We start from the raw sequence: 125,868 nt of genomic DNA on the forward strand, positions 1-125,868 counted from the left end.
ATTTTCTCTCACAGTAATTTCCCCTAATAAATTTCTCGTACATTCAATCCTACCTTGGATCAAAGTGACATATCTAGTGAAAGAAATGCAATTAGAGGACTCCGATTAGCTATAGGGTAAAGCATGTTTACATAGTATAAATGCCATTTATTGTTTTTTTATCAGTAATTATGATTAAAGAACAACATAAATCTTGCCATTTGATTTAGAACACAGAAGGGAGAAAAGAGTTAAGGGAAGGCGTCTTTGTTTTGTGCTGCTATAACAATACCTGAGACTGAATAATTTATACTGAACAGAAATTTATTTCTCACAGTTCTAAAAATTGGTGGAAAGTCCAAGATCAGGGTGCTGGCAGGTTTAGTGTCTATTAAGAACTTGGTATCCATTTCCAAGATGACACCTTAAACACCGCATCCGCCAGAGGGGAAGAACTCTGTTCCTCCCGTGACCAAAGAGCAGGAGAGAAAACCCACTCTCTATTTTCATAAGGGCATTAGTCCCTTATAAATACCTCCCATTAGGCTTCACCTCTCAATCTGTTGCATTGGGGATTAAGTCTCTTATGCATGAGTTTGGAGGGGAAATTCAAACCAGGCAGAGCATGGTGGCTCACTCCTGTAATCCCAGTTTTTGGAGAGGCCAACGTGGAGGGTTTCAGACCAGCCTAGGCAACAGAAAGACTCTGTTTCTACAAAATAGAAAAATTAGCTGGGCATAGTGCATGTGCCTGTAATCCCAGCTATCAGGGCACGGAGGCAGAAGGATCACTTGACCCCAGGAGTTTAAGGTCACTATGAGCTGTGATGACACCACTGCACTCTAGCCTGAGCAACAGAACCAGACTCTGACTCAAAAACAAACCCTTGAAAAAAAACACATTCAAACCATAGTGGAAGGGTAGAGACATAAAATATCTTACCGAGAGAGGTCAAGAGATACATTTAAAACTTGATGATGTAAGAAGGTAAGTATGTCATTATAAATTATAAAACTAATTGGTAAACTAGGTAAAAATTGAGTCATAACTTTTGAAACATGGAAGGAATTGTGATGGAAGAGTTCTTTAAATTCAATAATTAAATCCTAACTCAACATAGCAGGAAATCATTAAAATTTATATTAAATAGATTAAGAAATAGCATTATAAGCACACTAAGTACTCATCACCAGTTGGAATAGCCTTCTCTCAGAAAACTGACTTTCTTCCTCTTTCTCTCCCCACAGAACAATATAGCAAGTGTATATTTACCTTAAAGCAAGTGTTATCACTTGGCTTTCTGCTGGTCGACTCCCTCACCCCAGCAGCTCCCTCTTCCTTCTCAAGACTACAGCCTCCCCATTCCTCTCCACTTCTCTTCAGACATAAAGAGATGTCCTGCATTATTGAGATGTGGTTTCTCACCCTTTGCTTCCCCTTTTCCTGCAATCAAGCCACACACAACGGTTTCCATTCCAACCACAACTACCTCCTCTGGCAGTTTCATATTTACTAGATAAATTTTTTCATTAAACATTTTGTTGCATTTCACTTTAAGTGAAGGAAAAAACAGCATCTGGTTACTAGAAACATGCACAGAAATGCCATATATTCCCATAGCCGCTCTGAATTGAGGGGTTCCTCTGTAAGTAATGAAGTAGAACTCTTAACAACTCCTCTCATAATGGTACCTAAGTAGAGTAACTAAATAAATGAAGATGAGATGTGTACGCTTTGGGAAAGCCGTACCTTGTGGGAGCAAACAGGTGTCCCACAGATAACAAATTCTGAAGGGCAAGCATTGATTGATGCCTCCTAGATTGAACACATGGACAGAACACCATCCAAGAACACTAGCGTTCTGTCTTGACTCTGTTGACACATTAAAATCATAGCTAACTTTTACTAAGTATATAGTATATGCCAAGTGCTGTCCTAGGTGCAATGCATGTATTAAGCTTATAAAATCCTATAAAACCACTTTATTTATTTATTTATTTATTATTAGTTTATTTTTGAGACAGAGTTTCACTTTGTCACCCAGGCTAGAGTGCCATGGCATCATAATTAGCCACTGTCCCCCCATCTGTCCCCCCATCAGCCTAGCTCACAGCAATCTCAAACTCTTGGGCTCAAGCAATCTTCCTGCCTTAGCCTCCTGAGTAGCTGCCACCACTCCCAGCTAATTTTTCTTTCTTTTTTTTTTTTTTTTTTGTGGATATGGGGTTTCACTCTTGCTTAGTCTGGCCTTGAACTCCTGATCTCAAAGGATCCTCCCACCTCTGCCTCCCAGAGTGCTAGGATTATGGGCATGAGCCACTGTGCCCCACCTAAAACTGCTTTAAATAGATATTTTTATTATTTCGTTTTCCACATGAGTAATTGGAATTTAGAGACATTAAAAAGGATTCAAACCCTGAGTGTCTGGGTTAAATGTTACCAATGGCTGTCTGTAGTTGAGCCAATCAAAATCATCATTTTTATTAACTTTGATATCTACATAGAGAGCTGACACAGGCAACCAAAAGCTGAAAAATGCAACACATCGTCTTTATTCCTGCATTTGTACTTGGAAGTTGAAGAAGATGAATATAGAATGGGTAGTGAGCAAGGCTTGAGGAAGAGGAGGGAACAATAGCAAATTTGAAAGTCTGTGCTCTTGGAGTTAAACAGTTGGAGACCCTGGCACCTTTTAGGCAATGTTTTCACTAATTCCAGCAGATGGCAGTGCTATTTAATATGTCAATTTTAAAATACTATCCTGTGATTTTTTTTTTAAGCTCTTTGAGAAGATAAATCTTAAAAATGACTTTTTGTACAGTTGGTTGAAGGATGAATATTGAAGTATAACTCCATTCCCTGAAAATTCCTACTGTCAATTTAGAGAAGACAACCCCCAAGTCCCATCAATCCCCTGAAGTTCCAGACACCCTTGAAGTGCATGATGGAGCCTCAAGTCACCACACAGAGCAACTCAACTGCGCTTCATCTCCTTTCTCGTACCAAACCTAGCCCTGAATAGAGGAGGGGGCTGATTCCACCCTATTCATTAACACCTTCAGATTCCCCAGAACCAGTTCAAATTCCTTCAGCCCATAATGAATTCTTCCTCTCTTAACCTCTAGAGTACCCATGCTCTTAGCCTCAGGTCAATATTTAATAATAACCTCTTGGTATTTTTCTTACCAGAGTTAGTTTCAACTTATCAGTTAGGCAGTAGACTTGAGATCACAGAGAGGGTGCTAGGTGTATTTTTAATTCCCCACTTTATGTAACATGGTGCCAGATTCCAAAGAGATGCTTAATGTTATAAATAATTGTTGTTGACTAACTCTTCTCACCAGCATGCTATCTAATTTTCAGTAATTCCCTGTGAGTTAGGAGCCAGCCATAGGACTGGCCAGGAAAATGACTCCAGTCAGGAACTTCTGTACCTGACCAAACTCTAGTGTAAAGATTTCATGTAAAAGCAGCCTATGTGATTCCTGTAACTGAAACCCCATCTTTTCATGTTTGGGGCAGGTGCCATCCACCTTTCCCCAACATTCTAAGGCTCTCTTGTGTGAGCAGCACCCCTTCCTTAGGGTTTCCATTAATTTTGGCACAACAGCTATTAAATTAAGCCTGTCTGGGTTGAATATAGTAGTATCAATATTACATTCAGGCCTCAATCAGAAGTTTTAGTTACTTAATCTCTTTCTACTAACTCTTTTCTTTGAAACTGCCCTTACAAATTAACAATGGAGTACAAGGCAAGAACTGGGGTAAGAGCTTAGCTAAAAATAGGCACAGGCCCAGCTAAAAATAATGATAGTAATTAGCCACTGTCCCCCTATCTGTTACTCTGCAGTCATATAACTGGTGGTCATAAATATTCTTAACTTTCTCTATAGATAACATCACCTTTTTGAAACCTAGAGAGAGTTTCTAAAATGTCTTCCAGGCTTCGCATTCCAGTGAATTGCCTGACTCACCTAGACCAAGAAACTGACTTAACTGAAATTGTGACCCCAGGAACTGAAGCAACACAAGAAGATGATTTCCACACCTCTATAATTCTGCCCAGAACCTTGCCAATTAGCAAACCTGATTGCTTACTCTTTTGTCCATCAACCTATCTTTTAAAACTCTTTCTCCCAAATTCTTGGGGAGGTAGATTTGAGAAATTCCTCCCATCTCCCCACTCAGTGCTATGCTGAATAAACTCTTTCTCTACTATAAACCCTATTGTCTCTGGGTATTGTCTCTTGAGCAGCTGGTAATGAACCTAGTTGGGTGGCAACATCTTTACCACTTTTCTTTCCTAAACTTGCCCCATAATAGCTGTGCTCTGGAGCTGCTGCTGTTTTTGTGACACCTCTAAGTGTCTTATTTATACATATTAAATTCCGAACACCTAATGTATCCTTTCTGTTCTGGATATAAGAGCAACTTGCACCTAAGCAAACCTGCACTCCAGCCCGTCAGTCAGCTCCACCCTTATTTGTGCCACGTTATAATTATCCTTAGCAGTTTTTCATTCATTTGTTCATTTTTTCTTCTCCTGCCTCTATTCATTCACAAGTATTTATTGCATGCCTACTACGTGTCAAGCACTGGACCAAGTGGCAAATAAGTATGATCCCTATCCACAGAAAGCTTGTGGTTTTGTGGAGCAGGTGAAATTTAAAAATAAACACACAAGCGAATATATAATTATAATAAAGAGATGTTCTTTGAAGGGAAAGACCAAGACACTATGAAGATGAAGAATGTGAGTGGAAGTGTGGAGGTGAAATATGTAGTTTTAATTGGGGCAGCAGTTAAAGATGGATTCTCTTTGGAGTATATGGCATGCTTCTTGGGGGCTTCCGGGAAGGACACAATTATAAGAGGGACTCTACCTGATAAATGCAAACATTACAACCTCATTCTTTATACCCTCAAATTAACCCGAACAATAATAAAAAGCGAAGGAAATAATAATTAATAAGAATAATAAGAGAAAAAACAATCAGCCTTGTAAGTGATCATGTGGCTTATTAATAGGTGGTACTAACCCTGTGCCCTCTACAAACCTGACCAAATTATTCTTCCCAAGTTCAGTTATTTCCTGGCAGCGAAAGGAAAAAACTAAATAAATAAATAATAAAAGGAAAAAAAGATGGATTCTCTAAGGCAGTGACATTTAAACTGTGGCCCCAAAATGAGAAAGAATGTACACAGGGATCAACATATGCAAATGCCCCGAGGTTAGGGGTAGAAAGCAGAGGCTTGTTGCTGGGAGGAACTATTATAACAGAATAATTGCTTGCTGGTGTAGGATGGGAGTGGGGAATATAGCCCAATGGTAGGAGCTGCACCCTGGCAACCTCATAGGTCCAATGTGGATACTGAATGCTTGTGCCAGACCTGTATGTTCTATGATTCTGAAAAAGGCTTTCCCCTTCCCTGTTTAAAGTTTAGAAACTACAGTCATATCTGAATTCAACCTTTGCTTGGATAGGAATGGCAAATTTAGAGATTGGGATGCCTTATGTGTCTGCCAGACTCTCAGGTAACCACAAGTGAGGCTGCCTCATTCCTAGCCTCCTCCCTACCATGACCCACACCCAGACCGTGCTTTGGTCCCAGCCAGAAAACAAGCTCCCCAGGAAGCAGCATAGAGGAAGCAGGAAGACGTATACGTCTTCATCTTCCCTAGGCTCTGGACCTCTAACTCTTCCATCCATTATATCTGTCAATGGGCAAAGGCCTAACTTCCCATCACTAAAGAAACACTTTTATGAAAAAACTTTAAAAGAACTGCTTTTAAAAATGCTAATTCTAATGTCTTTTAATATCAACTCAAATCTCAAAAATAAAATGCTTTTTATTTAATGTTAAGCCAGTTTTAGGTCCCAGATACTTCAAAGAGTCTTCTGACTCTTAAACAATTAAAAACGATGAGCAAAATAATGATCACTCTCATTGGCTTGAGTTTCCTGTGTCAAGAGGGAAAAAGCCTTTTTCACTTTTTTAACTTGTTTGACACTGCTCCAGGCTTCAGTTAGATAGATCTGTAGAGTATGGAGAGGAGAAAGAAGTTTTAATCTGCAATTCAGGCAGTTAAAACCCACATAGTAAGAAAGGGAAGACAATCAGCCTTGTAAGTGATCATGTGGCTTATTAATAGGTGGTACTAACCCTGTGCCCCCTACAAACCTGACCAAGTTATTCTTCCCAAGTTCAGTTATTTCCTGGCAGCTAAAGGAGAGCATGTGCTGTCAAAATGTTAATAAATTTCAAATTGCTTCATCAAGGGGAAGGATAAATGGGTAGATAATTATAGACCCTGAGGCATAGGTACATCAAGTTCATTACACTATACTTTCTACTTTTGTGTATGTTTGAAAAGTTCCATGATTTTTGTCTGAAATGTCAGTCCTTTTATCATTATTTAATTTTTTTGCCTCCTCTACCAAACACTTTCCTGTGCTATGTGACAAAATTTCAGTCACCTGTCATCAGTAGCTGCTCTGAAAACAGATATTAAAATCTGTTGTTCAGTAGATTAAAAAAATTAAAGACTCAAACTTTGTGAAGTATGAGAAAAGAAATTCAGATATCTACCCTGAATTCACAATATTTCTTTCTTTTTTCTTTTCTTTTTTTTTTTTTTAAGAGTCTCACTATGTCGCCCTTGGTAGAATGTTATGATATTACAGCTCACAGCAACCTCAAATTCTCGGACTTAAGTGTTTCTCTTTCCTCAGCCTCCCAAGCAGTTTCCTCAGCCTCCTGAGTAGCTGGGACTACAGGTGCCTGCCACAACACCTGGCTATTTGTTTTTGTTGTTATTGTCATTGTTGTTTGGCAGGCCTGGGCCAGGTTCGAACCCATCAGCCTGGGTGTATGTGGTCGGTGCCCTAGCTGCTGAGCTACAGGCTCTGAGCCACACACTATTTCATTTCAATAAACAATTTTGAAATTAGACCTATTAGGACCAAGAAGGTGAGTGCCAAATAGATGTTATTTTCATCATCACTGGCAAAGGTGCATGCTAGATGTTGTAGGTTTGATAGTACCTCTAGAGAAAAGTCTTAGAAATCTCCAATCTAAATCTTTCCTTCTGTACTGATTAGAAGATTGAAGCATAATCCAAAGGATTTTTATCTGCCCAAGGGAGGGCCTGTTTCCAAATGGTTTCATGAACCCACATAAGATGATCTGAGTGGGCACAAAGGGAAAGACACAGGCTTCAGCATCAGACAGCATCCCAGCTTTACAGAATTTCAAAGACGCACTAGAGTGCAGTGGCCACTGAGCCATAGCACTGGTGCCTTAGTTTCCACATCTACAAAAACGTGAAAACATAGGTTATTAAGGTGATTAAATGAGGTGGCACGTAGGAAGTGCCTAGCGTAGTAACTAGCACAATGAAAGTACTCAATGGGCTTGGCGTCCAATAGCACAGTGGTTACGACGCCGGCCACATGCACCAAGACTAGCGGGTTTGAGCCATGCCTGGGCCAGCTAAACAACAATGACAACTGAAACAAAAAAATAGCCAGGCTTTGTGGCAGATGCCTGTAGTCCCAGCTACTTGGGAGGCTGAGGCAAGAGAATTACTTAAATCCAAGAGTTTGAGGTTGCTACGAGCTGTTACGACATGGCACTCTACCGAGGGCAACATAATGAGACTCTGTCTCAAAAAAAAAAAAGAAAGTAGTCAATGAAGAGTTTTATTTTTTATTTTTTTGTAGAGACAGAGTCTCACTTTATGGCCCTTGGTAGAGTGCCGTAGCCTCACACAGCTCACAGCAACCTCCAACTCCTGGGCTTAAGCGATTCTCTTGTCTCAGCTTCCCGAGTAGCTGGGACTACAGGCGCCCGCCACAACGCCCAGCTATTTTTTTTTTTGGTTGCAGTTCAGCCGGGGCAGGGTTTGAACCCGCCACCCTCAGTATATGGGGCCAGCGCCTTACCGACTGAGCCACAGTTTTAGTTTTTATAAACCATTTGGTTACTTACCACATCTTACTTACTACTGACTACTTCTTAGCACAATCCAGACAGGCCCTCTCACTAGCCAATCCCAACCCCTCATTCAAGGGAAAAATGTTTTCCCAAATATATTTTATTTTGCTTTTGGGGAAATAAGAAAATATTAGCATAAATACCTGATCTAGTAGTGAAATTACAATCTGAACAAAGAGCCCAATGGTACAGCGTATTTACAAAAGTTAGATAATTTCTTCTGCTCTTCTATTCAGTCATTTCCAAAGTAGACCTTACAGTAATAGAAAGAAATTCTTAAAATGTAGAATCATCCCACTACAATTTTGTTCTCAGTTCCACAAAATACATCATTCCCATGAATTCTTCAGTTTTGAAATAAACAGTATAGGCACATGGAAAATTCACAGTAAAATTTTGTGTGGATGACAAAATAGTAGAGTCTAACTTCTACATTTTTCTTACTGATTTTGTAGAAATGTTGCTCCAAAAAGAGCAAATTTATGCATGTATAAAGTCAAATATCTCAAATGTTTTCATACAAATCTTTAAAAGCTGCAAACACTGTGCTCATTTTTCATAAATGCTTGCAATACTTTAGAGAAATTATATTGCAGAACCACATAGAATTTTACTGTGATCATAACAATGAAAAAATATGTATAAGAATATTTATAGACACTTATATTTTTAAAAATCTCTAGGCTTGAAGATTCAAGCAATAGTATTTAGGGTAAAGTGCTATTCCAGACATGTGTAACTTCATTTTACCTTTGACTTTTTACAGACATTTTCCAAATTTTTTACAATTGCAAATGACAAGGTAAATGGGTTGAAAACTAACTTCTCAAACTAAATGAAGAGATAACAGATTAACATTCAAATTTCTCTTTGGAAAATAACTATGAAAAATGATCATTTTCTCCCATGAAATCAAGTCAGTATCTCATTCAAAAAGCAAGGTAGGTGATTGTGTGAAACTCTCCAGTTATAGGCCAGCACCCTTGCTGAGCACACTCAGTGACCCGGGATTTTCCTCATTGCTGTGTTTTTTCTCTGAGCACTTGTGAGGCCTTTGGGGGAACAGCAGAACAAATAGTCTTCAGGGTCAAAATGTTTTCTCAACATTTGGACTTTAAACTTTTGAATAATTAAAATTAATTGAATAAATGGCCCCTATTTGTGATATAATTTTGGATTTTGGATTATAATTCTGGGAATTTAAAATGGTTAGAGGCAAACCACAGGATCTAAACTTTTCTCTCTCCATGCCCTTCCTCTTCAATCTGAAGATTCAGAAATTATCCCACACTGTAGAAAAGTGTGCTTTTTGGGAATGAATAAATTATTCTCATCCAAGGAGTTAAGTTTCTAATTATTACTCATAAAGAGATGAAGAGCAGTGGACATTGGAATAAGAACACAGAGAGAAAAGAATCTCACCTTTAGAAAATCTCTAGGATAATATTTTTCAGGTAACAGCCTCTCCCAATCCTGTTTCGAGTAATGATGAACTTAAATGTCTGATCTGCAAAGCAAACACTCACCAGAGACCTGCTGACTCAAGAATTCAATTCCTGCCCAACTGGAATACTGCCAACACTTTTCTGTTCCTGATATGAATGTGTCTGCAGTTTAAACAGAGATTTCTTTCTGAAGTAAAACCAAAGGAAACTGTATTTTTGTTAACATTTCAGGTAAGATTGAGAGGTTGCCCTTGAGGCCAGATATGTTTGCTAAATTGAAAGTGAGCATGGTATGTAATAGTATTGTAACAGGGGTGAGCACCTGGGACACAGTTTTATGTAAGGAGCTTTCAGTTTCCAGTGGACAATTTCTTTTTTCGTTTCTTTTTTTTTTGAGACAGAGTCTCACTATGTCGCCCTCAGTAGAGTGCTGTAGTGTCACAGCTCACAACAACCTCAAACTCTTGGGCTTAAGTGATTCTCTTGCCTCAGCCTCCCAATAGCTGGGACTATAGGCACCCACCACAGCGCCCAACTATTTTTTGGTGTCATTGTCATTGTTTGGCAGGCCCAGGATGGATTCGAACCCGCCAGCTCTAGGGTATGTGGCTGGCTCCCTCGCCACTTGAGCTACAGGTGCCCAGCCTCCCATGGACAATTTCAAAGAGAAGTTCTTACCAGTCACCCTTTAAGATCTATTCCAACTATGGCACTCCATGATTCTTTGGATTCCTATAGTGGTACCTATCCACTGGGAGAGGTATGGACTGGCTGGAATACTAATGGTGGGGGTGAGGGGAGATAATCTCTTTCTTTCTATATTAATTATCAGCTTTTGAGGAATCTCAAATATTCCTTAACAACCCCACCCAAAACACTAATGAGGAAGTCCACTATGAAAAAGACTTCACATCTTCACTCTCCACTGTCATACCCAAGCTGACCACTGCCCCTCCCCCCCAAAAAGCAAAAGATACACAGTTCACTACCAAAGTTTTGAGATAGACTTTGTTATGGGCCATTTTTTCCCTTCCAAGAAACACACAGTCAACATTGTCCTTTCTCATTCACCCATGCAAATTTTGCTTGGCTTATTAGTGTTGCTGGGAGGGCTTCATTCGTTTCCATCTGTGTGGATAGTACACTTCTGAATTTTTGTGTATCTCAAAACTTTCATAATGACCCATGTAAGCAAACCTACATGTCAGTGTTTTCGTTCACCTTCTAACTGGGGGGTGTGTAGGGACAGAGACTTTGGGACAAAGCTGCTGCCCAGTGTCATTTGGTTTAGTTATGCCTGGAAATTACACCTCATTACAGCTGATTACATCAGTAGTGTTCTTACATTCCCCATGGAGCAATGCTCATTGCCCAAAAGATGTAAGCTCAATTCTGAGTACAAACCCCAAATGAGCAAACTCTGGGCTAGACCACCTTTCTTTATTATTCTCTATTTTCCCTTATAAATATGTTAATAAAACAACAGTAATAATGTCCTTGGAAGGCAATGCTCTGCCAAAATAAAATGCTTCAGAAACATGAGTAATCATGTGGCCCCACTTTGATCAACACTGAAGATTCCCAGGCTCAAGGCCATTGGTCAGGTGGGGTGGTAACCAGGCACTGCTGTAGCCATAGATTCCCCATCTTTCTGGTCTAATTCTCTTGTTACAGAATAAGCCATTGATCCATTGGTCCACAACTGCAGCTTAGGGTCAGATTCTTTGGCAAGAAACTGCAGCTGGGTTGTTTTCATCCTCTTTACAAGTCTAGCAAAGCCAAGCAGCACAGAACTAAATACCATTGAAAATCCACAGAGAAGGAACGCTGCCGTGTAGCTGCCAGTGGTATCTACCAGCCACCCTGTAACAAACAACAGCAAAATCATATCGTTGAGTTGAAAATTCAGTCACTCACCCACTCTCAAACCCAGTAATTTGCAAGGCTAATAACAATAGATTGCTAGCACCACCATTATAATTTTAAGACAAATAGCAGATTGCCCAAAAATATCTATCACACAGCAACTGAACAATACATTCTATTTTCCAGAGAAACTTCTAAAATGAATTGATGATTATTATTATGTAAAGGGCTTTGAAGAGTATCATATGCTTGGTAATCACACAATAAATACTTGTTATTATTAACCCCATGAAATCTGGTAAAAAAAACAAAAATTATTGAAGTTGGGATAATTTACCAAGGGTGTTAAGAGAACGTGATTGGGCAAAATGCTAGTAATATTCCCAGCATTCATATACTATCTTGAGTAACAAGACATGCTTCAGAATACTGTCCAAATTTTCAGTTGAATCCAGTCATCATACCTCATCCAGTTGGAAAATCAGAACTTTGTCCCAGTTTAGAAGTTGCAAATGCAATATGCCTTCTAAAGGCATATTTCTAAAACCATTTTTTTCTTTATCTCTTCTTGCAACAAATTAATGTAAATATTTATCCCTGCCCTAAATTTCAAGGAAAATGAATATTTTGCCATATAATAAGCAAAATAGGCACCAGATGATCAGAACATTAGGGTAAAATTAGAATACCTGGTCAGGCAATTACTTTATCATTAACAAAAGATTTTTTTTAAAAAATCCTTCAAACTTTATTTCTATGCCAAGAAAACCTAACTAAGAAGTATATGATTTCTCCTTTTACCCACTTCAAATTATTATAAGCCCCACAAAGTTTTCTGGAATTAAAATTACTCTCAAAAATTTTAGTTGCTGTGTTATTTACTTGTGCATTCATATAGCACCAAAAAGAAAAGACTGAGTAGAGAGCTGTCATTTGAAAGGTAAATAAATAGGAGAAGTATCATAGTAAGAACTCACATCCTTTAATTCTTAGTAATGAGTATAATTTTTGATTTGACAAAAGAAGGCCATACACTAACAAAGGATCCAGGAGCCCCAATTTCATTTGTGTCCTGTGACCTTTAACAGAATTACACTGCTCCTAAAAGTTGGTGAAAAGTAAAATTGACTATGGAGGGAGGATGCGGGAACATTTTGGGGGCAGTTCTCAAAAATGAAGCACTAATCTTAAAGTCCTATACCATGGGACTTGAACTGACCAGGACTTTTCATCTGCCACAGTTAGGCAGCCACCATTTCCCTTAGTTTGCTGCTTCTCCCCCAACCCCAAACTTCTGGGTTTGAGAAACTATCTCTTCATAGTAATAGCTAGGCAGAAACCCTGCTTTCTTCAAAAATTCCCTTCTTATTTTCTAGGCAAATGGCCAGCCCATTTCTCTTTTCACTGTCTTCAAAGACCTTGTTCATGCTCCAGTCTTTAAATTTAGGCAGGTAATAATCTAGACCAGTTATTCTCAATATTTACTATGCATGTGTATCAAAGAAAACAAGTTAAAAATGTAGATTTTTGGAAAACCGCCCTCCCAAAAATTCATATCACCCGTGGGAGTGTAAATGAATCTGTATTTTAACTAGGGCCCTAGGGGATTTTGATGTAGGTGGTCCCAGGATCTCATTCTGGAAAGACACTTGTCTAGACCACATGCCCCAGGAAGGAGAAACAGGTTCTGACCTGTTCGCTGCTGTCTCTCCAGGCCTCCAAGCAAAACGCTAGTTACAATAATTTTGTTGAATTACTTGGTTAATGCATGGAATAAATATTTGTCAAATTATTTGTTTAATCATGCTTTAAATTTCTATAGCATTTTACAGTTTTCAAAGCATTCTAGATGCTTTATCTGATGATTCCCAAATCTATATATCCAAATATGGCCTTCCTCTAAAGCTCAGACATCGTTCTTTTTTTTTTTAGAGACAGAATCTCACTTTATTGCCCTTAGTAGAGTGCTGTGGCGTCACAGCTCACAGCAACCTCCAACTCCTGGGTTTAGGCGATTCTCTTGCCTCAGCCTCCCGAGTAGCTGGGACTACAGGCGCCCGCCACAATGCCCACTTATTTTTTTGTTGCAGTTTGGACGGGGCCAGGTTCGAACCCACCACCCTTGGTATATGGGGCCGGCGCCCTACTCACTGAGCCACAGACACCACCCTCAGACATCATTCTTAAACAGCTCTACTGAGCATTTTCACCTGAGTATTTCAGATATCTAAATATATCTAAACATTAAATTCATTATTTTTCAGGCAAAGCCAGTTTCTCCATTTCCTTATCTTTTCAACCATGACATTGTTTACACAGTCATCTTTGACTTCTTTCTCTCTTTTGCCCTCCTATACTAAAGTCAGTTGATTTTTCCCCCCAAAATCTCTTCCTTGTCCCCAGAGCTCATTTCCATTTTTTGCTGCAGCAGCCCTACTTCAGGCCTTCATCAGTTTGCTCCTAAAACTATTAATATTAGCATGGACTCCTAACTCTCTCTCCCTTAGATTACTACATCAATTGCTAGATCATATTTTCTAAAATGCACACTTTACTGTTTTTCCTCTTTGCACACAAACTTTAATACTCTCCAGTTTCTAAATAGAGCCCAGCTCCTTGGCTTGGCACTCAAAACATTCCACTATGACCCTGGTGCTTACCATTTGAGCCTCACCACCCTGCTCCCTGCTGGAATCCTGTACTCTGGCCAGACTTCCCTCCGAATGCGCCCTACTAACTGGGAAGTCTGAGCCAGCTCCTCCATCACACTGCTCCCATCACTAGCGTGGAAAGGAGTCCAGACCCTAAGGTGGGACTTTTTCTTTCCAGGGAGGCCAAGGCTCTCACTCGGTTGGAACAAGACTATAACACAAGGCTGTTTTGTGTGGCTGTTGCAGCCATGTTCTCTTTCGCTCTTTCTCAGCTCTCTTGCCAGCCTAGTGTGGGTGCAGGGTTTTCAAGACAATCTGACAAAGAGGTGATTGGAGGTTCTGTCTGGAAACCTACCTGCGATGGGTGGGCTCACCAAGTACGGCACTGCGTGAAGGAAGTACACCACACCGAGTGCAGACGACAAAGAGGCAGTCCCCACCATCTCTGCAGTCACTACTGGGATCAGGGTCACATAGGCACCATCAAAGTAGCCAAAGGTACAAGAGAAAGGCACAAGCAGCGGGAGACTTTGAAGCATTGGAAGGCAGAGATAGCAGAGCCCATCCATTCCCACGGCAAAGAGGTAGCACACATACCGGTAATTCTTCAGACACCTGTGGATGTGAGGAACACAAATGAGCGCAGGATGCACCAAAGTTCTGTAAAAGAGCTGTAGAATCATGGCCCTGCAGCACTAAGCATCGCAGATACTCACAGCGATGGCCTCCCACCATGTTTTATCGACGTTGTCTTCCTATCTTTTATGTGAATGCAAGAATTCATCTTCCTAGGAAGCATCATATAGTAGAAAGAATATGAGGAATATGTGCCCTAAAACTAGAAATATAGAGAAATAAGACCAGTTCTTTCACCCACAAACTGCCTCACTCTTCAGTTTCTTTGGCTATAAAATGGGAAGGTTATCTATCTCATCACAGGGCTATTCTAAAGATAGTTGGAAATAACATGCGGAGTATCCAGGGACTAATACTTCCTAGCACCCAACCATATTAGATGCTTCCAGTTTTGTTATCCACTGGTGTCTGGCACTTCATAAATGCTCAATACCCTGAGTGATTATTACAAAGGGGGAGCTGGAATATGAATGATTAACTGGATATGATGAAGGTCTTGAACTAAGTCCGATTTCAAGACTTGTCCAGTGATACTTTCATTACATTTTCCTTCTGTGACCCCAAACCCCTCTATGATGCCAGTTATTTCAAAGACTCTGCATAATGTCAGGTCCAGCAATTTATCCTTTACAAACATTTTTCTATCTACAGGCTCATTTGAGCTTTGCAAAATGGTATGAGGTCAACAGGCAAATATTGCACTTGCCCATTTTATAGATTACAACCCTTGAGGATCTGAGGGTTACAGGGTCATAGGTAATAGGGTTAATAAGGGACACAGCTGGCACAGGAACTCAGGTCTTGTATGCCTGGCCAGTGATGCCTCCAGTGTATCTAGACACTGCCGCTTCTTGCCAGATTATATTCTTGCTCTCCTTCTTCTTCCTTAATCATTAAAAATGTGGAATTGAGAGTCGGCACTCATAGCTCAGCAGTTAGGGCACCGACCACATACACCAGGGCTGAGGGGTTCAAACCTGGCCCTGGCCTGCTAAACAACAATGACCACAATATCAAAAAAAATAGCTGGGCATTGTGGTGGGTGCCTGTAGTCCCAGCTACCCGGGAGGCTGAAGCAAAAGAATCGCTTAAGCCCAAGAGTTTGAGGTTGCTGTGAGCTGTGATGCCATAGCACTCTACCAAGGGCAACATAGTGAGACTCTGTCTCAAAAAAAAAAAAGTGGAATTGATCTTAAACATAACATCTATCACACTGGAGAGGGGCAGTCGTATCCTGACTAATTACCCGTGACATAATTTGAGAGATGCTACTTGATAACAGATCTCCCAGGCCACAGCTTGTGCCCACCATTTAGGAGATTATGAGTAGCTTGCACTCTTTAGTCGAAACAGATGAGTACTTTTTTTTTAAGAGACAGAGTCTCACTTTTTCACCCTCAGTAGAGTACCATGGTGTCACAGCTCACAGCAACCTCCAACTCCTGGGTTTAGGCGATTCTCTTGCCTCAGGCTCCTGAGTAGCTGGGACTACAGGCCCCTGCCACAACGCCCGGCTATTTTTTTGTTGCAGTTTGGCCAGGGCTGGATTTGAACCCACCACCTTTGGTATATGGGGCTGGCCCCCTACTCACTGAGCCACAGGCACTGCCCAACAGATGAGCATTTAATGAAGAAACTACTAGGTAGATTTCTTATAAGTTTGGTTTCTAAGCCTACAATTAATATGAAAGTATTTGCTATTTGCACCGTCAAACATAAGTGTCTGATGCAGATAATGTGTGGCTACTGTGTTACTGCTGCACCTGATCCTCCTGCCTGGACTGGGTTCTGTTCCTCCTCCCATTGCCAGGCAGTCTCTAGGGTGGTTCAACCAAAACTAAAATCACAATACTCAGCCAGAGATTGTCTTGCCTGAAGACTGACTTGACTCCAGATGGAATTAACTCTATCCCCAGAACTTGTGGTTATCCTAGACTTCGGTAACTTAGACAAACCCACCATCCTAAATGGACTAGAACAAGAGTTGGCAAATTGTGGCCAAATTTAGCCCATCACCTGTTTTTGTACTACCTATGACCTAAGAATTGTTTTTCTACTTTAAAATGGTTGAGATAAATAATCAAAAGAACAATATTTTGTGATCTGTAAAAACTATAAGAGAAACTCAAATTTCAGTGTGGATAAATAAAGACTTCTTAGAACATGACCATTCTGGTTTGTTTACATATTGTCTGTGTCTGCTTTGGGGGCTGCCACAGCAGAGTTGGGTAGTTGCACGATCACATGGCCTATAATGGCAAAGAACGACTGTCTGTCCTCTTACAGAAAAGTTTGCCAACCCTTGATCTAGGAGAACCAGCAATGTTGCAGACTTGTCAACATTATTCAGATGTAGGTAGTCCACAGGGAAAGAGGATGAGGAGAAACTCAAGGCCTAAAGTCCCTGGGGGGAGAGCCGATTGTAGGTTTGTGGGTTTTACCTTCTGTCGGTCAGCCATCCAAATGTGATATTGCCAATAATGTCAATTACCCCCAGAATGGACATAAGGAAAGCAGCTTGCTGGTGACTCACTCCAACACTCAAAGCATAAGGCACCAAGTACACAAAGAGAGGGCTGCAGCCGTAAGCCATGAACAGAACAGAGATGGCTAACACAACGAAGTCTGACACGAGTAGAAAACTGTACTCCTGCTGCAAAGAGCAGCAGAGGCAAGTCTGTGTCCAGTTTTTGGTCAGAGGTGAATAGGGAGAAGGCCGCTCAAAGTCTTCGCTCTGAGTTGTACAGACGTGGTTCAGCTCTGGTGTCGTCCGGTCCTCTTTAAGAGTAATTGGCCGCATCAAGGCACCACAAACACAGAGATTCAAAACGAAGCCCCCAAGAATGAGTAATGCTCCCCTCCAGGAGAACTGCTCAATGAGGAGCTGAACCACAGGAGCCAGGATGAAGGTGCCAATACCGCTTCCCGACATGGCGATCCCATAAGCAAGGGCTTTCCGTTTGCTGAAATACTTGCCAACCATGGCAATAGCTGGAGAGTAACAAAGTGCAAATCCGAGACCTGGGGAGAAAGAGAGCCCTGTGAGTGCTGGTACACCATGCACAGCCAGTGAAAGAAAGTATCTCAGAATAAAACAATCTGGATTAAAGAGAGTCTGTCTTTGTCAGGCCCTTCTAAAGCTTTTTCCAGCATCAAGCTGAAAATGAGTTTTTCCCTCACCAGTCATTCACAATTTGGAAAATGTATAATAGATATGACTTTCTTCTCAGGAAGAACACCCTGAAGGAAATCTTATTTCTTTAACAAAGTTAAATAAAGAATGTAAACATTATTATTATACAAACTAAGTTGGAACTAAATAGAATATCTGTATAATGCTAACTAAAAAAACTTATCCCTCCTCCTTTTTCTTTCCTTTACCTAAATTATCCAGAGAATTGCGCTCTTTTTTTTTTTTGGTAGAGACAGAGTCTCACTTTGTCGCCCTGGGTAGAGTGCCATGGTGTCACAGCTCACAGCAACCTCCAGCTCTTGGGCTTAGGCGATTCTCCTGCCTCAGCCTCCCAAGTAGCTAGGACTATAGGCGCCCGCCACAATGCCTGGCAATTTTTTTGTTGCAGTTTGGCCAGGGCCGGGTTTAAACTAGCCACCCTCAGTATATGGGGCCGGTGCCCTACCCACTGAGCCACAGGCGCCGCCCTCCCTAACTCTTTTTTTCCCCTAACTCTTCACTGCCTATAAAGACTCAACCCTGATAATCTATGCCACTCTGGAATTTGGATTGAAATTGCATGTATAACTTCATAAAAGTTTCAGAATAATTTCACACAGCTGGGAAACATCATGCCATCCTTATACATGAATATAGCAACATGGAAACCTCCCTTAAGGTCAGCAGAAAAGTGTTGATAGTCCAGAAATCTTTTTAAAGGTCTTTAGCTTCTATTACTTTTTAAGTCAAGAAAATCTGAAGGACTGTAAGCCTGGATTTCCTAGCAACTACAATGTCAGAAAAAGACAAGGGAGAACTTTCAGCTCCTGTTTCCATCTGCAGGGTGGCCAGCGATCCAGAGCTGACTGGTGGGTTTCTGTATGTGGAAACCAGAATGTTCCCTGGTAAATTGGGATCACCAGTCACCAAAGCAGTCAGGCCTTCTTTAGCTGAAAGAGCCATATTTATGGCCTCACTATGAGCTTACATTCTTTACAGGCCCAACTCACACTACCCCAGTGGCACAATGCCCAGATAGGAGTTGGTGCTAATCCCCACACCCCTCTAAGTGATGGGCAAACTGTTGTTCTAGACCCACCAACCAACTCCATCTTGTTCTCATGCAGTCCCTTTAAGCGTGATTGATGAAATTCACATCTGTTGCTTCACTTTCCATAGGATTCATTATGTTCACTAAAGCAATACTTGTACAGCATTAAGAGAAAGTATGTAATACAAGAATATTCACAGGGGCTTTTTTTAAATTGAAAACTCAAATTCATTGCACAATGATATTCATTATAAAGCAAGGGCAGCTCTGTTTAACCATAGATAGTATTCTAATGTTTTGGCAAAGATTTTGGGAGAATGACCAGTGCTGAAAGTTTATGTCACCCTGAGTAATATCTTGTTTCTTCTGAGTACAGAATCTTACCAAAGAAAAAGTGAGAAATTACTTTTATCCTATAGCAGAATTAAATTAGTGATCTATTGTCTTTAGGTTAGTGCAATCCCATTTCTAGCTCTGTTTAACTGTACGGTAGGTAAGACATATGCTAGGTCAGCTAAATGATGCATCCAAAAAAATAAATATTCTTTAAATCACTGCTCTGTTGATGCACTTGGCAGCCCCAGGATGGGGTAAGCAAGACAAGTGGACAAAGGTACAAAGTGTCCTTACCTGTAAGAACGCCCAGAGTGAGGTAGAGATGCTTCAGACTGGTGGCAAATGAGCCCAGGATGAGACCAGTAGACGCAAGCAAGCCACCCAGCATGATTCCCACTTGGCAGGATAAGTGGTTACTCACAACACTCCCGAGTGGAGCTTCAAAAAGAATGATAAATAAGTTCAACAGAAAGGCCTTGAAGGCACCATGAAAGCTATGATGTTACACTGGCAGAGCAGAAAATAATTGACCTTTAAAACATCCAGCCCACTCCACTGATTCTACGGGTTTGGAAACAGAGGCCCAGAGAGAGGAAGTGACTAGTTTATTATCACACAGAGTATAAGTAGCAGTGCTGGACTAGAATTCAAGTCTCCTGGCTTGCCTTTCCGTGCTCATAACACCAGGACTACTGGGTGTTTTTAAAACAGGGTCAACTCTTTATTGAAACCACATGTCACTTGCGCTGGGATGTTTGCTATGGTATTGACCATACGCCACAAGCAGTAATGGTGACAGTTAATTGGTGGGGATAGAAAGTGGGGAGCACTGCATGGCCAGCAGTGTTATGCAGTAAAAGACCTGGGAGAGAGATCACAGATAATTCCACAATTTGGCACTGCTTTCAGACATTAGCATACCCTGTGAATGAGAAATCAAAACTCATAAAAATCTATGAAAAGTCTGCATGCCCATAGTGACATTTTGGTTTACCCATGTGACAGAACTGTGTCAACCTCAAGGCTTATAGAATATTCATTAAACTGTCAGAGGCCCATGAGGAACTGAAGTTCAGAGGGACATGGCATGCCCAAGGTCACCAAGAAGTGAAGCTCATGGCCCTTGGCTCTGAGCCTGAGGTTATTTTGCTCTTTTATTCTTTGAGTCTCCCGCACTAATGACAGGAGTGATAAAAGGCATGTGGATTTCTTTCTAGGGAACAATTCAATACCAGTACTCCTAGTAAAAAGATCAGCAGAGCTGATTCTCTGGGTATTAGTAGAAGATGATTGTATATTGATCAGGTTAAAACTGGGGGCTGACTTGAATGTTCACTTTTCTGTTCATCACAGAGCAGATCCGTTCCCAGTTAGTGTCACAGATGTGATTCTGCAGCCTCTTGTCCATGCTCTAAACTCTAATGTTCTGATTTCATGTTACCAGGTGATCATGTTGAGTATATGGTATCTGGGTACAACAGACCTCTTGTTCTTGCATAGAATTTAAATATGCTGCTGAATTCAGACATGATCCTGCTCAAAGCCTCACATGGTAATTGCAAACATGAGGTCACCTAAGACCATTTACTTCTCTTTAGGAGATTATGAATAGTCTCCAAAAGATGCCAGTGAGGAAGATCAGTCACTTTTAATCTCCATAAAAGACAAACACATTTCTTGGTGTGCTGATACAAAGGCTGTGACTAACAATGTGACCCTGATAATCAAGTAATTGTTTTACTGGTTTAAAAAAGAAAGACAAGCAATAAAACCAAAATATGTGATTTTTTTTTTAGCCTTTAAGACCTTCTTATTGGTTCAGAGAGTTTACTTAGCCATCTTATAAAACCTGCTTTTAGTCCTGGAATTCTTTAAATTCCACCCAACCAAGGAAATATATTTCAGCACAATTCAACTGATTCCTAATTTCTAAAAATAAATGTGTTAGTACCTAGAATGAAATCAGATGAAGTTATTATGGGTTACTGAATAACATGGATAGCATTTGTCTCTTTTGCCCTGAGGCAAGACCCGAAAAGATAAAAGTTTTCTAAAATACTCAGGTCTCGCTGAAAAGAAAGGACTAAGTGGGTCTGGGCTGCAGACAATTTGATCCAATCTTAGACATTCTCACAGATGCCAATTTAATAACTTTATTGTCTTCTAGTGTACAGATGGAATGTTAGTTTCAATGAATTTCTGGAACAGCCTACATAACACTTTCTCGAATGAAATGATAGCTAGAGTGAATGTGTTTAACTCATGACGACACAATCTATCCTTCCCCAATACTTCCTTATGCACAAAGACTTATGCATGCTGAAGATGAAATCCATGAGCCAAATTTTGAACCCTGTGTGAAGGAAACAGACTACAAACCAAGATTTGAGCTGTGTTGCCCCACTGTGGCATCCTCCAAGGAGATCACACAGCAATGGCTCGGGGAGCTATCCACTGACTGCTCACGTGACTGGAGAGTGAGATGGTCACAGCATTGGGAAGAGAGAAGCCAAGCATATACTGTAAAGTAAACTGCCTCCAAAATCAGGATGAGTTCTGCAACGTTCAGCGTTGACATCAGCTAAAACCATTCATTCCAAGAGAAAGTCTGGTTGGCTTTGGCCAAAGCTAAGATTGATCTTTTCCTTTTCACATATTGCTAGCCATTTTTAACATAGCCCTTCTGCTTAGAAACACTAGTAATCAAAGTCAGTGAAAGGTCACTGTCATGTATAGTTGAAGAGTAGCCAGCGGTGGTCTATGCTGGGAAGTGATACTCACCACACAGCATGGTCACACAGTCTATGATGGAATGGATCCAGGCTGTTTGTGCATAATCCTGAGCAAAGTATGTCTGGAACTCCACAAAAAAAATTGAGATACATCTGAAAAATACAATGCAGGCATTTTAAACAAAAAAAAAAATCAAATAAACATGGATTTGAACCCGAACTTAGAAGTTTTGGTTCAATTGGCTGTTCCATTCTCCAAGAGTTTTAATTGCTGGACCATATTATAAATGGGAAATTGGAAGTTGAATAGTTGTGCTATTCTGGAGAACAAGAACAAGATGCTACTAAAGACAAGTAGATGTGAAGGTCATTACTCCAGGGAAGGTTTTATGGAAAAAAAAAAAAAGGTCAAGGATTCTTATTCATCTTAGTATTCTGCTAACATCTGTAACTTCCAAAAGGTTGTTATACAAATTAAAATTTGACAATAAAGAGTTATACATCACCTAGCAATTTTACTTCTAGGATTTATACAAAGGTAATACTCAGATAATAATAATAATAGATATATAAAAGGATATATTCTAATAAACTATAATAGACAAATATTATAACCAATCTAATATTTGTGTTGAAAAACAGTTAATTACTTAGGGAAAAAGACATATGAGAACCAGAAGCAATAGTTTTGTATCACCAGACAACTTGGAAGAGCTTCATACAGACTAGCTTTGTGTCCTAACTCAGGGCGGGAAGCTTTTAGAGCCTGGTGATAACAGATAAAATATCCGGCCTCTGGCCTGGGTATGAGCTGAGAGGTTATCAATCTTTTTTTTGTTTGCTTGTTTTTTTTTCAGTTTTTGGCCAGGGCTAGGTTTGAACCCACCACCCCTGGCATATGGGGCCGGCACCCTACTCCACTGAGCCACAGGTGCCGCCCAGGTTATTGATCTTTTTGGACAGGGCTAAATTCCAACTCATGGTGCTTCAGCAGCCCATAGCAATCTGTTATTTTCACTCTCCCTCTTCTTTCCAGTTGCTGCTAGGTGTGAAGGTGGGTGGTGGAAGCCTCGGAGAAGAAGGAAAAGAACCAGACGTAATCAGGACAGCCGTGTTAGGCGGGGCCAGCTTCATGGCAGTGCAACCTGCCTAGAGGCATAGGGCCTGGCACTCAGAAGCATGAAACTTGATTTAGTGCTCAGCCACCACTGGCTTCAAGTTTGTATTAAATTTATCTCTGAATTTGTGGGATAAATTTATTTCTTGGGCACCATAGCAGAAGAGACACACTTGATGTGCATCTGCAGTTCTGTGCTGTCCCGTCCCTGCAGCACCAGAGATGTCCTAGGAGCACAGGACATGAATTCTGGTGGATCCATGAATCGAGGGAGTTCAGTAAGACTCAGAGTGAGTACAGGGTAAGTGTGATCCATGATTCAAGGGGGTTCCGTAAGACTCAAAGTGAGCACAGCATGAGTGTGTTACTTCTATGATGAGTGTGTGTGGGGGTAGGGAAAAATAAGGATCTAATAAGGCTGAAAAACCAGGCTTTCCTTTTGAACCAAAACGTGCTTGAGGTTGGTAGAGGAAGTGACTAAAAGGTAAAAAAAAATGAAAGTGGTAGAGTGGCAACTTCAAGAACTATGAATGAGGAAGGGAAGAGGAAGACTGGGGAGCAGCTACCACAGGAACATGTGCTGGGGGAGGGAAAGTGGGGATGTGAAGTATGATGTAGGCTGACAGCAAGAATCAGTAAGAAGGGGCTGCACAGGAGGAGATGTATTTATTATCTAAGGGAAAAGGTCCCATAGGATGACAAGATATTTTGGAATTATAAATCATAATCTTTTTTCATCATTAAATAATTTTGAAGAACTTTATATTTGTGTGACTATGTTTGTCTCATGACTTTTTAAAAATCTTACTTTGTTGTTTTCTTTTCTGCTGACTGGTTTTCTTAACCAACTTGACAAGTCCTATCAGTCAAACTTTAGGTACATAAAAATATATCAAAACCAACACCTGAGATTCTTTTTTTTTTTTTTTTTTTGTAGAGACAGAGTCTCACCTTATCGCCCTCAGTAGAGTGCCGTGGTGTCACACAGCTCACAGCAACCTCCAAATCCCTGGGCTTAGGCGATTCTCTTGCCTCAGCCTCCCAAGTAGCTGGGACTACAGGCGCCTGCCACAACACCCAGCTATTTTTCTGTTGCAGTTTGGCCAGGGCTGGGTTCGAACCCGCCACCCTCGGCATATGGGGCCGGCGCCCTACCCGCTAAGCCACAGGTGCCGCCAACACCTGAGATTCTTGTCTAAGCATGGAAGCAGGCTTGTCGGAGGTAAATGTTTTAATGACCATATACATGCTTCTGAGTGTTTATGACTTCTATGACATACGGGGCAAATATTCTATCACTTTCTATCTGTTCTAAAGGAGAAAAGTAGCGTAAGATTTTCAAATGTTAAAGTTTCATGACTTTTGCCTTCTAAACACAGACACAATCCTAAAGAAATCAGACCACATGCACATCTCATTCCGAAGATTATTTTTGTTGTTCTTGGTTATATTTGTGCAATTACAGAGGTTGGGAGAGCAGAATTCTGATCCCTGATTCTCACACTGGGTAACTGAGAGTTTTTCATAAAGCTTCTTCTTCTTGTGAGGGCCTCAGTTTTCTCTCTAAAAGAAGCATTTCGGTAAATATGATGAGCTAAGTCAGTCTGGATCTAGCTGCATTAGAAGACAGCTCCTAACAGCCTTCAGGCTCTGTTCATAACAATGTGAAAACGAAGTATCACCCAAGTGTCAACCAGCATGAAATAACATTCTCAAAGATACTTTCTCTCCAGGCCCCAGAATGTTTGCTGTCTGTCCTGCCACGTCACTGTAAAAATTTTGCTCTGGCTCCCATAGAGTAGGGTACCGACAACAGCTGGCATTTAGTAAAGATTTTTCTCTAATTGATGAACTTATCCACCAAGTCAGTGCAGGAGTTAATCCACTCAGCAGTGTAGTCGAGTGGTTACAAGTACTACCACTTACTAACCACTGGGCCTTGGATATGATTTCAAACGTGTGGCTATGGGGATTAAATGATTTAATCAATGAAAAATGCCTAAAAGAAGGCCAACAAGAATAAAGCAAGTGCTCAGGTAAAGTCAGTAATTATTATATTTATAGGAATTCAACTTCTCTTAGAGCTCAGTAGAGCTCCAGGGTTCCACAGGACTCAACATTATTGCCACTAAGTTAATGTGGCAAAATCTTAGAGAAAAGTCTCAGATCATCAGACCTGGGTTTTGTTTTTTTTTAAAAGACTTCCAAATCAAATGCTGCTTTTCCAGTATCAATTCCAACTCAAGTGGGCAATTTATAAATAAAATGTCATTCAATCACACGTGAAATAGGATTCTTAACAATTTGGCATTTGGTAATAAGATGTGTCAAAGAAAAAATGAGTGATCAATATACATTCACAGATAGAAGAATAAGTAAATAATAACGACTGCGTAACAGCCTGCATAGCTTTCATCTCTGTGGAAACGTACGGAAGGCAGCATTAGCAAGTACGAGGCAGGAGCTTCAATACTTTTTTAAAATGACCCAGGTCATTACTGTAGCATTGTTTGTAAGAACAAAAACCAAGAAACAGCATAATGTCTCTCCATAAAAACGTTACGTAATTATAGACACAGCCACACGGTGGGATTTTAGATGCTTTTCAGTGAGGTAGAGCCATATGTGCTGGTAGGCAAAGATTTCCAAGAAATATTAAGTTTTTAAAAAAAGCTCAAAATGGGGCGGCACCTGTGGCTCAAGGAGTAGGGCGCCGGTCCCATATGCCGGAGGTGGCGGGTTCAAACCCAGCCCCGGCCAAAAAAACCACAAAAAAAAAGCTCAAAATGGTGTGTATCTTATGAGCCTATTGATATAAATAAATAGAATGTGTACTTATGTATTAACATCAGGTTTGTTTTGTTGCTTTTCTTTAATGTTTGGACCAAACTTAAAAATCTAATGGTGAGTTTCAGGTTAGGCAGGGGAAACTGGGATTCAGGAAACGAGAAGAAAAAATAATTTTTATTTGATATATTTCAGCATTGTTTGAATGTTGACCATCTCAGTGCATGACTTAATTTTTTAAGCTCTGAACAAACCACTCTAGAGGCTGCTTTACTTGGCTGCTTCCTGGTATGCAACATTTAGAATCGGACACTGGCTACATCCTCACACTTTTCTCCTCTAAACTAATTCTGCTCAAGTAGCCTCTTCTCAGCATCTCCTAGTAACGTCTAATAATAGGCCTTTGCTGCCAGCCACAACACTCTTTTCTGGTTTCTGGCTAAACTCCAGGCAGTTCAGGAATGAAGGCTGCCCACCATTACCACCAAACGAGGAAGAGACAAGATTCACGGCAGTGGTGCAGCTTGAAACATCTTTCTCTTTCACTTCTGCTTTGCCAAATCTCTAGAAAACCTGCCCTGAACTACTAAGTCAGAATTAATCTCCAGGTGTTCTTTTTCATTCTATTTTTACCTAAATTATAACATACAGTTATTTAGCACATTTTTATTATATTTAGTTGTTTATGCCTGAGCCTAACATCTCTGTATTTTTGGAATCAGCTAGCACAGAGCCTTATCCTCAATGCATGCCGAGCACATACTGTATGAGTGGAATCGATTTCAATTGAATTTAAGTGAAAACTCAAAGATACAACTTAAAAAATGATGCAAGACTTTCAGCCCTTGGAGGCTGTCATGAGATATATCAGCCATCCTAGTTGTTTTTGAGAGAAAATTGAGAATCGATGTCCTGCCAAATAATACAAACCGCATAAGACGCCGATGAGCATGAAAGACCATCAATAAATTAGTGTCCCTGGCTTAAGTCCTCCATTATCCATGAACATCTACCCAAGTTATTTTCCCAGTTCCCAGAAGATAGCATTCAAAAGAATCCACGAACACAATGTCCCCCAGCCTTGAAGTGCAGGTGTCTGTACGTGAGTCAGGATAGCATCACTCATGGCCACTTATCAACAAGACAGACAGATTCGAGTGCTCTGTAAGAGGAATTTGGAAGCAACTGTCCCCTTGGCACCATGACAGCTGCTTGGATGTTAGAAAGTAGCCTGTCTTAAGACAATGCTTCCCATTTAAAAACTGTGTCTTGTAATACTACAGTTATTCTAAACCAGCAGTCCCGTTTTTGGCACCAGGGACCGGTTATGAGACAGAATATGTGGGAAGACAATTTTCTCACAGATGGGCAGTATGAGATTCTCAGAAGGAGTGTGCCACCTAGATCCCTCACATGTGCCACAATCCTTCACAAGGTTCCTGCTCTTATGAGAATCTGATGCCACCACTGATGTGAGCGAAGGGGGAGCGGCTGTAAACACAGATGAAGCTTCTTGCCCACTGCTCACCTCCTGCTGTGTGAGCTGGTTACTAACAGTCATGGATGGCAGCCTGGGGCTTGGGGACCACAGTTCTAGAGGATAAACTTCCAGGTGTGCACACATGTGTATGGATGTGTGTGTTTGTGTGTACAGTGTGTAGGGAGGGGTGGGCAGAGTGTGTATGTATGAGAAATAACAGGATAGAAAGCTATTTAGTCATGTGTTGGAAAGAGCAATAGTAGTTTCTATGTGCATGTCAAGAGTGAATGGATTGTAAGTGTGTGTAAGCAATGACAAACAAGAGAAAAAGTGAACAAGACCAGGATTCCAGTCCAGCTCTGTCCTACTCACCAAAACCTTGAAGGCAAGCCACTTAACCTTTCTGAGCCTCGCTGTCCTAATCTATGGGGGAGGACCTCACCTATGCTGCCTAAATCACAAGACCCACATGAGACAATGTGATTGAGAGAATTATCCTGACTGGAAGCACCACGGACAACCCCACAAGAGCACAACTCCATCATGAAACTCAAACTCAACTACTGCCCAGAAGATCCCAGCGTGAGCCCTCCGTATAAAGCATACTTCCAGAAATTCTCCCTCTTGGGAATGACAGAAGCTTCTACATGTAAGAACTAAAATGAAGGAGATTCCTTTTAATTCCACAACATCTTCACACCCAGAAAACAAGATCCATAATGTAGATGGGAGAAAAATTGACTCAACGTCAGTTATATTAAGCAAATCTGCAGTTTATTATAAGGCACAATCGATCAACTGTTATTATAGCAAAGAAAAACATCCTGCTTCTTCTATGGGACGGGAGAATATGGGTACCTTTATTTATGATGCCACCAAATCATTGAATAAAACTATTAGTACAAATAACTTTTTTTGTTGTTGTTTTGAGATAGTTTCACTCTGTTGCCCTGGATAAAGTATGATGGCATCAGCCTAGCTCACAGCAACCTCATGGCCCTGAGCTCAAGCAATTCTCCTGCTTTAGCCTCCCAAGTAGCTGGGATGCAGGTGCACCATCATACTCGGCTAATTTTTCTATTTTTAGTAGAGACAGGATCTTCCTCTTGCTCAAGCTTGTCTCTAACTCCTGGCCTCAGCAGATCCTCCCACTGTAGCCTCCTAGAGTGCTAGGATTACAGGCGTGGCTCACTACACCCAGCCCCAAATAACTTTCTTATACTGAAATAACTTTTTTATATTGTCAAAAGTACATTGCCAGAGAAGAAAAACAGAGGTCTATTTGAATGAAAGCATTTGTAGAGAAAAGAGCCAGCACTTGAAGATTTTAAGTATGTATTTATTCCAAATATAAATGAGGTGAATGAGTCTGAACGTACACACGTTATACACACCCAACACTAAGTCCTTAGACTAACATTAAGAGGGAGAAGTCAGCAAGTGAGACAGAGAATCCCTGTTCTATGCTGTCGCTCTCCTTCCACCTAGAATTCAGCCTCCACCACCACAGCCAAAATGCAAATAAAGCAAAACTATTTAAATTCTAGTTTGTAGGCTTCTAAGGACTGAGCCCCTGGTAAGCCAGAGAGTTTTCAAGGATTTTGATCTTCTATATTTTCCTTTCTGGGATGAATGTAGACCCTAGCCTTGGGTAAGATTAACTCCACGTGATATGCTCACAAATCCACTATAAATTATACTCTTGTTCCCTGACACCCTTTTCCTCACCCCTCGACTTAAAGCTGCATGTCACACCATTATAATTATGATCTCTTGCTGTCAGTTTACCCACAGTGTTTTCTTGATTTATGAGCTATGAATCACATATCCAATTAACTCTCTGTTTCCACTGTAAAATTTTAATAATTAAGATTGACCTTAATTATCATCAAGATGATAGATAAAAGGAATTCTGGAGAAAAGGACTTACAGAAATCATCTTGCTCATCCCTGAAGCCACATCAGCTTATGTTAACTTACCTTCTGGGGTGTGCATTTAGCAATTCTTTAAAACACTTAGAAAAGTGATTTCATTATGATAATACCATGGAACCATTCCCCCCTCTAATGAACAAACCAGGGCACTTCCCATGTTATTTCATACATGACAGGCCTTAACCACAGTTAAAGTTGGCCACCTCCCCACATTGACCATTTCCTTAAGTTGACTAGATTTTCATAGAACACACACCACGTGTACAAATGAGTCAGTGCAGTAGGCCTAATTCCTTATGTTCATATTCACCACCTCTGTTTGTTGATCATTTTATTACAGCCCCTTGGGTGGTCAACTTACAAAGGTTCTACAGAGGGTCATGTTAATGATGAGCAGATGATGAAGAGAGGAAAGAAATATGTGTCACAAATTTCTACATCTTTTAGAGCTGCTTATGAGGACAAATGGCTTCAATAGCCACAGGATTTGGTCTAATACTGCGGGTTAAAGTGTCAGATATTATAGAAGAGACCACCACTAGGACTTTTTGTTTGTTTGTTTAGCAGGCCCTGGACGGGTTCGAACCCACCAGCCCCACTGTATGGGGCTGGCACTCTAACCAGCTACTGGCACCCAGCCTGCCACTGGGACTTTTAAGTGTCATAAAATCACATTACTTGCCAAGAAAAAACATCTGAGCAGTCAAAGGAGAAGCATGCGTGCACACGCACACACACACACACACACACACACACAATGCATATACACATATTTTCACATTGGTGGGTTCAGAAAAAAAATAAGGCAGATTTAAAAGAAGACAATCCAGGTCATCTTGATAAATTAAGAAGAAAATCCCGCCTACCTGGTGACTGCCCGGGTGCAGATGGTGACCAGGAAACAGCCAGCCACGATCATCCAGCCCCAGCCGCCATCTGGAGGGGAGGCCGGCCGAGCTCTGTTTACTTTTGCCATGGTTTTGCTTTTTTCTTCTTTTCCAGGTTGCTCCAACAGCCAAGTTTAATCTTGGAAGAGTTTTCTGTCCAGTGACTTCCTGGTGGCCTTCAAGGTCGGCATAGAATGCTACCTGGCACATGGGTTACTGGCCATCTAAAACCAAACATTAGGATGTATTTGTATTTTATTGCTATGTCTAAAGATTGATTGTTTTCACTTGGTAAAAAAATAATTATCACTTTCTTATTAAATACAGTACCTATCACTATGAATGCTAGCCTGGAGCAAAGACTATCCATTGTCTCTTGCTGCCAATCTCCTTTTTTTTTTTCTTTTTTTAATAATAGAGCCTCTCAAATTTTAGCTAAATTCACATCCACTTCATTTGACACCATTTTCCTGGGCCTCTCCTGAACGTAGGTGTGGAAACACAGTTTCATCTAGAGGAAAGGGATGTGAGCAGTAACACAGGCCACCTCTGTTCATCAACAACTATGCTTTCCCAGGGTTCCCAGCACCCCCTTCCCAACAGATTGGAACGCTGATGTGGAGATGAGGCAGACCAGACATCAGCCTCGGGGCCAGCACAGCTACAACACAGTAGCAGCCCAAACCCAAATGACTGTAAAGAACTGTCCCTCCCATTCTGGACTTTGCTCATCACTACACTGCCACAAAAAAGATAAAGATGTTTCTATCTTATGTGAGACTTTCTATTTTAGAGTCTCTCTGTTATAATACCTTAGATCAGATCCTAATTATTATATTGACTGAGTCTGATAGTAACTTCTTTGGCATTTTAACTAATGCTATAGTTTTCTAAGTGTATAATGGAAACAAGAAGAAAATGACAAATAAATAAAACAGAATAGAGAGCCCAGGAGCTAGAACATATGATTTCAGTATCATCTAAATAAGATAGCAAATTGGCTGGGCACCCGAAGCTCAGTGGTTAGGGTGCCGGCCACATGCTCCAGGGCTGGTGGGATCAAACCCAGCTTGAGCCTGCTAAAAAACAAAGAAACAAAAAATAGCCGGACATTGTGGTGGGCAGCTATAGTCCCAGCTACTGGGAAGGCTAAGGCAAGAGAATTGCTTGAGCCCAAGAGTTTGAGTTTACTGTGAGCTATGACGCCACAGCACTCTACTGAGGGTGACAAAATGAGACTCTGTCTCAATAAATAAATAAAATAGCAAAAATCAGGGGAGGAAAAAAGTGTTGTTCACCATAGCATGTTACAACTCTCCATCTTGACATTCCAGGTAGTGCAGAAGTAAACGTAAAAAAAGGAAGTCATTAAAAACCTAGGCAAATGGCTTGGCACCTATAGCTCAAGCGGCTAAGGCACCAGCCACATACACCAGAGCTGGTGGGTTCAAATCCAGCCCAGGGCCTGCCAAACAACAATTACAACCGTAACCAAAAAATAGCCGGGTGTTGTGGCAGGCACCTCTATTCCCAGCTACTTGGGAGACTGAGGCAAGAGAAATGCTTAAGCCCAGGAGTTGGAGGTTGCTGTGAGCTGTGATGCCACAGCACTCTACCCAGGGCGACAGCTTGAGGCTGTCTCAAAAAAAAAAGCCTAGGTGAAAAAATAGGCAAATATTTATGTACTCTCTGGTTAGGAGAGGGATTCTTTGGAAAGTAATAAATCAAGGCAAAAATTAGTTGATTTGTCTAAATTAAAATTCAATATTTCTGTATTGATGTAAACCAGAGTCTTGGGGGGAAATATGAAGCCTTGGGCCTCCATCTTCATCTCATTAGCTATCCTGTTAATGTCAGAAGACGGACAAAGGAGACCAAGTGGACAACTAAAGATTATGCATCCATCAAAAGTATTGGAAGACTAGAGAAAATAAAAATTACTATTAGAAAGTATGTTTTGCTTGATACTTGGAAGGCTGAGGCAAGAGAATCACTTAAGCCCAGAAGTTGGAGGTTGCTGTGAGTTGTGATGCACAGCACTCTACCCAGGGCGACAGCTTGAGGCTTTGTCTCAAAAAAAAAAAGAAATTATGTCTTGCTAATCAGTGGCCTACGGCCTGAGCAATAGCCAAAATCCTGGTGATGGTGTTGGGGCTAAGTGAAAACAACAGCAGCACAGAGCCACTGGTTAAAGGACACTTGCTGTAGGCCAAGCTGGCTAGTAAGCAGTATCTCTCACTTAACCCTACTACCACCATAGAAGGTAGGCATTTTTTCTTTTTTTTTGTAGAGATAGAGTCTTACTCTATCGCCCTTGGTAGAGTGCCGTGGCCTCACACAGCTCAAAGCAACCTCCAATTCCTGGGCTTAGGAGATTCTCTTGCCTCAGCCTCCGAGTAGCTGGGACTACAGGCGCCCGCCACAACGCCCGGCTATTTTTTTGTTGCAGTTTGGCCAGGGCCGGGTTTGAACCCGCCACCCTTGGTATATGGGGCTAGTGTCCTACCCACTGAGCCACAGGCACCGCCCTTTTTCCCCATTTTATAGACAAAGAAATTCAGGCTAGAGAGATTAGGTAATTTCCCCAATTATTATTAATACCATGAAGGAGCAGAAATGCACGTGAACTTTCTCATTTCAAGGCAGCTTTTCCTAGCCAGTGGAAAAGCTGTAAGTGCAATTCTTTAATGACGCCATTGGTATTTCCCTGAAATGTGCCTGTAGACCAGCCACGGAATAATCTCCGATTTCAGAGCAAAACCCACCTTCCAAAGGCATCGCCAACACTCCAAAGCTGTGCAATTTTTAAATTGCACATGAACTTTATGGCCACCTTGTATAACTACACCACGGATAAGTAGCTGGGTTTTGCGTGTGTGTGCGAGTGTGTGTGAGACAGTCTCACTCTATCACTCAGGAGAGAGTATAGTAGCAGTGTCATAACTCACAGCAACCTCAAACTCCTAGGTTCAAGAGTTCCTCCTGCATCAGCCTCCAAGTAGCTGGGACTACAGCTACTATTTTCAGTAGAGACAGGGTCTCGCTCTTGCTCAGGCTGGTATCAATTTTTGAGCTCAAGCAATCTACCCACCTCAGCCCCCTGCAGAGTGCTAGGAGCACAGGCATGAGGCACCACATCCCCCTGATAAGTAGCTTTAACAAACTACTTTCTTCACCAAAATTAAACACTCAACCAAAGACTTATTTGAAGGACCTACCATACTTGTATTCCTGCTTTATATACCCAGCCTATGGTAGTAGACAGAGCAGGTTGCCCACCCAAAACCCACAGTTCACCCCTCCCTGCATTTTATCATAAACTGGCTTTGTTCAGGTTCTGCCCTGTCTGTTCTCTCCAGCGGCCCTTGGCGCCAGGGAAGGCAGGCCCAGTCCATTGGTTCAGGGACTAGGTTATGTTTGGCCTCCCTTTCCCCGTCAGTGAGTGTTGAGGGGTGATGTGTAATGTTAATTCTAGCCCATGAGTTATGAGGGGAAATCCTCTCAGTAACGTTTTCTTGCTCTTAAGCAAATACACAGGAAAGAAAAAAGCCCCTCTTCTTCCTGTAGACATTTCAAATCTGAATATGATAGCTGGAGCTATGGTGGCCACCTCTTAACCATGAAGGAAGCCAGTTTGAGGACAAAGTCAATAAGCCAAGGCCAGCACAGCAGAAAGATGAAAAGAACCTGGGACCCTAATGATTTTCCTGAGCTACTAAATGGACCGACTCTGGAGCCAACCTATTTAGCCTGTTAAGTAACATAATACATTTCACCTATTATTGGAACTAGTTGAGATTTCTGTTACTTCCAAGTAATCTAGACCAATGTATTTCCTCAGACAGCTGAGGCTGTGGAACTGGCTCTGAGGGTGTATCATCCGTGTTTTGTCCAGTGATGTCATGCTGGTGACCTGAAATTGGCCATGGTGCAAGTATTTACACTGCAGAAGTCACAAATGGGCAAACTAGACATTGAAGGGTTTACATCCCTGGAGAGAATCATCTGTTAAATATTTACTAGCACACTAGGGCCATGTCAGAGTAGTTTAAGGTGTACACAGCTAACATGGCTATGAAATATTAAGCAAAGCCAAAGAACTCAGAAAGAATGTAAGTTGCTAGTGAGCTAGCAGCTTATCAGAGCTTGTTGCCTTTTTAATAAGGTAATTTGCCCGGCTTCTAGGACAAGGGTTGGCAAACTGCAGCATTCAAGCAATATTTGGCTGCTACCTCTTTGAGTAAATAAAATTTTACTGGAACACATCTGTGCCTGTTTATTCACAGGTGTCTTTGGCTGCTTTCACAATGGCAGTTGAGTACTTGCAAGAGAACACGTGGCTCACAAAGCCCAAGATATTTATAATCTGGCCTTGCACAGAGAAATCTCTAGACCCTGGCTCTGGACAGATATGGTGCATTGATCTACAAAACAAAATGATGATATTTGAGAGGATGGAGCAAATATGGCTATTTCTGACTATGGCAGAATGGCAGTGGGGAATAGTGAAAAGAACTAGCAACCAAAGTTCTGGTACTGACTCTACGTCTTACGAGATATATGAATGAACTCAAGCAACTTATTCAATGTCTTTAAACCTCAGTCTACTCATCTATAAAATGGGAATCATATTACTCTCACAAAATTAATGTATGGATTAAAATGAGGTAAAATGTGAAGAATACCTGGCACTAAAATGTCGATATTGTTTGGCATGGGACAAAATCCCTTTTCATTCATTCACCACTCATTAATTCTACAGATATTTCTCGAGTGTCCAATATACACCAGAAATTCTTCTAGAAGCTGTGCTACGACCAGTGGGGAAAACAGATCACACTGGCCCTGCCTTCACGAAGCTCACATCCTAGAGCAGTGGTTCTCAACCTTCCTAATGCCGCGGCCCTTTAATACAGCTCCTGTGGGTCGCAACCCACAGATTGAGAACCACTGTCCTAGAGGGTCGGCAAATAGTTGAACCATAATCTCTGAGCCTCGGCTTCCTCATTTGCCTCTTTCACTGACTTGCAGTGAGAGTCAAATAAGAGCAGTCACTAGCTGGCAGCAATAAGCAAATCACACTTCAAGGAGTTTCTGTTACATCTGCAGTATTTTCTTTTCTTACTTTCTTTTTTTTTTTTTTTGTAGTTTTTGGCTGGGACTGGGTTTGAACCCACCACCTCCAGCATTTGGGGCTGGTGCCCTTTGAGCCACAGGCTCTGCCTGCAGTATTTTCTAAATGCTTACATTAGTTGCCACGTGCAAATATCACCAGATTTATCTAAAATATCCAAATTTCTAAATTCTCTTGAAAAATTGGAAGCTCTACAAAGATACTGAGCTGCATTCCCTTGCGGCTGCCACCAGAGGAGACAAGCAGCAGTGTCTCCTTTTGGGCAAAGCCAGCCCTTTCTCTTCACCCTGTCCCTGACACCCAGTTCCGTTCCATCCCGTACTGCCTCACCCATGTGCAATGCCTGCTGGGCCCCTGGATGCAGTAGGGTTTTCAACACCTGCCTCCACCGTGCTACCATAAAGCAAACTTGTTGAGCAGCCAACTGAGTCCTGTCCATGGCATGCTTTGTGTCCAGCACTTTCCTTTTTTCTCCATTCCAATGAGCTAGCATTTGAGATTCTACCTACACCTGTAACAAATACATGCAATAGACTAGTTCACTGATTGGACGCAGTCCCATGAAATGACACAGTCAATTGTACAGGTTTTAAAAAAAAAAAAAAAAGCGGGCTGGGACCGGTGGCTCACACCTGTCCTCCTAGCACTCTGGGAGGTCGAGGCAGATAGATCCCCTGAGCTCAGGAATATGAGACCAGCCTAAACAAGAGTGAGACCCCGTCTCTATCAAAAATAGAAAAACTAGGGGCGGCACCTGTGGCTCAGTGAGTAGGGTGCCGGCCCCATATGCCGAGGGTGGCGGGTTCAAACCAGCCCCAGCCAAACTGCAACAACAAAAAAAAATAGCCAGGCGTTGTGGCGGGCGCCTGTAGTCCCAGCTGCTCGGGAGGCTGAGACAGGAGAATCGCGTAAGCCCAAGAGTTGGAGGTTGCTGTGAGCTGTGTGACGCCACGGCACTCTACCCGAGGGCAGTACAGTGAGACTCTGTCTCTACAAAAAAAAATAGAAAAACTAGTTGGGCATTGTGGCGGGTGTCTGTAGTTCCCCCAGATACATTCGCTGAGGTAAGAAGATGGCTTGAACTTGAGAGTTTGAGGGTGCTGTGAGCTATGATGTCATGGCACTCTACTCAAGATAACAGAATGAGACTCTGTCTCAAAAAAAAAAAAAAGCTAAAGTTTAGGAACCTCTTCCTTCCAGTGGTATGTGGTCCTAGCCATTTCTTAGTTTTTTCTACTTAAATAAGCCCCAGGGTTAAGCTGTTTCCAGTGTAAGACTGTTTACCCACCTATCCCTAAACATCCCGTGTCCGGATCATGCTCAGTCTGCCTGGTGCTGTTAAAGAACATTGCAACAGGCAGTGCTGTGCACCAGCCCTTTGGGAAAGCAACACAACTCAATGGATCAAGAGTTAGTAAGTTATTCATATTCTTTGAATAGCAATTCCACTTCTGGGAACTTATCCTAAGAAAACAATTTAATCTTGTTCCAGCTGATGTTTGGGAAAAAAAAAAAAAGAAAGAAAATAAAACAATTTCAGAGAAGCCAAACACTATGGCCAAAATATAATAGTTGCATTATGAATAATACATAAAGCAGAAACAACCTAAATGCTCAGCAGCTGGGAAGCGTTTAGAGAACTGTAATACATCCAACAAATGGCATGATGTGTGAGCCTTTCAAATTATAACCAGGAAGTTAATATTATATGTGTGTTGGAAAACACATATGATGCAATGTTAAAATTTAAAAAAGACCCTGAAATTGTATATACTTTGTGAGGAAAGCTATATAAAGCTTATGTAAAAGTTATATGCTTGTAACTGTCACAAAGACAAGGAAGAATATGCAAAAGTAATATTCTTGGGGTGGGCGTGGTGGCTCACGCCGGTAATCCTAACACTCTGGGAGGCCAAGGCAGGAGGATGGTCTGAGGTCAGCAGTTGGAGACCAGCCTGAGTAGAGTGAGATCTCATCTCTAAAACGTGGCAGGCACCTGAGGCAAGAGGATTGCTTGAGCCCAAGAGTTTGAGGTTGCTGTGAGCTATGACACCACAACACTCTACCCAGGGTAACAAAGTGAGACTCTGTCTCAAAAAAAAAAAAAAAAACTAATATTCTTGGTCCATATGATTAAGTTATTATTCATTTCCTATACTGTGTTATATATCATATTATATATAATTTTCTTAAATAGATACTCCTGCAGTGAGCACAAAAAAATCTCTTTTGTATTGCTTCTCAAGGACTAAGAATAACCACATCATTTATTAATACTGCACGTTGAAAATGAGGTGATTAATCAGTAAAGGAGACACTCCGGGTAACAAGCCCTGGGCAAAATAAAATGGTTCTGTTTCCTTACAAAACTATTAAGCACCATTAATTTTTACTTTGCCACTGCTAAGCCCAAGATTCCTTTTCATTTGTTTCAGTTGAGCATCCTCCCTTCAGCATTCCCACATTTTGCAAGTTAAGAACTGATTTGTGAGTGAAAGGGTGGCACTGGACTGGCAGAGATCTCACAGACCACCAAGGCTCGTAGGAAAGGTCTTTATTGGCGAGGGAGGGATGCTGCAGAGCAGCACCAAGGAGGAGAGAAAAGGAGGAGCCGGGGAGAGAAAGGGAGAGCGCACTTCCATATAAGTTCGGTTAGGGGAAGTCTTAGAATGTTGACAGGATAGTAGAATAGCCAATAAGGAGTTACCATTCTGGCAGGAAGAGCCCTTAGGGGCAGGCCATAAGTTTGAAATTTTCAGCAGGTAGCTGTAACTTTAAGAGTGAGACAGCTAGTCTTGGTCTGTTGAAAGCAGGAAGGGGCCTTCTGGGAAAGGGGCTTTTCTGGGACAATTACCTAACAGTGAGGCTATCTCAAACTCTACTGTTCCGTAGCCAAGAGCAACAGCTCATGCCTATAATGCTAGCATTTGGGGAGGACAAGGTAAGAGGATCGCTTGAGCTTAGGAATTCAAGACCAGCCTGAGCAAGAGTGAGACTCTGTCTCTACTAAAAATAGAAAAACTAGTGGCGAGTGCCTATAGTCCCAGCAGAGGCTGAGGCAAGAGGATCGCCTGTACCTGCCTGAGGTTACTTTGAGCTGATATTATGGCACTCTAGCCTGGGTGACAGAGGGAGATGCTGTCTTCCACCTCAAAAAAAAAAAAAAATTACAGTTGCATAAATCCAAATAAAACATTTAAGTAGTTATCCCAGCACAGCTGTGGTGAAAGCGTGATGAATAAAGTCAGAGTGATCCTGGGTAAAGCCACAGAACAAGGACATCCTCACAGGGCTCCAGAGTGGGGAGAAGCAGCTTCTCTGAACACATATGTTTGCGATGCTGTTATTAACAATTCCTTGTGAATAATCACATTGATCTTCACAAACTCAGAGATAAATGCTATTTCCCTTTTCTACAATGATGAAACTAAAGCTCAGAGAAGCAGACGGACATCCCTTGCAACGCTGCACCTGAGTATAAACAGAAATAAGTAGCTTGGGGCTTGGCACCCGTTCCTCAGTGGTTGGGGCACTGGCCACATACACTGGAGCTAGCAGGTTCGATCCCAGCCCTGGCCAGCTAAACAACAATGACAACTACAACAAAAAAATAGCCAGGCGTTGTGGCGGACACCTGTAGTCCCAGCTACTTGGGAGGCAGAGGCAAGAGAATCACTTAAGCCTAAGAGTTTGAGGTTGCTATGAGCTATGACTCCACAGCACTCTATCGAGGGTGACATAGTGGGATTCTGCCTCAAAAAAGAAAAAGAAAAAAGTGGCTTAGGTCAACTTGGGACTGCAGTTGTCCATCTGCCCCCAAGATTTCAAAATCACCATTGACGTTTCTATCAACAAGATATCCAAACAATGCCAAAGCGTAAGCACCCCTCCATGTGAGTGACCATGACAGAAAAGGGGGCAGGAAGCCTACAAGGTCACCGCAAGGGTATACTGCTGCTCACCAGCAACTCATGTGAATTTCTTTCAAAACAGTTTAATAGATTTATATGTATTCAGAAGACATGCGTGGGTTAGGCAGGGCTCACCTAGTTTCCTGGAGACTTTGAAGCAGCCTGCGGTTCCTGACAACATTTGCCTGAGCAGTCTTGTGAATAATTAACCTACCTGATATTCGACAAATATAATGGAAAGGTCTTTTATTAACAGTATACCTAAAACTATAAGGAAAGGAAGCATTTACCATCATGCAACTCTTCATTTTATGAATCAGCCTCCAATTTATTTTATTTTGACATTAACCACTAAAATGTAATTGCATCTCCCACTGTGGCTTCAGAAAAGGTTTCTGAAACAAAAGAAGCTCTATATTATGATGTTCTTCTAAGATTACTCCTTACAGGGCAAGTTGGGATATATAATCAATTTCATATTATCCTCCTTGCTTTTAAAAATATATATTCATTATTGTACCCTCAATGAATCCCCAACAATAAATATATATATATATTAATTTGCATTGAATTCTTACTAACCTTCAATAACCTTCTAGTAAAGTGTTCCATGTGTGCAGTAGCTCTTTAATTCTGCCCTCAGTAAAGTTTTCTGAAGTGATCCCTTCTATTACTAAAATAACCTGTAAATTTCTTAGTAAACAACCAGGACACGGGGAAGAGTAGTCCTATTCTAGGAATTTCTTGGGAAGGCTCTGGACACTGACTTGCCATGGTTTCTGTTGTCCTTTCCTTCCTAATTCCCTCTATTTCCAATGCCCTAACCCTTACTTTATAAAGTAGTTGTCACCACAAAAGGAGTAAAGGAATGTAATGGGAAATACCAAGACTGGGACTCCAGACGGCTGGGTCCAAATGACAGGACTTAGTTGTATGACCTTCGGTAAATCATTTCTCTGCTGCTATTTCCTAATTAATAAAACCAGAGTGTTGTTGAATTGCTGATGTCTATACTCTAAACCAAGTGAGTAATTAAGTACTGCTAAGCGGCCTGACGTGATCTATGAAAATGGTTTGCTATTCACTTGACCCAGAAAACCCCACAGAGTCATGCAAGTCAAGAGCTTCAAAACTTCATGCTCCCTTTAAGAACACATATGATAGTATTGAATGCAAGGGTACATTTCAAAACAACTAAGAGTATATTATAAATGTCTTACCACGAAAGTAAGTAAGTGGGGTGATGATTATGTTAATTACTTTGATTTAAACATTCCACATATCAAATCATCACATTGTACCCCACAAACGTATACAGTTGTGATTCAATAAAAATTAAGTTAAAAAAAAAAAGAACACAAATGAAACTGCCTAGGCTATTGAGGAAATGCATACACAAAAAGCCACCAAGTATCTGAAGGATGTCACTTTAAAGGAACAGTGTCCCCACGCCAAACAGTGGGGTTGGACACAGGGTCAGTGGCCCAAAATGAGTGCTGAATTTTTGCTACACATGTTCAAATGTAGATTCTCTGGCCATTGAGCATATCCAGGTGATCAAAAGCACCCCAGATGCTGCACCAAACTTACAGAGCTCACGGTCACATCAACCCCTACATGAGCTCCCCAGGTCACATTGAGATGACCCTTACCAAAAAGGAACAAACTGTTCCAGAACCAGAAGAGGAAGTGGCACAGAAGAAAAAGATATTTCAGAAGAAACTGAAGAAACAAAACGTTATGGCATGGGAACAGAGCAACATAAAATAGATGCAAATAACAGTGAAAAAAAGTATGCTTTTCCTAATATTTTAAGTTACCTGGTAGAATAGACACTCTCTGTAAACTCTTATTAACTCTACTCTTTGTTATTAATACTTCTTTGAAGGCAAAGATAACTTCCCTTTGTTATTACTTAAGAATCATATGCCTGTGGCTTAGTCGGTAAGGCGCCGGCCCATATACCGAGGGTGGCGGGTTCAAACCCGGCCCCGGTCAAACTGCAACCAAAAAATAGCCGGGAGTTGTGGCGGGCGCCTGTAGTCCCAGCTGCTCGGGAGGCTGAGGCAGGAGAATCGCGTAAGCCCAAGAGTTAGAGGTTGCTGTGAGCCGTGTGACGCCACGGCACTCTACCCAAGGGCAGTACAGTGAGACTCTGTCTCTACAAAAAAAAAAAAAAAAGAATCATAAAATTGTCCAGTTTCTCCTGTTTTAGGCACTTCTAAAATATCCCTGTACTATACATTATGAGTAATAGTTTTGAAACATTTCCTGATGTACATTATGGGGGGGTAAGTCGGATTCTTACCCTTTTGGTGGGGGGGAGGTAAGTCGGATTCTCTTAGAAGTCCATTAAGGCCAAGCCAAGTAGCTTATTGCTGTAGGGAATGAGAAGACAAGTCCCATCCAGATGAATGCATCTAGGGGCAAGGAATCACAGGACTGTGCCCCAGGGAGCCTTCACACCACACAGAAGGGAAAGTAGTAGCCTACTCAAAGAGGAAGAAAGGGAAAGGATTTTTAAAGGGGCTATGAGCAGCACAGATTTCTCAGGGACTGTGTCTTCTACTTCCTACGTCTTTTTTTTTTTTTTTTGAGGCAGTCACTCTATCACCCCAGATAGAGTGCAGTGGTGCCATCATAGCTCACTGCAACCTCCAAAGCCTGGGCTCAGCTGCCTCAGTCTGCTGAGTAGCTGAGGCTACAGCCCACCACGTCCTGATAATTTTTTCTATTTTTAGTAGAGGTGGTAGTCTCACTTTTGCTCAGGCTGGTCTCTAACTCCTGACTTCAAGCAGTCCTCCCTCCTCGGCCTCCCTAAGCACTAGGATTACAGATGTGGGTGCCCGGCCCACTCCATAAGTCTTGACCAGGGGCAGGTATATGATACAGTGATGAGACAGCTCCCCTCAATCTGAGTAGTTCAGGAGAGGCTCCAATAAGGAAACCTCAGCCATGTGTCCTGTGTATAACTGTGGGACACACAGCAAGTGTCCAAGCAGCGAGAAATGACGTGCCCACTTACTGTCCCTCACCTCCTAGGTGGCACAGGAGTGATCCAAAGGAGACAAGGAAGACAGCTAAGAGATGAGAGCCAGGGCTGTGTCAAAGGGGAAAGCGATTCTATGGCAAACATGCTGAGCTAAATGGCAATCATGGCTAATCCCTAAAAAGAACTACAAGAAAAGTGGGGAATCCCCCAGGCTCTGGCCATACAGAGAGTACAAATGCTGTTTCCGCCGCAGCTGAGACCTCAGTAATATGAACAGGCACCAGCACCTTCAGAGCCGCAAGATGAGTTTGACATTATATAGAGGTTTGGGAGACCAGCAGGATGCCCAGTGATCAATACCAAAACTCTGCATAGCCCAGTGAGAACTCAGGGAATAAGCAGCTACCTGCATGCCGACTATCACAGGAGTCCTCCCCTAAGGAGTGTGTTTACACTCATCAAAAAGGAGCGATGTGGTGTGTGTCACACTTTATGGGGGCAAGACATGATTGCAAGAGGGACTTTAACTAACAATTGCAATCAGTGTAACCTGGCTTATTGTACCCTCAATGAATCCCCAACAATAAAAAAAAAAAAAAAAAGGAGCGATGAACACAAGACAGGAGAAACTGCCTTTCTAAGATTAACCTTGGATTAGGCTGATATTATCCAAAGAAGACTGGTCCTCCTGAAAAAGATTAAACTTGCAAAGACTGTTAGACACTTTTTAAATTGAGGTGTAAGTTTCAGACAATAAAACATGCCCATTTTAAGTCTCTCTTTCAATAAATTTAGACAAATGTGTATGCTCGCATAGCCACCACCGCAATCAAGACAGAACATTTCCGGTGGGATGGGAGGTGTAGAAACTTAACCTATTAGGTGATGGGCCCACTAAAAGCCCCAACTTAAGCACTATCAAAGGTGAAACATGTAGCAAAAACATTTGAAACACCTTACTATTTTGAGATTTTTTTTTTTTTTTTTTTGGCCAGGGCTGGGTTTGAACTCGCCACCTCCAGCATATGGGACCAGTGCCCTACTCCTTGAGCCACAGGTGCCGCCCTTGAAATTTTTTTAATGGTAAAAAAGATATGACATTTTCATCACTCCTAAACCCTCACGCTCCCTTGCAGTCCATCCTCACTAATCTCAGCACCAGACCACCACTACTTTGCTTTCGGGGAACATAGATTAGTTTGTTTCTGTCAAGAATTTCATAAAAGTGGAATCACACAATCTGGACTACTTTGCCTCTGGCCTCTTTTGCTCTGGATAATGTTTTGAGATCATCCAGTTTGCTGTGTGTATCTGTAGTTGATTCTTTTTATTGCTGAATAGTAGTCTGTGTTATGGATGGACTACAATTTGTTATTCATTCATCTGCTGATGGGACATTAGAGTTGTTTCCCGTTTTAGACAGTAATGAATAAAACTTCTGTGAACGTCTGTGTAAAATTCTTTTTGTGGCTATAGGTTCTCATTCTCCAATAAACTCCTAGAAATGAAACTGCTGAGTCATATGGTAAGTGCATATGTAACTCTAGAAGAAACCGTCAAATTGTGTTTTAAGGTGGTTGTGCAATATTACCAGGAATGTCTTAGAGTCCCAATTGCTCCACAATCTCAACAATACCTGGTATTGATAGTGTGATTAATTTTAGTCTTCCTAGTGAGGATGTAATGGTTATGTGGTTGTAGTTTTAATCTGTTCTTCCCTGATGACCAATGATGTTAACCATTTTTTCTCATGTAATTAGTAACTATTCATATACACAAGGGTACCAAAAAATGTATACACATTTTAAGAAAGAAAAAACTGTATTAAAATTGAAATACTTATGTCAGGTTTGACTTCTGCAATTACAAGAGATACAAAATACAATACATAAGGTGACAAATGTTTTCAGTATATGTTGAGTATAACAATTTTAATAGGTTTTTTTAATTATTTATTTATTTATTTATTTATTTGAGACAGAGTCTCACTATGTTGCCCTCCATAGAGTGCTGTGGTGTCATAGCTCACAGCAACCTCAAACTCTTGGACTTAAGCAATTCTCTTGCCTCAGCCTCCTGAGTAGCAGGAACTACAGACACCCGCCAAACACCCAGGTACTTTGTTGTTGCTGTTGTCATTGGTTAGCAGGACCTTGCTGGGTTCAAATCTGCCAGCCCCAGTATAGGTGGCCGGAGCTCTAGCCACTGAGTTACAGGCGCCGAGCCAATCTTAATAGTTTTCTCCTTTCTTAAAATGTGTATACATTTTTTTGGCACCCTCTGTATCTTCTTTTATGAAGTGTCTATTCAAATATTATGCTTAGATTTTATTGGCTTGTTTATTACTGAGATATAGGATTGTTTATATACTCTCGATACAAGTTCTTTGTAGATATGTGTATTTCAAATACTTTGTCTGATTCTGTGGCCTACCTATTCATTTCTTAGGGGTGTATTTTGAAGAGCAAAAGCTATTAATTTTGATAAATTGAAATTTATTAGTTTTCATTCAATTGAATTTCTCTATATCAGAACAATTAAATGTTGACATTTTATACTTTTCTTTTTTTGCAATTTTTGGCCAGGGCTGGGTTTGAACCTGCCACCTCCGGTATATGGGGCCAGCATCCTACTCCTTTGAGCCACAGGCACTACCCCAAAATTGAAATTTTAAAATACCACTTTACAGTACCTTGAAAAAGGATAAAATCCCTTGAAATACATTTAACATAATTTATGCATTACTTGTACACTAAAAATGACAAAACAGCACTGAAAAAGATCTATAAAGGCCTAAAAGCAAGAGGAAGAGAGACACCACATTCATGGATTGGAAGTACCCAAGTTTGATTAATAGTTTCAGTGAAATCTCAACCAAAATTCCAGCTGTTTTTTAGAAATAGAAATTAACAAACTAATTCCAAATTTTACATGGAACTACAGAGGACCAAGAAAAGCCAAAATCGTTTTTAATATTATTTTTTCTTTTTAGATTTTAATTTCTATTTATTATTATTGTTATTGTTGTTATTTTGAGACAGAGTCTCACTCATTCCCCCAGGGTAGAGTACAGTGTTGTCATCATAGCTCACAGCAACCTCAGACCCTTGGGCTCAAGCAATCCTCTTGCTTCAGCCTCCCATGTAGCTGGGACTACAGGCGCCTGCCACATGCCTGGCTAGTTGCATTTTTTTCCTATTTTTAATAGAGATGGAGTTCTATTCTCAGGCTGGTCTTGAACTCATGAGCTCAAGCAATTCACCCTCATCAGCCTCCCAGAGTGCTAGAATTACAGGCATGAGCCACTGCACCAGACCCTCCAAAATAATTTTTGAATGAACAAAGATTGAAGACTTACATTAATTGATTTCGGGGACTTACTCTAAAACTAAAGTAATCAAGACAATGTGACACTGGCACATTAGGTCAGTGGAGCAGAAGTAGAGTCCAGATATAGACCTACAACATTCATGTGAGAAAAAAGTGGATCTGAAGTCTTAGGTCACACAATATACAAAAACTAACTCAAAATAGATAGCAGACATAAATGTAAAAGCAAAACCTATAAAACTTAGTAGAAGAAAACAAGCAAAGCTTTCCTTAGACAAGACACAAACAGCACAATGAACTCCCCATTCCAGTCTTCAGTTTAAAAGGGAGCCTTATGAAGTTTAGATTTATTATATTTATAATCTATTTATAAATAGATTATAATAATCTATTTATTATAGATTTATTATAGTTTAGATTTATTACAAGGAAGTTATAATTTTTTTCACATCTGCATTGTTTTATGAGCAAGATTTCCAAAATGGACTTGACTGTTGCATCCGTGATGGGGACATACTCTTTTGGAATCTAACATTTGTCATCCTTGGGGTGACCCATTTGAAGGTCTTCTGTCTAGCTACTCACTCCTGTCTCTGTAGAAGCAAGAGGGAAACATACAGACACTATTTCTGATCACAGAAACTCAGTGTCCTCATCCCTGATCTATTTGGCTGAGGAGTGGTTGGTCTTCAGAGTCTTCAGCAGAGGCCATGATATATATGACCATCTCCTTAGTCTGACATCAGCCTCACTTCCAGCCCACCACTCCCACTCCCTCCTCTCCTATGACACCATAAATTGCTTGCAACTCTCTAAAACAATCAGGCTTTATATCGTTTTACATGCTATTTCCTCTACTTTCAAATTCCTTTCTTCCCCACTTCCCCACCTGATTCCTGCTTCAACAGCTTCAATCCCTCAAAGCAGGATCAGGCTCTTGGAGATCTCTGTGCATGCCTCTCCCAGCTTTATCAAATACACTCTTGTAATCTATTTACCAGTCTCTCTCTACCACCAGACTGCTTAAGTCCCCAGAGCAGAAACTATCTAAAGTCATCCTTGTATCTTGTCTTCCCCCAATTCTCCTCACCATCCTCAAACCACAGAACACACACACACACACACACACACACACACACCTGCCTGGTGCACAGTAAGAGCTCAATCAATGTTGAATAAATGAATGAAATAAGTCCTGCCTTTGCCAGGGAGAACTCCGTGGAGTCATAAGAAATAAATTAAAAGCATAAATAACAATCATTAGTTTTTAAATGGCATTCAACTGAAAGAAACATGTAAAGCACTTTATCGTCATCAGAGAAGCTCTAATCTTCCGACATAAAGCAAGAAAATCAATCATTACAACTAGAAAATGAGCTGTATTTAACACAACCAGCATTTCTCTGCATGCCACACACCAGAGGGTGGCATTCTGGTCATGGAGGTACCAGTTAGCCCTTAAAGCTCAAATCTCTGACTGCTGAACCAGAAGGTAAGTCATGACATAGTGACAGCAACAGTGATTACTTTTTAGAGTCACTTAATCCACCAAGCTCTGAATTCACTACGATGTATATGACATCACATTTTATCTTCATCTCAACCCTCCAAAATTTGGGGATAAAGTGAGGAAATGCTCTAACTCTCCCAGACTCAACCTCAAGCCTGACTTCCAGGATGGCGCTCCCATTCCCTGCACGATGCTGTCTCTCTACTGGCGTCTATGAACCGTCATGTGGGAGCCGTGACTGTTACGTTGTGTTGTGTCTCCAGCATGTAAATAGTGCCTCACTTATATTTGCTAAATGTTCTTAAACATAAGTCTTGTGGATATTCAGAGAAGGACAGCTTGCCTCCCCATCACTTGACATTTTATTATGCCCTGTTACCAAGAATTAAATGTCTGGTTCTACCCAATACCATTTAACATCCTGGCCTGTGGCTAGGAACCACAGAGCAGACTATGTATCAAAGGGCAATTTTTCAAGTATGAGAATTTGCATTTGCATTTCTGCAGAGCAGCGTAGCAAAGGACACCAGGTGGTAGCTTTACAGACTTCCATCCTGGGAGCAAACTCAAGTTCCAAAAGGGAAGGACCTGTGAGGGAGGTTAAAGACGGCACAGTCTCTGGCCAAGGGACCCAGTTATTGTCACTCACTTAGTATCTCTGGGTCTGGGAGATGCCTTCAACTGCATATGGAGTTATTTATTTTTGTTGCTCAGTACATGTTATACATGTGCTAAAATAAACATTATTCTTAGGTGAAGAAAGACTTAAGATTCAGGGTTTTTTCCCCATTTCTGTTTCTTTCTGCTTAGTCCTCAAACACATCCTGGTAACAAGGGAGTAAATAATTAGTCTTCATCCAGAAATTTTTAGATGCCAGAGAACTTTGGGCACTAAACTGAAACTCTGACCTTTGGTAAAGAAGCTGCCAACGTTTCTACATTGTGTGTGATACTTTGAGGAACACTTTACATAAGACCTAGAATAAACAGAAGAGTGATTTATATGGTATTTGGTCTACAGAAAGGAAGAAAAAGGTACAACTCGTGATTCACATAAGAGGCAGAGAGTAAAGAGCAAAATTCTTTCCCACCCTTTCAGCTCCTAATCCACAGAACTGCTGATTCTAGGCAACATCAGAAAAATGCTTAATTCTGAGTTGTTGACAGTGCAATTCATAACCAACAGCTTGCCCCCAAATGCCACTTTCTGCAGTAATAGAGTTCTGGTATAAAATTGGTATAACGTCTGATACAAAGCTGGTGCTCAGTGTGTGCCGGGCTCATTAACTAAATTCTTGTGCCTAACTCTGTGGCCTTTCAAAACTCTCCAATTCTAATTTTGTACTCTTCCAGGGTATTATTAAGTCAGATTATGTTATATCAGAGGCTTCTTGGCTGCAGAGGAGAACCTAGGAGTTTAAGATGCCTTTCACAGAGTCTTTTTGTTAGTCAACAGAGAGCCTGTTATTGAGGAACAGTGCTGCCTGTCTAGACCGTATCTCCCTCACCCTGCAGTCCCTGCTGAAGTGGGAGGGGCAAGGAGTCCGGTCACCCAGTTAGCTGGAAGTTAACCCCTCACATCAAGGAGTACTGATGTTTGAAGGTGGGTGTGTGGGCACAAGAGCACCCGGCCACACTTAGAGCATGTGTTCCCTGGGGTAGGGAACCTCCATTCTCCCACACCCCACTCTATCCCCAGCACCTAGGATCATGCCCAGGAAAGGACAGGGACGTGTATGTTGTGAATGAACTTACTCAATGCTCTAGTTCTGTTGTCTTCTACAACCACATGGAGACGTGCTGGAGGAAGCTTGAGGAATGGGGGCAAGAAATAACCCATCCGGGCAGCGCCTGTGGCTCAGTGAGCAGGGTGCCAGCCCCATATGCCAAGGGTGGCGGGTTCAAACCCAGCCCCGACCAAACTGCAAAAAAAAAATAGCCGGGCGTTGTGGTGAGCGCCTGTAGTCCCAGCTGCTCGGGAGGCTGAGGCAAGAGAATCGCGTAAGCCCAAGAGTTAGAGGTTGCTGTGAGCCGTGTGATGCCATGGCACTCTACCTGAGGGCGGTACAGTGAGACTCTGTCTCTACAAAAAAAAAAAAAAAAAAGAAATGACCCATCCTTTCTTTGTTCTTTTTGTCCACTATAACCAGCCTTTCCGCCATAAAGCCCTAACTAAACACACTTCCCTGGGTACATGGAGGGCATGTCCTGACCCCGTACCAGGCCAAAGCAGGGAACAGAACTTCACAGCCAGGTGTGCCCCCAATTCCTGCTTTTGCAGAGTGGGCCGCAGGAGGGCTAGCTACAGGGCCTGGCGCTCGGCCACAGTCTGTCCCACATCACACTGGCCATCAAATTCCACAGTCCCGCAGAGATGTTTATTTTTGCATTCTGTAGACTCTGCTCACTGCTTGAGCCACAGCAGGTCACACAAAGGACAAGGTGTTACCAAGGCTGAGAATGTGGTGTACTCTTTTTTTTTCTCATAAGACTGGAGACCCAAACGAATTTCTGCCTTTAAATGAAAGAATCAGAAACGATTTTACAAAAATTCCTCAAGATGTGGGTGGTCATCTTTGTCCTTATCCTGGTAGAAATAGTTATGGAATAAACCAGTTCATCCCACCTCCTTCTACTTTGGAACTCAAGCAAGTCTGATAAACTTTTAACAAAGACTTTGGAAGTAGTTCCGAATTTTTTTGCGTGCAAGTACCATCTATACATTTAAAAATATGTCCTTAGCCAAACAGGCCAATAGTAATATACTGATACAGGTTATTTATCAACTAAGGAAATATATAAAGATGAGTAAAATGAATTTCAGGACGTTTTCCAAAAAATTATATTTTATGAGCCACTAAGGCACATACAATTGAAAAATCATGTAACTGTGTACGATGTTATTCTGTCTGCTGACAATACACATGTGCATGTGGATTTGAAGCACTTGTGCTAATTTTGTTATTTTCTCCCAGGTCTGAGATGTCCAGGTTAGAAGTCCTTTCTGTTTATTAAGAAGGGTAGAACTGGTATCTCAGAACAGCAGTCCCCAAACTTTTTGACACCCAGGACTGGTTTCATGGAAGATAGTTTTTCCACAGTAGGGGGTTGTGGGGAGATGATATGTGTCTGCAAGCAATTTATTATGGTCTCTGTGTAGTCGATCTGTAATCTCTCTACTAATGACGATCTGTATTTACAGGCCCACTCCTGCGTAGCCTCATTGCCTCAGCTCCACCTCATATCATCAGGCATTAGTTTCCCACAAGATCGGCAACCTAGATCCCTCACATGCGCAGTTTACAATAGGGTTCGCCCACCTATGAGAATCTGATGCTGCTGGCAATCCCACCGGAGGCTGTGCTCAGGCCGTGATGCCTGCTATGGGGAGCAGCTATAAATACAGATGAAGCCTGGCTTGCCCACCGCTTACCTCATGCTACGGTGTGGCCTAGTTCATAACGGGCTTATTAGAAGAAGGGTTCATTGAGCCTTCTCAGCAACTCTATGCTATACATGAAACAGGGCAGAAGCCTGTACAAGGAGGCCTGTGGCAGTCTAGGGTTGCCAGTGATTGCAATTTGGTTAAGTCTGTTTTTTCATGAGCAAAGTACTGCAGTCCTACTTGGGAGATGTTTCTAAGCCTCATTCTCTAGTCATCAGTATTATTAGTGCTTAGGGTGGCATTTTGATATTCATCCTTTGATATCTGTTTCTATTTCTAAAACAGTTTGAAACTTAGGGGAAAAAATGAATTTTTAAAATTTATTCTTTTAAATACCAATTCCTGCTGGAACATATTCTTCTTAGCAAAGTATCTCAGGAATGGAAGAAAAAGTATCCAATGTACTCAGCCCTACTATGAAGCTAATTTATAGCTTTCACATGAAGGCTATAACCCAACTATAGCACAAGACTATGGGGAAAAGGCCAAGGGAGGGGAAGGGAGGGGGGAGGTTAGGGTGGGGGGAAGGGAAGGTAATGAGTAGGGCCACACCTACGGTGCATCTTAGAATGGGTACAGACAAAACTTACTAAATGCAGAATACAAATGTCTATATACAGTAACTAAGAAAATGCCATGAAGGCTACGTTGAACAGTTTGATGAGAATATTTCAGATTGTATATGAAACCAGCACATTGTACCCCTTGATTGCACTAATGTACACAGCTATGTTTTAACAATAAAAAATAATAATAATAATAATAATAAAAATAAATAAATAAATCCCAATTCCTGGCCAGGTGCGGTGGCTAACACCTGTAATCCTAGCACTCTGGGAGGCCGAGGTAGGTGGATCACTTGAGCTCAGGAGTTCAATACCACCCTCAGCAAAAGCGGAGACCCCCATCTGTACTAAATATAGCAAAACTAGCCAGGCATTGGGGATGGCACCTGTAGTCCCAGCTACTTGGGAGAGTGACGCAAGAGGATTCCTTGTGCCCAAGAGCTGAGGTTGCTACCCAGGGCGACACAGTGAGAGTCTGTCTCAAAAAAAAAAACCATTCTTACCCCACAGAGTTGTGTGAAAATGAAATGAGGTAACCCCTATTATAGCACAAGGCATAGGACTTGCCCATAAGTGTTCAAATAAATGTTAGCTATTATTACTATTATTGTTGTTACAGACTGCCCCTATGAGCCATATGTAAGGGACAAGGAATTTAAAATTTCAGTATCCTCTGATTGTTACAATTTTTCTTCTTCAATCAATATAATGTCCCAGAATAATATTTACAGCAAATAAAACTTCATAAACTGCAAAAGAAGGTCTGTCACCATTCTCTATCCAGAGACTTCACATGCACTCAGGCCAGCGGTGAAGAATGTTCTGAAAGAGAATTTCTCTGAGAAGGAGACTTATAAGAGGCCCTTAGATCATGGTGCAGCTGTAAATAGTAACACAACATAACTCTGAAAAGGATTTTTAAAAAGAAACCAGCATTCCTCTGACAGGGCACCCTTCTCTAAGTAATTCCAGGGTTCCCTGTCCGCCCGGGTTATAAATACTGCTCTTTGAAGCCTTTAAAACTGTGCTACAAATAGGAATGTCACATTACATTTTTAAGCACATGGAATGGAGCCTTTGCTATGGGGTCAGACATATCTGGCTTTGAAACCCAACTCTAACAATTCTTAGTGGGTGATTTTGACACGCAACTTAAGCTTTCTGAATCTCTCCTGCTGTGTACATCATAGCTAATATTTCCTCTTTAACAGGGCTTTAATGAAGATCAAATGGAAAAATACATGTCAAAGCCTCTGACATCTATTAAAATATTCACATATTAACAAATATTAATTTCCTTTCCTATAATACCAGCAAATACCTTTTCATCTTCATTTGTTCCTTTAATAATTTTCCAAATTAAAAAAGACATTGTATGCTCCAATAGCTATGCAGTAGTATAGAGTAGGCACTCAAAAAAAAATGCTTAACTAAGTTAAATTTATACAAGTTACTAGGTCACATAGAGACGTGATTAGAAAATTAATATATAAATATTTTAATCACAACTGAAAGCACAAATATTTCTTTTCTTAGAGTCTCAGAAGGAAAAACTATGAAGGGTTTTCATCTTTGCTAGTCAGTTTTCCTGTATGATATGGAGAAAATACAAAAAGAGTTAAATATTGAATTAGGGAGAGTGGCAAAAGGAAAATAAGAGGAAAAACTGTAAATCCAAGGAATACCACGTTTCTTGAACAGCCAAACTAATTTTTACTTCTTTGCAGTATGTAGTCAATTCTTTCTTTTGGAATTTCACTGAAATCCTTTAGAGGCAAATATCTCTATACTAAATAGCAGTGTCAAAGATTTCTTCTCTCTTTAATGATTTTTCCTTAGTTGTACACAGATGGTACATCCAGCCCATGAACTATATAAAGCCTCTACAAAAGGGCTATGATGACTGTCCCAGCCCGTGAAAATGCCTCTGTTGCTATTAACTCAGAATCCGAACTCAAAACATATGTGCTATGAACACAATTGTAGAAATGCATATGCCCAAGGCTGAGATAAGAAATGAATATGCAAAAATAGAAAAGAGTTGTGTGAGGTAGATGAGATGATGGATGATCTTTTCTAGCATTTTCTAAACGTCTTGGAATACTCATACCCTGTATACAAAGTAATAAAACCACTCAGTTGTAATTAAGTGTGTATATCCTGCTTTTTATTATTCTTTTCATTTCAGACCAATTCACCTGTCTTTTCTATACATGGGGCACAGCTGATATCTGCCGTTTTCTATACTCCTCATGTGCAGGTTTGTCCTCTTCAGTCAAATTTATCAAGATTTTATCCTCCCACTAATACTTGAGAGGGTTTGGGCTTGGGATCACTCTTTCATACATGAATTAAAGATTTCCCCCTCACTTCTTCTTATCTGTCCAGCAAGGGGAAAACAAGAATCTACCTGTGGAAAGAGAAACTTTATGATCATATTTTAAGGTTGGCTACAATCCAGTTGACAGAGTTTGATATATTTACTTCTTTTTTTCCTATCTGTGAATGTGTATGTATGTGTAAACCAAAACCCATTATTTCCACATGGCCTTTCACTGCAACTCTCAAAATAGCTTTCCGGTTATAAAGTGATATAATATTTGATGAGTAAATAACATGGAATGGAAAAGTCCACCTTAGGACAACTGCGCTACACAGAATGAGAATGCCGTGTTCTTTCTCAGGGCATTTCAAGCTCTGGTGTGGAAATCATTCTCTTTTCTATGATAAACTTCTTGAGAGAATGCCAACAATGACAAATTTTCTTTTTGTCTTTTTTGAAACGAGGTCTTGCCATGTTGCCCAGGCTGGACTCAAAAACTCCTTCCTGGCTGTGACACCTTCCTCCCTGGCTTGAAGGCGATCACCTTCTCACCCTGTGCTAACATGGCCTTGCCTTCGTGCTCATGGGGAACGAGGGAAGGTGGAATTGGCTGGAGTGTTTTCTGACGTGTATAAAGACATTAATCTTCTAAGATCGGGCAGATCAGGGACTACCCTGATATGGTTTGAATATGGTTTGTTTGGTCCTGCCAAGTCTCATGTTGAAATATGATCCCCAACGTTGCAGGCAAGGCCTAGTAAGAGGCCCCTAGATCCCTGTAAATGGCTTGGTGCCATCATCCTTGCAGCAATGAGTGAATTCTTGCTTTCCTAGTTCTCACCACAGCTGGTTATTAAAAAGAGGCTGGCATTCTTACTTCAGCTCTCGCGATGTGATTGATCCGCACCCCAGGTGCCCTTCCCCTCCTACCATGAGTGAACGCCATCTGAGGCCCTCGCTGCAAGCAGACATTGGCACCATCCTTCTTGTACAGCCTATATTAAGCCTAATTCATCCTTTGAATGGATATGAGAGAAGTACTTTTGCAAATACAGGCTTCCTTGGCAAGCAATCACTTCACAGTGGCAACGGCCTTACTGTAAAAACCCATGGTTAGGTACATTCAATAAGCAGCATTTTCCAGGATGTAGAATAAACCACAGCAAAGGCATAAATCCCTGTCGTCTGTGGCAATCAGCCAAAATAGTTCTTAATCACTAAGATCCTCAGTTTCCCACACCATGCTCTGGCAAAGATGATACTGTATGTCTTATGGAGCTTGTGGGCAGCCAAGTTCACTCATTGCCTGGTACTGACCTCCTCCCTACATTGACCACCTCCTTAAGTCGATCTAATTTTCACAGACGGGACACATACCACATGTACGTATCAGTACAGTAGGCCTAGTTCTTTACATTGGCCATCTCTGTGTGTTGACCAGTTTGTTACAGTCCCTTCTGTGGTCAATTTATAGACATTCTACTATATTATAGTTATTTAGAAGAGGATGTGGGTGCCAGCTCTTCATTGTTGGTAGAGCTCAGCAACATGGTACCACACCTTGCATAGCAGAATTTCACTTTCCTTTCTGAATTAACTCCATGCCTTTGGAGTACTAATAAGGACTTAGGAACCAAACTCGCTCACCCTCAAATTCACAGGCTATGGGAGAAGATCAGTGGACTATAAATAAATTCAGTTTAATACGTTAGACCATTCCAATGCCTATGCCTGGAACACTAAATTATGCCTTAGAAATCTATAGATGTTCCTCTCTGAGCAGTGTGGAGGATTCCCAAAGGATCACCTCCTCCTTGAAAAGAAGGTTAGGAAGATGATATTGCCTGTGACACAGAGAGCACATTGTAAACTAAAATATTAAAACAGAGATGTTGAAATCTAGTTAGGATTATTCTGCATAATATCAGGATAAGTGGTGTGACAAGAGTCAAAAAGACAACAGCTGTGACTAGGGTGTGGCCACCCAGTGCTAGGAAAGTGACTAGGGAGTGGCCACCCAGTGCTAGCTTCTGTACAGTTTCATGGCAGGGGTCTTTCCAGAGGAAAAGAAGGGGGGTGGGTATAGTATTCATACTTTCTGAATTGTATTCATACAGAAAGTATGAATACTATTTTTGTACATTTTACTTTTAGGTAATCATCTCTAGAAATGAGAGAGTATATTATAACACACTGACATTATGGAAAAACCTTTAAAATCACTGTTAATATTGTTTTGAAAGCCAAGTCATTGAAATAACAAAACTAAGCCCATCTTTTTTTTTTTTTTTTTTTTGCCGCTTTTGGCCAGGGCTGGGTTTGAACCTGCCACCTCCGGCATATGGGGCCGGCACCCATACTCCTTTGAGCTACAGGCACCGCCCCTAAGCCCATCATTTTTATAGACATACTGTTTTGACCCAATAGCTGCCCAATTTGATCATCAATATCATACATCAGACTTGGTTCCCAATGACTTCTCAATGTTTCCAAAAATCACATTCGCCCTCCTAGAGATCAGCCATTGCTGAGGGTACTCAAAAGAATATGCTAAAGGTTTAAAGTAATTTTAAATAATGAGGTTCAAAAAATGTGAACAATGGTAGCTTGACCATAAAAATTCTGAAAATGGCAACTTTTAAGGGAAAAATATCATTAGAAATATTTTATACCATATTTTAAGTCAATATTTTATTACACGTATTTATACCCATAAACACATAATAATTTTCTATTTCATATATGACAAAAAGGTGTGAAAGTTATTGCTGACTAATTCCTAAAATATCAGTCTAATGTCCTTCTGTAATCAAAAAAGTCAGAATAATTGCTGGTCATCATCAAGAGGAAATAGGAGCAAACTAAAAAATACTGTTTCCAGCCAGGTGCAGTGGCTCATGCCTGTAATCCTAGCACTCTGGGAAGCTGAGACAGAAGAATCGCTTGCACTCAGGAGTTCAACACCAGCCTGAGCAAGAGTGAGACCCTGTCTCTGCAAAAAATGGAAAAATTATCTGGATGTGGTAGATCAGGCTGGTAATCTCAGTTACTTGGGGGTGCTGAGGCAGGAGGATCATTTGAGATCAGGAGTTTGAGGTTGCTGTGAGGCAGACAGATGCCATGGCACTCTATTCTGGGCAACAGAGTTAGACTCTATCTCAAAAAATAAAAATAAGAATAAATTATGGAACTCATTTCCAGAGGCAATGCCAACTTAAGTATAAATACATTCAAAAAAAGTTTAGAACAGTTCATGGATGACATCAAAATAGGTTACCAAGAAAGAGAGGGAATGCACAGAAGATGCTGTAATACTGTAACCACCCCCCCCCCAACACACACACATTGAACAAATTTCAATGACCGCTATATAATTCTCTCCCTTAACTACTACTATACTTGACCTTTGGAGTTGTTTCCCAGAAATGGGGGATTTTATGCAAGACGAAGGCCTGAGATTCTGAAGGCCCCTGAGCTGACTTCCTGATATCAAGATTCACCGTTAACCTCGACCTGCCCCATGTCAGTTACACCATGGACCTGCCCCAAGGCATGTGGCCCCTCCTTTGAAAGTCCATGATTTCCATTAGTCAGGAGATGAATTTGGGGCAGCTTTTCCTATTTTCCCAACAAGTTATCTGTCATATTAAAAATTACTTTCTTGCTCTCTTCCGGCTAGAACCATGGTGTCAAAGAGAAGAAAAAGAACGTTCCCGCTGTGCCAGAAACCCTTAAGAAAATGTGAGGGAACTTCACAGAAATGAAGATCAAGTGTCTAAGAAAAAAATCTGCCCAAAAGATGCTTCGAAAAGCAAGGAGAAAACTTAGCTATGAAAAAGCTAAGCATTATCACAAGAAGTACAGGCAGATGTACAGATCTGAGATTCAAATGGCTAGGATGGCAAGAAAAACTGGCAGCTCCTATGTGCCTGCAGAACCCAAATTGATCTTCTTTGTCATCAAGATCAGAGGGATCAATGGTGTGAGTCCAAGGGTCTGAAAGGTGTTGCAGCTTCTTCGCCTGAGCCAGATCTTCAATGGAACTTTTGTTAAGCTCAACAAAGCTTTGTTTAACATGCTGAGGATTGTAGAGCCATATATTGCATGAGGGTGACCAAACCTGCAGTCAGTAAATGAGTTTATCTACAAGTGTGGTTATGGAAAAATCAATAAGAAGTGAATTGCATTGACAGATAACAGTTTGATTGCTTGATCTCTTGGTAAACATGGCATCATCTGCATGGATGATCTGATTTGTGAGAACTACACTGTTAGAAAATGCTTCAAACAAGCAAATAACTTCCTGTGGCCCTTCAAGTTATCCTGGGGTAGGATGAAGAAAAAGACAACCCACTTTGCAGAAGGTGGAGATGCTGGCAACAGGGAAGATGGGATCAATAGGCTTATGAGAAGAATGAACTAATGAGGTATCTACCCTGATTATTTTTGTAATCTGTTTAGTTAATAAACTGTGACTATTTTCAAATTGAAAAAAATAAACAATGAATCCCCAACAATAAAAAAAAGAAAAGAAAAGAAAAAAATAAAAATAAAAATTCCTTTCTTCTTTGGTAATCCCTTCCTCAATAATTAGATCTTTATGCAATGAGCAACAAGCAAATAGACCTAGGCCTAACTCTCTTGCAGTTCTGACAATACGTGGAGGCTCACGTCATATCCCTATCTTCCCAAAGGCTTCTTTTGTTTATGATGTCATCTAGTTAAACAAACAAAAGATCAATTTCAATGTTTTGAAGGTGTGTATATCTTAATCAATCACAACCAATTATTCACAATTACATAGAATAATCTACCATAATTATACTTCACTCACCAAAGCTTTATTTTTTTTTTCACTCTGTTGCCCCAGTCCAGAGTGTCCTGGTGTCAGCCTAGCTCACAGGAACCTCAAACTCCTGGGCTCAAGCAATCCTCTTGATTTAGCCTCCCAAGGGTGGGACTGCAGGCACCCACCATGATGCTCTGCTAGTTTTTCTATTTTTTAGTAGAGACAGGGTCTCGCTCTTGCTCAGGCTGATCTTAAACTCCTGAGTTCAAGGGATCCTCTGGTCTTGGCCTCCCAGGGAGCCAGGATTACAAGTGTGAGCCACCACATCTGGTCAGACCAAAGCATTTTAAACAAGACACTATAAAGATGATGATAAATGTATTTTGAGTATTCACTGAAAGTGTTTATTGATCTTCACTTGAAATTATCATTTATTTTATATGGCCTGAGGCAAGAAAGTTTTAGGAACAAGAATGGAGACAATACAACCATGCTGTAAAGGATGTGTAAAAATTAAGTATAAGTAATTTATTTGGATAAGTCTATACTCTTAGTCATAATTAAGTACCCATAAAATAAAATAGAATGGACAACTTACGTTTGTTGTATGGCACCATGGAGTTTATATACATAAATACCACTGTATTTAAATCTCAGACCGATTTAGTAAGGAAGGTAGAGAAGGTCACTTCTTGTCTTTGTCTGCCCTGCGTCCACGGCCTCTCCTTGAGGCAACAGCACCTCAGTTTTCCCATTCTCAGTTCATGTGCCTTGAACTTACATCTTCCTAGAGAGGACTGGCTAATTAGAGACATAATGATTCATTCAGAGCCTCATGAACCAAGCTAGACCAATGAGAGTCAGCCCCGGGACATTTACTGGAACAACTAGGAAGAGGTGCTTTCTTGTAATGGGATTCCCAGGTCACAGAATACAAGTGCAGAGATGCTGGTTGCCATTTTTTACTTCACTAAGCCAACCCAGGAAAGAGGTAGAGAATATCCCTGGATAGTCTCTGGAATCGTTTAAATATCTGAACTCAGCTGTATCTAAATTCCACCCTTAGGGTTCTCTGTTAAATGAATAAATGAATTAGCTTTTCACTTTTTGTCACCCTGAGTTTGATTTCTGTGACTTCCACCCTTAAGTCCTGACTAATTTTTAAATGCATTGTTTTTCTTGTCTTATAACTATGGCCCAGAGCTTATATGATTGTGTGAGATCATGAAGTACTGTGTGGCTAAGCCAGAATATGAACTTGGAGCTGTCAAACTCTCAATCTGTGGCTGTTCCCAATTCCTCACCTTGGTTCTCCTTCTCACATAATACTACTATTTTCCAGCCCTTAAACAAATGCATTTTTATCCCTTTTTGCATAAACACACAAATAATTGGATGAGCCAGCAGCCATGTCTGAAGCAGTGTGATCAGGAGAAAGAGTTTATAACATGAAGCAGATAATAAGGGATTCCCATAAAGCAGATTATAACAAAATCAATCATCAGTTCTTCTAACAATAAAAGGTCTAGAAGCTGATGATACTGAAGAAATTGTGAGCTATGAGAACACAGTAGAAATGAGGGAAATTCAACTAATCATAATGGCTCCTTTCCTATTGGTAAACTAACTTAATTACCTCTATCACTACATATTTTTCTTAAATAACTGTATTACAATAATGTTTACTATTGAGTTTTTCAATTATCTGAGAGTCTGAAAAGATTATTAAATCGAGGAAATGTTTTAAATCAAACAAAGAAACCCATTGCTGAGCATCAGAGAGGACGTGTAGCTAGTTCATTAACAGAAACATATGCTGTATCTCATACACACTGTTGACAGGGGTATTAATTGGTTCAATTTTTTGAAGTGACACTTACTTGGCAGTATCTATCAAAAGTTTTAAATGTACTTAACCTCTGACCCAATGCTTCTACATTCAGGAATCTGTCATAGAGTAACACTTCCCAAATGCTCAGATAAGTTTGTATAAGAGTGCATTAGCATTATTTGTAACTGCAAAACATTGGGATATGTTTGCAAGGGTAAAGAAAACAGGGGGAAAGATAGCAGCAAATAAAAGATGTCAACCAAATTTTGGAAGCTGGGAAGTGAATGAACAGATGGCATCTGACTTAGCAAAACAGAAAACACTGAAACCTAATCCCACAGGGCAGGGACATGATAAGGAGGAAACTTAGCAGAACTCCAGAAAGACTCAGGATTGAAAGAACAGAAAATTTCTAAAGACAGCCAGAGTGGGATGAAACTAAAAATAGGATTGATGGAAAGTTTTTAAAAGTTCCTGCCCTCTAAATAATTAGCCTTCCCCTCTCTGGAAGAAAACTGGTATTTACTCTACAGAAATGCTACATACTGTTCTTGGAGATAGCAGATACAGCTGTGGGTGGTAGAGGGGCGGGGGAGGTGAGGCACTATATGAAAACAAGTGGATTAAAGGAACATATATATATATATATAGTTTAATGCCCTGTCTCAAAACTCTTGCCCTATTTCTTGCTTTTCTTTAAAAATCTGGAAATTCTAACAACCCTGGGCCCCAACCCTGCCTGGCCACCACACTTGGCCTCTGTACTCATTATATGACCTGATTGGCCTCTGAGGTAGTTCAAGTCCCCAATTTTGCAGAGGGGAAAAGTTGGCAATCAGCAAATTGAGTCAGGGGTCACAGGTTAGAACCAGATGTGAGACTAAAACAGAGGCCAATGGGCCTTCAAAACACAACCCTGAAGACATTCTCCAGAGTGTCCAACTTGCCAGCAGCTTTGCCCCAGTTGTTCAGAGTCATGCTCTGACATGGAGCCTGGCCCACCTGCAAGGAGCCCAGGAATTCAGATCTATTTTGGAAGATCTAGGAAAAACCATAGCAAATAGGGTTCCTCATAGTTCTAAACTCACACCCCCACTCTCCACTTGCTGGATAGGAAGCAAACTTTCACTGTTGCGGCTGACTCTGTCAGCTCAGAATCAATGTATTTGGTGGTAAACCACATTGATAAACATTCCTCCTTGGGTCAAAAAGAACGTCAAGCTTTTTGGTTTTATTCGTTCTTTAAAAAGACAGGTAGAAACAAAGAAATTCAGAGCTTAACATATACTGTTTATACAAACAAGATATGTATATATTTTAAAAATTGAACTATTGTTATTGAAATTTTTGTATCAAATTTCTGAGAATTCAAAGACCGTATCTTTTCAGGTGAAACAGAAAAGCATATTGATGTAGTAGAAGGACTGAAAGCACGGAGGAAGAATTCTGCATGGTGTAGGGGAGAGAGCGCTGAAGCAGGGCCTTGGGAACACAATCTCCCTAAGCTGGTTAGGCCCAACAGAATTCACACCAGGTTTCCTGACTCCCAGGGCAGCACACATCCTGTGACGTGCTATTGCTCTCCTCTATGCAGCTACTAACTGAAGAATTAGAAGGGTATAGACATCAAAAAGAAAAAGAAAATACAAGATGATTTCATTAAGAACATATATATATATTCTTTTTTTTTGAGACAGTCTCACTCTGTTGCCTAGTCTAGAGTGCCATGATATTAGTCTGGCTTATAGCAACCTCGAATTCCCCAGTCCAAGCCATCCTCCTGTCTCAGTCTCCCAAGTAGCTGGGGACAACAGGCACCTGCCACAATGCCTGGCTAATTTTTCTATTTTTAGTAGAGACAGGGTCTTACTTGTGCTAAGGCTGGTCTGAAGCTCCTGAGCTCAAAGGATCCTCCCACTTTGACCTCCCAGAGTACTGGGGTTACAGGCGTGAGCCACCATATCTGGCCTCATTAAGAACATACTGATCTTCATTAAAGTAGATTCTTTCTAATAAAATATAAACCAACCTTTTTCTATTGAGGTCAGAACTGTACTTTATGTATATATGTTATTATTACATATTTATTCTCTCCAAATCCTAAATTATTTAAATATAAAAGGTAAAGTTAGAAATAGGTGTAATTTTTATTTTATCTCTTCTTATTTTATTTTATTTTGAGACAGAGCCACAAGCTGTCGCCCTGGGTAGAGTGCCGTGGTGTCACAGCTCATAGCAACCTCCAACTTCTGGGCTGAAGCGATTCTCTTGCCTTGGCCTCCCAAGTAGCTAGGACAGGGGACCTTAAACTGTGGCCGGCAGGCCACATGAGGCAGTGTGATTGTATTTGTTCCCGTTTTGTTTTTTTACTTCAAAATAAGATATATGCAATGTGCATAGGAATTTGTTCAGAGGTTTTTTTTTTAAACTATAGTCCAGCCCTCCAACCATCTGAGGGACAGTGAACTGGCCCCCTGTTTAAAAAGTTTGAGGACCCCTGAGGACTACAGGCCCCCACCACAACGCCCGGCTAGTTTTTGGTTGTAGTTATAATTGTTGTTTGGCAGGCCCGAGCTGGATTCAAACCCGCCAGCTCTGGTATATGTGGCTGGTGCCTTAGCCGCTTGAGCTACAGGCGCCGAGCTATTTTATCTCTTTTTATACTGTTTGAAAATGTGACAAGAGACAATTACTTACTCTGTAACTAGTAAAAATAAAGATAATGCCACGCCTAGTTCACCTGGTTGTGAAGTTGACAAACAACATATAATCTACTTCATTTTTTTAATAAGAATTTTATTTTTTTTATTTTATTTTATTTTTTGCAGTGTTTGGCCGGGGCTGGGCTTGAACCCACCACCTCCAGCATATGGGGCCAGCACCCTACTCCTTTGAGCCACAGGCACCTCCCAATCTACCTCATTTTTATCAAATATATTTAATGCATAAAATATTTATAAAACATCAGGAAATCTACATTTTAAAATAGTAAGATATAGAAAGGAAAAACTAAGGCAAGGACATAACATCAAACTAGAGAGTATGTTAATATAAATAAAGCCAATCCCCTTCTTGGGAGGTCACAAAAGTTCGCCTTAAGATTTCTAGATTTTACCACGGCTATGGTGCATTTTACAAGGGTACATGTCAAATGTACTAAGTGTAGAATGTAAATGTCTTAACACAATAATTAAGAAAGTACAGAGAAGGCTATGTTAACCAGTTTGATGAAAGTATTTCAAATTGTATATAAAACCAGTACATTGTACCCCATAAATGCATTATTGTACACAGCTATGATTTAATTTAAAAAATGAAATAAAATATTAACTTACACACACACACACACAAAAAAAAAAAGATTTCCAGATTTCCTGTAAAGGAAAACCCAGTCAGTTACCTAATTGGTAATGCCCATCAAGTAAGGATAAACCAACTGGATTAAAGCCAGTCAATCCAATTTTTCCTAACAATAATAATAGGAATGCTATGTGGTGCTCAGTATATGCTTGGGCACCATCCATTCAATCCTCTCAACAATGGTACAAGAGAGCGCCAGAGTTATCCACGTTGTTTTATAGATGGGGACACAGAGGTGCACAGAAGTTAATGACTCACCCAAGGCCACTCAGGTATTTAGGCTCTGCTTGGGTAGCTGAATCCAGAGTCCCTACAAATTCTATTTGAGGCTGGAACTCCAACAGAGCAACTTTTAACCACTAGAATTCTCTCTCGATTCTTCGCAGAAAATCTGTGTGACATAACATTAACATCCTCGACATTCTTACAGCGGGTACAATGACACATCCAGAGCGTTTCTCAGATTGCATGACAGATGTAAAACTGAGTAGAAAGCAGCACTTCCCTGCTTAACACTTTCCAGCGGGTTCCCCATTGCCCTGGAAAGACCACCTAACCTTCTCTTGACTCACAAGGCCTTTGAATCTTCAAACCTCACCTCCTACCACTTTTCTCCTTGCTCACGGTGGACCTGCTTCCCAGGCCACCTTCTCTCAGGACACACAAAACTCACTTCTACCTCAAGGCTTTCACACTTGCTCTTCCTGCCTGGAATACTCTCCCTGTTTTCACATGGCTCCTTTGCATCATTCAGGTCTCAGCTCAAATGCCTCTTTCTAGGACATACTTTCCCCACTATAATCATTTTAAGATGCTTCCTGTAGGGCCAGAAGCAGTGGCTCACTGCTGTAATTCTAGCAGTCTGGGAGACTGAGGTGGGTAGATTGCTTGAGATCCCAAGTTTGAGACCAGCCTGAGCAAGAACGAGACCCTATCTCCACTAAAAATAGAAAAACTGAGGCAAGAGGATCACTTGAGCCCAAGAGTTTGAGTTTGCTGTGAACTATGATGCCATGGCACTCTACCCAGGGTGACAGAGTAAGACTCTGTCTCAAAAAAAAAAAAAGAAAAGCCTACTGTTGCCCACTCCCCAGTAATTCTGTATAAAATTAGGCTGTCTTATTTTTGCATAGCACAAATATCGCTATTTGAATTTGTCTCATTTACTAATTTGTTTGCTGAATGTTTGTCTTTATTACAAAAGTGTAAGCTCCATGAGGGAGGGACTCTTAACCTTTCTTATTTAATGCTGGATTCCCAGCACCTAGAACATGCCTAACATATAAAAGAGCTCCCCCATAAACAACTATGCCTATCAAAACTGGAAAATTGATTGATCCATAAGTAAGGATCAAATTGTCTATAAGTCATGGAAAAATAAGTTCTCCAGTTCCCAAGACTGGCTGCTGACACAGGCCACATTTACAACAGCCGCTGTCTCAGGGAGTGTACAGCACGGTGACCACTTCTTACTGGGATTCAGGCAAAAGTGATGCCCACAGAGATATTCCTGGTGCAACTGAGAACTAGATCCTGTAAGCACTCCCCCACGTCGGGCTAATGCTCCTGAGTAGAACTCAGCAGCTTGCTCAGAAGTTTGTAGCACTTCAGAGCCATACTGGAGAATGATCAAAAATGTGCCAGGTGCCTTGAGCCTTCAGGATTATAGAAGCTAATAAACATTAGTTATCTTAGCTGCACAAGTGCTGGGCACCGCTGAAGTCAATACCCCTTCCATAAGGGTTTTAGCTGCCAAATCATTTTGGCTATCACAGATTGAGGCCAAGATGACTCATAAATATTAATTTGGCAAAGGATAAGGAGTTCCCTGACTACATATCAACTAGGTTTCCATCTGTCCAAAGAAGCCAGAAGTCCGCCTTCTCCGAGCTCTTTATCAAAGATTGAAAAGACGAGGAACAACCGCTATTTGGCAAAGCTTGTAAGAAACTGGTGCTCTATCCACAAACAAAACTACTTTCTGAGATAAGAATCAGAGGGCTCCTATCTGGTAATAAATCCCTTGTCAAAACAGACAAGCACTCAGTTCGTCTCTCCCCAGTGAATGTACTCAAAAACAGCCCCAAGTCATTAAAAACAAAAGGATGAGGGAGGGTAAGACTGCACTCTTTTGTATAACAAATCTTATTAAATCACAAATATATAAAAATGACTTATTTCTCAGGTGACTTGCTTCTACCTTTCCTTTTTCACATTATTTTCCTTTTACATTAAATATGGCTTACTAAAATGGTGGGTCCTTAATTAGCATCATTATGTAAATGTTCATTTTATTAGGAAAAGATTAAAAAAATAAGATAGCGACTCACTGGGGTAAAAAAGAAATCTCATAGACAAATAATGTCATTTAATCCATAGCTGTTATTCCAATCCTACTTAGAGTTATAAAAGGCCCCTGTGAAATCCCATTAACCTGTCCAAGACCTCTCTCTTAATGGCTCTCTGCTTTCTCTGTGAGAACACTCAGCAGGATGAATTAGAGGAAATACAAAGTGATTTTACACCGTGGGGGTAGAGAGAGAAGAGAAAATCCCGTAAGTGCATGTAGATTTCTAGACGTGCCTCGAGAAGAGACATGGGCAGGCGAGTCACAGGCAATGACCTGGAAAGGACCACAGGGCAGGTTGGTGGAGACACGTGGGTGGGTTCATAGTAAGTGAGAAGGAAAGTCCACAGTAAGGTTGAGAAGAAACTGGGAAGGAGATGCTGACAGTAAAGTTAGCAATTGTCCCCACACGGTTTAGGCCATGAAAGCCTAAGCCAGCTGGGGTAACAGTGAGAAGGGAAGGAGAGGCCTGGGGGTTGGGGGGAGCATGATCAGGACAATACTAATACCAGAGGCTGGAGGTCAAACTCCAATATAGCAACTATTTCTCACTTGAGAAGTCTTTGAGCAAACAGAGTCCAGGGAAGAAGCAGTGAGGGGAAATGAATAGTGATGTCTTATATAGGCAAAAAGCCTATAAGTAAACCTTTAAATGGTTCCATTTTGTGAAGGCAAGTTTAAAGTCTTTTGTGAGTTAGAAAGGAAAAAATCCTGGATAGACTCCATATGTGGCTTAGAACCCAATCACGTAAAAGTGATTTAGGGCGGAGCTTCGTGGAGGCAGGGCTGCAGGCAGTCACCTGTATATCTCAGCATTTTCCAGACTACTCCCTAAACGTGATTAACAGCCTCCAGATGGTCAAGCATTCAAACAGCTTAATTCCCCAGAATCGTGTTTTGTGCTTTTGTTTTTGATTACTTAACATAAGAATAACTTTAGTGGAGTAGTTATCAGTTAAAGCAGTTCAACCTTAGCTCATAAGGATAGCTTTAGATAATGTTAGTAAAACGGTTATCAGTTAATCTGATTTGTCCATAGGCCTATAAGTACCAGGCAGTAAAAGGCCTGGGGCCAAGGTTTTTTTATTTTTTTATTTTTATTAATATTAAATCATAGCTGTGTACATCAATGCGATCATGGGGCACCATACACTGGTTTTATAAACAGTTTGACACATTTTCATCACACTGGTTAACATAGCCTTCCTGGCATTTTCTTAGTTATTGTGTTAAGACAGTTATATTCTACATTTACTAAGTTTCACATGTACCCGTGTAAGATGCACCACAGGTGTAATCCCACCAATCACCCTCCCTCTGCCCATCCTCCCCCCTCCCTCGCCTCCCTCTCTCCCTTCCTCATATTCTTAGGTTATAACTGGGTTATAGCTTTCATTTGGGAAGATGTTTGGAGAACACTTAGAGATCTAAAATAGATCTGCCATTCAATCCTATAATTCCTCTAGTAGGTATATACCCAGAAGACCAAAAATCACATTATAACAAAGATATTTGTACCAGGAGTCAGATGCTATAGTTGGCTATGATCATCCCATCGCACTTGAGCCTGAGCAACAGAGCAAGACCTGTCTGAAAAAAAAAAAAAAAGCCACACTTTCTAACCCACCCTTTTAGCCTGTACATAATCAAACACGGTAATTAGAGAAAGAACGGAAGGAAGGAAAGAAGGGGAGGGGAGAGGAAAGGAAAGGACAGGGAGAGGAGGTGTATATTTCTGGTGAGAAAAGAGAGAGAACAGAAGAAGGGAAGGGGAGGAGGAGGAGAGGGGAGAGGAGAGGAAGAAAAAATTAAATTATTGTAACCTGAAAAAACTTTATTTTTATAAAGTACTGATTGGCTTCATGAAAAGAGTTTTCCAGTTTTTCCAAATTGGTACATATGGAATCTCTACGGCTTTTTTCCTTTTTTTTTTCTTTTGAGACAGGATGTCACTCTGTTACCCAGGCTAGAGTGCAGTGGTATCGTCATCGTCATTGCAACCTTGGCCTCTTGGGCTCAAGTGACTCTCTTGCCACAGCCTCCCAAGTAGCTGGGACCATGGGAGTGTGCCACCATGTCTGGTTAATTTTTTTTTTGGTAAAGACAGGATCTTGCTATGTTTTATTTTTTGTAAAGACAGGATCAGGCTTATCTGAAATTCATGATCTCAAGCAAATCTCTTTCCTTGGCCTCCCAAAGTGCTGGGATTACAGTCTTGAGCCACTGTGCTTGGCCCTTTGCTGCTTTTTAAACTGACATAAACACTTGTTATAAGCTTTGAAACTTTTTTTTGAGACAGACTCTCAAGCTGTCGCCCTGGGTAGAGTGCTGCGGCATCACAGCTCACAGCAACCTCAAATTCTTGGGCTTAAGAGATTCTCTTGCCTCAGCCTCCCAAGTAGATGGGACTACAGGCACCCACCACAACACCCGGCTATGTTTTGGTTGTAGTTGTCATTGTTGTTTGGCAGGCCCAGGCTGGATTCGAACCCACCAGCTCCAGTGTATGTGGCTGGCACCCTAGCCACTGAGCTACAGACGCCAAGCCAAGCTTTGGAGCTCTTTGGGAAATTACAGAACACAGTTTGAGAGAACAGGAAGAAAGCACCTTTCCCTTCCGGTTGTAATTAACTAAGAGGATCAGCTAAGCTGAAACCTTGGTGAGTAAACAAACTCACAAAGGAGATTTCTTCATGCTAAACATCAAGATGGGGAGGAAGGTGGAGGACAGCACTTGCTAGGAGCTGATCAGGATGTTTCTGCAGTCTCACACACTGCCAGAAGCCCTGGTCTGCTTCACTGGGCAGGGGAATGTGTGGCCACTGAGGCTGCAGAGATGGCACGTGCACGAAAGGGCTCAGGTGCAGAGGGCGCCAGGTGGCATAAGTCCCAAGGAAAGAAGAACAAGAATCAACATGAAGGCTGAATTGTCAGAGCAAATGGAGCGGCCATCAACCTCTGAACTGAGGCAGTTCAATTCCGAGGGTCAAACATTTTTAATTACATGTTATACATGCTTAATGCAGAAAAAGGAGCAAACAGAGAAAAAAGTAATAAAAATTATCCACAACCTGCCACCCAAATAGGCACCATTTTTATCTGGAGTAAATACTTTGAATATTTTTTTACATACTTATACGTATATAGAAATGTATCTTTTTAAAACCAAAACTGTGACATCATACTCATTATAAGGGCTATTATTTAAAAAATGAAAAATAACAAGGGTTGGCAAAGATGTGGAGAAACTGTAATGTTGGCATATTTCTGGTGGGACTGTAAAATGAAGCAGCCTCTGTAAAAAAAAGGTATGGGGATTCCTTAAAAATCTTAGAATTCCCATGTGACACAGCCGTTCCACTTCCAGGTATATATATATATATACACATAAAACAGCTGAAAGCAGAGACTCAAACAAACATTTGTACATGCACGTTTCTAGCTATGTAATTCACACTAGCCAAAATTTGGAGCAACCCAAATGTCCACTGACAGATTAATGAACAAACAAAATGTGGTAAATGCATAAAACAAAATATTACAAAATTCGTGAAACCAGAAGACATTATGCTAGGTGAAAAAAGCTTGTCACGAAAGTCCAAATGTTGTACAATTGCACTTAAGGGCGATACCTAGAGTAGTCAAATTCACAGAGGCAGAAAGTAGGACAGTGGCTGCCCTGCCAGGACTGGGGGAGAGGAGAATGGGGAGCTAGTGTTTCACGGTCACGAGTTTCAGTTTGGGAGGATGAAACGGTTCGGGAGACAGGTGGCCGTGACAGATGCACAACAATGTGAATGTATGCATGGCACAAGAAAGAAATATTTGACATTTGCCCCTCATCTCTTATCACACGGTTCCTAAACCCTTGGAAATGATAAGTGTTTTATTTGTTAATGAGATGACCAGTGGCTGGGGGCTCTTGGGTTGACTCTGGATGGGGGTTGGTTGCCAGGTGTGTAGAGGATTGGAAATTTCAGCCCCACCCCAACCTCTGCCCTTAGGAAAGAGAATCCTGGAAATTAGCCTCATCACCAATAGCCAATGATTTTATCAATTGTGCCCATGTAAGTAAGTCTCTATGAAAACCCAGAAAAACAGGGTTCGGAGAGATTCTAGGTTGCTGAACAAGAATGCATCCACTTCCCCAAAGGAAAGCTTATGCACCCAAAGAGTCCAGGGAACCAGAAGCTACTGCACGTGGGACCCTTCTGGACATTGTCCATTGTCCATCTCTTCCTCCAGCTGTTAATTTGTATCTTTTAATACAAATTCTGTAATAAGCCAGTAATCTAGTAAGTAAACTGTTACCCCTAGTTCTGTGAGCCATTCTAGCAAATGATCAAAGCCAAGGTTGGGGTTGAAACCTCTATTTTATAGCAGGTTGGGTCAAAGTAAAGGTGACAACTTGGCATTGACGTCTGAAGTGGGGGCAGTTTTGTAGGTATGAGGTTTTAACCTGTGGTATCTGCTATCTCCAGAGTTGAGTTAAATGGTGGAGCACTCAGTTGGAGTCTACAATGAACTGGAGTATTGCTCAGTATCAGAGTGAAGTACTGAAAGTAGATTAGACAGGATAACAGTTTGTTTTTCCTATTCAGTATTTAACACCACAAAACTGTTAAAACTAGTTAATTTTCTGTTTTGTATATTTTACCACAATTTTTTAAAAAAATCAAAACTGTGGCCAGGTGCGGTGGCTCACACCTGTAATCCTAGCACTCTGGGACACTGAAGCAGGTGGATTGCTTGAGCTCACAAGTTTAAGACCAGCCTGAGCAAGAGTAAGATCCTGTCTCTACTGAAAATAGAAAAACCAGCTTGGCATCATGCCAGGGGGCTGTCGTCCTACTACTTGGGAGGCTGAAGCAAGAAGATTACTTGAAGACAAGAGTTTGAGGTTGCTCTGAGCTATCATGGTGCCACAGCACCCTACCCAAGGCAACAGACTGAGACTCTGTCTCAGAAACAAAACAAAACAAAACAACAACAACCAAAAAAAACCCAAACTGTGATCATCCTATACGTATTTGCTCTTTTCACTTAATATGATACCGTAAATGTATTTCAATGTTAGTAAATGTACTCGATCATTTTAATGGTTGCAAGGTATTTAATTGTATGACTATGCTGTAATTAACTTTACCAATCCTCTATCATTGGGCAGTTAAGTTGTCTCTGAATTCTTTTTCTCCAGTAGATACTATGGCTCGGTGCCTGTAGCTCAGATGAGTGGGAGAGAAGAGAGATTCGGACTTTGAAGAACCTCAATTTTGAAGGGTGGGTTAGGAAAAGAGAAAGCTGTAATTGAGAAAGTACCAAAAAAGTATAAAGAAGTCCAGAGAGCACAGTATCCTCAAAACCAAGGAAGAAGGAAGAAATAATACTATCAACCAGAAAAGACCTTAAGAAGAAAGGTACTGGCCAGTGGTGGCTCATATCTGTAATCCTCACACAATGGGAGGCCAAGGTGGGAGGATCACCTGAGCTTAGAAGTTCAAGACCAGTCTGAGCAAGAGCAAGACCCTGTCTCTACTAAAAATAGAAAAATTAGCCAGGGCGCAGTGGCAAGTGCCTTTGGTTCCAGCTACTTGGGAGGCTGAAGCAGGAGGATTGCTTGAATCCAGGAGCTTGAGGTTGCTGTGAGTTAGGCTGACACCATGGCACTCTAGCTTGGGAGACAGAGTGAGACTTTGTCTTAAACAAAGAAGAGAAGTACTGTGCCTGTTTGAGCTTGGGCTACTACAACAAAATACCCTAGGCTGGTGGCTTAAACAACAGTCATATATTTTCTCACAGTTTTGGAGGCTGGAAGTCCCAGATCTGGGTGCCAGCAGGTTGTGTTCTGATGGGGCTCTCTTCCGGGCATGTAGACTTGCTGTGTGTTCACATGGCCTGTTCTCAGGGCATATATGCGGAGAGAGTTATTTTTCTGGCTTCTTCTCCTTGTAAAGATGTTATTCCCACCATGAGGGTTTCCCCTACATGACCTCATCTAAACCTAATCATCACCTCCCAAAGGCCCCCAACCTCCAAATACCACCACCTGAGGATTAGAACGTAGACACATAAATCTGAAGGGACATGGGCATGCATCCATAATAGCACCCATTGGACTTTGTAGAGTTCAAAGTGGGGCCTGTTAGATATCTGGCAACAATTTCAGTGGAAGATGTGATTACTTAGGGCACACAGATTCCCCACAACCACTTCTGTGATGCCCCCCGTCTTCCAGGATGCTCAGATCTCTCCTGCAGAAAACTCCAAATCAGGAATGTTGAGTCCCTGGTTCGGCAGAATTAATGAGCTCCTGGATACACACACAAAGAAGCTCACCGAACCGGAATCCATGCCATGAACATTCACATCCTTGATATCCATCAATTCACTAAAACACTTAGGATGCTGAAGACCGAACAGTCAGCCTCAGAGGGCCCTAATCCCTGCCAGCTGCCTGCTTTTTCTCTCTCAGCCACAATCCATCTTGCCTCACTTTGCAAACACAGCAGAGGATCTGGTTGTTGAAATTGAAGATAAGTGCAGTCACAGATGCTTCTTATCCCCGTTTTCCCACAAGGAGCTCAAAGGAAAGGCATATGGTTTCCCAAGTCCGAGCTCCCAGGCTTGTTACGGCAGTGATCTCATCGGAGTCACAGTGCAGAAAGCCCTGCTCCAGCTGCCTGAGGAAAGCCAGCCCTGCAAGGTTCCCACCCCAGCCCCAGAGCCCACCACTGTAACTCTGGTAAACAGCACTAAGTCATCACAGATTCACCGCAGAAAGCTGTCACAATCAGTTCCGTGACAGGAGAAACGAAATTTTTCATGATGAGTTTTATTTCAATTAAACAGCCAAACTAGAATTAAATAAACCAGGTGCTGCCTTACAGAGATAATAGTATTTTACAATTATGTTTTTTGGCAAATCATGACAACAGACCAAAAAGAATGTCAAAAATAAGCTATGTCAACTTACATTATAATTATAGTAATCTTGTTTATCCAGGAGTCTTAGCTATGTGCAAAAGGCCTGAAAGCTAATGAAATCAAAGTCTTTGCAGTCTGTTCACAGGAACCCACTGATGTGTCTGACTCATTCACTCTTACTCCAGAGATAATTCTAACTAACTGGCTTAGTTATTTGTTTCCTAAGGCAGAAGCAAATTAGAAGGTGAACTCCAGGAGGGTGGTAATGTTCTTGTGGATTTTGTTCACTGATGTATCCCTAGCATCAGGAACAGACCTGTCTGTGGAGTGGCGGAATAATGAACCCCAACATGATTTGGCCACAGCCCAGCTCCTCACGGTGATATCACAACTCAGCCACCCCACACTTGAGCCTCCAAAAGAATCCAAATTTCCAATCTCTGGTTTAAATGCTGCGACAGACCATTAACTTGTAAACGGATATTCTAAACAACTGATGAGATTTCTTTTCTGAATGTAAAAATTCTCTGCGATCTTATTTCCACTGGTTATTTGATTAGCACCCAGTTTTTAAATGGCAAGGTAAATGTCTCCATTATATCCTGCCAGATTGTAAACTCCTTCAGATTTGTTATCAGGGCAAATTGGTTGAATTAAGCAGGGCTGTGAAATTTTAACTCAGTGTCTAGGCTTTGTATACTTTGCTCCCTCCAAACGCACCTTCTCTTGGGCAAGAATAGAGTGTCTGAGTAATCATTTTTAATCCCCTAATGTTACTGGCATATTGTAGGCATTCAATGGCTTCCAAGTTTTCAATTTGAATTACAATACTTCTTTTTGGATTAACGTTCTATGTAAAGAGTTTTGTGGCCATACTGTTATTTCCAGTAAGGGCCAGGAATCCACTAAATCCATGGTAAGCAATTGACCCTCACCAAGGCCTAATTCAAGGAAAATTCAAATGGGTTACAGCCATGCTTGCTTGTTTGTTTGTTTAAATTGAAATGAAAATAGAGTATCAACTCCTATGGGAGGAGACGATAGAATAAAAATATGTATTCGTACAACCTAGAATACCAACTTTATTAAATAAAGGATTGCTGTTACTTTTTAAATGAAGACTCCTGTCTGGGCATCTCTGAGAAATAAGGGCACAGGGGCAGTTAGGCAGTAAGGACCTAGCTGGGCAGTTTTCCGATCTCTGATATTTATATAAGTGCTTCACAGTTCACAGGCAGTCGCTGCTCTCCAAACAACTCCTCAAAGAACTGATTACTATATCCCACATTCCCTAAAATACTATAAATTGTAAGTTACCCCACTATTACAACTTTTCGTGGAAAAGGAAAAATCAAGAAACCTACCACAATATTAAATATATGTACCTAATGCCAATCACATCTTATTATAGAAGCATTAAAATGAGGAGGGAAAAAAGTACATCTTAAAATGGAAGAAAACAGGCTAAATTCCTAATCTTGGCTTTCCCAAAGTCACTTCAATGATTTACTGCAAAACCAGGGCTGGGGCGTCTTCACTCCTTCCTTGCAAAAGCAGCTGGAAAAACAGACATGAATGTGAGGCGGACCCCAGGCTTCACCCAAGCTCTCCACTGGTCAGGGGCTCTGCTTTCTGCTTAGAAAGTTAGGACTATGCTGGCAAAAAGCCAGACAGCACAAACAGCTCTTCTCTCCCAAAAGTGCTGGCCAGGGCGGTGCCTGTGGCTCAGCGGGTAGGGCGCCGGTCCCATATGCCGGAGGTGGCGGGTTCAAACCCAGCCCTGGCCAAATTAAAAAAAAAGTGCTGGCCAGGGCACTCTGGCCTCTCTCTGTTGCTGCTAACCTTGGGAGTGTCCTGCTCCCCAGAGCCCAGGATGCTGCAGGCTTCACCCAGTAGGTCCTGGAGAGGACAAAGCACTCCTGCTCCCCAGCAGCTGTCCTGTCCGGCTGGAGACAGGCTTGGCTGGCTTCTCTAGGTGGTTTGTACCTGCAGAGAAGGCAGCCTGGGAGCAGTGCAGGCCTGAGGCACGGGGGAGAGGGCAGCTGTATTCTCCTCCTTCCCCCTCTGAAGTTGGAATTACTTTAGAGGTAATTTAAAAAATTCAAATCTGGAAGAAAAAGAAACCAAGAACGACAAATAAAGAATATGTGATTTGGATTTAGAAAGATGAGGGTTGAAATCCAAGCTTTCCCACTGACTTGCTGTGTTACCTGGAACAAGTAACTTCCTAGCCTCCATTATCTACCTACCTCATACGTTAATCCAGGGCCTTTGAACACACAGCACTCTCTTTCTGCCTCCCCCACAGACCCAGACACACTTGAGGTCATTATCATGAGTCCCCTATGTGGCAAGGGTAATCCCACTCTTTTGCTGTTTCCTATTACCATACCTAACACACTAGGTGTTTGAAATTAACCTGCAGGCTAGGCGTCTGTGGCTCAAGCAACTAAGGCGCCAGCCACATACACCTAAGCTGGCAGGTCTGAATCCAGCCCGGGCCCGCCAAACAACAATGACGGCTGCAACCAAAATTAGCCGGGTATTGTGGCAGGCCCCTGTAGTCCTAGCTACTTGGGAGGTGGAGGCAGGAGAATCGCTCGAGCCCAGGAATTGGAGGTTGCTGTGAGCTGTGATGCCACAGCACCCTACCCAGGGTGACAGCTTGAGGCTCTGTTTCAAAAAAAAAAAAAAAAGAAAGAAATTAACCTGCAGAAACACATAGGCAAAGAAAAAATATAAACAGGCATTATAGTGTATATGCTATGGTCAAAAAATAATTTTTAAAAATCTACTTAATAGCAGCACTTGTTACCTAGCTTCATCATCAATCTATCCTGTGGGGAGTAGGAAGAGTTGGGGGATATATTTTAGGAATTGCTGAAAGAATATATGAGCTATTGAATCACATAAATGAAAGTTTCTTTTCCTGCACCTCAACTCTAAAACAAAAATCTCATAGTCACACTGTGTCAGCAAAAAATACAGTATATTCCACTTTATTTTTGTCATCAATTTACTCACAAATTGTGTAAGATTATAGCAGAGATCCCAGTGTGAGAGCCAGAATCATGAATAAAAATCAGATATGGGCTCAGTGCCTGTGGCTTAAGTGGCTAAGGCGCCAACCACATACACCTGAGCTGGCAGGTTCGAATCCAGCCTGTGCCCACCAAACAACAATGACGGCTGCAACCAAAATTAGCTGAGCATTGTGGCAGGCACCTTAGTCCCAGCTACTTGGGAGGTGGAGGCAGGAGACTCGCTTGAGCCCAGGAGTTGGAGGTTGCTGTGAGTGGTGATGCCACAGCACTCTACCCAGGACAACAGCTTGAGGCTCTGTCTCAAAAAAAAAAATCAGATATGTCTGAAGGGTAGGCCCTCGGGAGACCTATGCGCCCGAGAAGCCTGTTGGGCGGCACTCACCCTAAGAGAGGATGAATTCAGATGCATTAGTTTAGTTTCTCCCCAGGACTTTCAGAAATAATGGGAAGGAACAGATGTGGGCTCATTTCCTCAAAACTAGTACAGGCTGAACCAAAAAACACCATTTTTCTTATCATTACAAGGGTGGGAGGTCTGGGGAAAAGTAGGTTACACAGTATCAAAACAATTCAAATTTTCTGGAAATATTTTATGATCCCTGGCATATAAAACACCATAGGAAGAGACAATGCATATTTCTAAAATTATACTACAAAGTATCATTTTCAACATTCATAAAGCTTCCACAAACCAACCAAGCAATCTATATTTTTAAAAAGATGAAGGACAAAGCTATAACTTGAACTTTACCTTAGAAATGAAAATAATGTAACCTAAACATTGACACCCTCATATCAATCTGAAATTTAAAAAACAAACAAACAAACAAAAACAGTCAGACCAGCCTGAGCAACATAGCTAAACCCTATCTCTACAAAAACTAGAAAAATTAGCCAGGCATCGTGACACAGGCCTGTAGTTCTAGCTCCTCGGGAGGCTGAGGCAGGAAGATTACTTCAGCCTAGGAAGTTGAGGTGGCTGTGAGCTCTGAAGATGCCACTGTATTCTAGCCAGAGCAATAGAGTGAGACTCTTGTCTAAAAAAAAAAAAAAAAAAAGTTTTGTACCTTACTTCCTAACTTCAAACCTCACTGACGGGTCCAGGGTCACTAAGCCTCGGTGTAATACAAGTTCAGGCCTGACTTCTTCATGAGGTTCAAATGAGACAATACTGTATATACACAAGAAAAGCATCAAGGGTTTTGCAAGCACACACCCACCTGTGTTTTACAACTCCCCAAGTAGTGAGTCCTGAAACAGTAAGCAATAGGCAATCACTGGCAGTATATGTCAGGGACAGAACCAAGAAAATCTCAGAGAAGCAGAGCCGGCGCCCAGTCATTCGGCACCTGTCTCCTTATCACATGCTGGGATTCCTTTCCCTACTATGAAGTCAGCTCCAGGTAGAGTTTCTGTTCCTTATACCCCAAATCATCCTACCTAATACGTTTTGACCAGAGAGTAAGAGCAACTGTCTGAGGTCCTTCACCAGTGGTCACTACTGTCACATAGGTCAAAAAACAGAACGTATGGGGGAAACTAAGCCCACACCTGTTTGCTGCCCTTGAGCCTTAATGTTTTAGACCTCAGCTTACCTGAGATGAGAAATAAAGCACTTGGTAGAGTGCCTTGAGTATCAGCTAAGCCTCTAGCAAGTTCCTAGAACATGGATGTGACAGTAAATGGTTTTTTTTTTTAGAGCTAGGGTCTTGCTATGTTGCCCCGGCTGATCTCCAGCTCCTGGCATCGAGTGGTCCTTACACCATGACCTTCCAAAGTGCTGAGATTATAGGCATGAACCACCATGTCTGACCTAAATTATTGTTAATAAATGAATAATTCACATTTTGATAATTGTGTAGAGTTACATGCTTTTAATTCCCACAATGATCCTGTAAGAGAAAACTGAGGTTGACTGGAGCTGGTAATCTGTCCAAGTTCATACTGCTAGCAGGTGCTGCAGGTGAGGCTCGACTGCCAGCCAAGGCTCCTTCCCCTTAGAAGGCTGTCTGAGTCTGACAATCGCGTCCTCTAGCCTTCTTTACATCATGGACATTGTAATTGATCCCCAACATCCAGGCCACTGAAATGGTTAATCAAGAATCATGGGGGTGGCGCCTGTGGCTCAGTGAGTAAGGCGCCGGCCCCATATGCCGAGGGTGGTGGGTTCAAGCCCAGCCCCGGCCAAAGTGCAACAAAAAAATAGCCGGGCGTTGTGGCGGGCGCCTGTAGTCCCAGCTGCTCGGGAGGCTGAGGCAAGAGAATTGCCTAAGCCCAAGAGTTAGAGGTTGCTGTGAGCTGTGTGATGCCACGGCACTCTACCGAGGGTGATAAAGTGAGACTCTGTCTCTACAAAAAAAAAAAAAAAAAAAAAAAGAATCATGGTAATGCCATTCTCCCTGAAAGTGATGGGCTGATTTAAGGAAAGGGCAGGGGCCCAATTCTACCCAATGATATGAGGAAGAGTGTTTGGGAGCTTCTGAGAAAGGCTTCCTCACTGCTCAGGAGATATGAAAATGTGACCTCTCCCCTTCCATGGAGGGGTTTCCTGCTTCAGTGTAACCCTTCAAAGGTTGTAGCCATCTTGGGGTCATGAGCAGAGTCAAAGTGAGAATGAACTCAATATATGGCAGGGACAGAACCAAGAAAATCTCAGAGAAGTGGAGCCGGCGCCCAGTCATTCTGCACCTGACTCCTTAGCACATGCTGGGATTCCCTTCCCTACTATTGAAGTCAGTTCCAGTTGGAGTTTCTGTTCCTCACACCCCAAATCATCCTACCTAATACATTTTCTACTCATGCCACTTACAGATCACAACTGGTACACATATTCCATCCCTATGCAGGAGCTCTGTAGCTGTACAGGTAGGGCTTTCTAAATTTACACCAGATCAAATTTCCTAGCAGCCTATGTGGGCAGAAAGAAAAGGAGACAGTGGTGTGTACATACAGCTGCACAGAGGGAGGACATATCGCTCCCACAATGTAGCTGAGGACGACATACTGAGTCCCACTGCAGCTCCCCGCCCCTCTCCCACGGTCCCAACCCCACACGTCATAACAAGGTTCACATCTGGAGGCCTGATGAGGTGCAGCTGCCGCTCTCTGCTCAGAGAGTGCTGTGTAAGGAGGAAGATGAGGCAGAAACTTCACCAGGGCACGTAGTCTTTTTGTCCCAGGCCAATAATGAGGATACGGCTGAAGCATCCAAAGCTACTCACGAAATGCATTGTTTTGCCAATTCATCCTTCAAGTTCTTTTTCAAAAACTAAAGTGCAAAATGTAAGCCGTTGTTTAACAATGTGCTAGTGAGGCTATCAAGTGATTTTTATTGTGTGCCAGATACAGCTTGAGTTACATCTTTCTAACATTCAGACCAGTCCTCAGGGCTACCAGGCACCACCCTCAGAAGACAGGCAAGGCCTCGTCAACATTCACCCAACAGCTCTGCTGAGCTCAGCCTCATCCTTGACCACCTCATAAGATTTGCTTCCATTGCATTTCAGCCCCGGGCACCCAAAGTCACACCCCCACCTGCAACGATGAGTGCCAGCCAGATCACACTTCCAAAATCTAGGGTCACTGTGAGAATATGTTGATTCCTTCTCTAACCCTGGCTTTCTGCCCTCCACAAGCCTCCAGGTCCCTGACTCCTGCTACTCCTGCGCGAGCCCTCAGGCCTCCTGCTGCTCCACTTCCTCCCACTCCTGTCGGCTCATTCTGCTCTCTCTTCCTCCACCACTTCAATTGCTCTCTTATTGTTGGCACCTCCATCCCAAGCTTCCAATCCCCAATTCCACATCAATCCAAGCAACCAAGCCTTTCCAGTCCTAGAACTGGAAAGGCAAGTTTTGCTAGAGGAAATCTCTCAACCTTGCAGACTACTGATGCAAAACCATGATGAATTCCAGCCAAAACAAGGTGCCTGGTGTGACTCAGATATAGTACGTTGCACCTGTTGCTTACACACCCCGGTCATCTGAAATCTTAGGCACCCCTCACACTTCATTCTTAGCCAGCGGAGCATGAGGACACACAGCCTTGCATCCTGGTCCTGCCACTCAGTAGCTGTATAACCTTAGACAAAGTCGCTTAACCTCTCAGTGTTGCAGTTGCCCATTTTGTAAAATTAGGATAATAATTCCATCTTCACAAGGTTGACGCAAGAATTTAGTGCATCACTTATGTAAAGTATGTTTAGCAATATTGGAACACAGAGAGTGTCCCAAACCTGTTAGTTACTATTTCATCGAAACAAGTGAGACCCTTAGATACAATTTCCCTCAATTTTCTTTCTTTCAGCAAATTCTCCCAATTTATTCATACGCACAGGCATCCTCATCTCTTTTCTTCCTGTCTCAAAGAAAGACTTGTCCTTCCATATCTAATCTCTTCACTTAGTTTCCAGTATCCCTCCTTTTCTATATTTTGCTTTTATTGGGGGGAGGGGTCTGTCTGTTTTGTTGTTTGAGAGAAAGTCTCACTCTGTTGCCCCTGATGTCATCACAGCTCACGTCAACCTCACACTCCTGAGCTCAAGTAATCCTCCCCCGTGGACCTCCCAGAGTGCTAGGATTACAGGCATGAGCCACCCCGCCCGGCCGCTTTTCTGTATTTTGAACCTAGACCTTTTCACTGGGTCCTCCCTAGGCTTTACTAACTCAAGTGTCTCTTTTTGAAAGGAGGAAGGAAGAACGTGAGGGGAAAAAGAGGGAAGAAAAAGAAAGAGCCGGGGGAAAACTCCCCTCAGCCGTACCACCTTTTGTGGCTCTCACCAGTCATTTTCTTCCCTTCACAAACCCATCCACTAAAAGCTTGTCTACAGGGGCCATATCTCCCCACTCTTCTCGTCTCCACCTCAGTGGAATTTGCCTCTTGACTCCCGTATACACCACTCAAGCAGTTTTTGACATTGTGATCAGTGACTCCTAATTGTCCCAGCATTCTTATCAACTGGCCTCTCTGTAGCATTTGACACTGTTGACTGTTCTCTCATAATAAGCTTTTTTTTTTTTTTTTCAAGACAGGGTCTCAGTCTGTCGCCCTCGGTAGAGTGCAGTGGTGGCATCATCATAGCTCACAGCAACCTCAAACTCAGCTCTGTGCCATGGCAGGGACACCACAAACAAGACAATCCCTGTCCTGGCAGTTGGCCCAGCGAAAGAGACCAACACACAGCTGAACAACTGAGTATAAAAACAGGAAAGGGAAGTGACCACGAGACGTCACCTAAGCACAGTGGGGGCTAGTTACCCTCTACTATCCTTTGATCCACTTCACACCTCTTTCACATTTTGACCAAACCTATGAGTTGCTGATTCCCAAATCTTGGATTCTTTGCCTAAAGTATCAAAGCCCCTACTACACATCTCCACTGCATGCCCCACGGGGCTCCAAGCACTAGGAATACAAATATAAAGAAAAGTCTTACCATGGGACATCAGCCTTGCTTCCCACCTGCTCTTTGACAGACCCCTAGTTCAACGGGCTTTCTGGCTTGTCTTCAAACTCCATTCGGAGCTACCTGTTTGAAGCATAAGCTGATTTAATCACCAAAACCCCACTCCCCTTTTTTCAAAGCTGCTGATGAGAAACTGAAACTTCTTGGTGTGAGGAACAAGACCCTGATGCTCTCACTCCTGCTTGTCACCCCAGGTCTGTGCTAGCACCCTGGCCACACCTGGTCCCTGCAGGTCAGCCACACCACACCACCTTGAAGGTGGCTCTGCCCCCAGTCCTCGGCGCTTCCCACTGCAGGGCCTGTGTCCTTCTATTGCCTACAATTGTGTAGAAATGAATTTCTACATTTCTGTAATGATTTAACCAACCTCGGCAATGCTAAGTGCCTCCGGCTCCGCACTCCCAGCCAGGCGGTCACTCGGGCCTCTCCACAGTGCTGTGATTCTGTGCACACCCTGCCCAGCCTAAATTTTATCTTGTTTCCAATGTGGAAGATAATGAAAGAAGTCAACCCGTCTGCCCCAGGAGATGCAAGCGTCTGAGTAAGAACCCTGTCTATTCTCTGCAGGCCCTCAGCACCCCATGGAGGGTCTAGCACGGGGTGGGTACTCAGGAAACATTTGCCAATAAGGGTCCAAACTCATTAAATTATTTTACCATGGTTTAATCAAGGTTTTTGTTTTATTAGAGACTTTAAAGGTAACTAATTCTATTTCATCTATTGCAAATGTCCCTTATTCTGCTTCTGCTTAAAACTGTGATAAAACTAAACTGAAATTTCACCTTAACATTGCCTACCTTAGCAGCCAATGATAGCAGCCAGTGATAGCACATATACTATCACTTAAGAATTTATAAAGAATGCAGACTGTGCTGGGAAGATTCTGAGATGCCAATTTATAGGCATCGGTTCATTTGAAATTTTAATTGGACCTCTATCTCTAATAAAATTAGAGCACATGGTTGTCTAAAATTTATCTTCTTTTGTTTGTTTTTATTGGCCAGGATCAGCATAGCTTACAGCAACCTCAAACTCCTGGGTTCAAGAGATCCTCCTGCCTCAGCCTCCCAAGGAGCTGGGACTACAGGCGTCCACCACAATGCCCAGCTAATTTTTCTATTTTCAGTAGAGATGATGTCTCCTTGGTCAGGCTGGTCTCGAAATCCTGTGCTCAAGGGATCCTCATATCTCAGCCTCCCAGAGTGCTAGGATTATAGGGGGGAGCCACTGGGCCCAGCCTAAATTTTATCTTTTTTCCAGTGGGGAAGATAATGAAAGAGGTCAACCTGAGAGAAGTCAAAGGAAAATTAAATCTTCGTAAGGCTTAATTTTTGATGCAGTGACCACTGCCTTTATCACTAGAACACTATTAAATAAAGTACTCTTTTAACAAGCATCTAACCTATGAGCATTTACTTTATTCTTTACCTGGGTAATTTTTCTAATGGTGTTTATGAGTTTTGTTTTTTTTTTTTTTTTGTAGAGACAGAGTTTCACTTTATGGCCCTCGGTAGAGTGCCATGGCATCACACGACTCACAGCAACCTCCAACTCCTGGGCTTAGGTGATTCTCTTGACTCAGCCTCCCAAGTAGCTGGGACTACAGGCGCCCGCCACAAAGCCCGGCTATTTTTTTGTTGCAGTTTGGCCAGGGCTGGGTTTGAACCCGCCACCTTCGGCATATGGGGCCGGCACCCTACTCACTGAGCCACAGGTGCCGCCCCAGGTGTTTATGAGTTTTTTAATTAAGCTAATACACTGCTTCCTGGTGATCCTTGTGATGAAATTTGCCAAAGCTGGCCAGCTTTGAGACAAAGAGCCACAGAACCATGTGGGGCGGAGACTTGTTCTCAAACCTCTATGGGGACAGTCACTGTTTAGTTTCACAAGGAAGAACTAAGATGCAGGGGGCATGTCTGAATTTTAAAGGTCAAGAAACCACAATACTTCTTAACAAATTATTTTATGTTAAAAATGCCATCATTATGTTCCTAGTGCTTGGTCGTCTGCTAGATACTCAAGTCCCTCCTGTCACCGTGCAACACTCCATATGCATAAGAAAGGGGCCCAGAGGTTTGCACAGGATGTAGCATTAAGAGAGAAAAACCGGACCAGGTGCAGTGGCTCATGCCTGTAATCCCAACACTATGGGAGGCTGAGGCAGGCGGATTGCCTGAGCTCAGGAGTTCAAGACCAGCCAGAGCAAGGGCCAGACCCCGTCTCTACTAAAAATAGAAAAAAAAAAAAAAATAGCTGAACATTGTGGCTGGTGCCTGTAGTCCCAGCTACTTGGGAGGCTGAAGCAGGACTATTGCTTAAGCCCAAGCATTTGAGGTTGCTGTGAGCTATAATGCCATGGCATTCTACCCTGGGAAACAGACTTTGTCTCAAAAAGAAAAAAAAAAAAGGAAAGAAAAGAGGAAAAACATCCTTAACTGGTTTCTATACCCTATTCAACTACCCCATCCCCACCCCCACACATATAAACCCATGTGCCAAGTCTTTGGACAGCTATGCACAAATGTACATGAGTAATATGTAAAATTTAAATATGAAAAGTAAATTTCATTGACCAAATTGTGTGTTGGGTTACCAGAGAAGGGCCTCTAACCCAGCACAGCTATAGAATTGTATCTATGACCCACGTTACCTCTCTCTATAAACAAGCTCCCAGGGAGACACGGGACTTGAATCATGTCTCTATACTGATAATTCTCAATCTGCATTTCTTGCCCTCAACATCTAGTTGCTCACTTGGCTCTCCCCACCACAGTCATAAAGTCAATAAGGCCAAAGTCTTCCCATGCTTTCTCAACACAGATGCACAGTAGTAACTAGAAACAATCAGGAGCTGCCAGAACTTAAATTTGGCAGGAACAGAAAAGCAGAAACTCAGAAACATGCGGCTAGTCATTTACAAACTTGTTTTAGCCAAGAAATCCTTTGTTCACATAAAATCTCACTTGGAAGAGATATGTGAAATGTGTGAAATGTAGAACTGCACACCCACTCAGGCTGTAGAAGAGGTCACCAGAAAGAAGCCATAAACTGAGAGCTGGGCACTCCCCAACCCCCCTCACTCCATGCCACCATTGTCCCATTCCCTGTTCCAGCCCCTGAGGTGTTCCCTGAACTCCCAGAAATCTGCAAAGTATAGTTCTAAAACTGCTGGCCAAGATCCTGAAGATGTATTTTCTTATTACAGAAATCAACAGTTAAAGCACGATTTTCAAAAGCTAACTGATAACAGTAGGTGAGAATTTCCATGAGTATTAAAAGCAAAATAAGAACAAATGTCTTTAAAATAAAGCCAATTCTGAGTTGTCCACTAGATCAGTGTTATGGTCTACATCAGTCACCTTGCCACATTTTCTCAATGACAATCAATCCTGTGATAAGAAAAAACCTAAAAGTAATCATACTTTGTTACAGTCATATAGGCAAGATTTAAACTTCTATCATTCTTATATAAGAGTCCTTTGTTATATCTTTCTGATATACAGTCCTACATTTTGAGCCTGGGCCCAGTCGCTTCCACCTGTAATCCTAGCATTCTGGGAGGCGGAAGTAGTAGGATCCCTTGAGGCCAAGAGCTGGAGATCAGCCTAAGCAAGAGTGAGACCTCATCTCTACTAAAAATAGACAAAAGGAGCCAGACATTGCAGCAGGCACCAGTAGTCCCAGCTTCTCCAGAGGCTCAGGCAGGAGAATCGCTTGAAGCCAGGAGTTTGAGGTTTCTGTGAGCTACCGTGATACCACTGCACTCTGCCCAGGACAACAGAGTGGGATTCTGTGTCAAAAGAAAAAAAATACTACAGGGCGCCTGTAGCTCAAGCGGCTAATGCGCCAGCCACAGACACCTGAGCTGGTGGGTTCAAATCCAACCCAGGGCCAAACAACAATGAAAACTACAACCAAAAAAATAAAAAAAATAACCAGGCATTGTGGTGGGCTCCTGTAGTCCCAGCTACTTGGGAGGCTGAGGCAAGAGAATTGCTTAAGCCCAGAAGTTGGAGGTTGCTGTGAGCTGTGATGCTACAGCACTTTACTCAGGGCGACAGCTTGAGGCTCTGTTTCAAAAAAAAAAAAAAAAAATCCTACATTTTGATACAATGAAATAAAAAGAGGAAATATCCAGAGAAAGTTTGAGCAGTAAGGCTGACAACTCAATCAATTTAAGGAAACATAATGAACCAGAACAGATCTATAAGTTATTTTAGAAGAAACAGATTTTGTTGTAGAACAAAAAGCCAAAATATTGTATTCAACAATGATACCAATATGATATCACAAGCACCAAAAACATGAAACAAGTTGGTCAATTAATTGGTTGTTTGACTGCAATTATAATGATTTTGTTATTTTGACATCATATAAACATAAGCTTAGTGAATTCCACAGAGGGGGAAGAAATCAATGAACACTCATTCAACCCTTAGGGAAAGCTACCCATATAATGAAGGAACCCTGAAAAAAAAAAATGAAAAAAAAAGGGAAAGAAAAGAAAAAGAGAAAAATGTATCATATTTAATTCTTTTAATCAGATCTTGTAAGATACCATAACAATTTTTGTTTCAATAAATTGTCTTCTGAGGAAGCCTAAAATTATTATCAAATAAGGGTGGTTCTCAACCATGGCTGTACATGAAATTTACAAGAGAGCTTTAAAAACTGCTGATGTCTGACCCTATCCCAGACCTACTAAAGCAGAAGTTTTGAGAGTAGGACCTTAGCATCAATGTTATTTTTCTTCCCCAGGTGATTCTAATGCGCAGGCAGAGCTGAGAACCATTGATTTTCTGAGTTTTGAATTTATGAATACTAAATCATCAGGTATCAACCTGAACAAACCACCTATTTTTGATAGCACGTATGCCTGCAAATTTGGTCTACCCTTGTTTGTAACTTCTTAATGGATAATGATTAAAGCTGTTTTTTTTTTGGTGGTTGGTTAGTTGATTGGTTGGTTGGTTGGATGGTTTTGAGGCCAAGTCTCACTCTGTCATCCTTGGTAGATAGCATCATAGCTCACAGAAACCTCAAACCCTTGGGCTCAAATTATCCTCTTGCCTCAGCCTCCAGAGTAGCTGGAACTATAGGCATCCACCACAACACTCAGCTAGTTTTCTATTTTTGGTAGAAAATGGGTCATGCTTTTGCTCAGGGAGGTCTAGAACTCCCAAGCTCAAACAATCCACCTGCCTGAGCCTCTCAAAGTGCTGCTAAAAGTGCTAAGATTACAGGCGATAGTCACTCAGCTGCTTTGTTTTGTTTTTGAAACAGTCTTACTCTATCGCCCAGGCTAGAGTGCCATGGCAGCAGCCTAGCTCACAGAAACTCGACACTCCTGATTTTAAGTGGTCCTCCTGCCTCAGCCTCTGGAGTAGCTGGGACTACAGGCATGGCCTCCACCAAGGCTGATTTTTTTATTTTTAGTACAGACAGGGTCTCACTCTTGATCTTGAACTCCTGACTCAAGCAATCCTCCCACCCTGGCCTCTCAGAGTGCTAAGACTACACATGTGAACCACCACACCCTGCCCGAGGCCAGGTCTTCATAGTCATCTGGTTGACCCATCTCAGAAGAAGCAGCACTCTCTTCTCCCTTTAAAGCAGATTGAACTTTGTTGTGAGTATGAGTTTTTGTTTCTTTGGTGGTTCTTCCATTGTTTATAAACGTGGATGGTTTGAAGTTACTGAATGAGAGCTAAAAATGCTATTGTAAGAAGTACAATTGGTTTCAGTAGATAAATATGAGCTTACTCCCATGAGAAGTATTTCATGAAGCAAAGTAAAATTACAAAAATAATACCAGTTTTGGGCAGCACCTGTGACTCAAAGGAGTAGGGCACCGGTCCCACATACCAGAGGTGGTGAGTTCAAACTCGGCCCTGGCCAAAAACTGCAAAAATAAATAAATAAATAAAAATAATACCAGTTTTCCCTCAAATAAGTAATTATGGCCCTAGTTTGTATATGTCCAATAAAACACAAAATGGTAAATTGAACTTAGGAATATTTTGAAAAATTACAGTGTGCAAATATTAGGGGTAATAAATTTAAGTATTGATGCAGTTAACATTTTATGTTGCTACTTTGTTTATGTATATGAGCCAGGAAGCCCATAAAACAGAGTCTGTAGGAAAATGGTTGCTGATTTTTTTTTTTTTTTTTTTTTTTGTAGAGACAGAGTCTCACTTTATGGCCCTCAGTAGAGTGCCGTGGCCTCACACAGCTCACAGCAACCTCCAACTCCTGGGCTTAAGCGATTCTCTTGCCTCAGCCTCCCGAGTAGCTGGGACTACAGGTGCCCGCCACAGCGCCTGGCTATTTTTTGGTTGCAGTTTGGCTGGGGCCGGGTTTGAACCCGCCACCCTCGGGTATATGGGGCCGGCGCCTTACCGACTGAGCCACAGGCGCCACCCGATGGTTGCTGATTTTTATCATGATTTGGAAGCTTAGAAACTCAGTTCAGGTCTTCCATACAACTGTAAGTGATTAATGCTATATCTGCAAGAGGCTCAGAAGCATGCAACTTCTCTCAATATGCAGAGAGATGAGCTATTTTCAAGATATACTAAATACCCTCAGAAATTGAAGCATTAGAAGCTCTCTTAAGTGAAGCAATTATAAATCAGTAAAAGCAGAGATTCAAAAAGTTGATACAATATATTTAAAACATTTTATTTCAATTAGTCTCATAAATAAACATAAATCCATCTATTCATCTTTGTATATTGTGTCTGTGTTTGAACTGGAGTTCTGTGTAGCCTTTCTTCATTAAATGACACCAGATTGCCTGTTTCCATTTCTTAGTTGTACTTTCCAATCTCTTATAGCTGCCTATGCCATACCCAGGTGGTAGCGGTTTATTTGTTCAAGTTGCTTTTTTTTTTTAAAGGCTTTATATGTCTTTTTTTAATTGAGATAAACTGTGCATAACATAAATGTCACTATTTTAATCATTTTAAAGTGTACAATGGAGTGGGTTTTATTACATTCATAATGTTGTGTAAGCATCACCATTATCTAATTGCAAAACATGGTTATCACCCCAAAAAGAAACCTCACATCTATTATCAGTCCCTCTCAATTCCCACTGCCCCTATTCCCTGGCAACCACTAGATTTCCCTATTCTGGATATTTCATGTAAATGGCATCATACAATACTTGGTCTTTCTATCTGGCTTTCTTCACTTAGCGTAACACTTGCAGCCTGTGTTGATATTGTATTTTAACATGGCTTACTTTTATGGCCCCATACAGCAACTTAGTTTTCCTAGAAATAGCATTCTTGGCACTCATATCACATTAGTTATGCAACATTTAATTAAATTATAAAATTATAGTAGCAAGGACAACGGGCATAAATAGAGCTATGACCCAATGCCATTGTTAAGTGTGCCCCTGCGGTGGTTAAGAGCCGATTTATTATGATGGTAGCTATTTGCCACAGCGGTCTCTGTATTTGAGCAACAGCTAGGATGTGTTTCAGAAGGAAAGGAGAGCACTGGTTAACCCAGTGAGTTGTTTCTGTGTTGGCCGGTACTCCACTGCCAGAGCAGAGAGGACTGGATGAAGAAGAGGTTGGAGGTGATAAGTGTTTACTACACAACCTGACACAGCCTCAGAGGTCCCCCAAAGGAAGTCCTCTATACATCTTCAAAAAGAGCCGAGGATGTGCTCCCATAAAACTAGGTCTATCCTTTTAACTCTATCAAATCTTCACCACACTACTCATTGCCTCAAAGATGTCCTCCTCTATAAAGTCCCTCCCAACCCTCAACTCTTCACAGTGCCTCTCCTTTTTAATTTATTTCCAACGTGCTTATCTATCTCTTACGATAGTTATAACTGGCATGACAGCTAGTCTGTGGGTTCTATGTCATTATATCCCCTACTGCCAGGAGCACCACAAAAGAGGTGCTCAAAGCACAACTCTTACACAAATCTTGAATGAATAGAAGCTCAATAATTATCTATTCAATTAAGACATGAGGGCAGCACCTGTGGCTCAGCACCTGTGGCTCTGGGGCACCGGCCTCATATACCAAGGGTGGCCTGTTCGAACCCAGCCCCGGCCAAACTACAGCAAAAATCGCCTAAGTCCAGGAGTTGGAGGTTTCTATGAACTGTGACTCCACGGCACTCTACCGAGGGCGATAAAATGAGACTGTCTCTACAAAAAAAAAAAAAAAAAAAAAAATGAATGCGCACATTAGTTAAATTTAATGGTATGCAATGTCATACCTGGCTACTGCAACTCACCCCCCTCACCAACGTGCAGTGAATGAAGGGGAGTTATCAAACGAAGCTCTGTGATGGACAAATGAAGAAAATATTCAAATACTAATCTGAGCGCCTGGCAGGAATCAGAAATCACTCTTCAAATGTTTAACAGACACCACTTTTCAATAGGACATTGTTAGATGAGGACAATTATGTCCTTTGATGTAGAGCAAATTAAATCAGAGAGGAAAGAGTGAAGGAGAGAGGGGGTTTGGTAAACTCCCATCTAACGGATACAAGGCAGGGATATACGACACACCTCCTGGGTGAAGAGCTCTACAGCAACTTGGACTTCACCTAACAAACACAAACAATGTAAACTAATCATATGGACCCGTATAGTAACCTGAAATTTAAAAAAGAGAAAGAGACAGAAAATCTTTCCACTCAAAAAATCCCCCAACGGACGGTGCCTGTGGCTCAGTCCGTAAGGCACCGGCCCCATATACCGAGGGTGGCGGGTTCAAACCCAGCCCCGGCTGAACTGCAACCAAAAAATAGCCGGGCGTTGTGGCGGCGCCTGTAGTCCCAGCTACCCGGGAGGCTGAGGAAGGAGAATCGCTTAAGCCCAGGAGTTGGAGGTTGCTGTGAGCTGTGTGAGGCCACGGCACTCTACCGAGGGCCATAAAGTGAGACTCTGTCTCTACAAAAAAAAAAAAAAAATCCCCCAACGTCTTCAACTGTGGATCTGGCTTTTCTCAAATTATTATACCACTTCAGTGGGTGTGTTTGTAGATATACTAGCGAGGTTTCCACCCTGGCAATTTTTAAAAGCAAAGCGATTGGTTAGTTTGGGAATGCGTAAACAACCCCCAAAACTGCACTGAATTCTTTTTCATTCTTTCTCTCTTTTTTTGGCAGTATAGGACTGAAAAACTGCCAAGTTCATTTTGATAAGCCTTTGTTAAAAACAATAAACATGCCTGAGCTTGCAAACTGTGTTGTTTTGAAGAAAAAGCAAAAGAGAATTGGAAAATGCTTAAAACTGGAATATCTGATTAAAAAGCAAAACTACTGTGGTAACAGATTTACCAATAAGTCACAACACTGTAGCCTATGAATGTGGAAGAGGAGAGTGGGGGAAAAAAGGTAAAGTGAGACGAAATAAAAACAGAATACCATCTTCCTAAATAAGTCTAATTCTACATCTTATAGACTAAGGCGATGACATTTACTCCAATACTAACATGGTAGCATGAATACTTTTAAGAAAACTAATCTTCCTGGCTTTACTTAGTTACCACAGTGATGTTTCTGCAACAAAGGAAATGTAATTTCATAGACTCCGAATGAGCATACATTAAATCACCAAATCTAGGAACTGCTATTCAAGTACAGTAAAATGTCAGTTCACAAAAGTCAAAGTAACTTCATCTAAGTTTGTTGCTTTACCTTGTTTCTAGGTAAATCTGCTGGAACTGAAAGGAAAACAGTTTGGAACATATATATTCATTTCCCTGCTTTAGGCAAAACTGAAATTCTCTTCTATCTGCCTAATAAAATCCTGGAAAAATCCTAATGACTAGATTGTAACTTGAGCTCCACAGGATCAAAGTTCTTTGTTTTGTTTATTGACATATCCCAAATGCCTAGAACCGCACAGGGCACCTAGTAGGCACTCAGTAAAATGAACTAAATTGAAAAACATAAAAAATATGCAGTGCAATGCAATGCTAAATAAGTCAGTTTGAAATTCCTTTCTTAGCTCTGTTATAGATCATAGCGTTAAGCACAATGAAAAAATGGTCCCTATAAAGCCACTTTTCTCAAGCCGGCTCCAACATCATAAAACATGCCTTTAGCTCTGACCCATTATTAGCCTAGAAAGCTGAGACTCAGAAGAGATTTTAAGGCAGATGAGGGTCAATTTATTCCCAACTATTTTGATTACTTGTCTTCATCTAGGAGCTCACCTGGAATGTATCTGCTTATTCATATAAGAGGAATTCAAAATATTACTGAAAATGAAAGGTTCATAGTTTTTTTTTAAGTATGCTACAAAAGCAATTTAACTAAACCAACTTCTTTCATCTACTTCAGAATCCTGCCAGTTTAAAAAAAGACAAATAAATAATAAGAACAGGAATCTGATATGATTAGATGATTCTAGTCAAATTATCTTTGTCCAAAATGCTTGTGGCCCTTAGTGCTGAAAACGGAACTAGGTGAGAATGATAAGGTCTGGGTTCTAGTGTGGTGCCTCCATCTCCAGTTATGAGTACGAATTCCGCTAATGCCTGCTGACCTGGATCTGAGCTTCCTGGGCTAGGCTGCAAGGTGAAGGTCTTGAATTTAGTAAGTGATCTCCAAAACGCTTCAATTTCTAAGATCCTGTGGTTATAAAATGATCAAATGCAGTCAATTACTACTACTCCCTTCTGTCCTTCATTTCTTCCACAGACATATGGACATCTGGGGTGGGGCATCGAACACCTTCTGCCCTTGTGTGGCATGATGTTTATGATTGCGGAGTTGTGGGGGCGAAATATGCAGGGGGCAGCTAGTGATTTTAAAAACTAATGAGCTCCCTTTACCTGTGGAGATAGTGTTTCTGGATTTGTCAGGACAGAAGACTCCTCCACCCCAACCCCACCCCAGCCTCAGGGTTAAATTGGCCGGTGCTGTTGGAGTGCCCAGCTCTCAGCAAAGAAGCAGGATGAGGTAGCTACAGGCTTTTCAAAATGGAAGTGTCCTAGCAGGACCCAGCTGGCTCCGTATTTTAAAAAAACTTATAAGAGGTTTAGAATGCTGAGTTGTGATAAACGAAGACTAACCGAACAGCCCCGGGACTTAACTGTGCTCCAGCTTTAAAATACTGCTGCAAAAACTTTCTCAGTCCGCTCTATAGGTATCATTGTGTTTCTTTGTGGACAACATACAACTGAGAAATTCAGTCCAATCCCCTTAAGATTTTAAAGGTTGGCTTGTTCTTAATACACCACACACTGGAAATAAATATTATTGTCTTAGGCAGGGTGGACCGCAGGTGCTGAAAACAGAAAAGAGAACAGAAGAAAGGCGGTCTCTACTGCATCGGGAAGTCTACATCAAAGCTGCTCCCTCTCCAGCCACCTGCAGAAACTCGGCCAGAGCTCTGACTCAACACCCACAGGGCAAGCGGGCACGTGTCTCCCTACCAACCCAACAGGCGCGCCAAGGGACCCAAGTTAGGAACTCAGACTCACGTCGCGGGCTGGGCGCTGGGGCAGCAAAGAGAATAGAGCCCATTCAAGCCCAGCCCTAGCGCCGGGCTGCCCAGCCGCACTGCCTGGAGAGATGCGCCCTGTCACCTGAGCCACTGCGCCCCCGGCACAAGCGAAAAGAGAAGCGCGAAGAGGAAGAGTGTGGGGATCTTCTCGGCCCGGGCTTTCGGGATCTGGGCGCCGGAGCCGTCCTGGAGACTGCGCCCGGACAGCCCAGGCTCCCGCGCTCCGCAGCCGGCCCGGGGCGTGCAAACTACCCCACGCCCCACCCGATCCCCTTGTACGTCCGTCCCCAGCCCAGCCCGGTCGCGTCCTCACCTCGCGGGGACCGCTGCAGCCCTGCTGGTAGTTCGCGGACATGCCCCCGGGGTGCGCCCGCAGAGCCGCCTCCCTACGCGGTGGCCACTTCCCGGGCCCCAGGCGCCGCGATCCGCGCTTTCGGGAGGCGCGGGGACAGCAGACAGAGGCGCCGGCCCGGCTGGGGCCAGGGGCCCAGCGGGCAGCTCCGGGGGAGGAGAGCGGCGCCCGGAAAATCCCGGTGCTCGGCCCCCCAAATGCACTGACCGGTTCGGCCCCGCCAGCTCCGCCGGGGACTCTGCCGGGCCGGCGAAGGGGATTTATCGCTGCGATCTGCTCTAAGTCTGCAGCTCGGCGAGGGGTGAGGGGCGCGGAGGAGGAGGGACGCCTCGCGGTTATGTAAGACATCTGCCCTCTATGTCCCGAGCCGGGTCGCTCGGGGACTGCCCGACCCTCCCCGGGAACACCCGTGCGTGCCCCTGACCTAGGCAAGTCGAGGGGCCCCGGTGCATAAAAAAGAACTTTTCCCAGCAGGGTCAAGGGGCAAGATCTCGAGAATGAATACGTACAAGCACTTCTTAAGGTGTATCTGGCAGGGATCTGGACCCTGCCAGCCGCTCCTTCCCGGAAACTCAAGCGGCAGGTTGCTGGTTGAAAGCTTTGTCTCTCTCGCAGTCATGTGGATCTGCGTGCAACTCTCCTGCAAAGCTCCTAGCCTTGGGCGATTTACTTACCTCTGTGAGCCCCACTTTCACCTGTGAAATACAGAATAATAATAGCGCCCATTTCATGTTGATGCTGAGGACGAAATGAGTGAGGTGCCAGCGCAGAGAAATAACCCACTTCCTCAAAGATTGCCCTTAGAGCCTAAAGAAGCTGCCTGAGTCGCCAAGCCCCACCTAAGACAGGCTAACCTTTCTGTAAAGCTCTCTCTTTACTAAAGAGACTGACAAGGTCTCACTTCAGCTTCCTGGAGTGGACATCCTGGCTACTACTCCAAGATTGGCTCATGGACTGACAGTCACGTCATGGCTGGGAGCTGGTTAAACGCGCAGAATCTCAGGTCTAACCGCAGAGCCTCAACGTCAGAATCTGCGTTTTCGACCAGATTCCCTGGTGGTTAGGATGTACACGAAAATTTCAAAATGAATTATTAGACCTTTTGGAAAATTTAAGAAGGACACAAGGAAGTTACTGGCAACATTTGCCAAGCCTCGGGGTGTTTTCAAAATAGACTAGGAAAGGCCTTTCTCATTTTATCCTCTGGCTATTTTGTCCTCCTCCCCTCATCTCAGTTTTCTGCTCTTTAACTATAAATCTGAACTTAAGTCCTATTTTCATTTGCAAAAAACACTAGGTTATAGCTAAGTGATGATTAGTTAATATATGTTTAAAACACACAAAAGCAGGAACAAACAGAGCTTGTAAAAGAATTCATTAGCATTGAAAATGAACCTATCAATGCAGAAGCAGCAGCAAAACCTGAACTCTCAGCTGTGAAAGTCTTTGGGTTAAAGGTCTGAACCCTTGCGGTTCAGAAAAATAACTTCTCTTGGTTAAACATTGCTTTGGGTGGCAAATAAGTCCTTTTTTAAAAATTTAAATAATATAGAGCAGACAGTCCTTTAAAGAAGTTTTGGAAAATAGAAAGAAACCTCACAGGTTTCCCTTCCATCTAAGTCACAATTACAGGGCCTCTAGCAAAGCCCAAAGCAAAATATTTTGTTTATTCTAGTCAATGCTGTGTCATTGTTGTTTTAGTCTAAGAGTGCTGAGATTTCGTTTGACTGATTCTATCTCAAGCAGAATGATTTTCATCTTTTAAGAATCCAGTAATCGTAGGTTGGTGATGATGATGTTAAGTCTAATGCCCGGTAGAGAAAGGTCACTTCACTCCACTTACCCCTTTGGAGTTCCACATTTAAGACTGTTGAAATAGCTGCTGTCCTGGCAGTGAGGCTCATGGAGGTGAAGGGGGGAGGTAGACACGGGTGAAGGAAAGGAATCTCTGCTCTCTGAGGTTAGATGGTAAGGGCACCGAAAGGAGGGAAAGAAAGCCCACCTGCTCTTGCTGTGCTGTGTGGGAGAAAAGCAAAGATAGAACCCTAGATTCCAACCTCGGAGGAAAGATCAGCCTTTCTCCTAACTCTGTCCAGTGGAACTTTCTGCGGTGACTGAAATATGCTATATTTTCACAGTCCAACACAGCTATGAAATGTAACTATTTACATTTTAATTAATTAATTAACACTCGGGGTTTTTTTTAATTTTTGTTTTTTTTTTTAATGTTAGTCTGTTGCACTAACCATATTTCAAGGGCTCCATACCAACATATGGCTAGTGTCTACCGTACTGGACAGCACATAAGACATTTCCTTCACAGAAAGTTCTCCTGGACAGTGATGCTTACTGGCCAGGATTTTGGTGAGGAGGTAAGCCTAGAGATCCAGCTTCTCCAAGTCCTAGTCAGAGTTTTATCTATCTAAAGGCAGATTATGGGATAACAAACCTACAGCACTGAGTCTTTCAGAGTGAAAATGAGATCATCGACAGAATGTATTTAACACAATACCTTGCATATAGTAAATGCATAAAAAGAATTAACCCATGTTAATATTTATTAATTTTTACATTAAAAAAAAAGTTGAAGGCTGGTCACAGTGGCTCTCACCTGTAATCCTAGCACTCTGGGAGGCAGAGGTGGGTGGATTGCTTGAGCTCAGGAGTTTCAGACCAGCCTAAGCAAGAGCTAAACCCTGTCTCAAACAATAGCTGGGCTTTGTGGCAGGCACCTGCAGTCCCAGCTACTTGGGAGGCTCAGGCAAGAGAATTGCTTGAGCCTAAGAGTCTGAGGTTGCTGTGAGCTATGACACCATAGCACATTACCCAGGGCCACGAAGTGAGACTCTGCCTCTAAAAACAAAAACAAAAACAAAAAAAAATGTTGACAAAGATTTTTTGCTGGGCCAGACCTGAGCCAGGCTTCTGAACCTTCTCCTAGGCCCATCCGTGTACTTCCTTACAAAAATCCAGTGTTAGCAAAGAACCCTGCTAAATCAATTTAGCAATAATCTGCCTCTTCCTTAATATCTGATTACCCTCAGATCATTCTCCACCATCTCCCAGGTGCTATCAACCCTGGCTAGTCTTGAGCAAGAATCTTATTAGGTTGGTTTACCCAGAATCTCCCTGACTCTTGGTAGTTTTCATCCTCTGACCATACCCCCTGTTCCTTGCCTATGAATTTCTACTTTTCCATGCTGTATTGGAGTGGAGCCCCATTCCTCTCTCCTACTGCAAGTCACCATTGTAGTGGTACCTGTACCTACCTTGACAGTCCTGCATAAAGTCTTCCTTACCATGTTTTAAAAAGTGTAACTGAATAATTTTTTTCTTTATCAGGGGACTCGGCATTATACTGGCATCCTTATTAGTTAAATAACCTTTTGCTGATGTGGTCAGCTGCTGTGCTACCTCAATGCCCATTAATAGCCGTGCTCCAGCTTGCTTCCTTCCCCTTCCTCCCCAGTATAGTTGAGTACTACCTGTACTCTTCTGGCCTGGAGGCACAGCAAATAAATAACGAGTATGTTAACTTAAATGCTATTGAACCATGGTTCAGTGGAATTAATTTTCAGATGAGATTCTGAGAAGCATGACACCTTAGGGTACATCCATTAGGAAAGGAATTGTTTGTTCCTATTATTTGGTCAAACAAGGATGTTTGGACTCAGCAGAGAGAAACGAGAACATTGGCTCCAGATAATTCATATTTGGGGTATCTACGTCAGACTAGAAGCTAGCCAGGTGCAGTGGTGCAGACCTCTAGACCTAGCTTCTGGGGTGACTAAGGCAGTAGAATCAATTGAGCCCTGGAGTTCGAGGCTGCAGTATGCTATGATCATGCCTGTGAATTGCCACGGCACTCCAGCCTGGAGAACATAGGGAGACCTTGTCATTAAAAAAATAAAAAAAGAGGTTACCAGAATGTTGGGGGTTAAGGATGAAACCTTGAGGCTTTTGCCTAAATAAAATTTGAAATTTTATTCTCATGCCTAATTAAAATTTTAAAGATAACTCCAAAAGCATAAATGAGATGCAGGTACCTGATGCTGTCAGCTGTATAGATTAGGGCAATAACACATACATGGAAAGGGAAACAGTGGAAGTCTTCCCTAGACACAAAGAAACATACATTTTTGAATAACGGTCTTCTCAAACTTCTATTCAACGGACTTCTTTAATAAGATCATGTCCTGGGCGGCGCCTGTGGCTCAGTCGGTAAGGCGCCAGCCCCATGTACCGAGGGTGGCAGGTTCAAACCCGGCCCCGGCCAAACTGCAACCAAAAAATAGCCGGGCGTTGTGGCGGGCGCCTGTAGTCCCAGCTGCTCGGGAGGCTGAGGCAAGAGAATCGCTGAAGCCCAGGAGTTGGAGGTTGCTGTGAGCTGTGTGAGGCCACGGCACTCTACCGAGGGCCATAAAGTGAGACTCTGTCTCTACAAAAAAAAAAAAAAAAGATCATACCCTGTGAGGACCCTTCAGAGCTCACCTTCTTTATTTTCTTCCTTGGTTCCTTTTTTTACCACTTCACCCTTTATCTCACGAGCATTTTCTGAGAAGTCACCCCTATTTTTGTTCTCCGTCCACCTTTCATGACACTCTGGTCAACACCTACTGTCAACGGCAATGTCTGTCCAGTTCTGACCTCCCCTGAATTCCAATCCCTGTCACCAGATGCCCAGTGGAGATTTCCACTTGCATTCTCCTTGCACTGTTGCTTCAAATTTTAAAATAGCAGGAACTTAAGTTATCACCACAGTCTGGTCTCAACTCCCCCAACACTGTCAAGTTTCTTTTCTCCAACACCACACACAACCTTGGTCTCTGGTGCTAAAATTCTTTCTTTTACTGTGACTTGAAGCTATGTAACCATTTTAACCCTTTTATGATGTCTTCTTCCTGGAGTCATGACATATCTGAAAGACATTGAATTTAGAATCAGAAAACTGAAGTAAAAATCCCATTTCTGCCACTTCTTAGTAGTAATGTAAACTAAGTACATTTTTTAACACCCCACCACCACTGCCGAGTCTCAGATTTCTCATCTATAAAGTGTCATTAGTTCCATTCCAAAAACATGGACTGTCCCAGCCTCTGTGATAATTAGGTTAGACTCCCAAGCTCCGCACTACTTTGCTGTGGGATTACCCTGTGCATTGAAGAATGTTTAGCCACATCCTAAGTCTTTACTCATTAGTAACTCCCCTAGTCGCAACAATCACAACTGTCTTCAGAAATTGTCAAATGTTCCCACTGGGTGAAAGGAACACTGGGAGGAGCAATAGTGCCTTCCTCTCTGGGTGCTTTGAGCATTACATGAGATGACAAATACAAAAACAGGGGTCACCATTTCCAGAATGTGGATGTCTGCTCATTCGTAAAACTCTGCCAAGGTGAGGTGTTCTCTGAAGACCACGGATAGAAGAACATTTTTAGGAAAAAAAACTCAACCTAGATTGTATCATTCTGAATTATTATTATCATATGCTAGGAAATAGTTTCGAATTTAAACAACAGGGGAGAAAATGTCTTTCTTTTCTTTTTTCTTTCTTCTCTTTTTTTTTTTTTTTTAAGGCATAGTCTCACTAAGTCGCCCTTGTAGAGTGCTGTAGCATTACAGCAACCTCCAACTCTTGGGCTTAAGCGATTCTCTTGCCTCAGCCTCCCAAGTAGCTGAGACTACAGGTGCCTGCCACAATGCTTGGCTATTTTTTGGTTGTATTTGTCATTGTTGTTTGGCAGGCCAGGGCTGGATTCAAACCTTCCAGCTCTGGTGTATGTGGCTGGCGCCCTAGCCACTGAGCTACAGGCACCAAGCTGGGAAAAACTTTCTTACATTAAATTTTCTTAGTGTATTTATCCCTCTATTGTCACTGCTCTTCTCCAGACTCATCACTAGATCACTAGAAACGTTGTACTTCATTGCTTCTCACCTGCTCACTACCCTCTGTGCCTCGCATTCTTGATACTGGGAACTCTGGTGGTTCCTTTTCCTCATTATTTACTTCATTTAAATGGAACTCACTTGCCAGTTGGCTGACGCCCTCTTCCAACTGCCTTCCTTACCATCCTTCACTATCACGTTCCTCAACACTAACTGTCACCCTGGGTCGCACCCTCATTCTTGTTCCGTGAAGTCACCATGCACAGGCCTGCCTGTTCTTTCACTGCCCCTTCCCCTCTCTTTCCTGCCTGTGCAGATCTGACAACGTTCTTCAAGGTCCAATTCAAATCTCAGCTTCTACCGATGTCTGTAACTTCCTTTGAAAGGAATGAAAAATAAATGGTTAATAGTTAGAAAGAAGGATGGCTAGATGGAGAGTTGTATGATAAAGCAAATTTAGTAAAATATTAAATCTAGAATCTAGGTAACAAAATATAGGGGTTCACTACTTAATCCAACTTTTTTCTGTTTCAAATTGTCATAATAAAATCAAAATAAATAAAGTAATAAGATAAAATAAAAGATATAATAAACATCCTAATTTCTCCACAAAGTCCTTCTCACTCAGCTCTAGTCACGGTCATTAAGAACCTGAGTTGAGGCATCAGGTAGATGTGAGTTCAAGGCTCAGCTCCAACTCTTTCTAGCTGGATGATTTTGGACAAGTTATAGAACAACTGAGAACTTCATTATCTTTATTTCTGAAGTGAGTACAATAATAACACTCCATGAGTCTCATAAGGTTTAAATGACGTGCATACCTGTAAGGTGCTTAGCACAGTAGCTGAAGCATAGTAAGTACCCAATATATGTTAGCTGGAAATAAAACAAATACAAACACTCCTCTCCTGAACACATAGAGTGATGGCAGGAATCTTCTTTGTCTCATCATTCCCGAAATGAGTAGGAACTTAATACATCTTTAAAGTGAGTAAATAAATGCTCCTTGTGTCTCACCTTTGATTTTTACCTCTGTGGTTCCTCCTTCCTCTGGTAGACGCATTCGATTTGTATGTATGTATGTATGTATTTTGAGACAAGATCTTGCTCTATCACTCAGGATAGAGTTCAATGGTGTCATCATAGCTCACTGCAACCTTACACTCATGGGCTCAAGAGATCCTCCTGCCTTGGCCTCCTAAGTGGGTAGAACTATAAGTGCACACAACTGTGCCTGCTAATTTTTCTATTTTTTGTAGAGATAGGTTCTTGCTCTTGCTAAGGCTCAATTGTTATTTATGAGGCATCTACTAGGAACAAAGTCAGCAGCCATGGCAGAACCATGATAGCCCCACACCTAACCCAACACTTTATCCCTGAGATCAGCAGTTTCCAAGCTGAGTGCTGCTGTGCAGTTTGAAGGCTCTTTGCCCAATCTAAGACCTCTCCTGAGAAAACATCTAGGACAGAAATACATGTTAATATGGAGAATGGGAAAGAGGTAAGAGTTAATGGTACTATTCCCCAACAAGATAAGGAATATGGAAAAAAAGAGGTGATAAATTTTCCCTGGCCTGACCCGCACCAGCTTTCTGACCTACCCTCTTTTGATCCCATTAGGTGGGGACACAGGCTTTAATAACATTGGGCTTAGTTTTCCAGTTAATTAATTCAAAATATTGCTCAAACTTTTATGTCATTTTTTTCTAAAGTATATGTTTGATTTTAGCATTTTTTCCTTTAATGTAAATTTAAATAAAATCATTTAATTTTCATAATATTAAGAGAAATCCCTTAGAGGGAGGATTATGAGGAAATAATTGATACTTACGGAGTTGCTATGATATCCCAGGCCTTACCTATGTGTTATTTCATTCAGTCCTCATGATGCCTGTTTTCACTTTTACAGAAAAGTGGCTCAGAGTGGTTAAATGATTGCCCACTATTTTGCAACTAGTAAGCAGTGCTGGTATATTTAACCAAGTCTGTCTAAATCTAGAGTAGACTGATTGCAAAAATAGCTGGAATTTTATTCACCAGTCCTGTTTCCAAATCCTTTGCAATGTGACTTGTCAGCTCCTTCTAGCAAGAGATGGGGACTATTTCCATGTCCTTCAAATCAGGGATAATCTTGTGAGTGCTTTAACCAATAGGAAAGGAAATGCTAGTAAGCCTAATTCTGAGTCTAGACTTTAAGCGCTCAAGCCCCCATTGGCTCTCTCTCAAGTCCTGCATTGCCATGAGAACAAGCCTGATCTGGCCTGTTGAATAAGGAGAGGATATTTGGGGCCATGCTGAATCAGCCTAGTTGTTCTAGCCAGTACCCCCAGACGCCATGTGAGTGAAGCCAAGATCAGCAAAGCCATCCCCCCAGAAGACTGAAGGTGTACAAGTGATCCCGCTGAGACCACTTGGATTGACAGAACTTCCCAGCCAATCTACACACTCATGCACACACACAAAAGTGTTTACTATTGTAGCCACTGAGGCATACTGGTGGTTTGTCATTTAATCAAGAGATAACTAATATAAATTCACACCACCTGAAGATGATCTCGAATATATTTTATAATAGTATAAGAAATAAAGGCTTTTCAAACACATCTATTAGCAGTCTTCTTTTCAGGCAGCACCCGAAGCACAGTGGTTACGGCGCTGACCACATGCACTGAGGGTGGCGGGTTCGAACCCGACCAGAGCCAGCTAAACATCAGTGACAACTGCAACAAAAAATAGCCAGGCATTGTGGTGGGCACCTGTAGTCCCAGCTACTTGGGAGGCTGAGGCAAGAGAATCGCTTAAGCCCAAAAGAGTTTGAGGTTGCTGTGAGCTGTGATGCTACAACACTCTACCAAGGGCATCATAGTGAGACTCTGTCTCAAAACAAACAAAAATAAAGAAGTCTTCTTTTCTAGTTTTTATTATGCTATTATATTCTTTTCAATTACTCTGGAGGAAAAAAATTACTCTGGAGGAAATGTCCATTTTATTAGCAATATATCAGGAAAGGAAAGAAATTATTTGTATTTAATGAGCCCATTTAAAGAGTGACTAAATTGCAGACTGAACTACAGTGCATGGCTCTCCATTTCTATCACTAGCTGAATCCAATATAAAAAAATCTAGCCCCATGCACAATGGTGTTTTGAGACATAGTTCCTATCTTCAAGGAATTGACAATCTAATTAGAAATAGAAGTAGCCATGAAAATAGCAAGAAAATCTTTCAAAAAGACCTTTACTACCACCTTATAATAAGAAAAGGCACATGATTATTTTGTTTCAGAAAGAAAAGTAGATGATAATCTTGATAAAGCAAATCAATGCTCCTAGGAGAATCCAGTCAAATAGAATGCTTGAGAGAGAAGCTGGGAAGCTGAGGGTTGACATTGTAGGTGGATCTGGAGCGCCTTCCCGGAGCACTTCAATAAACAGGTGGGAAGGCAGTCTTGGTGGGTGAAGCTGCAGATAATAATACTTGCAGTGGGAAAGTGCAAGGTGTATTTGGCAGTGAGTAAATGTGTCATTTTGATAAGAATGGAGAAAATCAATAGGACAAAGTGACAGATTAGACATGGAGTGGGAGAGACAGAAGAAGCCTGTGTGTCTGCAGTCAGGAGGATGGTGATCATTAACAGAAAGAGAAGGTAAGAGGTAACAACTCGTTGACTATTTGATATTGGACATGTGGAACTTGAGATGGCAGTGAAATACCCAGCAAGCTGTTAGAAATTCAAGTCAGGGGCCAAGGGGAAGTATCAGAGTCAGAGATATGATTTAAAAATCTGAGCAGGAGAGGTCAGATGAAGCCAGAGCAGAGGGCCAAGGCTGGACCCTGGGGAATGTCTGCAATGTCTAGTAGGCGAGATAAAAAGGCGTATGGCTGACCACTAAGCAGGACATGGCAAGTGCCACAGGACTTGCGTAAGTGTGACAACGATTTAGAGAAGGGAGAGGGTGTCCAGCAGCAGAGGGGACACATTCTCTTTCCAGAGAAGAATGAGTGATAACAAGCAGGACCTGCTCACGGCAGCACCAGATCGCTTTTGTACGTCATCGGACCAGATGGATGGTTCCAGCTGAGGGGCATCGGCTGCCAACCAGATGGATGGTTCCAGCTGAGGGGCATCGCCTGCCAATCACAGAAACACAAGCAAAGACTGATGAAACTTATTTGAAAAAAGACATAGCCAGCTCTGTTTGGGGGCTGATTGACCCCTTCTGACACCCTGTGTTAGTCTTCTTAATGAATTCATTAGCAAGTTTCTGCTTTACCTTTATTCATTTTAATACATGCAAAAAGTGCAAATTGAAGCAAATATTTGATCAGGATAAAGCCACTCTAAATAAATAAAGCACCCAGATACATAAGCAATGACCAAGTCCCCTTTCAGTGTCTGTGCAACATGTGTACACCTAAAATGCTGTACAAACAGCGCATACAGCATGCTATTGTGGTCTGCTCCCTTCCTTACACACCGTACCATTCAATTACTTCTCATGGCTGTGATGGTGCCACAATAACATAACATAATCACAACTGGGAGAACCACTCAAAGGGTTTTTAGCAATATATATAATAGTCATCATTTATATTTTATTTCAATAGAGTGTGAGGAATGGAGAAGCATAAAATGAAAAAAGAAAGCTACTTTATTGATTTTATTTTTCACTTTATGAAGAGTAGACATACTCTGCCAGAAAACTGCTTACCAGCTGCGTTAGGGCATTTCCCACCCCAATTTGAAGGCCAACTGGAAGCAGCCGGTCTGTGGTTTTTTTAGTCACCATACACACACTCACATTAACCATCCTGGTCTCTATCTGCCCCAGCACTCTAGGAACATTATACACAGGAGCCAGCCCTTTCACAAGGTTCCCAAGTGGCTCAGAACCCTAAAATTTGAGAACCATGACCTGTGAACTCTAGGTGGGTTCAAAGACAGTTGGAAAGGAAGACTGTGCCCCAGTAGATGGGACCCAGCCCTCCCTCCTTAAGTATAGCAGCTCTACTTTCCAATTTTACTATATGGGGCTCCTATGCATTCTATTCATCAAGCCAGAAATCTAGGAATTATCCCTCACCCCTCACATTAATCCATCAACAAATACTGTCAAGTATCTCATTGAAATATATCTCAAAGGCTGGGCGTGGTGGCTCACGTTTGTAGTCCTGGCACTCTGAGAGGCCGCGGCAAGAGGATCACTTGAGCTTAAGAGTTCAAGATCAGCTAGTGTAAGACTGAGATCCCCATTTCTACTAAAAATAGAAGAAAAATTAGCCGGTGCTTGTAGTCCCAGCTACTCAGGAGCTTGAGGCAGGAGGATCACTTGAGCCCAAGAGTTTGAGGTTGCAGTGAACTAAGATGATGCCATGGCACTGTAGCCTAGGCAACAGAGTGGGATTCTGCCTCAGAAGAGAAAAAATCTGTATCTCAAAATCCAACCTTTCTCTCCATCAGCACTGGCATCCTAATTGGTCTGCAGTCTTTCCTTCTCACTCCTGCAACACTCTCCTGGCAGATCTCCTTGCCTCTGCTCTTAGCCTCCTCCATCCATTTTCCTTAGAACACCAAGAATGTTTTTCTCAAAACTTAAATTAGATCACATTTAAGCCTCACAGCTTAAAACTTTTCAGTGACTCCCAAAGCACCAAAATGAAATATGAGCTGCTCTGCCCGTGGCCCATCAGTGTACGATGGTTAGACCCCTGCCCACCTCCACGTCATCTTGCACCACACTCCCCATATCTCACTGTACTTAGCCACACTGATTTTTACCTGGGCACCAAGCCAGGGATGCAGAGGGCTTTATTCTGGCCAATCCTCATGCCTGGAAAACTCTTCACTTTTTTTTTTCAAAGACCTAAGCTTAAATGTCACCTCCCCAGATGGGTTTTCAAAATCATTCTATTTACACTCTGTCTCTCTCATCCCATTATTCTCCATCCTAGCACTTTTCTGTTTCCTTCATGTCATTAATTTCTACTTGTATTTTTTTTTATTGTTGCTGTTTGCATTTATTTTGTTTGGAAGGTTGCTATGCTCACCAAAATTCAAGGAAAAGAGGAAGGTGTCTGTTATATTCATTTCTGTGTCCCCAGCACCTAGCATGGTGTTTGGCATATATTAGGAACTCAATTATTGGACGAGTGGATAAAGAGATCCTAAGTTTTCAAGTTGTGGAAGTTCTATAGACAAGTTAGGAACTTTCGGTTTGGATGGAGTGAGGGTAGGCATTCTGGCATTAAATTCTGTTCCAGGGTTACATTGGTGACTGGGATTGAAAATCCCCAAGTTCATGGTTGTTCAAACCCAGTGAAGATGGATCATATTATTGGAAAACATCTTTATAGCTAAAAGAAATTTTATGCCTTTTGAAGAGAGAGGTTTATTAACATTCATTTATAAGTGCAAAGATATCACAACAAAATATAAAACAGATTTTGAGCTCTTTGAGGAAGAATGCCAATAGGTTACAAAGCATGTGTTATTAATACTTATTATGGTTATATTAAAACTTAAATGAATTCCATGTAATCTCATTTTAAGAGTATAAGCTTTCAGCCAAGAACATTATGGAAATCTATTTTGGAGTTAGGCATCATCTGGAGAGGATCTAGGGTGGTAGTATTGAATTAGGCTTGGCTGCTTGCTGATGAAGACAGAACAGTACGTTGTATTTCCAGTAGCAAATGGAAGGAGATATGTGAAATGAGGGAGAGATGTCCAACTAAGAGGGGTGAAGGTGGATATGGATTGGTGAGCTACCTCTCAGCTCCCTTCCAATTATATCTAATGCTTTAATGACAGCTAAGCCAGTTCACCCCACTGAGTGCCAGGAAGTAAGCTGGGAACATGACAACAGACAAACTAGGTAATCAATCCTGCCCTAACAGAATTGGAAGGTGGTAAGTAGGAGGTGAACCAAGACCTAGCAAAAGCAGATGGTGGCGTCAGCATTTGGCTGTCACAATGTCAGTTTGACACCAGAATTAACCATGTGTAATGAATGCTCCAAGGAATAGCACTTTCTTAAAGGTTACCAACGGACAGGGAACACATGGACCCCAGAATTTGAAGTCCTTATTGAATTCACCTGAATGTTCTTCCATCCCCTCATTCATGTGAGCGCCTTCACCATGTCCACGTGTTTTTATTGTGTTTCCTATGCGATACTGAACCATTGTTTCCTAATTTAATAGTAAAATCCACATGCACATCTTTTATTAGATTTATGAAATAACAGAACGTCTGACTTGCCCAGAATTTCTTGTGACCTTATCCTTCAGCTGTTTTCCAATCCACTGTTGTATCTGTAGTTACTCACACTTGCTAGCACCATCACAGGACCTGACCGCAACCATGGCAGCCATAGTACAGTTTTTGTCTTCTCATTAACCCCTCTGTGGTAATCATCATTTTCCACACTAGGCGCTACATGCATTGTTCACATAAATCACATGCTTTTGAATCATCTCGGCACGAACCTTGCTAAGTAGCATGACTCATTGCAATCCTAAATGATTTTAAAGTTGACAATAGTTGTCTTAATAGTTGTCAGACATTTTCTCCATGTTTTGCAGCTATTATACAACTAAATGAAAAGAATACAGATTTTGAGGCACTATTGGACAAAAACATTAACTTTTCTGAGGGTGTTACTTCATCTGTAAAATTAGGGGATTGAATTAGTTTAGAGGCTAAACTGTTCGACAATGGGATGAGCTTGGATTGGCCCTCACAGCATTTAAGAAATTCTCCTTAACTGGGTGGGCGCCTGTGGCTCAAGGAGTAGGGCGCCAGTCCCATATGCCGGAGGTGGTGGGTTCAAACCCAGCCCCGGCCAAAAAAAAAAAAAAAAAAGAAATTCTCCTTAACTGACAACCTGTTAAAACTGTGGGACTTCCCATGAGACTCCAGATTTCTGGCTTCTTTTGAAAAAGTAAAAACGTGACTTCCCTGGAAAAATCTGGCCTCAGAGTCTCCCTGCTTCACTCAGTTGCACATTCTTCTCATGCTGACAAACAATAAGAGGAAGGCATGACCAGCCCACTTCATTTCCCTTCCAATGGCACCTGGAAATTGTTCTTCTCTACTCCCTGTTCCTGGTGAGATCTTGCAGGAGACTTGGAGGAACCAGACCCAGAAAGACAAGCTTTTCTAACGGCCTGGAAAACCCTCCGAGGAACCAGAGGCAAACAGGAGACCTCACCTATACCAACTTTGGCTGCTGTGGGCTGAATTGTTTTTCCAAGTTTGGGTTGAACAGGTTTGTTTATTTCGCTACCTTCTCGGAGTCTACCATTCAGAGAAGAGTTCGTTCTGTTTGGTGACTTGAGGATGGGGCATATGTGTGTATTGTGGGGAGGATCTTACTTTTGGTTGTAAAAAAAGAGAAAGAGGAAGAAAAGCATTAGTTTAAGCTGATTGGAAGGGAGCAATCTTTATATCAGATGCCTGCTCTTTACTTAATAGCAGGCCCTGGCTAGCCAGTTTTATTTATTTATATGATCTGTCTGGACCCTCCCAGGGGTCCTCGAACTTTTTTTTTTTTTTTTTAGAGACAGAGTCTCACTTTACGGCCCTCCATAGAGTGCCATGATGTCACAGGACTCACAGCAACCTCCAGCTCTTGGGCTTATGCAATTCTCCTGCCTCAGCCTCCTGAGCAGCTGGTCCTCAAACTTTTTAAACAGGGGGCCAGTTCACTGTTCCTCAGACCATTGGAGGACTATAGTTAAAAAAAAAAAAAAGAACAAATTCCTCTGCACACTTCACAGATCTCATTTTGAAGTAAAAGAACAAATACAATCATACCGCCTCATGTGTCCGCGAGCCGTAGTTTGAGGATCCCTGACTGAGTTTCCACCAGATAATCTCTAAAACCTCTTTCCATCTTCACAAATCTAAACTTTCCTTTTTTTTTTTTTTTTTTTTGAGACAGAGTCTCACTATGTTGCCCTGGTAGAGCGCTGTGGCTTCACAGCTCACAGCAACCTCCAACTCTTGGGCTTAAGTGATTCTCTTGCCTCAGCCTCCTGAGTAGCTGGACTACACGCCCCCACCATAATGCCCGGCTATTTGTTTTTATTTTTTGGTTGTAGTTGTCATTGTTGTTTGGCAGGCCCAGGCTAGATTCGAACCCGCCAGCTCCGGTGTATGTGGCTGGCATCCCAGCCACTGAACCACAGGTGCTAAGCTACACAAATCTCAACATTTCTAAGATAATATTTCACAGGTGTTGAACCTCTGTGAGTAGGTCCATCCTTGCCCTCTTTTCTAGCAGAATATCCCTCAGGCTAAACATAAAGACTTGACTTTATCTGTCTTCCCTACTCAAGACCTTAGCAGGCAGATAAATGCCTAGCACCTCATGGGCACTCGGTAGATATTTGTGGAATAAAATATTCAGGGCTGGCAATTAGCTTTGGAAAGACTCAACCATGATTAACAGAGCAAATTACTATTTGATAGGGCACAGATAATCACTTTAATTGCAATATCCATTCTGTCTTAAGCTACCTAATAGCTTAAACTGCTTTAAATTGGTTTACATATTTTGTTGTTTAAACTCTCTATTAACATGTCCTGGATACAAACACAATCAGCCTTTTGGATTTCGTATTTGTGTCTACAGAAAGGAGAGATACACATGCATAGAGAATGTTTCCAATAGTGTTTACTATTGGAACTTATACCACATTGGCTCGTAGCCTGCCATACAGTCCACATTTACTGCAAGTGCAGGGAGTCGGCAATGAGCAAAGGACACAGGGCTTCTGCGATCTCGCGAGAGAAGTGGTATCAATTATCACTCAAATACATACGGAATTTCAAACTGTAGTAACTGTTTTGGAGAAAAGGTTATGGTGCTTTGAGAATGATTTAGCTTTAACCCTGGCCACCCAAGATTATTATCATCAAATAGATCAATTTATTAAGAGCCTTATAGGCAGGCACTGCACTAAGCACTTTTTGTGCAGTCTCTCAATCCTCTCAAAAACCATTGGGAGGTAATGTGTAGAAAAATAATTCACAGAAAATCACACAGCTAGTAGGTGGGGGAGTATGATGCAACCATTTCTAACCATCACAAAAGGAGGTGAGAGTAAACAAGTGTGATATTGTAAGAGATAAACACATACACATTTTATATACACGGTAGAACCTCCATAGTTGATCACCTCCTTAAGTTGACCTAATTTTCATAGACCAGACATGCACCACATGTATGTATCAGCACAGCAGGCCTAGTTCCTTATGTTGACCACTCCGTAGGTTGACCAGTTTGTTACAGTTCCTTGGGTGGACTGTAAATTGTTACAGAGGTTCTACCATATGTGTTTTCATCCACAGTTCCTTCCTGATAACTCCGATAGCTCTTGTTATAATGTTGGGGCACATTAGGCCTCAAAAAAAACAAATGTCTCTGACCTTCTCCACCCTCTTTTCACCTGCTCCTTTCTCTCCACAAGGCAGGAATCTTCCCTTGTCTTTCTGTCTTAGAGTTGGCCATGAAGAAATTCTCTGACTGACCTTGTCTGATTGTAGGTTACGAGATCACTGTTTTAGAAGGGGTCCTGTCTCACGCCTAGGAGGAAGGGCTGCTGCAGAGAGCAGCCAGGAACATCTGGCTTGCTGGGTTTCTCCACTCGGTGTATTAGTATTAGATTAGATCCTTGTGTCTGGTCACATTTCAACACAGTTATTCAGGTTTCAATCATGTCTGTTCAGCTCGGCATCCGTAGCTCAGTGGTTAGGGTGCTGGCCGCATGCACCAGGGCTGGTGGGTTTGAACCCAGCCCGGGCCTGCTAAACAAAAACAACAACAACAACAAATGGCCAGGCATTGTGGTGGGCTTCTGTAATCCCAGCTACTTGGGAGGCTGAGGCAAGAGAATCACTTAAGCCCAAGAGTTTGAGGTTGCTGCGAGCTATGATGCCATGGCACTCTACCAAGGGTGACATAGTGAGACTCTGTCTCAATAAAAAAAAATTCATGTCTATTCAATGAAGTCTCCATAAAAAGCCCAAGAGGAGGCTCGGGACCTATGGCTCAAGTGGCTAAAGTGCCAGCCACATATACCTGAGCTGGTGAGTTCGAAAGCAGCCCCGGCCCGCCAAACAACAATGACGGCTGCAACCAAAAAATAGCCGGGTATTGTGGTGGGCGCCTGTAGTCCCAGCTACTTGGAAGGCAGAGGCAGGACACTCGCTAGGGCCCAGGAGTTGGAGGTTGCTGTGATCTGTGATGCCACAGCACTCTACCCAGGGCGGCAGCTTGAGGCTCTGTCTCAAAAAAAAAAAAAAGCCCCAGAGGAGAGAGTTTGGGGAACTTCTAGGTAGCCAAACACATGCAGTTCCCGGAGGGTGTGCACCCAAGGAGAGCATGGTAGCTCCGAGTTCTTTCTAGCACAGCTTGCCCTGTGCATCTCTTCATCCATGTCCTTTATAGCGGCCTTTACAACAAACTCGTAGATATAAGAAGTGTTCTCCTAAATTCTGTGAGCCACTCTTGCAAATTGAATCCAAAGAAGGGGGCCTGGGAACCCCAACTTGAAGCCGGCTGGTCAGAAGTTCTGGAAGCTGGGGCTTGTGACTGGTGGGAACGAGGGAGCTGTCTTGGGAACTGAACCCTTTACCTACCCCCAGGTGGACAGCATCAGAATTGACTTGTAGGACATCCAGCTGGTATCAGTTGAAGAATTGAGTGCTTGCTTGGTGTGTGGAGAGAAACCCACACACTGGGTCACAGAAATCTTCTGTGTTGTTTGTTGTTGAATGAGAGAGGAGAGAAAAAACATGTTTGAATTGGTTTTTCCAAAAACAACAACCTAAGATACTACAGCAGTGTTTCTTGAACAGAAGGACTATACGAATAAAAAATACAGAATTTCTTAGATTTTGCCATGACCAGCTCCCAGGGTCAACTTAAATTATTTTGATCACAATTCTTGCTGCTTAAGTTTGTATAAAAAGATTAGATATGAACTCCAAATGTTTTCAGCTCTTATATGACCTTAAAATGAAAACAAATGTATAAATTAAATACACAGACAAACAAAGCTATCATTCAACAAACTGTTTTGTAATAACTTCAAACACAGCAATGAGGCAGCATTTATTTAAAAGTAAGTATATATGAGTTGCCCATCACGTGTTGGGTCCTGCTCCCATCCCGGGGGAGGCAGTGGCAGAGACAAACAATAAACAAATGAGGAGTAGACTATATAGTGTGTGAGGAGGAGGTAAGTGCTGTGAGGGAAACATAGCGGGGACGGGGGCAGGGACAAGGCAGTGAGGTTAAGAGGGTGGCCAGGGAAGTGGGATCCACTCAGCAACCTGGAGGAGGGGAGACTTTCTGCAGGGAGGACATTCCAAGTGCGTGTGTGGCGGGGAAACAGGACTGCATGCATGTCATGGAGTGTGCTTGATGTACTTGAGGAAATGCCGGGAGACCCCTGTGAATGGAGCAGGGTGAACCAGAGAGGAAGTCATAGAAATTGAAGTAGGGGCGAGGGCAGGAGCAAACGGTCTCCCAGGTAATTCTGTCTCAGTGCCTAAGACTCATCTCCTGTGTCTGCCCAAGGCAGTGTTACTCCCCATGTACACAACCATCTACAGTTCACCAAGTGGGTTGTGTTCACACACCTTTCATGGGATGGGAGCTGTCTCCCTCTGCCTGGACTCCACCTTACACTTCAAGTCACACATAATATGGGCTTCTCTGGGAAATCTCTCCCCATCCTGACTGGACAACCATCTGCTCATAACACCTGACAGCTTGTGAACAACCCATCCTAGGGTCCATCACACTGCTGGTATTTACTACTTACCTACCTTGCCACTAGAAAATAAGCTTTTTGGCAGGGTATAGAGGCTCATGCCTATAATCCTAGCACTTTGGGAGACTGAGGCTGGAGGATGGCTTGAGGTCAACAGTTTGACCTCAAGCCATCAGCCTGAGCAATATAGCAAGAACCAGTCTCTATTTTTTAAAAAAATGATAATAAGGAGGAGGAAGAGGAGGAGGAGAATTAGCTGACCTTGGAGGCACCCACCTATAGTCCAAGCTACTCAGGAGGCTGAGGGAGGAGGAGGGCTTGAGCCCAGGAGTTTGAGATTGCAGTGAGTTATGATGGTGCTACTGCATTCTAGCCTGGACAACGGAGTGAGGCTCTGTCTTGAAAAACAAATGAGGACACCAAAAACGAACATACCCTCGCTACCAATCCTAAAGGATCACTAGATTCAGCCACTGAGCCGAATTAAGTTGACTCTCCTTGGTTATTATTCATTATCTTCCAACTACCCTACAAATTAGATGTTATCATTCCCACCTTTAAATGTAAGAATGGTAAAACTGGGCAGATTAAAGAACTTGCATTTTACCATTTAGATCCAGGATTTGGATCTAAACTTATCTAAATCAGAAACTATACCAAGCTGCAAATCAGAAACTTGTAAATTAGGAATGACTTTTGGCATGCTTTTTTAATATTCTTTGATAAATCTGTTACAGATTTAGAGAAAAACCTTTCTATACTGTATTTATATTGCTTGACATCATTGTGGCTTTTCAAGGAAAAAAGACCAAAAGCCTCAATCATTCAGCCACAAGAAAGAGTTTGGAATAGTTTGAAACAAAGGAATATATGTGAAGCATCGAGAACTGAGTGAAATGATGGAGAAGATGAAGACCACAGATCCTATACAAATGTTAGCTCAACAGGAAAACATGTATAAACCTCTAGAGCTTCTCCGTACTTTGTTGAGAGTTACTCAAACTTTATATACGTGACAGAGAACATTATTTATATATGTACCCAAAAAAAAGGTCTAAAAGGTGAAAAATACAATGTTTTGGTTATTTCTGAGTTACAGAAAGTTTTTATTTGTTTTTCTCTGTACTTGCTACATTTAATAATTGACTGCAATTTTTTAAAAAGTCGCTTTACTAGGTATAGAATACAAATGTCTTAACACAATAACTAAGAAAATGCCATGAAGGCTATGTTAACCAGTTTGATGAAAACATTTCAAATTGTATATAAAACCAGCACATTGTACCTCATGATTGCATTAATGTACACATTTATGATTTAATAATAAAAAATATATATATACATATATATAAAGTCGTGATGAGCTTAGCATGGTGGCTTGTCCTGTAGTCCCAGCTATTTGAGAGGCTGAAGTGGGAGGATCCCTTGAGCCCAAGAGTTCAAGGCCAGCCTGTTCAACAAAGCAAAACTGTCTCTAAAAATATATATGTACATATTTACATATATACATGTATATTTATATATAAATTAAATTAAAAAATAAAAACTCTGTGATGAAACTAATAAGAAAGTGAACCCCGTCTAAAAATGGGCAAAAGACCTGAACAGACACCTCACCAAAGGTGATACACAGATAGCAAATAAGCATCTGAAAAGATGCTCCCCATCATACCTCATTAGAGAATTGTGAATTAAAATGAGATATCACTACATACCTATTAGAATAGTTAAAGTCCCAAAGGCTAACAGCGCCACATACCGGCAGGATGTGAAGTAACAGAAGCTCTCATTCACTGTTGATAGGAATGCAAAATGGTTCAGCCACTTTGGAAGGTAGTTTGGCAGTTTCTTACAAAACCAAACATATTCTTACCATAAAATCCAGTAATTATACTCCTTGTTATTTATTCAAATGAACTGAAAATATACGGATGTTTACAGCAGCTTTATTCATAATTAACCAAACCAAGATATCTTTCAATAGGTGAGTGGATAAACAAATTGTGGTACATCAAGACAATAAACCATTATTCAGTGTTAAAAACAAATGAGCTGTCGGGCGGTGCCTGTGGCTCAGTGAGTAGGGCGCCGGCCCCATATGCCGAGGGTGGCGGGTTCAGGCCCAGCCCCGGCCAAACTGCAACAAAAAAATAGCCGGGCGTTGTGGCGGGCGCCTGTAGTCCCAGCTGCTCGGGAGGCTGAGGCAAGAGAATCGCGTAAGCCCAAGAGTTAGAGGTTGCTGTGAGCCGTGTGACGCCACGGCACTCTACCGAGGGCCATAAAGTGAGACTCTGTCTCTACAAAAAAAAAAAAAAAAAAAAAAACAAATGAGCTGTCAAGCCATAAGACATAGCATAAACTTGAATGCGTATTACTAAGCAAAGTCAATCCCAAAAGGCTACATATTGTATGATTCCAACCATAAGACATTCTGGAAAAGGTAAAACAACAGACAGTAAAGAGATTGGTGGTTTCCGGGGGTCAAGTGGAGGTAGGGATGAATAAGTGGAGCAAAGGAGATTTTTAGGCAAGAAAACTCTTCTGTATGATACTGTAGCGGTGGATACATGTCGTCAAATATTTGCTTAAACCCCACAGAATGTACAACTCCAAGAGTGAGCCCCGAGGTCAACTATGAATTGGGGTTGGTAATGATGTGTTAACACAGATTCATCAGTTGTAACAACTCTACCACTCCGGGTACATTTGTTAGTGGGGGAGACTATTGAGGAGAAAGTTATATGGGACTTTCTGTTCTTTCCACTCAATTTGCTGTAAACCTAAAACTGCTCTAAATATTTTAAGTCCGTGATAAGAAAGTTTGGTGTTCAAAACCCAGCAGAATGCATTCCAAGTGGATACAGAAATATCTGTGATTGTAAAGTACAGGTAACAACAAATTTGAGAGACACAGGAGAACATGCTTTGGGATTGCAGGCAGTATTTAGAAAAGTACTGAGCAATCATGTCAGAGGAAGAGATTCCTCAGAGGAAGTCCTTCAAACTTCAGAATAAACTAGCAATCCTAACTAATCAGCTGGCTGGGCTGCAGGGGGAGCAAAGATTTGTAGACATTTCCCACCACTTCATAACATCTCCCCTCCCAATTTTATTTCTCATCTAGATGGAAGCCATTGGGATGTAGATAGTAAGATCATGTAGTTACAAGAAGGGATTCCATACTTCCCTAAACTTGGATGGTTTTCAATAGGGTCTAACTGCTCATAATTCTCTGCAAGACCACTTGGCCATCGTGTTCTCATCAGAGGGCTTTGTGTACAGGACAGCCTTTCCTTTCAAAGCATCACCATTCCAAATCCTATGTTCCAGAACCATCGAAGGGTTGATATGTGCAATTTTGCCTTGTCTGTCTGTTATTGATAACTAGTCTATCTGGGTAATACTGGTAATAACACCTAACGTTTTATGGAATATATACATTTGCCATCTCCTGTTCTATGTGTTTTACTTGGATTCACTTATTTAGTCTGCATAATGGCCCAGTGAGGTGAATAGGAACATTGTCTCACTTCCCAAGTGAGGAACCAAGGTCCAGAAAGATTGCTATGTTACCAAGTGTCACCTCACAAACTGGAGAAGCAGTGTGGCCACTCTGTCATGCTGTTTCTTTAATGACAATAGCTAGCACCAGGGTCTCCAACAATAGTTCTGCAGGTTGCTCATGGGGTAATGTTGCCACCCTGGCAAGGGGGTGCATGAGGACAGATATCTAGTTACCACTGAGCTTGCCAAACTGTGGACCCGGAGAAGCCGTTACCTAATTAGCCCAAAGGTGCTGCAAGTGAGGTACTGAGTCGAATGCTTTGTTAGACTGTAAGATGTAATCCAGGTGCCCCGCATCTCCATCCCTTCTGTTTTCAAGATCTCAGTACTTCCTACACAATGCAAAGAATTCTGTATTACTTACATTTTGAGAAATTTATGACATTTTTAAATACTTTTAACCCTAACTATGAATGTCACCTTCTTGCTTTGGTTTTATGTGTCACAAGATGCCTACAGATACTAAATTCTTGGGCAACTTTAAGAAACTAGATCAACCAGGGGATATTTCATGACTTTTACATAGGCTATTGATTATTTTATTTTATTTTTGAGACAGAGTCTCTAAACCAAGTCTTCTGTAGATTTCACAATGACATTGCAGAATCCCCTATGTAGTCTTTTGTTTTTACAGTCTTGACAGGGTTATTACTTTTCACTTACAGCTTCATAAAATATTATATTATAATAAATCTTTCAATATGAAAGAGATAAATATTTCAAAACACATCTAAAAAGTATTATCTATTAATACTTTGCTGGAAACCACTGTCACCTATAACCACGTATAATGACTAGACCCATGCCATAGGTAGGTATGCTGTAGTGTCAAAGGATCCATGATTTATGAGGCATGAGGCGGCTCATCCTTGAATTAATGTAATTTCAATTTAGTTTGGTTAATTTCACTCACTAGCATAGGCAACGACTGGGAAATTCTTAGGAAAGTGATGCCATCTAGTGGTAAAATCAGGGCAGAAGCACTACGCCTTCACTAAGTGACAAAATACACAGAATCATTAAAAAGGAACAAAATGAGACACCTGCTACAAGGGGGATGAACTTTGAAGACATTGCACTAAATGGAAGAAGCCAGACACAAAAGCCAGACACAATCACATATCCTATGATTCAATTTGTATGAAATATGCAGAATAGATAAATCCACAGAGACAGCAAACAGACTGGTGCTAGAGCGGGCGGGCAGAGAAGAGAAGGAGAGTCACTGGTAATGAGCTTGAGGGGTTTTTTGGGGTGATAAAAAATGCTTTGGAACTACGTGTTCCAAATGTTCTAGATGTTCCCCCAGGGTTGTGAATACACTCAATGCCACTGAAATGTTAGCTTTGAAGACAATAAGTGTATAGAACGCATTGCTTTGTAATATCTGCATTTATACAAAACCTATAATAAACCATTTGTTAACTAAGGTGATGTGAAAGATGCTACCAAAAGATAAAAGATTTGGGGCGGCGCCTATGGCTCAGTGAGTAGGGCGCCGGCCCCATATACCGAGGGTGGCGGGTTCAAACCCAGCCCCGGCCAAACTGCAACAAAAAAATAGCCGGGCGTTGTGGCGGGCGCCTGTAGTCCCAGCTGCTCGGGAAGCTGAGGCAAGAGAATCGCGTAAGCCCAAGACTTAGAGGTTGCTGTGAGCCGTGTGACGCCACGGCACTCTACCAAGGGCGGTACAGTGAGACTCTGTCTCTACAAAAAAAAAAAAAAAGATAAAAGATTTGAAAGTCATTTTCTATTTTTTATAGTTATAATTAAGTGGTGAAGGGTCGTACATTTAAATAACCATACTAGAAGGTAGAACGTGACAGGTGATACAAAAGGAGGTAACTACTCTGATCAACTGGAGGAGGACAGCAATGCTTCACAGCGGGGCCAGTGGCTGCACAGGAAAGATTCATGAAGGTGATTGCTAATGTGGAGCTTGATGGAAACCAACACACTGTGCGGAGAAAATCAGCATAAATGTAAAAGCCCTGCCATGAAGCCTGATGGAGCAATAGTGTGCCTCTCTCTGATGCCTGCTGCAGCAGTGAGATCCCGGCACCAATATTCTGAGAGGCAGCGCTCATCTCGCGGGCACTGAGCCAATATCTGGAAATGAATTCCCACCATGCTGCTTTGACTGAGAGCTCAGAGCAGTCTGTGGAGTCATTCCATGCAGAAAATCCAAAATAAACCGTGCAATGTGGAGCATAGCTCCCTGGTCCTTACGTGGGGGGCATAGTGACTTCCATCTGAAGAATGTAGCCTGGGAGGACGAGAAGAAAGGGCAAGCTTACAGTGAAGAAACTGGACAAACACTACCTCAGCCAGCTGATCAAGGGCAGCATCATCAGCAATAAGTGAGCAATAATTAATGGCTCACTTACTATTATTTCCTCCTGAAATCCTTCGTCCCAACCTAATCATGACAGAACGTTAGACAGATCCCGACTGAGGGACATTCTACTAGATGCTTGCCCAGTACTTCTGAAAACTGTCAAGGTCATTAAATACAAGGCAAGTCTAAGAACCTGCGTAGTCAAGAGGCATCTAAGAAGACATGGCGGCTAAACGTACTATGGCATCGCGGACGGGATGGAAATCTGAATAAAGGAGTGTTAATATCGGTTCTTTCATTATGGCAAATGCACCAGCTACTGTAAGATGTTTGGCTTCACATTTTTTTTTCTCTAAATCTAAAACTGCTCTAAAATAAAAATATCTTCAAAAATACATATCAACACAAAATAAAAGCACAGATTTGTACTGCATTTCATGTGCTGAGAGAAGAATAGTGACAAAACACTCACATAACCTAACCCTTGTGCTCCCCTCCTAACCCTTTGTCCTCCTCTTATAACCTTATCTTGAACTTCAAATGCATTATTCCCATGTATGTTCTGTAATACTAATACTCAAGTATGTGTCCATAACTAATTTATATTATTAAAGTAATATATTAAAATTATATATTTCCACAAATACCTATACATGCAAGTGAATTAAAAAAAAACACAGGAAATGTCCGTGCTGTGCTGACATGAGTGCTCCCCTCAGGAAGGAGGGGAAGTAGAACTAGAGCAAAGTGGAACTCTCACTTGATAGGTTATTACTGAATTATTTCAAGGAGATTGTATTATTTTTATAATTGGCAAAAAATATACAAAGGAACATAGTTTTGATCACTTTCGTTACTAGTTTCCTTCGCCTCGCACAGTGCCCTGCAGCCAGAAACTCTCACTTTTCTATGTTTATTCATGCTAAAATTTTATGAGTGCTTACCCTCAGCATTCCCCACTGCCAATTAATCCAGCGCCTCTCAGCCCTGCTAGCATATTAGAATCACTTGGGGAGATTAAAAAACTCTGTCCCCTCTCTCAACATATTAATTGGAATCACTACAGGTAGGCCCCAAGAATCTTCATTTTAATAAGCCACTCAGGGCTGGAGCAGTGGCTCATGCCTGTAATCCCAGCACTCTGGGAGGCCAAGGCAGGTGGATTGCTTGAGCTCAGAAGTTAGAGACTAGCCTGAGCAAGAGCAAGACCCCATCTCTACTAAAAAAGAGAAAAAGTAGCCAAGCATTGTGGTGGGCGCTTGTAGTCTCAGCTACTTGGGAAGCTGAGGCAAGAGGATTGCTCAAGCCCAAGAGTTGGAGGTTGCTGCGAGCTATGACACCACAGCACTCTACCCAGGGGAACAGAGTGAGATTCTGTCTCAAAAATAAAAAAAAATAAAAAAAAAACAAGGCCCTCGAGTGCTTCCTGTGGTTTTTAACAGCCATATCACAGACCAAAAGTGTAAGCAGGCTTAACTGTGTACTTGATGGACATCTGGATGGTTACTGGTTTCATTAACAAAATAAGCATCCTGTGTTGTGGGAAAACTACTGAATGCCACATAGAGAAAAAGTACTTGAAAAAGTAACAGATGTATGTTTTTGTAATAAATATAGTCTTGTGGTTAGAAATCATGTGTCTAGTAAGATATTTGTCAAGCCCTTTGTGTTATATGTAGCAGTGAGTGCTTAGCAGGCTCTCAAGAAATTACCCACTGGGTAAATGGATGGATAAATAAGTAAACAAATAAAAAATTACCAGTGTGTCCAAATGAACTGAAGGAAGCGTCCAACCTGCGGCCCAGGGGCAGCATGGAGATTACTTGAGGGCTGCTTTGCTTATGTGCGGTGTCGAATGAGTACGCACAGACCTAGTCATTTGCTCATCAGTTTTTGTGAGTGTTTATGTAATTCATCAAAGTTGATTCTTACAATGCTCGGCAAAAAAGAAAAAAGGTTGGACATCTGTGGAAAGGGAGGAAACGTGTCTCTTGTTCAGTTTACTGAACAATTTACTAGGCATCTACTGTATGCCAGACACTGTGCTAAATCTTAGAGACAGTGAGTTTCCACCAAAATAAGGACTTTTTGGTCTTTAATAACTGAAGCTGAGGCAGAAACACAGGAAGCATGCATTCGCCTCCATACATTTCTCCTTCTCCTTCTCTTTTCTGGTGGAAAATGAATTTCTCAGTAAGAGAACATGTGCCAGCGCTGGGTCTCCAAAGAGCTAGATAATGAAGCAAATGTCCTGACGAGAAGGCAGAAGAGCTGGAAGAGGATGTGGGAAAGCAAGGTCTTATCATCTGACCTCCAGCCTGGGCTGGGTCCTTGGTAGCTGACACTCACTTTCCTTAAACAGCTGTGCTCATCTTCAGAGTCATTACTTCTGAGTTAGGTTCCCAACCTTCTGTGCACTCCACCAAGGACAGAGCAAAAGGAGGTAAATTGTATTTAAGTCTCCTCCAACTTCAAATCAGCAAAATTATAAGAAAATTTAAATAGTGTGAACTAAAATACAATCTTAAGGCTCCCCCCTCAGCAACTAACTGGATCCCTCTTGGCCAAGAGGATCCCTAAAACTGAGTTGCTGGCCACGAGAGATCAGACCTGCCTCCTCACGTCACCTCCTCTTCTCAGAGCCGTCCTTTGCCACTCACTGACAGGCCCTAGGCTACGCAAGACCTACTGCAGATCCTTAATATACAGAATAAACCATTTGAGTCTGTTCAGCAGTTCGTGTCTAGTTGATAAACCCTTTATCTTAAGCATTCCTTTTCACTGACTCCTGGTCTTTTAGGCAGAGCCTAACTTTCAGCCAATAGTCAGCTGTCAGCTAAAGAATCTTTAAACCCACCTATAACCTGTAAGCTCCCTCTACCAGATTTCCCACCTTTTGAGCCAAACCAAAGTATGTTTTCCACCTATTGATCTGTGACCTCACCTGTAATTCCTGTCTCCCTAAAATGTGTAAAACCAAAATGTAACCCCTCCATCGCAAGTCCACTTGCTCAAGGCTTCTTGGGTGTGACTCCAGTCATGGTCCTCAAATTTGGCTCAGAATAAATTTTTCCTTAAGTTATTTTACAGAGTATGGCTTCTTTTCCATTGACAAGAGAGTACTTTTGCTGTTGATACAGGGCGAACATAATTCTGCCATCTGTTTTAAATTACAGGCACCACATCACTACATTTTCTTAGATAAATTCTTGAACCAGATGCCAAGATGAAATTTTATTAATAGCACATTTTTAAAGCATACAATTTCGAGTTTGAGATGTAACAAAATTATCAGGATATTTTAAAAGGCTAGAAAGCCTTTTTAGAGTAGAATGGAATGTCAAGTCAATGATATACCTATTTTGTTTTTTTGCTACAACAAGAAAAGTTTTCCCTTCGTAATTATGCTGATTGACATTTTTTAGTTTATGTGTGTTATAAATCGCCATCATTACCCTGACCTGATTTAAATACGAAAATGTGGTGTGCTCATGTGATTAGAATGTTATTTACAGTCCCAGCCCTTTGCTGATTCAAATACCAACTTTAACTTCTCTATCTTCTACACTACTCCCCATATCCGTACCTTCAGGAAAGAGACAATGATTGAAAATACAGTAATGGGAAGGGAACGAATCTGAAATAAGCACTATGCAGTGTTGCCTTTCTGAAAGCAGATTATGTGCCCCAAATTCCTTTTTTTTTTTTTTGAGACAGTCTCATGATGTTGCCCTGGACAGAGTGCCATGGCATCATAGCTCACAGCAACCTCAAATTCTTTTTTTTTTTTTTTTTTTGTAGAGACAGAGTCTCACTTTATGGCCCTCGGTAGAGTGCCGTGGCCTCACACAGCTCACAGCAACCTCCAACTCCTGGGCTTAAGCGATTCTCTTGCCTCAGCCTCCCGAGTAGCTGGGACCACAGGCGCCCGCCACAACGCCCGGCTATTTTTTGGTTGCAGTTTGGCCGGGGCTGGGTTTGAACCCGCCACCCTCGGTATATGGGGCCGGCGCCCTACCAACTGAGCCACAGGCGCCGCCCAGCAACCTCAAATTCTTAAGCTTAAGCAATTCTCTTGCCTCAGCCTTCCAAGTAGCTGGGACTACAGACACCTGCCACAATGCCTGCCTATTTTTTGGTTGTAGTTGTCATTGTTGTTTGGCGGGCCTGGGCTGGATTTGAACCCGCCAGCTCTGGTGTATGTATGTGGCTGGTGACCTAGCTGCTGAGCTACAGGTGTTGAGCCCGGCCCAAATTCTTAACAAACACCTCTGTTCAATGGTCCTATGGGTAGCCAGCCATTATTTTTTTTAGCTGTGACTTAAAAGAAAAATGGGTCTTGGCTAAAGTCGTGTGATTAGTTCAAATGTCAAAATCATTAAGAGATTTGGTAGGGCAGTGCCTGTGTCTCAAAGGAGTAGGATTCTGGCCCCACATGCTGGAGGTGGTGGGTTCAAACCCAGCCCCAGCCAGAAATTGCAAAAAAAAAAAAAAAAGAGATTTGGTAATACCCCATATTGATTATTTAACTGCAACATGGAAGTTTTAAGAGGTCATAACTGCACGAACTACTACAATTTGTAAAAACTTATATTGAATAGAGTTTTTATTATATATACTAATGATAAGATATTATGTATGCCAGCAAAAAATATATAAATAGCAGTCTAGGAACACATTTTGCAACTAAGTCCATGAAACAGCTGTATAGACATGGATGTTCCTATATATCTTTGCAGCGAAATGATTTGAATAACTTAAACTTCAAAATTCTGGACCTTACATTTTCAGAATAATATAATATATACATAACAAAACCAAAAAGTGGGCTTTTAAAATTTGTATGTTTTACTTCATTATCATCTCATTAAGTAGAGAAAAAACATATCTCAGGTGGTGCCTGTGGCTCAGAGAGTAGGGCACCAGCCCCATATACCGAGGGTGGCGGGTTCAAAACCAGCCCCTGCCAAACTGCAACTAAAAAAAAAAAAGAAAGAAAGAAAAGAAAAAAAGAAAAAAACATATCTCTAGTTTTGCATAAATACAACTACCCTAGGAAGAAAAATTCAGCAGTTACATAATAAAAGTTGAAGACAGCATTTAATTTATTGTGGCACAGGTTTTCTCAAAGTAACAGTTTATTATGCATTAATAGAGATGTCTAACCATCTAGATGCTCTTTAACATTTTAAAATAAAAATTAATATTTTGAAATAAAAATAAATATGTAGGTTGAATAAGTTACTTTGATTTATTTGATTATATATATTTTTTAGGCTAGTCAAGTGAAGCAGTGGAAGTGGAGAAGAAAGAAAGGAATCTGTAAACGGTTGTGATTAGTGGCTGTAAACACCTCTGCGCTCAGATCAGCCAAGTAATTTTTAGTCAGTTGAGGATTTTGACATTCCAGATCCTGAAGAATCTAAAACATCCCATCTCCTCTTCTCAATTCTTGACAACTACTTATTTTAAAAAAAGAAGTAAAGGATGGATGTGGTGGCTCACTCCTTTAATCCTAGCACTATGGGAAGCCCAGGGAGGAAGATTGCTTGAGGTCAAGAGTTTGAGACCAGCCTGAGCAAGAGCAAGATTCCATCTCTACAAAAAAATAGAAAAAATAGGGCAGTACCTATGGCTCAAAGGAGTAGGGCACTGGCTCCATATGCTGGAGGTGGTGGGTTCAAACCCAGCCCCAGCCAAAAGAAAACTGCAGAAAAAATAAGCCAAGCCTTGTGGCGGGTGCCTAGAGCCCCAGCTACTGGGGAGGCTGAGGCAGGAGGATCTCTTGAACCCAGGAGTTTGAGATTGCTGTGTGCTAGGCTGAGGACATGGCACTCTAGCCCAGAAGACAGAGAGTCTGCCTCCAATAAAAAAAAGAAAAAGAAGAGATAGTGACTTTCTATTACTTTTATGTTGAAGCTTCAGGGAAATTTAAAGACATCTCTTATAATGAAAGGGCCCTTGATTCTGCCAACACTGAAATGGAATTTGGTACTAAATTCCTGAGCTTGGCTAATCACTAGTATGTGATTAATACATACCAGTTGAACTTAGTAGGCCTTTCATGGAACAGAGTTTAATAAACGAGAGCTTTGCCTTTCGGCCAGAGACACCATCTTCCAGTAATTCACCAGAATGACAAACACAAAGGGAAAGAGGAGAGGCACCCGATATGTGTTCTCTAGGCCTTTTAGAAAACATGGAGTTGTTCCTTTGGCCACATATATGGGAATCTATAAGAAAGGTGATATTGTAGACATCAAGAGAATGGGTACTATTCCAAAAGGCATTCCCCACAAATGTTACCCCCTGGCAAAATTGGAGGAGTCTACAGTATTACCCAGCATGCTGTTGGCATTGTTGTAAACAAACAAGTTAAGGGCATGCTTCTTGCCAAGAGGATTAATGTTTATATTGAATGTATTAAGCACTCTAAGAGCCGAGATAGCTTCCTAAAGCCCATGTAGCAAAATGATCAGAAAAAGAAGGAAGCCAAAGATAAAGATATCTGGGTTCAATGAAAGCATCAGCCTGCTCTACCCAGAGAACTCAATCTATGAGAACCAACAGAAAGCTCAGGAGCCTGAGCTGCTGGAACCCATTCCCTAGGCATGCATGGCATAATGGGTGTACAACATGGCACACAGGAGAACCAAGAGAACCAGTAGAACAGGGGCATAGGTGCTGGAACCTATTCCCAATGAATTCATGGCATAATAGGTTTATAGCATAGCACGCAGGAAAACCAAGAGAACCAATGGAAGAGGAGCCTAAGGTGCTGGAACCCGTTCCCCATGAATTCACGGCATAATGGCATAGCAAGCTTTGTCACATTCAATGGAAAGGCACCTCCCTGAGCTACTGGAACCTTTTTCTTATGAATTTATGGCATAATAGGTATTAAAAAATAAAAGGCTACTGTAAATAAATAAATTAAAATAAAAAATAAATAGGCAAGAATTTAGCATAATTTCTGTCATGGAGACCTTCCCTTCCCTTTCTCAGAGCCATCATGCCACCCTCTCTACCTGTTAGAAAACTGAGTTTTTGGTAACAGATTTTTGTTGCTGCTGTTGTTGGAGAAAATTTGTAGATCCCTAGGTGAAGAAGGGCTATGCAACTGCAACATCTGATTGCTGTTTCCCAAAGCCCAGCGTAAGTATGGCACAACACTCCTCTGCCGTTCAGTAGAATGGTCTGTTTTTAGAAGAAATGGAATCGGTAAGTTTCTTTACTAATTGTCCTTGAAGTGTTTGTAAGGGTGCTTCAAAATGCAAAATGTTTATTTGAGCAACCAGTGATGACAACAACAGTACAAGTACATGCAGGCTGACCTTACGAAGATGTCCTTTGTCACTTCTATACTTGAAAGGAGGAAGTGATTCACCTGAGATGAACTCTAGACAACATCAAGCACAGAAACTGCTCCATCAAGAGATTCTTTCTCCCCTGCAAACTAACCTCAGCATATTGCTTTTCTCATGGCAGAGGAGGTATGGGTACTATGAAAAAGTGGAGGAAGAACAAAAATGGAAAACTAGACTGCAAAACTGTGCTGCCAAAATCAGTGTCAACAGAACTTGGGGGCCCATTTGTCTCTACCATTTTAAGAAGCACTGGACATCATGCAGCAGACGTAATTGAATGACATCTATGTGGCACAGTCATTTTGAACATGAAGACAGCAGTTGGGGTGGTCTTGTCAGTAGCTGATCATCAGCGGGGTTGCTTTCCTATAATCAGGCATGGCCTGCTAGAGTCAGGGAGGTTTGTTTCGAGTAAATATACTTTTTAATGCTGGTAATAATGTAACCTCTAAGACAGTGATTCTCAAATTTTAATTGTATAAGGATCCTTTGGGAAAGTTTTTTAAAAATGCTTTTGGGGCCCCCATTCTTAGAGATTCGGATTCAGTGAGTCTGGGGAGAGGCCCCCAAAACATGCTTTGTTGTTGTTATTGTTGTTGTTGTTTTATTTTTTTCCGAAAAAGAATCTTACTCTGTTGCCTGGGCTAGAGTGCCATGAAATTAGCCTAGCTCACAACAATCTCAAACTCCTAGGTTCAAGGGATCCTCCTGCCTCAGCCTCACAAGTAGCTGGGCCTATAGGCACCTGCCATGATGCCTGGCTAATATTTTCTATTTTTAGAAGAGATGGGGTCTCACTCTTGCTCAGGCTGGTCTTGAACCCCTGAGCTCAAGGGATCTTCCAGCCTTGGCCTCTCAGACTGCTTAGATTACAAGCATGAGCCACCATGCCTGGCTCAAAATATCCATTTTAAGTAACACTCCAGGCTATTCTAAGGTAGGCAGGCCTAACCCATACCTTAAGATACTCTATTTCTTAAGATATTATAAACATTTCCTTCAATTCAACATCTGAAATGCTAGTTGTTGTTTTTTTT

General features: G+C 41.8%; 1 protein-coding gene and 1 pseudogene across 9 annotated transcripts; one reads left to right on the plus strand and one right to left on the minus strand.

The window, feature by feature from the left end:
- Positions 1 to 9,311: 9,311 nt before the first annotated feature.
- On the minus strand, positions 9,312 to 94,067 carry SLC16A12 (solute carrier family 16 member 12). Of its 9 annotated transcripts, none has more exons than XM_053582579.1 (8): positions 93,745 to 94,067; positions 93,400 to 93,585; positions 30,053 to 30,297; positions 21,917 to 22,020; positions 19,430 to 19,573; positions 17,018 to 17,597; positions 14,296 to 14,555; positions 9,312 to 11,286 (listed from the first exon to the last, which is right to left on the minus strand). In XM_053582579.1, the coding sequence occupies exons 3-8, from the start codon at positions 30,160 to 30,162 to the stop codon at positions 11,024 to 11,026; spliced, it is 1,461 nt and encodes a 486-aa protein (XP_053438554.1). In that variant the 5' UTR covers positions 30,163 to 30,297; positions 93,400 to 93,585; positions 93,745 to 94,067; the 3' UTR covers positions 9,312 to 11,023. The 9 variants fall into 9 exon arrangements, with proteins under 9 accessions (XP_053438554.1, XP_053438551.1, XP_053438553.1 ...); XM_053582576.1 differs by adding an exon at positions 81,011 to 81,103 and having other exon boundaries at positions 93,400 to 94,067; XM_053582578.1 differs by lacking the exons at positions 93,400 to 93,585; positions 93,745 to 94,067 and adding exons at positions 81,011 to 81,103; positions 92,852 to 93,155.
- On the plus strand, positions 48,942 to 57,707 carry LOC128580572 (60S ribosomal protein L7-like; annotated as a pseudogene).
- Positions 94,068 to 125,868: the final 31,801 nt, after the last annotated feature.

The sequence above is a fragment of the Nycticebus coucang genome, chromosome 3 (genome assembly GCF_027406575.1).
Source record: "Nycticebus coucang isolate mNycCou1 chromosome 3, mNycCou1.pri, whole genome shotgun sequence".
Lineage (NCBI taxonomy): Eukaryota > Metazoa > Chordata > Mammalia > Primates > Lorisidae > Nycticebus > Nycticebus coucang.

Bases quoted from the DNA above. Each gene is read 5' to 3' on its own strand.
- SLC16A12 (XM_053582579.1), bottom strand. From the start codon at position 30,162: ATGGCAAAAGTAAACAGAGCTCGGCCGGCCTCCCCTCCAGATGGCGGC. The intron at 22,021-30,052 runs GTAGGCGGGATT...TGTATTTTTCAG, and splicing joins TGCACCCGGGCAGTCACCAG to ATGTATCTCAATTTTTTTTG. The intron at 19,574-21,916 runs GTGAGTATCACT...TTCTTTTTGAAG, and splicing joins CTGTGTGACCATGCTGTGTG to CTCCACTCGGGAGTGTTGTG.